This window comes from Eriocheir sinensis, chromosome 47 (assembly GCF_024679095.1).
Source record: "Eriocheir sinensis breed Jianghai 21 chromosome 47, ASM2467909v1, whole genome shotgun sequence".
Classification (NCBI taxonomy): Eukaryota; Metazoa; Arthropoda; class Malacostraca; order Decapoda; family Varunidae; genus Eriocheir; species Eriocheir sinensis.
Genome location: NC_066555.1, coordinates 2,499,603 through 2,643,781, shown reverse-complemented (window position 1 = coordinate 2,643,781; position 144,179 = coordinate 2,499,603). Strand labels below are relative to the sequence as shown.

The window sequence follows — 144,179 nt, the reverse complement described above, 5'->3', positions numbered from 1 at the left end:
CACTGATTGCTGGGGAGGGGGGGGGGGGAGAGAGAGAGAGAGAGAGAGAGAGAGAGAGAGAGAGAGAGAGAGAGAGAGAGAGAGAGAGAGAGAGAGAGAGAGAGAGAGAGTATAATCACATCACATTTTCCATTCTTGTTCCTCTATTTTTTTTCTTTTTCTTCAGCTTCCTCATTTTCTTTATTGCATCTATCTCCGTTTTCTTGCTGCCCTGTTTTTGTTATTGTTCTTCTTGTTCTCCTTCTTAATAACTTATACTAATGCTAAAACAATCACCTCTTCTCTTATGATATGTCTTCGATTTTCTTCTTGCCCTTCCTTCTTTCCTTCTTTCCTTCATCCGTCTCCTTCTTCTTTATGACTTATACAAATGCCAAAACAATCGTCATCCTTCTTCACTTCTTTACCAGCCACATGTCTTCTTTTTCTTCTTCTTTTGCTCCTCCTCCTCCTCCTCCTCCTCCTCCTCCTCCTCCTCCTCCTCCTCCTCCTCCACCTCCTCCTCCTTCGCTCCCACGCTGCGTCACGACTTAAAATCGCAGAGCAATGTCGAGATTTAATTGGGGCTGCCAGCGATGTGTGTGTGTGTGTGTGTGTGTGTGTGTGTGTGTGTGTGTGTGTGTGTGTGTGTGTGTGTGTGTGTGTGTGTGTGTGTGTGTGTGTGTGTTGCGTGCCAAAAATCAGTTTAAATCGCCTTGCGTGCAGAGAAAGCAAATAACAAAACAAAAATAAGAAAAAAAAACATTGACGGAAAACAAATAAGTGAAAAAAACAACGACCAAAAAAAATAACAACAAACAACAATAACAACAGCAGCTCAGATTTTATAGGGCATGTTTTAGTGACAGGGGAGGGGGGACAGGGGAGGGGGGAGAGGGGGCTAATAAGGGGGGTGGGGGGGTGCCCTTACACACTACTCTATCTCTCTCTCTCTCTCTCTCTCTCTCTCTCTCTCTCTCTCTCTCTCTCTCTCTCTGTCTCTCTCTAAACAGTTCCTCCCTTCACCTCCCTTACTCTCCTCCACCTCTCCCTCCTTCCCTCCCTCCCTCCATTACCTCCACTTCCCTCCCTAACCTCCACCCCCACTTAGCCACCTGTCAACACGCTAATGAGAAACAGAGGAGGAGGAGGAGGAGGAGGAGAAGAAGGAGGAGGAGGAGAAGAAGAAGGAGGAGGAGAGTAATAGTTGCATGGAAGACCTATATCCAAGTGGAGGAGGAGGAGGAAGAGGAAGAGGAGGAGGAGGAGGAGGAGGAGGAGGAGGAGGAGGAGGAGGAGGAGGATTATTGAATGTGACAGATCTCTCTATCAACAAATAAATCTTAGGGTCACCTGTTCTCTCTCTCTCTCTCTCTCTCTCTCTCTCTCTCTCTCTCTCTCTCTCTCTCTCCTGCTGTCAGTTACCTCTATATACTCGTAATTGTCTTCCTTCCTTCTCTCCCTCCTTCCTTCTCTCCCTCTCTCCCTCCCCTTCCTAACCCTAGTGCCTTCATCCCTCCCCTCCCCCTTTTCCTCCCTTCTTTTTACTTTTTTTCTTCCCTTTTTGTCTTGTCTTCATTATACTTCTTTTTTTCCTTTTTCCTTTACCTCCATTTTTTTTTCTTTCTTCTTCCCTACCTTCTTTTACCTTCACTCCGCCTCCCTTCATGTCTCTTCCCTCTGTCCCTTACCTCCCTCCTAACCTTTCTCCCTCCCTCCCTCCTTCCCTACTCTCTCCCCTTCTTCCTCCCTCCATTTTGCCTAACGCCTTTCATCACACGTCACCATCAAACGCCTCCCCATCCTCCTCCTCCTCCTCCTCCTCCTCCTCCTCCTCCTCCTCTTCCTCCTCCTCCTCCTCCTCCTCCTATTCAGCCACCCACGAAAATATGGTGACTGTTGTGAGAGAGAGAGAGAGAGAGAGAGAGAGAGAGAGAGAGAGAGAGAGAGAGAGAGAGAGAGAGAGAGAGAGAGAGAGAGAGAGAGAGAGAGAGAGAGAGAGAGAGAGAGAAATAAACATAAATTGACTGGAAACTGTTTTTAAGGCCGTTATGACATATTTGGGAAGGGAGAGAGAGACAGAAAGAAAGGGAAGAAAGGGGGAGGATAAAGGGAGGTAAAGGGAGAGAAGAGAGAGAGAGAGAGAGAGAGAGAGAGAGAGAGAGAGAGAGAGAGAGAGAGAGAGAGAGAGAGAGAGAGAGAGAGAGAGAGAGAGAGAGAGAGAGAGAGAGAGAGAGAGAGAGAGAGAGAGAGAGAGAGAGAGATGGAGGTGAGGGAGGGAGGGAGGGAAGGGGAGGCAAGCTAATCCCCTCACAGGCCTGGACAGAGGGAAGGGGAATAAGTGAAGGGATTAAGTTGCTATGCCACAAACACCACCATCTGACTAATTCACTTGTTCTCTCTCTCTCTCTCTCTCTCTTCGTTTCAGAGAGAGAGAGAGAGAGAGAGAGAGAGAGAGAGAGAGAGAGAGAGAGAGAGAGAGAGAGAGAGAGAGAGAGAGACTAGTCATTGGGTGTGGTGCCAATTACTGTGGCTGCGGGAAATCAGGAGTTTAATGGAATATCGACTGAGAAGAGGAGGAGGAGGAGGAGGAGGAGGAGGAGGAAGAGGAGGAGGAGGAGGAGGGGATTCTGCATTACCATTTCAACCCCCTCTCAAAAAAATTCTCTCTCCCTCTCCCTCTCTCTCTCTCTCTCTCGGTAATGAGTCTCCCGCATAATGAAACTCAAGGTAATTTTCCCACTATATCATTAACTTTGTTCCCTCTTTTTTTTTTTTTTTTTACTAACTTTATGACTCTTCCTTCACCGTGCTTCCTTTCTCTCTCTCTCTCTCTCTCTAAGACCCAATCATGAAGTGCAAATAAACAAATGAATCAAAACAGTACAGGGAAAAGGAAATTAAAAGAAAAAAAAAAAAACGGCAGGGAGAATCAATTAGTCTATTCACACATTTAAATTAGAGAGAACGAAATGAGAGAGAAAAAAAAAAGAAAGAAAAACGTATCACTGTATAATCGTTTTCTTCTTAATCTTCCTCTAAATCCACCTAAACTATATGTGTAGGTCCTCTAATCTGTTTTTATCTTCTCTTTTGTCCTCTACTCTCTCATTTTAGTACATTTTTTTAATCTTCTACCTTTGTCCTCTTGCTTCCACCTTCCCCTTCTCTCCCTCCCTTCATCCACTCTCCACAGTCACTAACCCATTTATCCACATCTATCCTATCTTTGAAGTACATACCGTTCCTTACTTCCTCCGTTCCACTGATCTTTTTTATCCATTCTTCTTCATCCTCTATAATTTCCATCACCACCATCTTACACAACCCTCCCTTCATCTCTTCCACAACCAACAGCAGCATCTCACCCTTCCACCTAACCTATCACCTCTTCCACCCTTCCATCTCTTCACATCCATCACCAGCTCCACCCTTTCTCCCCCCTCTTTCCTGGCCCAAGGGAGGGAGGTGTTCAAGAATGGAAGAATCAGAAAATCAGACATCAATTAAGGGAGATAAAGGGATGGCAGGGTGAGGCAGGGCGGGGCAGGGGTGGGGCGTGCGTGAAGCCTTCGGGAGCCGGCTATTGATATGCTAATGACCCTCGCTGAGTCTAATCTGAGCCCCGAGCAGCAATCAGACTCATCGTTCATGCTCCATAATTTACTGTCCGGCTTGGCGTTTTGTTTCGTGACTCTCTCTCTCTCTCTCTCTCTCGTTTCTTTCTTTTCATTTCGTTCGTTCTCTCTTTTGTTTCGTAACTTGTGTGATTGTGTGTGTGTGTCTTTATCTCTCAGTCTGTCTCACTCTCTCTCTTTTTCTCAAGCTCTCATTCTTTCAATTTTGCTCCCTCTTTTTCTCTCTCGTTTTCTCTTCTTTTAATTTCTCCAACTGTTTCCTTTTTCCTCTCTCTCTTTCTTATCTACTTCGTTATGTGTCGTGACTTTGTGTTTCTCTATCTTTATCTCGGTTTCTCTCTCTTACTCATTCTTGTTCTCTTTTTCTCTCTGTGTTTCTCTTTTCATTTCGCTGTTTCTTTTTTGTTTCGTGACCTCTGTATGTCTCTATCTTTATCTTTCTTTCTCCCTCTCTCTTGCTCTCTCCTTTTCTCTTTATCTGGATTTCTCTTTTAATTTCCTTCAATGTTTCTTTTTTCCTCTCCTCTTTTTTATGTCTTTGCTTTGGAAGGCGAAGAAAAGGCGAAGAAAAGGTGGAAGAGGGAATAAAGGAAGACAGAAAGAGGACAGATGTGTGTGTGTGTGTGTGTGTGTGTGTGTGTGTGTGTGTGTGTGTGTGTGTGTGCAAGGCTAATAAGGACATAATGAGGAATAAATGAGATGACGCGGTGTATCAGGGAGTGGTGATGAAGGGGGGGGGAGGGGGGAGGGTGAGTTGATGAGTGAAAGGTGATGAGTCAGTGGTATTGATGGTGATGATGAGAGAATGATGGTGACTTGGTGGCGATGGTGGTGGTAGTGGTGAGGCTGTGTAGATGGTTGATGGTGATGGCGGAAGATGAAGAAGAAAAGTGATGAGAATAGTGATGATAGGATAGGTGGTGATGGTGGTTGTGTTAGTAGGTTAGTTTTAGTGACTTGTTGTGTGCGGTGGTGGTAGTGGTGGTGGTGGTGGTGGTGGTTGTGGTGATAATTCGGTAACAGAAGGTGGAGTGTTCGTGGTGATGAAGAGAGAAGATGGGTAACAGAAAAAGGTGGTGACAGTGTTGTTGTTGTTGTTGTTTTACAGTAGAGGAAGCAGAAAAAGGAAAAAAAAACAATATTGAAAAAAAAAAAAGCCCGCTACTCACTGCTCCTGCATGAGTCAAAAGAAGTGGCCGAAAGATAGATCAATTTCGGGAGGTGGTAGAGCAGAATAGGTGAGTGCTCGTAGGTGATGAAGAAGGAAGATTAGGTATAGTAGCACATATAAAATGGTGATAGTATTAGTGGTGGTTGATTTAAAAAGGCGTACTCACCACACAGACGCAAAATAATAGGCGTCACCACACACTTAGCAATGAACACTTACCTGAAAAGAGAGAAAAAATGTAGTTAGTATTACAATCATCATTATCAATATCATCATAACCACCAGGAAGACAAACATCACCACCAACATCATTAACAGCATAACTAACAGCCATTTTCTTCCTTTTTTTCTAGTTTTAATGCCAAACAACAACAAAAAAAAACATCCATTATTTTCTGTGGTTTAAATAGCAGCTTTTTTTCTCTCTCTCAGTAATTCAACTTAATTATGAAAAAAAAAGCAAAATTACAACTTCACACACACACACACACACACACACACACACACACACCAAAAAAAGAATAGAAAAAAAAAAAAGCAATTATCAAGCCACAGTAACAACCACACTAAACCTATAATGAAAACTCCCTCCCTTATTCACTCCCTCACTCCCTCCCTCCTCCCCCACTCCCCCCCTGCCTCCCTCTCCCCCTCCCTCACACGCCTCGCAACACCTCGCTCGAGTAACGTTTAAAATAATTACTCTCACTCACATTCAACCTCACTAATGGCAGAACATAAAAATATATTGTTAAGTGAGGGGGAAAGAGAGGGAAGGGTGAGGGGAAGGGAGAAAGAAGGGAGGGATGTGGGGAAGGGATGAGGGAGAGGAGAGGGCAATGGAGGGATGGAAAGGGTGAAATATATATAAAAGTTAAGGGGTGATGAGAAGGGAGAGCAAGCTAAAAGGAGAAGAGGAAATGGAAGGGATGATATTATGCATGAAGAAGGTAATGAGGGGAGAGAAAAGGGGAATAGAGATAGGTAAGATAAAGATGGGAATAAGGGCATAAGGGACGAGGAAAGAGGGAGGTAGAGGGAGAGGATAATAGGGAGAAAGGTAACAGTGGAAGAGAGAAACAGAGAAAACAAGAAGGGAGAGACAAAGTAAATGAGAGAAAAGGTATAAGGAGGTAAACGTGAAGTGTAAAGAGGGAGTGGAGGAGAAAAATAATGGGAAGGTATGCATAGTGTGTGTGTGTGTGTGTGTGTGTGTGTGTGTGTGTGTGTTATCTGTGAGCTCAGCTGCTGGATGACTTGGATAATAATGACAGAAGGATGATGATGATGATGATGAGGAGGAGGAGGAGGAGGAGGAAAAGCAGGACGTTATACATAGGCAAGCTTAAGGAAAATCAGGTTAAGGAAAGATGGAATTAAATACATGTGTTAGAGGAAAAGAGGAAAAAGAAAACAAGGGAACGAAGAAGGGAAAAAAAAGACTACAGGAAATAGCGGATTAAGGTAACAACAACAACAACAACAACAACAACAACACAAAAACAAGATTAATTTCGAGCAGAGAAGGAGAACGAAAGAGGACAAAAAGAGGAAAAGAAAGACAGGATGTGGAGGAGGAGGAGGAAAAAAAAGCATGAGGAGAGAGATTAAAAGAAGAGAATCGAAAATAGAGAAAAATGGACACGGATACACACACACACACACACACACACACACACACACCATAAAAAAACACTAATAAATAATAGGTAAAGGAAAACAAATAAAAAATGGGGAAAGGAGGTGAAAGAAGGAGGAAAAGAGGATAGGGAGGAGTATAGAGGGAAGAGAGGAGAAGATGGGAAAAGAGGGGAAGGTTAGTGAGCAGGTCAAGAGGATTAAAGGGGAGGATTGTGTCTTCTTCTTCTTCTTCTTCTTCTTCTGCTACTTCTTCTTTTTCTTCTTCTTCTACTACTACTTCTTTCCTCCATCTTTCTTCTTCTTAGTCATACTCTCCTTCCTTCTCCTTCTTTTCCTTCTTCTTCTTGTTAAATTTTCTTGTACTTCTTCTTTTTGTTCTTTTTTCTTGTTCCTCTGTATTCCTTTTCTCTATAACTATTAACATCTTTACATTTCTGCATTTGTCTCCTTCATATTAACATCATTAACATCATCACTATCACCATCACCATCACCACCATCCTCCTCATAACTATTATCACCACTGTCAGAATCCTCACCGTTACAATCACCGCTGCAAAACACCTGCGGCATACCTGGATAGCTCGTTTAATTGACCAAGACTTCGCGCTCTCAGGTGGGCTATTAACGAGGCAGGTAACGTAAGAGTGGCGGCTCAGCGAGGGGCGGGGGTCAGGCAGGCAGGTGGGAGAGAGAGTGAGAGGCGGGGGTTGAGGAAAGAGGAGAAGAAAGGACGGGAGAGGGAGAGAGAGCGGTGAGGTAAATTGGAAGATAAAAAAAAGATAGAGGGGTAACGAAGATGATGGGGGAATGTGAAGAAGAAGAGAATAAGGGGAAAAAGAAGAGTAAAGGATGGAAAGGGTGACGTGGCTAAAGATGAGGGTAGGAGTAGATGATCAATACAATAAAAGAAAAAAGGGAAAGGTCGATGATATAATAAAATAAAAGACCAGCAAAGAAGATAGAGGATTTTACGAATATGAAAATGAAAGGAAAAAGAAATATGAATGAAGAAACATGTGCAAAGGAAGAAGGAAGAAAGGCACAGGATGAGAGGATGAAGGAGGTAAGGAGAGGTGGGTGAAGAAGGAAGTTTAAAGGTCAAGGAAGTGGAATGAGGATCCGAGGGAGAGGAAAAGTGGGAAGGGGAGAGAGAAGAAGTGAAGAGTGAAGGAAGGGAAATAGCGAAGTAGGGAAGAAGGAGGAGGATTTAGGGAGAGAGGAGAATAAAGATAAACAGTGGAGGAGAAAATAAATAAACAGGAGGATAAGGAACTGAAGGAGAGAAATGAAGAAAGGAGAAACAATAAACTACACAAAACGAAAAAAAAAAAAGACAGAACATTAAGAAAAAACAAGAAAGAGAAAGGAGAGAAAAGATCAGTTAAGAGGAGAGGAAGGTGGAGGAGGAGGAGGAGGTGGAAGGAAGGTGGAAGATGTGGTATATAGTCATGGATGAGCGAGCAGGTGGAGGGAGGAAGAGGTAGAGGAGGAGAAGGTAAATGAGGGTGGAAGGAGGATGAAGGATAAGGATGATTTCGAAGATGTGGATGATGTGAATGGATGCAGAATGTGGATGATGAGGATAAAATGAATGCAAGATATGGATGACGTGGATGATATATAGATGGAAGAGTGGAAGGTAAGCAGGTGAAAAGATTAGTAACAGGCAATATACTTCAACAGGTACGAAACAACAGGACAGGTAACATTAGGTAGATCGTGTAGATGGGTAAGAGTTTAGAAGAAAGCAAAGGTATGGAAGTAAGGCAGGTAAGACAGAGGTATATACAGGTGAGAAACCAGAACAGGGATGGCGGGGGAAGGGCAAAGGGGAAGAGATAAGGGTACAGAAAAAGGGGTAGGTAAAGATAGGGAAAAGGGGGAAGAGGTGAGGGTAAAGAAGGTAGGGGGAAGGTTAAGGGGAGGGGAGGTTAGGATAGAGAAAGAGAAGGAGGGAAGTTAAGGAAAGAGAACGGAGGAAAGGATAGAGAAGGAGGAAGGAAAGGATAGAGAAGGAGGGAGGAAAGGATAGAGATGGAGGAAGGAAAGGATAGAGAAGGAAAGGGAGAAGGTAAGGATATAGATGAAAGGGAAGGTAATGATAGAAGAGAGAGGTAAGGATAGAGAAGGAGGGAGGAAAGGATAGAGGAGGAGGAAGGAAAGGATAAAGAAGGGGAGGAAGGAGGTAAGGATATAGATGAAAGGGAGGGTAAGGATAGAGGAGACAGATAAGGATAGAGAAAGAAAGAAGGGGGTGAGGGGCAGGTAAGGAAGGGTACATAAGGGGAGGGAAAGCCGAGGGGGGAAGGGGAAGCCGATAAGCCGGGTATTATCTTAAACACCGCCGGCTGTTCACGGTAACCGGCGGACGTGTTAAGGAAAGCCGGGAGGTTACCGTAAGCCGATTCTAAGGGAGGTAATGCCCCCTAAACCCTTTCTTTTGTAGCCTTTGATTCTCTCTCTCTCTCTCTCTCTCTCTCTCTCTCTCTCTCTCTCTCTCACACTCACACTCACACACACACACACACACACACATGCTGTAAACTCAACCATTAATTCTGTTACTCCCTCCTCCTCCTCCTCTTCCTCCTTCTCCTCCTCCTCCTCCTCCTTCTCCTCCTCCAGGTTGACCCTCACGGATCTTACAAGCTTCCTTTGTGCCCGGGCGCCTCTCCCCCCTAACCCCTCCTCCTCCTCCTCCTCTCTCTCTCTCTCTCTCTCTCTGTCGCCGGTCAAAAATGCAAAATAAAAGTTGTAATCTCTTTCTTATGGTTTTGGGAGAGAGAGAGAGAGAGAGAGAGAGAGAGAGAGAGAGAGAGAGAGAGAGAGAGAGAGAGAGAGAGACGATAAAGAAAAACAAAAGGAAAGGAAGGAGAAAGAAAGAAAAATGAAAGAGACACAAAGACAGACAGCCAGGCAAGGGAAGGTGTGTGTGTGTGTGTGTGTGTGTGTGTGTGTGTCGAGGCGGCATAAAGGGAATTTCCAGACAGGCTTCACCACAACCCTTGGACAGCGGTGTGGATTTGTTGACGTGGGAAGAGGGGAGAAGGGAGTGGGGAGAGAGGATGAGGGGAAGAAGAGGGGAGAAGGAGACGGAGGGGAGAAGGGAGAGAGAGGGAGAGGGGAGATAAGAGGAGAAATAGAAGAGGAAAAAGAGAGGGAGAAGGGAAAAATGGTAGAGCTAGATCGGAAAGGAAAGAGGGGAACAAGGAAGAGAAGGAAAAGAGAGAAAAGAGGAAAAATGCAAGGTTGGGGATGGAGGAAAAGAAGGAAGTTGGTAAAGGACAGGAAGATAAAGGAGGAAAGAAAGAGGGTAAAGAAAGAGAGAGGAAAAAAAGAAGGGTCGGGATGATAGGAGGGAGGATATGTAGGAAAATAACGATAGGGGGAAGGGAGGAAAGAGAGAGAAGGGAAGGAAGAGGAGGGAGGAGATAAACGGTAAAAAAGAAGGTATGAATGAAAGGGAGGAAAAGGAATGAAGCAAAGAAAAATGAAAGAAAGGAAAAAGGGAGAAGATAGTAGGGGAGTGTAGGGAGATAACGAAAAGGGGGAGACGGGAGGGAAGGAGAGCAGGGAGCAAAAGTTGGAAGAATAAGGGAGGGAGAAAGAGACAGGGGGAAGACGGAAGGAAGGGCGCTAATGAAGAGTGGCAGGAAGAAAAAGGGAGACAGGGGAGGGAATGAAGGAGAGATGGGAGTAAGGAAGTGAAAAAAAAAATAAAAAAAAATAAGAAAATACGTTTAATGAAAAGTAGAAGGAACCGAGGAAAGCAAAAACAAGCAAAAAAAAAAAACGAGGTAAAGGTTAAGGCGGAAAGATGGAATGAAAATAAAGACCGAAAGGAAAGAGATTAAATGAATGTTTACGAAGAAGTATTAGAAGAGAAAAATAGATGAATGAGCAAATATATTAAAAAGATATATATCCATTAAAAAAAAAATAGTTATAGAATACGAGGAAAGGTGGAAGAAAAGAAGGTGTAAATGAAGAAGAGAGGAAGAGGAAGAGATGGAGGGATGAAGGAAGGAAGGAAGGGAGGCCAGATAAGGGGGGGGGGGGGCGAGGGAGATGGAGACGACGGTATTTTCAAAACTCCGTACAGATTAATCGGATTCTAATGAGTGTTTTTATAGGTTCATGGTACAGAAGAAGGGTCACACTGCCACCAGGGCCATAAAAGTACCCCTGGAAATTCCCATAACTCCTAGGAAAGCCTTGTAAAATATGTGTGCTTGCCCGTCAATATGTTTAAAAATACAGCCCAGAGAAGGTTCGGACAGTTGAGGCCCGTGTGTGGTGGTGCCCAAGGAGTCTCAGCATCGATTAGGAGAGACAGAGGGCAGCGAGGGACGATAAGACAGGAGATTACGACGGTGGAGGCTGAGTTTATGTTATTATTATCGGGCTTTATGGCGAGGAGGAGGAGGAGGAGGAGGAGGAGGAGTAGGAGGAGGAGGAAGACGAAGAGAAGGAGAGAGACAAAAACAACGACAACAACAGTAACAACAACAAGGAACAAGGTGAGAATAACAACCAATAATAAGAAGGAAAAGAAGTTAAAGAGGAGGAGGAGGAAAAGGAGGAAGAAGGAAGAAGACGAAGAGAAGAAGGAGTGACAAATAACAAAAAACAACTATAACAACGACTAACCACTAACGATAATAATAATAAGAAAAAAGAAGGAAGAGAAGGAAGAAGAAGGAACAGACAAAAAGGGAGGAAGAAGGAGGAGGAGGAGGAGGAAGAAGAGGAGGAAAAGGAGTGACTGCTAGTGTCTATCTCGGTGATGTGTGGCCTGACAGAAGGACGTGAGGAGGAGGAGGAGGAGGAGGAGGAGGAGGAGGAGGAGGAGGAGGAGGAGGAGGAGGAGGAGGAGGAGGAGGAAGAGTACCTTGCCCTGTTGCACTGACCGGTGAAGGTGTCCGACTATGGGAAGGGGGTAAGAAGAGGAAGGGGAAGAGGAGGAGGAGGAGGAGGAGGAGGAGGAAAGCCAGGTAAGGTGCGGCGTCTCTTCAGGTGAGTCAGCAAGGCAAAGGTACTTCTCTCTCCTCCCTCCCTTCCCTCCTTCTCTCCCCTCTCTCTTATCTCCCCCCTTCCCCCTTCTCCCTCCTTCGCATTCCTTCTCCTCGACTCATCGTCATCCTTCATTATCTTTTTATTCGTGTTTGTTTTCGCTTCGGCTTCTGCATTAGGCCAGGTGTGTGTGTGTGTGCGTGCGTCTGTGTGTGTCTTAATTAATCTACTCTCTCAGGTGTGTGTATATAGGTAGGGAGGTTTTTTTGCGGTGTTGTTTTCGTTAATTAGAAGAACGTTATAATCCTTACATATTCTCCTCACATACACGTGCAAAGAAACAACAGGGAAAAGATAAAGAAAAGATATGAAAACAAAAGAAAAGGAAGGAGGGGTGAAGGAGAAGAGGGACAAGTGATGGAAGGAAGGAAGGAGGGAAGGGAGAAAGGAAGGAAGGAAGAAAGGAGGGGGAGAAGGACAGGGAAAGAAAGAAAGGAAGGAAGGACATGTAAGGAAAAGGAAAATTAAGGAAAGAAAAGGAAGATAAAAGAGAAAAAACTATGCATGTGTATGGAAAAAAAACTCACGCCAAGACCAAAAAATTAACATAAACACACATACACACACATACATACATACAAGTGTTTACACATATACCAACAAACACCTGTGGAGAGAGGGAAGGTGTGCACATGTTACCTGGCGCAAGGTGAGCGACGGAACAATATGAGGCAGGTGACATGACCCTCCCCCTTCCCCCCTTTCTCCCCTTTTCTTCCCTTACCTGTCCCCCATCACATCCATTTCCCCATTACCTGCTGGTCCCCCCTTCCCCTCTCTCCTTCTCCCATCCCTCTCTTCCCATTCCTCCCCAATTTTCCTCCCTTACCTGTCCTCATCAACTCAATTTTCCCATTACCTGTTCGTCCCCCTTCCCCTTTCCTTCTTCGTCCCCCCTTCCCCTCTCTCCTTCTCCCGTCCCTATCTTCCCATTCCTCCTCATTTTTCCTCCCTTACCTGTCCTCATCAACTCAATTTCCCCATTACCTGTTCGCCCTTCCTTCTCCTCTCCTTTTTCCCCTTTCTTCCCCATTCTTCCACCTTCATCTGTTTCTCCTTCCCCTTTCCTCCTCCTCTCCAATCCTATCTTCTCCCATCCCTCCCTTCTTCCACCCTTACCTGCCCCCATCACCTGCTCCACCCTTCCTCTTCCCTCCCTCCCCTTACCATCACTGTTGCCAACCACACTTATCGTCAACCTTTAGTCCTTCATCCACTACCTACTCCTTCACCCTCATCTTCAAACTCAACTCACCCCATCACCTTCACCCTCGCCCCCTCATCACTGTCTACCCTCCCATCCACCCCACCATTACGACAATCTCCACTACTAACAATACCACCATATCCTCTTCCTCCTCTTCTTCCACCTCCACCTCTTTCTTTCTATCCACCATTATCACTACCACCTCTACCTCCACTTCCACGACCACATCCACTATCACTGTCAGCTCCATTTTACTATTCCGATTACGACTACTACTACTACTACTACTACTACTACTACTACTGCCAATACCATCTTGTTACCTAGCTTCCTAACCCACCTACATACCTACCATTTATTTACATTCTATTACTACAACAAATACAACCAATACTACTATCCTACCTACTTTCCTAATCTACCTAACTACTTACCTACCGCACCTCTACACTTACAATTCTATCTACATACCTATCATAACCACTACCACACACCTTTAGACTTACTTACCTCTCTATCTACCTACGTACCTGACACCACCACCACCACCAGCACCCCAAAGAATGATAACTAGGGGAAATAAGAGTGACTCGCCGGAAATTCTAAATCACATAATGACGACGCCTTCCGACAACTTGCCAAGGCGGACATAACTCACCCAGTTATACTCTATCATCAAAATCTATCGCAGGCCTATATGGGAGGGATGAAAAAATGAAGATTGAAAGGGGAAGGTAAGGGAAAGGAACACACACACACACACACACACACACACACACACACACACACACACACACACACACACACACACACACGAAGGAAGGAGGAGGAGAAAAAGGAAAAGAGCAATGGAAGGAAAGGTAGAAGGAGGTAGGTAAAGAAGAGAGGTGGAGGGGCAAAGGGAAGAGAAAGGGAAGGGGAGGAGAGGTAAGAGGGGGTAAGGTCAAGAGAGGGGAGGGGGAGGGAGACACTTCGGATACACACACACACTATAAAAAAAAAAAAAAACGGACACTACAAGACATCTACAACACAACAAGCAACACGATACACGGCTGCCTAACGTTCTCTCTCTCTCTCTCTCTCTCTCTCTCTCTGGCGTCCCTTGATGACTCCCAATGGTCCTTCCCCCTAGCCACGCCCTTGAACCTAAGAGAGAGAGAGAGAGAGAGAGAGAGAGAGAGAGAGAGAGAGAGAGAGGTCGGGTAAGATTATATTATAACCTTTGACCTCAGGATAGGAAGAATTCGGCGAACTGGCACCTCTCCAACGACCACCACTCCCTCCGCCTCTCTCTCTCTCTCTCTCTCTCTCTCTCTCTCTCTCTCTCTCTCGTAAATAGTCTTGTATAATCGCCGCCTGGCCTTAGAATTTTAATACGTAAGTTTCGTCGGACATAAATCAGAAGGCAAAACACCCGACTCCCGTTTTCTTTACTACAGTGTTTTAAGGAACGACTCAACAATTTTTTTTCCTTCCCTAACCTCACCGAACGCCGTGTCTTGAATTAGTCTTATCAGTGAATACGAGATAAGGTGGGCAGCTCGGTGGCCTGTAAAAGGGAGAAGAAAGAAAGGGAGGAGAAGAGGGAGGGAAGGTAATGGTGGGAGGAGGAGGAGGAGGAGGGAGGGAAGAAGAGGGACAAGCGATGGAAGAATGGGAGGGAGTAAGGAACGAAGGAAGGATGTAAGGAGGAAGGGATGGAAAGGCAAGGAGGGAATATATGTGAAGGAAGGATTGAAGGAAGGAAAGAAGGAGGGATGAAAGGAAGGAAAGAAAGAATGAAAAAAGGAAGAAATGAAGGAAGGAAAGAAGGAAAAGGAGAGGAAGGAGAACAATGTAAAGTGATAAAAAAAGGGAAAAGAAATATATAAAACGGAGAATAGAGAATGAAGACAACGAAACAATAGGATGAAATAAGAAATAGGGAAAGAAGAAAAATGACAAGAAATACGAATAAAATAATGGAAATCGAAATACAAAGTTGAAAAAAAAGGAAGAAGAGGAAGGCAAGAGAGGAGATAAAAAAAACGTGAGGTAGAGAAAATACATATATAAGGTGTAGGAGAGAGAGAGAGGAGGGAGGAAAAAAATGGAGGGACAAGAGAAAGCGAGAGAAAAGAGGTTGTAAAGAATGATGAAGTGGAGGAGGAGGAGGAGGAGGAGGAGGAGGAGGAAGAAGAAGAGAAAGACAAGGGAAGAAGTGAAGGAAGAGGAGGGAAGGTAGGGAAAGAAAGGAGGAGGAGAAGGAGGGGGTAAGGAACGGACAAGGAGGGAGAAAAGAAAGGGAGGAGAGGAGAGAACGGAGAGAATAAAAAGGGGGGGAGGGGGTTATCTCTACCCACCCGTGACGAAGGTGAAGGTATACTCTCCCTCCCTCTCCCTCCTCCTCTCTCTCTCTCCCTCCCTACCTATCCCTGCAAACACGCTCCCTTCCTCTTTCCTCCATGTTCCCTCCCCCTCCCCCCCTTTTCTCTCTCACACGCACGACTAACCCCTCGAACACTTCGCTACCCATTCCAGGAGGGAGAGAGGAGAGAGAGAGAGAGAGAGAGAGAGAGAGAGAGAGAGAGAGAGAGAGAGAGAGAGAGAGAGAGAGAGAGAGAGAGAGAGAGAGAGAGAGAGAGAGAGAGAGAGAATAATCACCAAACAAACGTACCTTACAACCTACACACACACACACACACACACACACACACACACACAGTGACTGGCAAAGAGCAATGACAAGGGGTGCCTTTCCCCCTCCCCCCCTCCCCCGCTCGACCCCCTTCCCCCCTTTCCCTCCTATTTTTTCCCTCCATCCATTTTTCTTTTCTCCTCCTTGTTCCTCTCTTTCCTCCACCGATCTTTCCTTCCCTCCTTTCTTCTCTCACTTTTGACAAATTTTTCCACTTCGTTTCTTCCTTCCAGTCTCTCTCTCTCTCTCTCTCTCTCTCTTAATAAGAAATATATGAGGATGGGAGGAGGAGGAAGAGGAAGAGGAGGAAGAGGAAGAAAACATGAGAGGAAAAGAGAAGGAAGAGATGGGGAGAAGAGAATGAAGAAGAGGAGGAAATGAGGGAGAGAAAGATAGAAAGGGGATGGGAATAGAGAGAAGAAAAAAAGATTGGACAGAAGATTTCAACATTTGCAAGGATGGGGAATAGGATGAAGGGATGGAGGGAAAGTTATAGAAAAGAGAAATGAAGGAAGATGAGAGAGGAAGGAAGGGGAAGAAGAAAGGATAATCTTGAGAAAGGGGGAGGAAGCGAAGGGAGGGATTACGAAAGGGGGGAACAAAGGAAGGGGGGATAATGGAAGAGGTAGAAGTGGAATGATATGTTAGATGGAAGAGATTGGAAAGGGAGGGAGAGAAGAATGGAGAGAGTGCACAGGTAGAGATTTTGAGAGAGAGAGAGAGAGAGAGAGAGAGAGAGAGAGAGAGAGAGAGAGAGAGAGAGAGAGAGAGAGAGAGAGAGAGAGAGAGAGGAAGAAAGAAAGCGGAAGAAAGAGAGCATGAAGATAAAAAAAAGAGAGAAAAAGAGAAAGGGAACAAGAAACAAAGATAAAAAGAAACAGAAAATGAAAATATGAATGTGGATGAAAAACAAATATGAAAAAAATAGTGAAGCCAAGAAAAGACCTAATAAAAAATACACTAGAATTAATAAGGAAAAAGATGAAACTAAAATAAAGATAAATAAATAGATAAACAGATAAATAAATAAATATATGAACTCGCGCTGGACACAGACTCGAAAGTAAATAATGATCCAAGACAAACAACAACAACAACAACAACAACAACAACAACAACAACAACAACAACAAACACTAATACCAACCAAGACAAAAAGGAAGCAGGAAAAAAATACAACACATGAATCAAAGTTAAGGCAAAAAATAATCGTCTGAGGAAGTAACTTATCTTCTAATCTGCTATAGACATTCTTTCACTCTTAACAGCCTTTGCCTCCCCCCCCCTCCCTCTCCCTTTCCTCTCTCTCTTCTCTCCCTTTCGTTTTTTTTTCCTTCCTGACTTCCTTCCCTTCTCGTATCTGCCTCCCTCTCACTCTCACTCCCTTTCCTCCCTTTTGCCCCCTACCTCCTTTCCTTCCCTATCTAGCTCTGCCTCCCCTCTCCCTTTCCCTCCCTTTCCTCCCTTTTGCCCCATCCCTCCTTTCCACCCTTTCTGACTTCCTTCCCTTCTCGTAGCTAGGTCTCCCTCTCCCTCCTTCCTTCCTCCCCTTTCTTTACTCTCCTTTTAAATCTTATATTTGCTCTCTCTCTCTTTTCTCCTCTTCATTGTGTATTTCTTTCTTTATTTTCGTTGTTTACTTCGATCAATGTTTCTTCTTGACTTATTCTTCTTCTTGCTCCTCCTCCTCCTCCTCCTCCTCTTTCTTCCCCTTTTCACTTATTTTCTGTTCCTCTCTCTCTCTCTCTCTCTCTCTCTCTCTCTCTCTCTCTCTCTAATGTATTGCTTTCTTAATTTCTTCTATTTTTTGTTTTGATAAATGTTTTCCTAGGCTTTTTAATTTTTCTTCATTCTAATCTTTTTTTTTTCTTTCTCCTCCTCCTTCCCTTCCTCTACTCCCTTCATATCACACCTTCATTTTTGTATCTCCATCTTCTCACCTCCATCATCTTGTCTTCTCCTCCTCCTCCTCCTCCTCCTCTATTTCCTCCACCTTCTTACTACCTTCCTCCCACCTCCACCGTTCTCAACATCATCTCACATCCTCCTCCTCCTCCTCCTCCTCCTCCTCCTCCTCCTCTTCCCACGGCCGCAGGAAGTAGCAGGCGGCGCTGGTCATTACCTGCGCATAATCACACTCGTCTCAGGTAATTAAGGAAGCTGCAAGATTCATCGCCGATTAATTACCCTCATTAGACTCATTAGCCGCGTCGCCCTCGTTACGCCGCGGAGCCTTCAAGGGCGGATGTACTTCACGCTTCCTCTTCTATACACACGCACGCACGCACACGGCTACAGAACACGATGAGGAGATAGAGAGAGAGCGCGACCAAACACATGCACGAATTAACAAACAAAACATAAAAAAAGAGACAAAAATAGACCAGCTTCCTTGCGTTTGAGAGCCGTGAACATTGATTTAAGAATGCGTGTTCTCTTGTAGATACACACGTACGCACACACATGACTATGGACAGAAAAAGGAGAGCGAAAAGGAATTCACAAACAAACAAACAAACAAATGACATAATTAGATCTCATTTTCATACGCATACAATAATTTACGCTTGTGTCCTCTTCAATACACACATACGCATGCACACGGCTATACGGACACAAACACATGCACGAACTCACGCAAAAATAAAGGGATATATAATTAGACATGTTTCCATACGCTTGAGATTCGAATTTACCGATTTACGCATGTGTGCTATCTTCTAAATACGCACATACGCACGCACGCACAAAACGAGAGAGTGAATATACTTACGTACAAAAAAATACATATAAAAAAAAATAAAAGCTATAAATTTTGTTGGAGTAAATTTGATTCGTGACAAACTGCTCATAATTTATTTTGGAACGAAGTATAACTCTCTCTCTCTCTCTCTCTCTCTCTCTCTCTCTCTCTCTCTCTCTCTCTCAGTGGCATAAAGTTTTCATTTAATATTTACTTGAGAGAGAGAGAGAGAGAGAGGGGGTCGGGGGTCGGACATATCAACCATCAGTTCATTGGCGGCAAACAGTCTTACTCTCTCTCTCTCTCTCTCTCTCTCTCTCTCTCTCTCTCTCACTCTCAGTGGCATAAAGTTTTCATTTTAATATTTACTTGAGAGAGAGAGTACAAACAGGGGGTCGGGGGGGGGTCGGACACACTACCTTATCAACCATCAGTTCATTGGCGGCAAACAGTCTTACTCAGCGTCGCCCCCTCACCCTTAACCCCTTCACCCCCACCCCCCCTGACCCCCCTCATAACTCATTCACCCTCCCCCTGACCCCTTATATCCCCCTCCCTCTCTCTCTCTCTCTCTCTCTCTCTCTCTCTCTCTCTCTCTCTCTCTCTCTCTCTCTCTCTCTCTCTCTCTCTCTCTCTCTCTCTCTCTCTCTCTCTCTCTCTCTCTCTCTCTCTCTCTCTCTCTCTCTCTCTCTCTCTCTCTCTCTCTCTCTCTCCGAAAAACAAGGGTGCATTATTTACATTCCAATCTTTGTGGCATTTACTTATTCACTACTGCAGGTAAATTCCAGGTGAAGGAAAATAAATAAATGAGGAGGAGGAGGAGGAAGTGGATTGTGAAGTGGACGTGTGTGTGTGTGTGTGTGTGTGTGTGTGTGTGTGTGTGTGTGTGTGTGTGTGTGTGTGTGTGTGTGTGTGTGTAGATGTGAGGGATTGTACCGTGTGTGTGTGTGTGTGTGTGTGTGTGTGTGTGTGTGTGTTCAAGGGGATGAAATACGATCATGTGTTACGATTTCAAAGCATCACCTTCTCGCTCTTAAGCCTCCTCCTCCTCCTCCTCCTCCTCCTCTTCCTCCTCCTCCTCCTCCTTCTTCATCCTCTCCTTTAAGTCGTACTCGCCAACACTATCATAATCTTCTCCTTGTTCTTTCTTTCTTTTCTTCTTCTATTTGCTCCATGTTGTTGTTGTTTTTTTGTTCCTTTTTATTTCAACGTCTTAACTCATTCTTCCCTTCTTTTTCTTTTGTTTCTCTTCATCTAGTTCCTCTCACGTCTCTTCCTCTTTTCTCCATCTTGCTTTTTTATTTTTGTTTCATTTTCTTTTCTATTTCCTTTTTGCTTTTTCTACTTTTATTTTTTCTTGCATTTTTTGTTTTGTTTTTGTTTTAACGTCTCCACTCGCTTTTCTTTTCTTTCTTCTTTTCATCTAGTTCCCTTTACGCCTTTTCTTTTCTTCTTCTTCTTCTTCTTCATCTTCTTCTTCTTTTCCTCTCACATCCATTTTTCTTTTCACCAGCTTTCCATTTCCTCCTCCTTCTCTTCTTCATCTTCCTTTAAATTTTCTTCTCTATTCCCTTTCTTCCTCTTCCACCTTTCTCTGCAACCTCCTCCTCCTCTTTCTCTTACACCTCTTTTCATATCATCCTCCCCCCATTTCTCTGCATCATCTCTCCTCTTTTTCTTCCTCCTCTTCTCCTCCTCCTCCTCCTCCTCCTCCTCCATCATCGTTCAAACAGCCTTAATTCGACAAACACCGCGGCTTCCAAACATCGATTCTTCTTCCTCTTCTTCTTCCTCACCGACTTAAGCGTTTGAGCCAATCCTTTCCTTCTTCTTTAGCGTCTGGCAACACCTCCTCATTTATTATTTCCTCCTCCTTCTTCTTCCTGTTCTTGCTCTCGTTCTCTTCATCCTAGTCCTCTTCTTCCTCCTCATCATCTTTTCCCTTTCTTTTTCTTTTCTTTTTTTTTTCTCCGCCCTTCATTCACTACTTCCTGCTGTTTCTTTTTCATTATCTTCATCCTAATTTTTTCTCTTCGTCATATTATCTGTTTTTCTTTTCTCCTTTTTCATCATTTTCTTTTTTCGTTCGCTTCGTTGTCATTTTTCCCTTATTTTTCATCGTCACTCTTATTCCAGTCGCTCTTCATTTCGCTGTTATTTCATGTCTTCCTCCTCCTCCTCCTCCTCCTCCTCCTCCTCCTTATCCTCCTCCTCCTTCTATTGCCTTTCTTGTTTCCTTCTCCTTTTCTCTTTCATTCATCTCCTCCTATTTCTGTCTAGCGATTTTTTAAAGTTTTGCCACCATGTTGTTTCTCTTCCTTCCTTCCTGCTTGTCTTTCTTTCTTTCTTTCTTTCTTTCTTTCTGTCTATTTATCTTCCTTTTTTTTCTTCTTCCTTCCTGTTTATCTTCCTGCCTTCCTTTCTCCCTTTAGTCAACTGGAGAAGAGAAGATTGTTGTTGTTGTTGTTGGTGGTGGTGGTGATGGTGGTGGTGGTGGTTTTGTTGTTGTTGTTGGTGGTGGTGGTAGTGGTGGTGGTGGAGCGGGAGGTGGTGGTGAAGGAGTCTTTGCCTTATATTCTTGCCTTTGTAGTGGCTTCGAGGAGAGAGACGCTCAAGTATCTCCGCTTAGACGACTCTTGTGCCGCTAAATATAGACACACACACACACACACACACACACACACGTACGCATGGGGGAAGCGATGGAGCGAGGGAAAGATTATTAAAGGGAAAAAGTCAGAGGGAGAAGGGAAGGGAAGGGAAGGGAAGGGAAGGAAGAAGGGAGAACGTGTGCTAGATTCAGAGGAGACTTTGGTAGTGATGGTGAGATTGAGGGGAAAAGGGAGGGGGGAAGTTAGGATAGTGTAAGCTAATTGATGTTTTTTTTAAGGGAGGGAGGGAATAGGTGCAAAATGAGAGGGATAGAATATTAGGTAGAATACAACGAAGGGGAAAGTTAGGGAAAAGAATAAGTAAAAAGTGAAGAGAAAGGAGAAATTTGACGGGAAGAACAGAAAAAGTAGAGAAAACGTGAGGAAAGGAAACGAATGACCTAAAAATTGATTGAGGGAAAAAAAAAATAGGAGAATGAGAGGAAAAGCGACATTATAGAGAAATTTGAAAGGAAACAAAGAACACAGGAAAATTTAGTGAATGGAGGAGAGGGTAGCGTTAACCCCCCCCCCCCCCACCCCTTCCAATGAACAGCTAAACTAACCTTTCCATTCCTTTCACCCAACATAACGCCTTACCTACCCTTACCTAAGACCGAACATTACCTTCCCTTCCACAGTCTCTCCTCCCATACCTCCCATAACATTTACCTCCCTTCCTCCACCTCCTCATATACACCCTTTCACCCCCCTTCCACCATAAAAAGCCTCCTCCTCCCCCTCCTCTTCCCCACTCACCCCCCTTAGCAACCCAGCAACCCAACCACCTCCGCTAAGCCCACTCAACCATAGTCACTCCGTCTGATCGCCCGATAGCATTCCACTTTTGTTTCGGGCTAGTGTGTGTGTGTGTGTGTGTGTGTGTGTGTGTGTGTGTGTGTGTGTGTGTGTGTGTGTGTGTGTGTGAGGGGAAGGAGGGAGAGAAGGAGAAAAAATAGCTGGTTGGCCTAAAAGAATAAGCATCGATGTTAAGATAGGAGAGAGAGAGAGAGAGAGAGAGAGATCATCAGGAGACTCACACACCTGAAGACACAATAAAGTGATGCTCGATGAGGTCTCCCAGGTGACGACTCTCTCTCTCTCTCTCTCTCTCTCTCTCTCTCTCTCTCTCTCTCTCTCTCTCTCTCTCTCTCTCCCTTCTCTCTTCCTCTTCTCCCTTATTTCTCTCCCTTTCCGTCACTACTCTCCCTCCTCCACTTCACCTGCTATTTTCTCCCTTCCTTTCCCTCCATCACCTCCCTTCCTCCCTCTCCCCATTTCCTCCAGTTCTCACAACATTACCTCCCTTCTTCCTCTCCCTCATTTCCTCATTCCTCCACTTCCTTCTTTACTTCCTCCTCCTTTCCTTATATTTTTTTCTTTTTTATCTTGTTTTTTTTTTGGTTTCTTCCTTTCTTGTCTTTTATTTGATTCTCATTTGTTTTATTCTCCTTTGTGTGATTTCTTTTTTTTCTTAATTTCCTTCTTCTTTATAATTTTTCTTCCTCTTTATCTTATCTTCTTGCTTCTTCCCCTCTTCGTTCTTCTTCTTATTATTATTTTAGTTTTTGTTCTTCTTGTGCTTGGTCTTGCTCCTCCTCCTCCTCCTCGTCTTCTTCTTCTTCTTCTTCTTCTTCTTCTTCTTCTTCTTCTTCTTCTTCTTCTTCTTCTTCCAACATTTATCATTTCTTATCCCCCTTTCTATCTTGACAAACTCCTATACCACCCACCTAACCCAACGCTCCTCCTCCTCCTCCTCCTCCTCCTCCTCCTCTTCCTCCTCCTCCTCGTAATGCTCCTAACAGTTTAGCATCATTTTCAAGCAATTTGTCTAAGGCGTCTCTCTCTTTGAGGAAGAAGAGCAAAGGGAAAAGAAAGGACATGTGGGGAGGGGGAGAAGGAAGGGGAGGATGAGGTGGAGGAGGAAGATAAACATGGGGAGAGAAGGGAAGGGGGGGAGGAGGAGGAAAAGTAGTCCCAGGAGGTGATTTAAGCCCCCCCCTTCCCCCCTCCCCCCCTTTTTGAAACCCTATGCCCCCCTTTCCTCCTCCTTACTCCTCCCACGGGTATCATTGTCCCTCCTCCTCCTCCTCCTCCTCCTCCTCCTCCTCCTCCGAGTGATGTGAAGACCTGGATGCTGCAAGATGAAGAATTGAGTGCATTATTGTGATTAGAGGAGGAGGAGGAGGAGGAGGAGGAGGAGGAGGAGGAGGAGGAAGAGGGGGAGGAGGAGGAGGAGGAGGAGTTAATGTGGTTGTGGTGGTGGGGTGATCACAGACAACGAAGAGATAAAGAAGAAGAAGAAGAAGATGAAGAAGAAGAAGAAGAAGAAGAAGAAGAAGAAGAAGAAGAAGAAGAAGAAGAAGAAGAAGAAGAAGAAGAAGAAGAAGAAGAAGAAGAAGAAGAAGAAATAATAAGAAAAGAAAAAGGATGATAATAATAATAATAACAATGACAAAAAAAAGAACAAGAAAATAAAAACGTAAATACAATCGATACAAAAAATAAGAAGAAATGAAAAACAGACAAGGGAAACAGAAGACAAAGAAATACATAAAAATTAAAGAAAAAAGAACAAGAATAAAAAAGAAAAGCATCAAAAAATGGAGAAAAGAAAATGAAAAGAAATAATAATAAGAATAACATGGAAAAAGTGAAGAAAATATGAAGAAAATGAAGAAAAGGAAAAAAAAGATAACATAAAACAGAAGGGAGGTAAAGAAGAAAAAAAAAGATAACATAAAAGAGAAGGGAGGTAAAGAAGAAAAAAAAAAGATGACATACAAGACAAGGGAGGAAAAGAAGAAAAAAAAAGATAACAGAGGTGAAGAAAAAGATGAGTGACATTTACTTGAAGGGGAGGAAGACAAACATGATGATACGTGTTTCTTTATGGAGCAAATAAATCCTCCTCCTCCTCCTCCGTTTATCTTATTACGCGTCTTCCTCCTCCTCCTCATCATCATCCTCACCTTCTTCCCTTCTTCGACTAAGTACATCTTCCTCGTTCGCATCCGCTCCGGTTAAGAGGAGGAGGAGGAGGAGGAGGAGGGGGAGGAAGAAAAGATAAGGAAGAAGAAGAGGAAGAGGAGGAGGACAGCGACAAGAAGAGGATGTAGGTGGAGGAGCATAATGGATAGGGCGAGTGCGAGAGGAGGAGGAGGAGGAGGAGGAGGAGGAGGAGGAGGAGGAGGTATGGAGGGGCAAGGGTCAGATCCTGTTTATCTCTCCTACCTGAAGAGGAGGCGCATATATCATGGCTGAGAGAGAGAGAATGGTATTATGTCTCTGCCACCACATCCATATCATATACTGAGTGAGGGGAAGGGAGAGAGAGGAAGAGAGGGAGACAGAGGGAGAGGGAGAGAGAGGGAGAGGGGAGGGAAGAGGGGAAGGAAACGAGGTGTGAAGCCAGAGCAAGAAAAGGGAGGAAAGAGAGAGGAGGAGAGGAGGAAGGAGGAGGAGGAGAGGAGGAAGGAGGAGGAGAGGAGACGGAGGAGGAAAAGAAAAAAAAGTAGGAGAGAAATAAGTAAGGAAAGGATGCTACTACTACTACTACTACTACTACTACTACTACTAATAATAATAATAATAATAATAATAATAATAATAATAATAATAATAATAATAATAATAATAATAATAATAATAATAATAATAATAAAAGAAGAAAAGGAAGCAAAAGAAGAGGAAGAAAATGCAATAAATAGTTAATAAAATACTAAGAGCCAATCACACACGCCTACTAATCACACACACACACACACACACACACACACACACACACACACACACACACACACACACACACACACACTCAGACACATACACAAACTCAGGAATAGGAGAAAAAAAAAAACACAGACGAAACAACACAACAAAATAATGGCCTAAATAATGGCATAATGTTTGTTCCAATGTTAAAGTGTTGAACCATTAAATTTTACGGTGTTGTTCCCATGAGCGGAATGGAGCTACTGTGCGAGGGGGGGGGGGAGGGGGGAGAGGGGGGAGGAGAGAGAGAGAGAGAATGTGTGTTTGCTTGCTTGTTTGTTTGTCTGTTAGTTCGTTAGTTGTCTGCTACGCCCAAATTAAGGCCCTGTTTGCTCTCTCCCTAAAACGGGACAATGTGTGTGTATGTGTGTGTGTGTGTGTGTGTGTGTGTGTGTGTGTGTGTGTGTGTGTGTGTGTGTGTGTGTGTGTGTGTGTGTTTAAGAGAGAGAGAACACGTTTTAAATTCATTCATAAACGTTTATTTATTTATTTATTTTTTGGCTTTGTTGCGTATGTATGTATTTCGTTGTGTTAATGAAGTGTGTGTGTGTGTGTGTGTGTGTGTGTGTGTGTGTGTGTGTGTGTGTGTGTGTGTGTGTGTGTGTGTGTGTGTGTGTGTGTATCAGGTGTCGTGTTTATGTGGCGGGCATTAGCAGACGGTGAGAGGAAAGGGAAACGAGGGGAGACGAGGGGAGAGGGGAGATAAGGAGGAGGAGAAGGAGGAGGAGGAGGAGGAGGTGGTGGTTAAGGAGAGAAAAAAATAAAGGTGAGGGGAAAGGAAGGGGAAAAGGAGATGGAAAGGAGTGTGGGGTGTTAAAAAAGGCTTAATATAGAAGGAGAGAGAGAATCGTGCAATCCGACGCCGACAGTCACCCTCTCTCACTGCTACTTCTCTCTCCCTCCCTTCTTCCTACTAACTTCTCCCTTCCGTGCTTCCTCTGGTTCGTCTCTCTCTCTCTCTCTCTCTCTCTCTCTCTCTCTCTCTCTCTCTCTCTCTCTCTCTCTCTCTCTCTCTCTCTCGCTCGTCAATCGTTCATGTAATTCTTCTTATTTCTCATATATTTGTATTTTCTTTATTTAATTACCGCAGAAAAAAATTAATACGGGTTCAATTACCGACTTCCACAGGTGTTTTAATGTGTATTTAATGAGCCTCCGTGTTAATTAGTGTCCAGGTGTGTTTGTGGAGTTAGTGAAGTAAATAATGTGAATAATTAATTGGAAGGATATTAAAGAAGGTAATACATGATAATAGGATAGATTCATCACGTCTAACCTTATTCATCTGTTCATTCTTATCTCTTAACTCATTTTTATTTCCCCTTCCTCCCCTTTCACTCACGACCCCCCTTCAGTTCCACTTCAAACTGTCTCTGTAGAGCCGGATGTCCCTTCCTTCCCTTCCCTTCCCTCGTCCCTTCATCCTCTCTATATCCCTTCGCTTAGCTTCTTATGTTCTCCTTCTTTCACCTTCCTTTTCCTATGTTGTTCTCCTCTCTATAATTTAATTCTCATCTCTTCTTTCACCATTCCTCTCATCCCTCAATTCACTCGTTTCAATTTCTCTTCACCTCTATCTTTCTCTCCCCTTCCTTCTCTCTTTTAAATACTAACTTCTCTCTCTTCCTCACTTCTTTGTTTTCCTTTTCTTGTTTCTTTCCGTTCCAACTTCTTTCTCCTCCTCCTCCTCCTCCTGCTGTCCTTCATCTTCCACCTTTGATTAGATAGTTAGTGTAGCTTGTCACAAACAGCCTCGTAAGGACCATCAAGTCTGCTGTTGTTTGTTATTCCTTTCTGTTCCTTTGTGTTCCTCCTTCTCCTAACTTCCCCTATTTTTTCCGTTTCCTTTCCAGTCTAACTTTTTTTGGAGGGGTCATATTTTTCTTTTATATATTTTCTTTTTATGTCGCTGTTTTCTGTCAATTTCCTGCATCCTCTTTCCTCCTTATCCTGCTTATCATATTTCCTTACCTGGTTTCCTCTTTCACCTTCTGTATGTGTGTGTGTGTGTGTGTGTGTGTGTGTGTGTGTGTGTGTGTGTGTGTGTGTGTGTGTCTTTTTCTCTTTTCTCTGATCGTTTTCTTTACACCTAACTCTCAAAATCATGGTTCTCTCTCTCTCTCTCTCTCTCTCTCTCTCTCTCTCTCTCTCTCTCTCTCTCTCTCTCTCTCTCCATCAGTTAGCACCTCCCTCTATCACTCGGGGCTCAGGGCGAAAGGGAGTGTAATTCAATTTGTGGAGTAAAGCAGCGAACATCGGGCGCCTGCATTGCCTCACGGGTGGTAACAGACTCTCTCTCTCTCTCTCTCTCTCTCTCTCTCTCTCTCTCTCTCTCTCTCTCTCTCTCTCTCTCTCTTTCTCGTTCTTTCCTTCCTTCCTCCTTTTTTTATGGTTTCTTCCTTGTATTGTTCTCTTATCTGGGTTGTATATCTCTTTCTCTCTCTCTCTCTATCTCTCTCTATTTCTCGTTCTTTCCTTCCTTCCTCCTTTTTTTATGGTTTCTTCCTTGTATTGTTCTCTTATCTGGGTTGTATATCTCTTTTCCGTCTTCTCTCTCTCTCTCTCTCTCTCTCTCTCTCTCTCTCTCTCTCTCTCTCTCTCTCTCTCTCTCTCTCTCTCTCTCTCTCTCTCTCTCTCTCTCTCTCTCTCTCTCTCTCTCTCTCTCTCTCTCTCTTATTTTACCTTGCTTTTCTTTCTTCCTTCTATCATTCTCTCCTTTTTTCCTTCCTTTCTTCGTTCCCTTGTTCATTTTCTTCCTTCTCTCCTCTCTCCTTTCCTTCCTTAACTCCTTTCTTTCTCTAATTCCTTCTTCCCTTCCTTCTCAAAATCCTCCTTTCCTCTCTTCTTTCTTTCCTTCCTTCCTTTCTTCCTGTGTTTCCCTCCTTCCTTCCTTCACATGCTCAGCTTTACCTTGGCTTCTATCACACGCTCACAAAATAATTCTCTGCAACCGAATGTGGCCAACGATGAATTATTATCACTCTCTCTCTCTCGTATGCAAAACCAACGCACCGACGGATAACCTCTGCGATTCTTAGGGTACAAACACCACCACCACCTACTCCACCTCTACCATCACTACCACTATCATCACCACCACCATCACCACTACCACTACTACCACTAACTTGTATCCCAGCCAGCTACAGACCATTAACAAGTCCCTAACACGTATTATGAACCTCCAACACCGCTGTCCAACACCATATACACCTCCAGGACAGCACCATTTCGCTTTTCAACACCAATAACCTCCATAGTTAAACGCCGCAACGCCAACTTCAACACCACAACGACGATACCTACAACAACTACCACCACCACCACCACCACCAAGCCATCTGATACACCATTTTTTCCCCTTAAAACCACTTCATTAGCGGTCACTTCCCCCCTTCACCACAAAAGTCACCGCTGATGGGAATGGGACTGAGAGAGAAGGGGAGAGGGAGAGAGAGGGAGAAGGAGGGAGAGAGAGGGAGAGTGCGAGTGTGTGTGTGTGGGGGGAGGGGGAGGGAGTGGATGGAAAAGGGAGACTGGTAGAAACGATGCCTATAGGTGGTGGTGGTGGTAGGGGTCTTGGTGGTGGTGGTGGTGGTAGTGGTCTTGGTGGTGGTGGTAGTGGTGGTAATGGTCTTGGTGGTGGTGGTGGTGGTACTGGTGGACACAGTTTTAAAATACATTGGCATATTCCAGTAGTTTTAGTGTCCAGAGATTTCCTGAACAAATAGATAAAATAAAAATGAAAAATAATACACAAAAAAAATGTATTATGATTCTTCTTGTTTTTGTTCTTGTTTTTGTCATTGTTTTTTCTTCTTATAGATGTTGTTGACCTGAAATAAAATAGAATTAAATGTGATACCTTACTTCCCTCTTCTCTCTCTCTCTCTCTCTCTCTCTCTCTCTCTCTCTCTCTCTCTCTCTCTCTCTCTCTCTCTCTCTCTCTCTCCCCCACTGACACCTGATCACTGCCTCGATAACTTACGAACCCTGACCACTTGTGACCACACCGTCTCTCTCTCTCTCTCTCTCTCTCTCTCTCTCTCTCTCTCTCTCTCTCTCTCTCTCTCTCTCTGTGTGTGTGTGTGTGTGTGTGTGTGAGAGAGAGAGAGAGAGAGCATCGGATGTGACGATAAATAAAAAAAAAAAAACAATATCTCGAATATATTAAAGAAAGAAATGTCAACCGGAAATATTACATCAGATACTCAAATGGCTTCTCTCTCTCTCTCTCTCTCTCTCTCTCTCTCTCTCTCTCTCTCTCTCTCTCTCTCTCTCTCTCTCTCTCTCTCTCTCTCTCTCTCTCTCCGGGACTCTTGAATCTCCTCTGAGGTGAGAGAGACTCCTCTGAGGGACTCCTGTACACTCCTCTATGGGAGGAGGAGGAGGAGGAGGAGGAGGAGGAGGAGGAGGAGGAGGAGGAGGAGGAGGAGGAGGTGAAATAGAATGATAAGTAGTAAGACGAGGAGGGAGAAGAGGAGAAAGAAGAGATGAGAAGATGCAGGAGGAAGAGGGAAGAGGAGGAGGAGGAGGAGGAAGAGAAGAAAGTTAAATAAAATGATAAGTAGAAAGAGGAGGAGGGAGAGAAGAAATGGCGAAGATGAGAAGGAGGAGGAGGAGGAGGAAGAGGCCAATGAAGAAAAGGAGAAGGAAGAAGAAAAGGAGGAGAAGAAGAAGACGAAGAAAGTGAATTAGAATGCTAGACGAGGAGGAGGAGGAGGAAAAGGAGATGACAAAAGTTAAGGAGGTGTAAGAGGAAGAAGAAACGGAAGGAGGAGTATGGGAAAAAAGAAGAAAAAAAGGAGGAGAAGGAGGTGGTGGGGGAGAGAGAGATTAGCGTGTGTGTGTATATCGGTTATGGACGAGGCCGAATCCATCACCGTTGTCCATAATTACCGGTTTTTCCCGTCGCCGATAGATCAGAGCGGGCGGGAAGGCAATTACAGGTAAGCGCCGCGCTCCGCTCCGACCATTTATCACAGCGACGAGGGTGATTACAGGTCGTTAAACTGCAGCTACTCTCCTTCTGACCTCGATCTGGGGCCATTATTACCTTTGAGCTTCTTTATAGACACTTTGGTTCATTCCTTTATTATATTGTCTGTTTAATAGATAATCTTTGCCCTTTTGTGGTGTTTCTTTATAGGGTCGTATTTTTGAACATTTTCTATTTTCTATTTCCTATGTGTCATCAATAAACTCAAGATTCCCTTTTAACTCAATTTCAGTCTAGCACATTTCACGCTTTCCTTCATATATTTCTTCTAATAATTCTTCCTACCGTCTAACTAATTCCTTAATGATTCTTCATACTATATTTCAAATTCCTCGTTCTTGCCCTGATTAATGCTCTTCAATCACCTTTTATTAAACTCAAGATGCGTTTGCTTATTACTCGATCCCGCTATACAGAGAATCAATCAGTTGTTTTTTCACACGAAGTCTTTTTTATCGGATGTGAACGTTTTGCAGTGTTTACGCTCCACAGAGACTCTTCCCTCCTCGCCCGTTCATCTCTTACCTACCTCGCTCCCCTGGGATGTCAGTCAGTTCCTTTCCTTTACACGCGTTTTTATGCAGTTTCTAGGCGGCTTTACCTGCCTCAGTGACTTGCTTCCCTCCCTCCCCTTCCCGCCGCGCTCTCCCGTCCCTCGCGACCCGTCCATAACACCGTCCCGCCGCCTCCTGCCCTCCCGCCTCTCCAACCTTTGTGTAGCTGGGGATGGGGGGGGGGGGGACACCGAGGGGACAGGGGGCATGGCGGCGTCAGGGTTGGGCGGCGTGAGGGACTAAATATGGGGCACGTAAGAGGAAGAGGACGAGGAGGAGAGGGAGGAAGAGGGGGTGGGCATGTCGGTGGTTGAGGTGAATTCATTGTTTACAGGATCAGGTCATGATGGGCGTGGTCGAGTGTCCCTCCTCGACCACCTCAACGCTGCCCTTCACGCCCCACTTGCCCCCTTCCCCTCCCTCCCTTCCTTCATGCCTCCTCGCCCTGCCCTGTCTGACCGCGCCAGGGTGGGACGCGACCCTCACCCTGTCGGCCGCGCTGAGGCAGGGCGTGCCGTGAAGGCCGTGCCGCAGTGTTTTGCAGGGTGGCTATTATGCCGGCAGGTGGCGGCGCGGCACAGCAGGGCGGCGGGCCACGCGTTTGGGCGCGGGGCGGCGCTCCGTCAACACAACACTGTGATTACTGTGAGCGCCGGCCGCCGGGGGATGCTTGGCTCGCGGATACAGAGCCAAGATTAGCTTACGCGGGGAAAGACGTGAATCGCATAGGCATGGCAGCGCTCCTTCTCCCCTTCTCCCCTCACCCCTCCTGGCACGGGTAGATGCGTGTGGCTAATGGTTAGCGCGCGCGCGCGCGTGTGTGTGTGTGTGTGTGTGTGTGTGTGTGTGTGTGCTGCATCAGGCTGACAGCTGTACTTGTGTTTCAGGCTGTGCGTGCTGGCGGCGGCGGCGGGCGGTGCGCTGGCCAGCCTGGAGATGGCCAAGATCCGGCGTGAGGGCGGCACCATCATCACGTCGTCCACGTTGGGCTGGGCGCACGCGGACGGCGTGCACGTGCCGCACGCCGTGCCCGTCACGGAGGACGACCCGGCCACCGTGTGGTGCCGCGCCGAGAAGCACGGTACGTGGGTGGCGGGCGCCATGCACAGCGGCACCTGCACCGTGCCCTTCCTCGGCTCCGTGCTGCAAGTCACCGACAGCTACGAGGTGCTCGTGTCCTTGAACGGCTCGTCCCGCGTCAGGTACGAGAACTGGGACCGCTACCTGGCGCCGCCACACAACGCCGTGAGCGTGGAGGTGCGCCGCTTCCTGGCCATGGACGAGGGCGAGGACGGCTTCCCGCAGGCGGGTTACCTGTCGCCGCAGGAGCGCCGCGCCTTCCTGGTGGCCGGCCCCCACGTGGACAAGGTGGACGCCGCCATGGTGCTGGTGGAGGACCAGCCCGTGCGGTACGACCTGCGCGCCGTCAGCCTGGACACCAGCCGCATCGCCGTGACCCACGAGGAGGAGGTGCTGGCCGAGGCGCGCCTGCTGAACCCTGGCCCGTCGCGGCAGCACGTGGTGGAGGCGAGGGAGGTGGTGGTGACGCAGCTGGCCTACTGGGGCCAGCTGAAGGGCACCTACACGGGCCTGGACGCCCACGTGGTGTCGCCGCCGCCCAGCGTGGAGGAGCGCGAGCTGACGTGGGGCGTGCAGAACGAGCTGGACAACGTACACAACGAGCTGCTGGAGTACAACCTGCCGCCGGGCACGGGCGTCTGGGTCAAGCTGATCGGCACGGTGCGCAAGACGGAGGCGCCCTACTCGGGCACGCTGACCTCCGTGTACCGCGACGGCAGCCAGTCGTCCCGCGTGGTGGAGGGCCTGCACATGGACCAGCGGCTCGTGCAGCTGCACGCCCAGTACTCGTCGCCGTACTTCCTCTTCAACAACACCGAGCTGGACATCCCCGAACAGGTGTCGGTGCTCTACAAGTCCACCACCACCACCACCACCACCACGACCACCACCACCACCACCACCACCCCGGACCCACCCAAGATCTCAATGGTGGGCCCCGAAAAGCCCAAGAGTGACTCGCTCAGCACGACCTCTCAGCAGGAGGTGGCGGTCAGCATGCACGACGGGGCGGGCCAGCTGGCCCCCGCCGGGCTGGCCCTGCTGGCCGCCCTGGCCTTGGCAGCCCGCGTGGCCGCCCTCCCCTGAAGGGCAGCGGCCGCGTCCCGCTGCCCCCCGCTGGGCCTCGCCTCATAGCGCGGTATTGGTGCCGAGGTGTGGTCGCGGTGTCGGCAGACTCCTGCCGCTGCCGGCCGTGAATACCGATGTGTTGTTGTGGGGCGACGCCGCCCCTGGACTGACGGGGGGCGCCCCTCTCCTTTCCCCTTCCTCCGAGGACACCAAGGCCCCGCCCGCCGCGCCTGCTCCCCCCTGCTTGTTCTGTCTCCTGCCGCCACTAACAGCAGGCGTGGCTGGCTGGTCTCTGCTGCAACGCTCATCAACTACTGAAGCTTTGCGGAAACTAACCACTCGTTTGGGAGCTGTGTGTGTGTGTGTGTGTGTGTGTGTGTGTGTGTGTGTGTGTGTGTGTGTGTGTGCCAGGAGCACGCTCGATTAAGCAGTATCACGGGCGGCTGTGTTGGTTTGGTTTGGTTGTGTGTAAATACTCAGTGTACAGTTCTGGTTGTATATTAATGGTAATACTGAACTTATCTTTATCCACCCCACCCTCCTCCTCCTCCTCCTCCTCCTCCTCCTACTACTACTACTACTACTACTACTACTACTACAACTACTACTACTATTATTACTACTACTACTACTACTGTGACAGCCCCGACTCGCATCCTTTCCTCTATGTCCCTCCCCCCTCCCTTAGGAGCCAGTGGGACACACACACACACACACACACACACACACACACACACACACACACACACACACACACACAAACACACACACACACACACACACACACACACACACACACACACACATAAGAAAACAAACAAACATACCCACAAACAAATACACTTTACTCCTCTTCCATGTGTCCCACGCCTTCCAAGTGTCCTAAAGTGTCCTGTAGTGTGTAAGTGCTTATGTGTTGTCGTCATCGTCGTCATGTGTGTGTGTGTGTGTGTGTGTGTGTGTGTGTGTGTGTGTGTGTGTGTAGGGAGAGGGAAAAAGCGATGAGAGAGACAAGACTGAGATTTAAGACAGACAGACAGACAGACAGACACAGACATACTTGAAAACGGAGACGGACATAAAGACAGACGAAGAAGTAAACAAGTGACGGACGGACTGGAAGGAAACAAACACCGACAGAGCAGAGGAGTCAGTTCAAGGGCATAAAAAAAGGTAAATGTGAAAAAAAAGTCCGCTACTCAAAACATGAAAGACAGAACATGAACAGAACATGAAAAACAGTGAGAGACAAGGATGAAAAAAAAATGGTGCACAGAAAAGAAACTACCCAGAGACAGACAAAACAGAAATACAGAACAGTTGAACGGACAGACGAAAAGAGATGCAAGGGCTAAGAAATACAGACATAGACAGACAGACACAAAAAAAATGGTGCACAGAAAAGAAACTACCCAGACACAGACAAAACAGAAATACAGAACAGTTGAACGGACAGACGAAAAGAGATGCAGGGGAAAGAAATACCAAGACATAGACAGCCAGCAAAACAGACACAACAGACACACACACAAAAAAAGAAAAAATATATATAGTCCAACAATCATAGAATCAGACATACGACATAACAGAAGGGCAGACAGACACAGGCCCCACATCGCTGCTCCTACCATTCTCTCAAAATATCGCTCTATACATATATAACATAAAAAAAAAAATTAACGGACGGAGATCAAAGTGTGTTGGATCTCAAACTTTACTCTTTGTACCTGTCAATATAATAAAGGTATTGACTCTCACCTGTGTTTCAATTGCCTTCGTTCTAATTTACACCTTTCTGCCTCAGTTCCCCCTTTGACAAATTTTCCTCTCTTTTCTTCCTTTTAGTTTTCCCTCCCTCCCTTCATCTTCAACCCTTCCTATTGTTCCCTCCTCCTCCTCCTCTTCCTCCTCCTCCTCCTGGATCGTTAAAAGAAGAATAAATAGAAAAGAGGAAAGTAAAATGTGTATATTCTTTCTTTCCCTGAGTTTCCCTTCGCCTCCGTTTTCTTTCTTTCTTCTCTCTGGGTTGCCCTCACTTCTCTTTCCTTCCTTCCTTCCTCTCTCTCTCTCTCTCTCTCTCTCTCTCTCTCTCTCTCTCTCTCTCTCTCTCTCTCTCTCTCTTCTCTCTTGCACAGTATACGTCCTTCAGTTATATTTTTCTACTTTTTTTTCTCCTATTCTTCCTCCTCCTCCTCCTCCTCCTTGTTTCATATGTCCTGCTTCACTGCCTCTTCCTGGTCTTCCTACTCGTTCTTTTTTTCTTTCTTTTCTTGTCCCTCCTCCTCTTTCCTCCTCTTCTTCCTCTTCTTCCGACTGTCAAATGTTTTTTTTATATTTTTTGTACCTCTTCCAGTTCTTCATTCTTTATTGGCTTCTTCTCCTCCTTCCCTTCTGTTATGTCCTCCTTCTCCAGCTCCATTATCTTCAGTCTGCTATCTCTTTCTCCTTTATCTTTCTTTCTTTTCATTGTACTCCTTTACCTCTTCCCATTCTTCTCCTCATACTGTTCTCCTTTCCTCCTCCTCCTTCTCTTCCATTAAATTCTCTTTACCTGGTATTGTTTTTTTTTATCCAGGTAACATTTAATTTAATTTATGAACCCCTCCTCCTTCTTCCTCATCCAATATTTCCTCTTCCTTCTATACTTCCTCCTTCCTTCCCTCCCTTCCCCTCCTCCTCCAATACTTCCTCCTTTCCCTCCTTCCCTTTCTCTTCCATCGCATTCCCTTCATCGTCCACTTTCTATAGTTACCATTCCTTCTTCCCTTCATCTTCCATAGTTCCCATATTTACCCCTTCCCTCCACTTCCACCTACCCTTCACCACCTTCCCCTACTCCTACTCATCCTCAATCCCCTTATCATCCACCTCCTCTTCCATTACCTTCCTTCCACCCTCCACTTCCTATAGTCGCCCCTCCCTTCTCTTTTCTCATTCGATAATTACTGACAGGGAAAAAAATAGAAGGAAAAATGCACGTCTCAGCGCACGCCCCCCGCCGCCACCACCGCCTCGACGTCCTCAGGTAAAAGGGTCCAGGCAGCGTTACCAGGCCATCGAACTCACCAGGTTGTACTCACTGGACTCTGACTCATAACTATTGCAAAAAAATACATCAATAATCAACGGTTTTAGCAATGACCTTAACTGTGTATCGGTATTTATGTGAGCGATAGTTTTGGGGGTCAGAAATCGGTAAGAACAATATGCTGAGTGTGAGTCTGGTAACATTGGACTCAGGTATTACAGGTGAGGGGACGAGGAGGAAGAGGAGGAGGGGCTCTTAAACCACCTGGATAGTATTAAAGGTAAGGTAATTTAGTAAGGTTAATTATGGAGTCTTAAGTTTTGAGGAGGAGGAGGAGGAAGAGAGGGTTGTGGGGGTGGGTGTAGGTTATGTAGAGGAGGAAGATAAAAGAAAGGAAGATTGAGGAAGAGAAAGAATGGTGTTAGTCATAATATAAGTAAAGAAATTAAGGGAAGAAAAGAGGTTAGTGAGGACGTGATGAAAGGAATACGAGGAAAATAGTGGTGTTAGTGATGAAATAAGAAAGGAAATTGAAGGAAGAATGGAGGAAAAGGAGGAAAGAAGAGAAGGAAGAAAGAGACCAATAGTGTTAGCGAGGAAGGAAGTAAAGGAATTAGAGGAAGAATTAATGTTTTTAGAGGAAAGAAGAGAAAAAAAGTATTAAAGAGGAAAAAAAAAGAAAAGAAGGAAGAGAGGGAAGAATGGATTTAGAGGAAGTAAGAAAGAGGAATAAGAGGCAATATTAGAGGCAATATTAGTGAAAAAAAGAAAGAAAAAAAGGTTGAATTGTGTGTGTGTGTGTGTGTGTGTGTGTGTGTGTGTGTGTGTGTGTTGGACTGTGACAGGATGGGAGGTTATAGAGCAAGAGATTATCAGCAAACTACTAATGATGATGATGATAACCACTAATTGGGGGCAGACGCGTTTACCTGTCATTAACACAGACACACATACATACATACATACATACATACATACAAACTCAAAACAGACGAGTGTGGCTGTCATTAATAAACACATACATGCATACATACATACGCAAATACATACATACACACATATATACATACATACATACATACACAAATACACACATTCATACATGCTCACAAACACCAACTAACTAGGAAACACAAATATTGACAAAAGAACAAAAATAAAATATAATGAGTAGGCTAAATGATGAATAAATAAATGAATAATGGAAAAAATACACAAAATAAATAATATAGACAACATAAACATTAACTCGCAAACAAACAAACAAACAAACAAATAAACACAACCTCACCCCCCACACAACCCCACTATCCCCCTCATACTCACAACCTCTCCTCATCACCCCCCACACAGCCCCACAACACCCCTATCCCCTACATAACCCTTCCTATCCCCCCATACATACAACCCCTCCTTATCTCCCCCCCCTTTCACACACACATACAACTCCCCCCCAACACACACACAAGCTCTCCCCCCCCCCAGACGTCCCTCATCCCCTCCACATTCAACCCCCCCACCCACAATCCCATCCCCCCTCACACACACATATAACACCCCCCTTCACAAGCTACCCTCCCCATAAAACCTCATAACCCCCAATCACACAAACACACCTACCCCTCCTCCCACCTTACCCTCCCCCCCCCACCGTCATTCGCTCCATAATCGCGACACTCAGATTTACATGTTGATGCGATTACCTTCCAAAACTAATTAATCCAATTTGCACCGGCTTACCTGAGCGACGCACCTGTACTCCCGCCCCGAGGACCCCGCGAATGGAGGAGTGGACCGAAGGAATGAAGGATAGGACTGAAGGAATGGGAAGGAATGAGGTGAAGGACTATACAGGAAAGCATACAGTAATGAATAAAGAGTAATAAAACAAACAAAAAAATACTTAACGGAGATGAACGAAAAGAACTAGAGAAAAAAAAACAGTAAAAAAACAAAGGAATGAAGCAGCATATCGAAAGAATGAGATAAAGGAATGTATAGAGATAAGTATTTAGTAATGAAACAAATGAAGGAAAGTTGGAAAGAAATTTGGTAGGAGGAGAAAAAATACATGAAGAAATAAATTTAGTCAGAAAATAAAATGAATAAAAGAGAGTATAGGAATGCGGTAAGTAGAGAAACAAGGAATAAGATAAAAAAAGAAAGAAAACAAGAGAAAGCAATGAGGGAAAAAAAGGAAATAAATACAGGAATACGTCAGGTATCGATAGAGGAACACACATAATGAAAATATAAGAACGTAGAAATAATGTCTGTTCTTTAGTAAATAAGTTCACAAGCCTCATTCTTTTTCTTTGTATTAAATCAGCGTCCTTTGTAAATGAGTCAATATGTGTAATTTACTTTCGATTTAAAGTAATTCCTTTTGTAAATGAATCATAATCCAAGTTGTTTTATTTCTCGCATTAAATATCTCCTTTAATGAACAAGTTAGTGCCTTTTTCCTCGTACTAAATCAGTGTCCTTTGCAAACAAGAGAACGTCGGCACTGGAGTAGTGGCATCGTGGTCGTGAGCGGGGAGTCGTGAGGGGCGGCAGTGACTTCGGAGGGGTGGGGCAGAGGGAGGGAAAGAGAGAGGGAGGGGGAGGGGGATATATATGGTGTCGATATAGTGGGCGTGAGAAGGGAGTCGTGAGGGGCGGCAGTGACTTCGGAGGGGTGGGGCAGAGGGAGGGAAAGTGGGAAGAGGGGAAAGAGAGAGGGAAAGGGAGGGGGATATATATGGTGTCGATGTAGTGGCCGTGAGAAGGGAGTCGTGCAGCAGTGACTTAGGTAAAACTGTGTCAGGCATTACCATACTGATGGCTGAGGGGTGGAGAGAGAGGGAGAGAAAAGAAACAGGAATGGGAGAGAAAAAAAAAGGGGAATAGAGAGGTAGAGAGACAAGGTGACTGGAAGCGGAAATGTAGGAGAGGTAGGGTAGGTAGAGGAGGGAAAAAGGGAAGGAGAGAAAAAAAAAAGGATTGAGAGGGTATATATATGGAAAGGGATGACGGGAGAAGTAGAGGACAGAGTAGCGACGAAATAGAAAGAGAGGAGATGATAGTAGAGTGAAAATATCTTTGGGAAAATATAAATCGAAAAAGGCTGAGGTAAGGGACAGAAACGAGGACGAAAAAGGAATAAAAGAATGAGAGAGAAGAAAGAAAAAAGAGGGAAATGAGGTGAAAATTAGGTGAAAATATTAGCGCCGGGATGAAAATGGAAAAAAGGGTGAAAGAGTGCAATAGAAAAGACGTGATAAAAGGAGAACAGCACAAAATAGAGGACAGGGAAGGGGAAAGAAAGGATATAGCAGTGAGGGGAAGGGGAGAAGAGGGGAAAGCTATGGGGAGAGGGGACGAAGATAGCAGGGAGGGAGAAGGGAGCAAATTGATGGCAAAGAGCAATGTATGGGGAGAAGAACAGGAGGAAGAGGAGGAAGAAGAGGAAGAGGAAGAGGAGGAGGAGGAGGAAAGGGGAAAAATCAAGCGAAATTACTATTCATGAGGGGAGGCGGTAGGGCGTGTCTGGTATGTGTGAGAGGAGGAGGAGGAGGAGGAGGAGGAGGAGGAAGGTGAAACAGGAGCAGGTGACTCGTGTGTACCTGTGTGTTGTGTGTTTATTTGGTGTCAGGTGACTTGGAGGGGAGGGGGGGGGAGAGGAGGGGAAGGGAGCGAAGGGAGGGGGAATGTAGGGGAGTAAGTATAGTAAGAAATAGGAGGAAGGGGTGATGGGGAAGGAGAGGAAGGACGTGGAGGGGACGAGGAAAAAGAGGAAGGGAAGGGAAAGGAAGGAAGGAAAGGGAAGGGGTAGGGAGGGGAGGAGAGGAAGGAGTACGGGGATATAGGATGGGGAGGAAAGAGAGAGGAGAGGTAAGATGAGTGAAAGGAAGGAAGGGAAGAGGATAAAAAAATGAGGATAGGAAAAAGAGATAAAAACTGAAATGATAGACATGAGGAAGAGGAAATGGAGAAGGATGAAGAGGGAAGGAAGAATGGAGAGAAGAGAGAGAAGCAGACAGGGAAGGAAGGTTATGAAAGAGAGAGAGAGAGAGAGAGAGAGAGAGAGAGAGAGAGAGAGAGAGAGAGAGAGAGAGAGATTAATAAAAGTGGAAGAAAAAGAGTAGAATGAAGAGGTAAGGAAGTACAGAGGAACGAAATAGGAGTAAAAGTCGAGATAAAGGAATAAAAAGAGGAAGAAGAAGAGGAAAGTACAAAAATAAAGATAATAGATAAACCAAAGGAGTAAAAGTAAGGTGGATAGAGAGAAGAAGATAAGAGTGAGAGAGAAAGGATAAGGAGAAGAGGAGAGAGGAAAACGATGGAAGGAAAGGAGAGAAAGACGATGAAAAGGAGGAGAGGATTGGAGGAAGAGCAAGAGAGGTAATAGAGATAGATCAAAGGAGAAGGAGTGGAGGGAAGCTGAATGGAGGAAGAAAGGAGGGAGGGAGGGAGAAAGGGACGTAGGGAGGAGAGGGAGGGAGGGAGAAAGGGACGAAGGGAGAGATGAAGGGAGGGAGGAGAGGGAGGGAGGGAGAAAGGGACGAAGGGAGGAAGGGAGGTAAGCTATCAACACCTCCAAGTGGGACCTTTGATGTAACATTTGACACCTGAAGCTTTACCTGCCGCCCCGAGTGCCACACCTTGATTAGAGGGAGAGTGAGACATACATACGCACACACATACAGACAGACAGACAGACAGGCACACAAAAACAGACAGACATTTCCATTACCGTAACTTTTTTTTTTTTTTTTTGCTGTTTAGTCTTTTGCTTCTCACTCATATTTTCCTCTTCTCTTCCTTCTTTCCTTCCTTCCTTCCTTCCCCAACACTATCTTTCCTCTTCCTTCCCTCTCATTATCTTCCCTTCTACACTTTTGTCCTTTTTAATCATAAGCTCTTCACTCTCCTTTCCTTCTAATTCTCCCTCTTTCAGACAGACGCGATTATGCAATGCAGTAAATATTATGTAAAAAAATGAACACGAGAGAGAATGAGGTCATGTTCCTTCTTACTCCTGGATAGACTAAACAATCCCCATCAATCTCTAAGTCATAAATAACCATATAGCGGGAAAGTCACGTATTCAGGAGGAGGAGGAGGACGAGGAGGAGGAGGAGGAGGAGGAAAGTTAGTAAGGGAAGGATATCGGGGTATGGAGAGAGTATACGTAATGGATGAAGGAAGAGGGGGAGGATTGGAGGATTAAAGGGAGGAAGGGGAGGAGAAAATTGGAAGGGAAGGGAAGGGATGGAAAAGAAAGGGATATGAAGGGGAGGGGAGAGGAGGGAAGGGGAGGGGAAGGGAAGAGAAGAGAAGGAAAGAGAAGGGAGGGGAGCGGAAAGGCAAGGAAAGGGAAGGGAAAGGAAGGGAAGAGAAAGGAAGGGAAGGGAAAGGAAGAGAAGGGGAGAAAAGAGAAGGAAAAGGAAGGGAGAGAAAGGGAAGGGAGAGGAAAGGAAGGGAAGAGAAAGGAAGGGAGAAGAAGGGAAGGGAAGGGAAGGGAAGGGAAGGGTAAGGAAATGCAGGGAAAGGAAAGAGAAAGGAAGGGAAGTGAAGGAAAAGGAAAGGGGGGGGAAAGGGAAGAGAGAGGAAGGGAAAGGAGGGAAAGGGAAGGGAGAGGAAGGGAAATGGGAGACAATTTTAAATAGAGTTAATGATAATAATAGAAGGGAGAGTGAGTACCTATTATATATTTTTCATCATTATTTTTATTAACATTTTTTTCCTTATTCCCTTACGTGTGTTTCAAAGAGGAAAGAAAAAGAGATGATAATGTTAGTTTCATGTGACGAATATTTACCCCAGCCAGTAATTATGGAAGGGATATTACAGTCTCTCTCTCTCTCTCTCTCTCTCTCTCTCTCTCAATCGATTTTTTTCTTTTTTTCCGTCTATTGTTATTCTTTTCTATTTTCTTTCTATTTTCTTTCTTTATTTTTTATTTCCTATTTTCCTTTTCTTTTCTTTTCTTTGGGGATGATTGGAAGTCTATTTTTTCTATTTCCTTTTCTGGTTCTCTTGTTATCTTCCTGCCTTTGTTATCCTCTATTCTTCGTTATCTTCTCTTTGTTATTTCTCTACCTTGTTATTTTCTCTTTCTTTGCCCCTGTATCAGATTCTTCCTTTTTCTGCTTTCCTTTATTTTCCCTCTTCCTCGTTTTCTCCTCTTCGATTATCGTTACAACCTCATTTACTCTTCCCTCTCATGTGTCTAAAGTTATTCTCTCCTCTCTTCCTCCTCTTTCAGTCCTTTTTTTCCTTTCCTCTTGTTTTTTCTCTTTTTTACTGTTATTTTTTATTTTTTATTCTTTTTTCCTTGTTTTTTTCTCTCAGGTGAAAGTTACAGACCCATTTTCTCTTTATTTCAATCTTTTTTTTTTATCTTGATCTTTTTGTGTGTTTTTTCCTTCTTCTTTTTTATATACCTTTCTCAGATTTCACTTCCACCTTATTGTTATTTTTTTCCTTTTTTTCTCTCTCTTTTTCTTTTTTTTCTTCTTTCTTTCTTTGTTATTTTCCTTTATTGTTTCTTGTACACTTTCTTTTCTATTTTTATTTCTATTTTTTTCTCTTTTTATTTTTCTTTTCACTTTTATTTTCCATCTTTTTATATACTTTTCTGATTTTTTTTTTTTTTCTTTTTTTCTTTTCTTTTTTTTTTTTCTTTTTCTTCTTTTTTCTTTTTTTTCTTTCATGATTTCTCTTGTGATGATGTTTTCCTTTGCTTCATATTCTTTTCTTATTCACTTTTACTATTATTTTTTCCCTTCTTTTCTTCTTCTTTGTCTTATTTTCCTCTTCTTTCCTTCCTTAAAACACTCACACACATAATTTTCCTCTTTACATTCATATAATTCTTTCCCTTTATTCACTGTTGTCTAGCTTGGTTTCCTATCCTCTCCTTCCTTTACTTAATTTTTCCTTTATCTTTTTGTTCTCAGTCATATTTTCCAGTTCTCTCCTTCCTTAAAACACTCATACACTCATAATTTTCCTTTTCCCTTTAATATATTCTACCCTCTATAATTACTTTTGTTTGGCTTGTTTTTTTCTTTCCTTTCCTTCCGTTACTCACTCCTCACACCCGTTTCTATTTCCTGTTTCCTTTACACGCTCTCTTTTTCCTCTTTTTATTTCGTCCCTGAAGGTTTGTTGCACTATTTGCCGCCTCGAATTTACCTTCAGTATTCCTTCATTTTCGTAGTTTCAATCTATCGTTTTCCGTCCTTCCTCCCTTCCTTCGTTCCTTCATTCTTTCTTTATGACTTTATTTTGTTTTCTTTCCCTCCACACAAACTATCAATTATCTTCCTTCCTTTCTTCATTCCTTATTCTTTCTTTATGATTTTTTTTCCTTCCCTTCCTCACAAACTATCTATTATCTTCCTTCCTTTCTTCATTCCTTTCTTCTTTCTTTCTGATTTTTTTTCCTTTCCTTCCTCACAAACTATCTATTCTCTTTCTTCCTTTCCTATTTTTCTGTAGCATTTTTTTTTTTATAATTTGCTTGTCTTAAATTTTTTCATTTTTCTTCCTTCTTTTCTTCCTTATAAACAATCTTTCCTCTTTCCTCTTCTTCCGTTGGACAATTTTCTCATTTTTTGGTAATTTGCTTCTCACTCCTATTTTTCCTCTCCCTTTCTTTCTCTCATTCTTCTAATTTATTCCTCTCTTCTATCTTCCTCTTGTCTTTTTTATTCTTTGCTTCTCGCTCTCAATTTCCCTCTTTTTTTAAATATATCTTTCCCTTCCTTTCTCACACTACCTTTTCTCTCGTTTCATTTAATCGTCTTCAATGGCTTAATTTTCTCCTCTTTGATCATTTGCTCCTTCCTTTCATTTTCCTTACCTTTTCCTTTTTTCAATCTACCTCTCCCTTCCTTCCTCTCAAATTATCTCTCCTCTTCCCTCATTTCCTCGTCTTCCACAGCATAATTCTCTCCTTTTCCATCATTCCCTTTCCCCTGTCATTTTTCCTCTTCCCGCCCTCCCCTTTTTTCCATCTCATCACGGTCTTACAAGTTTCCCCTTCTACCTTCCTCCCCCTTTTCCTCCCCTTTGATATTCACCCCTACCCCTGCCCTTTACCTTATGAAAAATGCTAATTCTCCCCTCCTTTTTCCTTATTCCCCTTCCCACCGTCTTAATTTCACCCCTACACACCCTGCCTTCTTTCCTTCCTTCCTTCCCCTTTACCCAAATTTCCCCTCTGTCTCAATTCTGTATAATTTATCTTCGTTTTTGTATTGGTGTTTCTTGATCCTAGTCTTGTTTATTTTCTTTTATTTTTTTTTCTCAGCGTTCGGTTTGTTTTGTCTTTCCGCTTTGTTTCTTGTATCTATGGACGTGTTATCGTTTATTAGGTTTCTTTCCTTTTAACATTTGCTATTCACTTCCCATTCCATCCATCTCTCAAATATTATAAGGATCTGTACTTTTTTTTCTTGTTTTATTTTCTCCTTTCCATCTTTCCCATCCACCTTGTTTCTTGTATCTATGGACGTGTTATCGTTTATTAGTTTTCTTTCCTTTTAATATTTGCTATTCACTTCCCATTCCATCCATTTCTCAAGTATTATAAGGATCTGTATATTTTATTTCTTCTGTTTTTTCTCCTTTCCCTCTTTCCCGTCGATTCTCAATTTACGTTTCTTCACCCCCTCATCTATTCCCCTTCATCTATTTGGTTCATCTCTCACATATCAAGCAGCTATTTCATTCTGCTTTTATATATATATATATTTTTCCCTCTTTCCTATCATCACTATCTATTCACACCACCTCTTTCAGTCACCCATTTACTTCAACATTCATCATTCACTATCCTCTTCCTCTCTATCATAAGACGACCTTCTTCATTCATTTACAATTCTGTTTCTTTCTTCTCCCATAACAAGCATTTCTTCATTCATCAACTTCCTTCATTATTTTTTTGTTCCTTCTCCTTTGTTTTCCTTCCTTCCTTCGTAAAAAAAGAGGTAACTTGCTTCATTCACTTCCCAATTGCATTCCTCATTATTCATTCTCTTCTCCTTCCTTCCCTTCCCCATACGTAACGAGCAATCAGCCATCTCATTGTTCTCTTCTTCTCCTCCTCCTCCTGCTTTCCTTTCTTCTTTTCTCTCCTCACAAACACATACAAACACACATACACACACACACACGCATTCATCACCAAAACCATCACCACCACCGCCACTGCGACGCCTTTCAATCGAGTCACCACCACGAAAGACAAATTAAACAGCGAGGGTAGGAAAAATTACACGCCGCGGGTCTATAATATAATGCTAGTGTCCCCCCTTCACCTCATTACTACGGGCTCCCATTTTCTATGACGGGGGAAAGTTTAGAGAGTGTGGGAAAGGTGTTGGATGACTTCTTTGATCTGAGAGAGAGAGAGAGAGAGAGAGAGAGAGAGAGAGAGAGAGAGAGAGAGAGAGAGAGCAAAGAGAATAGAGCAAAATAGAGCGAGTCACTAACAGGCTGGAATTAGTGTCAGAGAGAAGGGTGGAGTGCCGGAGCGGAAGGGGAAGAGGAAGAGGAAAAACAAGAGGAGGAGGAGGAGGAGGAGGAGGAGGAGGCAGACAAAAAAATACACGAAGGGGAGAATGGAGAAAAGAGAGGAAGAGACAAGGAAAAAAGGAGAACGAGGAAGCAGCAAAAGGAAAACAAGAAAAGTAAGAGGAAAAACAGGAGGAAGAGGGACAGCGGGGAAGAGGAAAATTGAAGGGAAAATGGGGAAGGGAAGAAGATAGAAGTAGAGTGGACTGGAGAAATGAGGAGGAAAAGGATGATAAAGAGGAAAGGAAAAAAAAGAGAAGGGGAGCGGGGAAGAGGAAAATTAGAGGAAAAAGAAGAAGGGAAAATGGGGAAGGGAAGAAGATAGAAGTAGAGTGGACTGGAGGAATGCGGAGGAAAATGATGATAAAGAGGAAAGAAAAAAAAAAGAGAAAGGGGACGAAGACGAGAAAGAGGTCGATAAGGAGAAAACGAGAGGATGAAAAGTTAAAAAGAAGAGGGAAATGGAGAAGAAAAGAAAGGAAAGGAAATAAAAAGAAGTAAAGGAGGAGGAGGAGGAGGAGGAGGAGTCATAGGGAATCGTGTGGGAAAAAGTTAAGGTAGTTTTCCACCCCTTTATAGTGGAGGAGAGGGGAGGAAGAGGAGGAGGAGGAGGAGGCAGGAAGAAAGTGAGGGAAAGGAAGCACAGAATAAAGGAAGGGCTAGAAGAAACGATATAGGTACAAAGGAGAGAATATGAATAATTGAATGAAAGGAAGAGGAGAATAGAGTGTAGATAAGAGGAAGATAGAAGAGAGGCAGTAGAGGCTGGTAGAAAGGAGGAGAAGGAGAAAGAAAAGGAGACAGGGAAGAAAGGGAGGAATAGAAGGAACGATATAGCTACGAAAGAGAGGAGAAAAGAAATAAGGAACAATAGAAGGGAGGGAAGGGAAAAGTAGATTACAAAAGAGTAGAGTAAAAGAAACATATAAAAAAGGCAAGGTAGAGTGTACTGACTTATAGGTAAGCTCCTTCATCTGTTCCTCTGCCTGGATCAAGCGACTCAAGACTGTATAGAGAAAGAACTAAGGGAAAGATAAAATTGGGGGTTTATGGCTCTGTGTGTGTGTGTGTGTGTGTGTGTGTGTGTGTGTGTGTGTGTGTGTCCCGCACGTACAAAACCCGTATTGCTCTTGTTTCCTGTACGTCTCTGTAATCCTGGGGCTCCGAGGATTAAGAGGAGGAGGAGGAGGAGGTAGGCATGGACAGGAAGGTACGGTAATGTGGAGGGAAGAGGGAGGTAGTGAAGGGAGAGAGGAGGAAAGCTCTTAATGGGAGGGGTAGTTAAGGGGAAGAGGAAGAGGAAAACAAGAGGAAAAGGAGGAAGAGGAATGACAAAGAAAAAAAATGGGAGAGAACAGAGAAGGAAAAAGATGAAAGACAAGGAAAAGGGAGAACGAGGAAAAAGCTAAAGGAAAACATGGAAAATAAAGAGAAAAAACAAGAGTAAGAGTAAGCAGGAGAGAGAGAGAGAGAGAGAGAGAGAGAGAGAGAGAGAGAGAGAGAGAGCAGCTACTAACAAAGGGGGAGGGAAGGGGAGTCAAGGGAGGACATCAAGGGAGAAGGGAGGGAAGAGCTGTTAATAGGGAGGTTAATGGAGGGAGTATCAAGGGGGGTCGTTGCTCCCTTACTAATGACGCCACGTACGATAGTCTCCCTGATCCCTTATATGGGCCATCTAAGGGACACTGACCTCCCCCCCCCTTACACGATCTGACTTCACCCATGCACGCTAAACTGCTTAAGGGAGAAGTTAAAACCGATAGCAAGAAGCGTAGGAAGGGAGATTGAAAGGAAGGGAGTAAAGAAGAGAGAGAAAGGAAGGAAATAAAAGAAATGATTAAGGAGTGGAAAGGTGAAAGGGATAATAGGAAGAGTCAGTAAGGGAGAGAGATGAAGAAAGGGAGAGAAGTTAAAATCGATATCAAGAAGCGTAGGAAGGGAGATAGAAAGGGAGGGAAGAAAAGAGAAAAAGAAAGGGAGGGAATGAAAGAAGTGAGTGAGGAGTGGAAAGGTGGAAGGTATAACAGGGAGAGTCCGTAAGGGAGAGAAATGAAGAAAGGGAGATGAAAGGAAACTAAAGAGTGATAGGTGCAAGGGAGAAGGGAAGGAGAAACGGAAAGAGAAAGAGATAAGGGAAAAGAAACGGAGCTGCAAAGGAGAAAGGAAAAGGAAGAGGAAGGAAAAGAGAATTGAAGGGAAAATAAATAGAGGTTGAAGGTGGAAGAAAGATGAAAAGGAGAGACGGAAAGGGAGATAAAAGAAAAGAGAAAGAGAGACGAAGGCAACATAACAAAGGAAATGGAGAGAAGATAAAGAAGGAAATGAAAAGAAAGACGGAGACATTAAGAAAAGAAAAGGAAAAGAGATGAAGGAAACATAACCAAGTAAATGCAAAGAAGATAAAGAAGAAAATAAAGAGACGGAGGAAGGAAGAAAAGAAAATGAAGAGATGATGGAAACATAACCAAGGAAATGAAGCGAAGATAAAGGAAATAAACAGAAAGAGAAAAAGAAGAGAGGGCTGCAAAGGTAGTGAAAGAAGAAATTGATGAACGGAGACGAGGGAGAGACAAAGAAAGCAAATAAGAAATAAGAAAATGAGAAAGTAAAGAAGGGTAGAGGAGAAAATAAAACTGGAAGGCGAATCTAACTCCCCTTGGGACGGTAAATAAACGAGGAGGAGGAAGCGGAACACATAATTGAGAGTTTTGGCGGCGAGGAGAAAAAAGAAGACATCGGAACACGGGGGCAACAACAACAACAACAACAACAACAATGACAACAATAACAACAACACAAGGACAGAGAAAAAGAAAGGAAATCACGAGGGGAAAGAATGTTCCAAAAAAGTATTCAATTTACAACGATTTTTTAATTGAATTGAAATGATTTTAAACTGAGCCGAACTGAACTTAAACCGAAATAAACTTAACTGGAGCGAATTGAACTTGAAATTGAACCGAACAGAACTTCAACTTATCCGAACTGAGCTTCAACTCACCCGAACTGAACTTCAACTCATCCAAACTAAATTTAAACTTATCCGAACAGAATTTAAATTTATCCGAACTGAACTTAACTTTATCCGAACTGAACTTAACTTTATCCGAGCTGAACTTAACTTTATCCGAACTTAACTTATCTTTATCCGAACTTAACTTATCTTTATCCGAACTGAACTTAACTTTATCCGAGCTGAACTTAGCTTTTTCCGAGCTGAACTTAACTTTATCCGAACTGAACTTAACTTTATCCGAACTGAACTTAACTTTATCCGAACTGAACTTAACTTTATCCGAACTGAACTTAACTTTATCCGAACTGAACTTAACTTTATCCGAACTGAACTTAACTTTATCCGAACTGAACTTAACCTTATCCGAACTGAAAATATCTAAACCAAACTGACCTTGACAATGAACCGAACTTAACAATAACGAAAAAAACTGAAATCATAACAAGAAGATGAGGAAATACAATGGACACACACACACACACACACACACACACACACACACACACACACACACACACACACACAACCCCCTCTCCCATCCCTTACCGACATATACACTTCAGAAGCACCTCACCTCACCTTACCTCACCTCACCTCACTTCTCCCTTCCCCTCCACACACACTTCCTTACCTGTACAGCGTCGCAGGTGAGAACAATAAGGAGATACTTACTGCTGAAGCCTTAACAATTAGGGACATTACCGCGCCAGTGCTGCACAAGTCCTTACAATTAGGAGGAAAAAAAAAGTATTGTCAGTAGGGAAGCGAGGATGAATGAAGTCCGTGAATGAGTGAAGGAAGGAGGGAGATAGTCGTGTATATCTCTCTCTTTCCATTCACCTGTTTTTTTTTTTTCTTCTTATACTCTTCCATTTTTGTTTTGTTAATTCTAGTTTAGTTCATCTTTATCTCCTTTCCACTCCTTTTTTATCTTCTTATACTCCCTTCCTTCCTTCTTTGTTTGGTTTATTCTCTTTTTTTCTCATCTTTATCTCCCCTCCACTCTTTTATTTTTTTCCTTTACACTCAACTACTTTCTTTCTTCCTTTTTCTGTATAGGGAAGATATGGAAGAAAAAATGAATGAATGAATGAATGAAGAAATGAAGAAGTACGTGTGAATTTCTCTTTCTCTCTTTTCTTCAGTGTAGCGAAGATGTGGAGGAGAGAATGAATAAAAACGAAGAATGAAGGATTGAAGTTACTCTTAAATTTCTATACCTTATTTTTTTCAGCGTAACGAAGATGTGGAAGAGGGAATGAATGAGAAGTATGTAGGAAGAGAGGAGAGAAGAAAGGGAAGAAGGGAAAAGAGGTAGGTAATAGAGAGGAGAGAAGGAAGGACAAGGTAAAACGAGAGGAAGGTAGAAAGGACAAAAGGAAGGACTAAGAAAAATAAAGAGGGAGGGAAAGAATGAAGGAATAAAAGTTACTAGATGATATGGAGGAAAGAATCAATGAAGACAATGAATGAAGAAATTACTTGTAAATCTCTATAGTATCTCTTTTTTTAGTGTATAGCGAAGAAGTTATTAAGTACTTCATAATTAGCGTCAAGATGAGCACTTAACGACACCCTTCCAATTAGACAAAGATTCGTAAAAAGGAAAACCCATAACGACGCCTTCGAAACTTTCCCCTATTAGGTACGTCTTTATTTTTCCTCCTCCTCCTCTTCTTTTTCCCTCTTATAAGGTAATTTTCCATCAACCAGTTCTCCTCCTTTGCCCCTTCTCTCCTTTTATTTAACCCGTCACTTATTACTCCTTCTGTAAAACTTCCTCAATTTCCTTCTCCTCCTCCTTCCCTCCAACTCTTCTTTTATGTCTTTCTTATCTCTTTTTTATATACTCTTCTCTCTTTGTGTTTGTCTATCCTCTCGTTTCTTTCATCTTTGCCTTTTGTCTTTGTTTGTTGTCTTTTCTTTAAACACTCCTTTATTCAATTTATTTATTTTTGCTTTTTCCGTCAATGGCTTTTTTCTGTTGCTTTCTTCCTTCTTCTGTCTTCATCATTCTCTGTTTATCCTTCCCTGCTTTCTATTCACCGTCTTTACATTCGTTTCCTTTACCTTCTATTTTTTTCCTACTTTCTCCTTCTTTACTCTGTCCTTCCTTCTTTCCTTCCTACCTACTTGTCTCCCTCTGTCCTTCCTCCTTTCCCCTCTTCCTCTTCATCCCTTTTTCCTTTCCTCTCGTTTTCCTCTTTCCTTTCTACCTACCTCCTTTTCCCTCTGTCTTACCACGTTTTATAATTTTTTTTCTCCATTTCGTTCTCCTCCTCCTCCTCCTCTTCCTCTTTCTCTATAACTAGTTCCATCAATTCCTCCTCTTCCTCCTCCTTCTTCCCTTCACCTGCTTATTCCTTTCTTATCTTCTTATATTATTCCATTTTTTGATCTTTGTTTATTTCCGTTTCTTTCATCTTTATCATCCTCCCACTCGTCTTTTTTTTTCTTCATATCCTCCTTAATTTGCATTTCTTTTTTTATCATCTCTATTTTCTTTCTTTTTCATCCTCTTCGTTCCTCTCTTTCTCCTTTTTCTTTCCCTTCATTCCTCCATCCTTCTGTTCGTTTCCTTTTTCTTATCTTAGTATATTTATTCTCCCTCGTTTCCTTCTCTTTCCTCCTCCTTTCCCTCCGTTTCCCTTCCTACATACTTCTCTCCTTTTTCCCTCCCTCTATCCTCTGTTTCCTTTCCTGTTTTCCTTCCTGCTTTCCTCATCTTTCTCCCCCTTCTTTCCTCCCCTATTATCATTCACTTACCTCCCCCTTTTCCCCGATTCCTTCCCTCTCTGTTTCCCTTCCTACATACTTTCCTCCTCTTCCTTCTTCTTCTTTCCCTTCCTCTTCCCCTCCCCCCCTTCAGCGCCACCTAATGCCCTCCCCCTCGAGATAAAGAATGTAAGGGCGTTAACTAAATGGTCTCGTCCTCAAGCCGTCGCCAACCTGCCTAGGGAGGAGGGAGAGGCAGAGGGAGGAAGGGAGAGGAAGGAAGGGAGAAAAAGAAAGGACAAAATAAAAGAGAAGAAAGGAGAACAAAAGAAAAAAATAGCGAGGAAAAGAGGACAGAGGTAATGAGGGTTAGAGGAAGAACAGAAGAGATAAAAGGAAGGAAAGACAAGTAGAAAAGAAGGAAGAGAAAGAAAGAATGGAAGAAAATAGTTGATCACATACAGAGGAAGAGAGGAGGAGTAACAGCAGAAAAGGAAGGAGCTGGAGAAGGAAAGGAGAGAATAAGTGAAGGAAAGAAATGGTAGAAGAAAGAAAAGAATGAGGGAAGGAAGGAAAGATGCGAGAAAAATAAAGAAAAAGAAAAAAACAATAGAAGGAAAGAATGAATGAAGGAAAGAAGGACCCAAGGGAGCATACAAACAGGTGAGTCATGGGAAAAGCAGGTAAGAAAGGTGTGTTCCAAGGTGATTGATGAGGAGAAAAGGGAATTACAGGAAGACGAAGAAAGAATGAAAATTGGAGGAGAGAAAAGACAGAAGGAAGGAGGGAAGGAAGGAGGATTCACGGGAGAACACAAACAAATGGAGACATGGGAAACGCAGATAAGAAAAGATGTTCCAAGGTGACTGATGAGGAGAAAAGGGAATTACAGGAAGACGAAGAAAGAACGAAAATTGGAGGAGAGAAAAGACAGAAGGAAGGAGGGAAGGAAGGAGGATTCACGGGAGAACACAAACAAATGGTAATCAGGGGAAACGCAGGTAAGCAAAGGTGTGTTCCGCGGTGATAATGTGGAGAGAAAGGAACTGTAGGGAAAGGAAGAAGAAACGAATGAAGAAGGAAAGAAAGGAGAGAAGGAAGGAGGGAAGGAAGGAGGACTCACGGGAAAACACAAGTAAATGTTAGTCATGGAAAACGCAGGTAAGAAAAGGTGTGTGTGTGGAGAGAAGGGAATTAAAGGGAAAAAAAGACATAATTTAAAGGTCTGAGCCACACATCTTCTTCAACCTCTTCTTCTTCTTTAATTACCCTTCCCTTATTATTTTCACACTATCACCGCTACCACCTCACCAACAAAATCGATTAATCACAACCACAATCACAATCACCACCATCTCAAAATAATACAACCTCTACGTATCACTGAGGAAAGAAATGCTGCAAGGTAAGGAAAACAATTAGAAAGACAAGGTGACAAATATTAGGATTTTTTTATTTCTCAAACTTTTCCTTCTTTTTCTCTTTCTTTCCTCGACAGTTGTATTCATATAAGATTTTCAGCGCAGGAACAAATATTTGCTTTCGTCTTTGCTTATTTCACACATCTCCTCCTCCTCCTCCTCCTCTTCCTCTTCCTCCTCTTCTTTCTATTCCCCTTTCTCCTTTTCGCAGCTTCCAGGAAATACACACGCAAGAATAATGAAAAAGTCACGTTGCCATGAACCATATTTACTTTGTCTCTCTCCTTCTCTTATGCAAGGAAGGGAGGAGTGCAACAAAGAGGCGGAGGAACAGGAGGAAAGGTAAAAAGTGAGAAGTGGAGGGAAAACATGGAAGGTGGAGGAGGAGGAGGAGGAGGAGGAGGAGATGGAGGAAAGGTAAATAAACTAGATGAGAAATTAAATGAATGGAAGGGAGAATGGGCATGAGAGAGAGAGAGAGAGATTATATGAGTATGTGTTTAGTGTGTGTGTGTGTGTGTGTGTGTGTGTGTGTGTGTGTGTACGTGGGAACTAACACTGGTCGCAGGTGCAAATGCAAGCTATTCCTTACCTGTTGTGACCATCCAGTCTCTCTCTCTCTCTCTCTCTCTCTCTCTCTCTCTCTCTCTAACTACATTACACACACACACACACACACACACACACACACACACACACACACACACACACAAGGTTTTCAGGTGGTTTCGAAAATTACACACTCGGCTGATGGAAGGAGATGGAAGGAGCACAAAGGAGGAGGAGGAGGAGGAGGAGGAAAAAGAGGAGGAAAGCCGCTTGTTCCTCATCTTAGGGAAAATGGGAGAAAAACAGATTAGGCGAAGGTGAGAAGAAAGAGAAAACGGAAGGAGGCGAGTTGTGTTTCAGTGATAAAGAAAACGAGATGATGGATTAAAGAAAATGGGTTTATAAGTAAAGGTAAGGAATACTTGGAAGAAAAAAATAAGGAAGGAAACATAACAAAAGAAGTAGAAAAAGAAGAAGAAGTAGAAGAGGAGGAAGAAGTAGGGAAAGGAGAACAAAAACAAGAACAAGAACAAATTGGAGAGAGAGAGAGATTTATGCGAGATGAAAAAATGGAGGGAGCGCAAGGACACTTTCCTCTTTCACGTGAGATAAGAAACAAGTTTATTCCCTCTAAACACACACACACACACACACACACACACACACACACAACCTGTCCTACTCTCTCTCTCTCTCTCTCTCTCTCTCTCTCTCTCTCTCTCTCTCTCTCTCTCTCTCTCTCTCACTTTAATTTTCATATTTCTTCAGTAATCGCACGTATAAACAACTTTTTTCCTCTCCCTTTTCTCCTTTACGTGGCAAGGAGTGAAGGGAGGAAAGGAGAGAGGAAAGGAAGAAAGGGAGCTGGACAGGAGAGGAGGATGGGGAGGAGGAAAGGAGGATAGGAGGGAAGAGGAAGACAGGAAGGTATCTAGCACTCTTTACAGCTTCTACTAAACCCGGAGCAGAGAAATTAAGTAGCAAGGGAAGGGATAGATAAGGAGGAGGAAGAGGAGGAGGGAAGAGTGGGTGAAGAGGAGGAGGAGGAAGAGAGAAGCACCAAAGGAAGCAGCGAGATAACGTGAAAAAGGAGGAGAAGAAGGAAGAGGAAGTGGGAAAGAGAGAGGAAGAAATGTGTAAAGAGGAAGAGGAAGAAAAGTTATTTGCATACAGCCATACATCTGAATATACATACACATACATACATACATATACATAGCACACACCTACACCCGAGTAAGTCTTATGCAGGTATCACTAATTAATACAGGAGGCCTCGCTAAGTGTTGACCTTACAAAGACGCGGCACCAAACTTAGTACATTATGCAGTGACTACGTCGATATTTGAATACGACGCCTAATCTTCTTCGTAGCGACCATGTGTATATTTACTATGGTGGACTGAGGAGAAAGTAATATGCAGTAGGTTCCTTGTTATTTTCGTTTCATTTTTTACATATGACTAAATTCCGCACCAAATCTTCATAGTCTATTTTTTTTTTTTTTTTTACAATAAGGAAGGCAGCTAAATGGGGGAAAAAAAACGCTAGACCATTCTCCAAACAAAAGAAAACAGAACAAGAGGCCAAAGGAGAGGTCAATTTCGGGTGGAGAGGTGTCCTGATACTCTCCTTTGCGTGTATTTGCTATGGTAGACTAAATAAAAATACATTATGCTAAGGTTTTCGCGAGCTTTTCTTTTTGCATATAACTACATAAATTCTACACCAAAGCTTCGTATAGCCTTCCTTACGTATGTGTGATAACGTGGATTATATAGAAAGAATATGCTCGGTTTTTCGTTGATGTTGTTTCTCTTTTGCATATAATTAAAATCTACTCCATGAATTCCACTCCTAATCTTCTTAAGCCTTCCTTGGGTATATTTATGATGATGATATATATGGAAAAGTTAACTGTGTTTTTTTTGTGTGTTTTTTTTGCATATCCTTCCCTTTAAATGCTGCACCAACTCTTCTTAATAATTCTCTTGCATATTTTTGATAGGATAAATTATAGAGAAAAGACTATGCGTTATTTTTCTTTATCTATAGTATCTTTTTGATCGGGACCTTGATATGGACAAATAATAGGGGAGTTTTTCTTTGTTTATATTATCTATCTGAAAGGGTAGATTTTATTAAACATACATTAGTAGTATTTCTTTGTTATCCGTCTTTTTATTTACTGCATATATTGGGACCTGTTCTTTATTCTTACCTCTGAATTTCTCTTAATTCATCCATTCATCTTTTCTTTATTACTTATTTCCTTCTTTCTTTCCTTCTTTCCGTCCTTGTTTCCTTGCCTCCTCGGTATGTTCATTTATTCTCTCTTTTTTTCTCTTCCTACTTCCATTCATCCCTCCGTTCGCTTCCTTTCGATGGTAACAGGAAGGAAAGAAAAGGGTCTGCAGGACAAGAACAGAAGGGCAAAGAGGAGGAAGATTAGCAAATTGATTCATAAATAAATATACACAGCGACGGATGGGAGGATGAATGAAGAAAGGGAGAGTAAAGAATGAAAGAGCGAAGGAGAGAAGAACAGATAGGCAGGGAGACGAACGACTGGGACATTGAAAAGGCACGCGACCGAAAGAAAAGAGAAGTAAGGGAGAGAGAAAAGAAAAGAAAGGAGGGAGAATGAAGGAGGAGGAAACTTAACGAAGATAAATGAGAGGGAGGAGGTGTGACAGAGGAAGGCAGATGAGGAGGAAGATGACAGAAGAATGAGTGAGGGAGATGGAGAGAAGGGAGTGTGACGGATGGGTGGAGGGGGAATGAAGAGAGAGAGAGTTTATATCACTATCTAAACCTTTATTTCCTTTATTACTAATCCTTCTGTAATCCTATTGGCCCGGGGCAGAATGTTTATAGCAATTAATTTATTACGCTTTAATTTATCCCTAAAAAAAAAAAGGGAAAGGGAGAAAGAGAAAAAAACACGTTAAAACAAGTTGAGAGGCTTATGTGTGTGTGATGAATCTGTTTCCTTCCTACGAAAAAAAAAAAAAAAAGAAAAAAAAAAAGCTTTGGACATTTTTTTATATTTTTATCTTCCTCTTTTTCTCTCTCACACTATTTGGCTTCATATTTTTTTCCTTATTCTCTCCTTTTAATTTCACATTTTATTTTATTTTTGTTTATCCATTCACTGTTTTTCTTGTTATTTTAGGGAGCTGTTTTTCTTTCCTTATTTCTTTCTTCTTCTTACTCTGGACATTATACTTTATTTATCTATTGTTTGTGTCTCTTCCCCTTACTTCACTTCTCGGCAGCTGTATATCTATTTATAATCTATGTGTCTATTTATCTATCTATCTAACTATCTATTCATCTATATTTCTTTATTTATCTATATTTTTCTTTACTTTTCCTACATCTAACAACACATTATTTTTCATTGTTCCTCCTTCCCATACAACTAATTTTTATTATTATTATTTTTTTGAACATCTTTCACCTCTAGTCTGACCCCCTGAAAAATCCCTGCCCTAATACATGTTTTTACACCTGTACCTTTTTTTACAGTTTTATCACCTGGCCGGGACTTATTAACCTGACCACCTTGACAGACCATGGAGCTAAAAAAATAAAGAAAAAAAAAACTAAAGCTCCCTCAACGCCCCTTCCTTCCTTACAGCTTGACCAGTATTCACTCTCACCCTGAATGGCTAGGCCTCCACACACACACCCTAACCACTCCCTGTCACCCTTACCACAATGTCTGTCTTCGCTGATGTGTGAGACTGACTTGGTGGTTTGTTTGTTCGAGTTAAAAGTTGTGTATGGCTTTTCATTATTTTCAAGTCTAGTCTCTTATGAAGGGAAGTTGAGGATGGAAGGAAGTTACATCTCTTCTCACGTAACTGACTGCTCTTTCGCCCACCTCTTCGGAGTCTTTACAGGGGCAGCGAGTAGCGGGCTTTTTATTATTATCGATCCTTATTTTGTATCCCCTTGTGCTGTCCCATTTGCTGTAAAAAAATGCCTAGGACTTAAACGCTTCACGAGGAGAGGATCACGAAATACCTCATTCGAACTTTGTATTTCTAATTTGGATGTCTTTTTTTTTATCTATTTTGCGGTGTACATTATTGGGGACCATCGATATAAAAGGCGTTCTCCTGTATCCATTTTTTGCCATAGAGCTGCATGCATTATTATAAAAAAAAAAATAGTTGAACACACATATACATAGACACAGCATTGAAGAAACAAACGTACTGATGAAAAGGGTAAAAAAAACACAAGACAACATTCATTCTATTGGAGGCAGGAAACGAAAATTACATAACGTCCATAGAAAAACGTTAAGCCTAAACCATGCATTGAAGAGAACGCCATAAAACACCAAGGCTTAGACATTATAAAAGAAAGAAAAAAACTACACATTAATAGCACCGGTTCTTTAGGTAATCAGATTAGCCGATGAGGACGATGACTCCAGCGGGACGCAACGACCCCGACGGATCATCACAAAGCGGCTCATCAAAAAAAAAAAAAAAAAAAAAGACCTGAACACCTACAGAGAATTGAAATATAAACAGTAGCATTCCTTGAGAGAGAGAGAGAGAGAGAGAGAGAGATTAGGAAAGTAGACTAGAAAGAAAACCAAATGGAAAAATAGAAAGAATTAAAATAAAGCAAAAAAAAATGAGTTGAATAAAATAATGACAACCTTTGATAAAAACTGTGTAAATCTCTCTCTCTCTCTCTCTCTCTCTCTCTCTCTCTCTCTCTCTCTCTCTCTCTCTCTCTCTCTCTCTCTCTCTCTCTCAACAAGTAGGTTACAGGAGGGTGGATACATGCAGGTTGGATACACCCCAGGCCGCGGCGGTGACAAGGGAGGAGGGGGGAGGGGGAGGGGGGAAGGGGGCAAAAGTCTGGGCAGTATCAGGAGGAGGAGGAGGAGGAGGAAGAGAAGGAGGAGGAGATTTTCACACACGGCACTCTTGACCACTTCCCCCCCCTTCCTCCACCCCACCTCCTCCTCCTCCTCCTCCTCCTCCTCCTCCCCTCCTGATAAGGTGACACATCTTAACCGCCGCCTCCTCTTACCACCAACCACGCCCAGAGAGAGAGAGAGAGAGAGAGAGAGAGAGAATTTGTTATGGTCTTGTCCACATAAAATTAATATCTAGGACGAGTAAATGGTTTCTCTCTCTCTCTCTCTCTCTCTCTCTCTCTCTCTCTCTCTCTCTCTCTCGTAATCAGCGTAATTGGGCCACTTAACGATACATAATGACTCCAAGAAGCGCACGACGAGTACCTGTTTTGTCCTCAACTCGCTAACTACACACCATCCTCACCCACTTGTCCTTTACTCGAGTGGGAATTACTGATACACTAACGCTACTCAATGTGAACTATTAATGAGAGCGTGTTAACCATATGTAATGACGAAAGACGCTGAGAACAAAAGAAATGATAAGAACGGAAGACAGAGAAAGGCCGAGGATATTCTAATGATGACTGGAAACAAGATATGGATTTGGGCAGATCGAAGTTTATAAATGGATGAAGGACTATACTAAGGGTGATGTTAATGAAGCCTTTGTGGTAAGAGAGCCGGGTAGGACACGCAGCACTAGGTTTGATTAAGATGAATTGATTTACCAACAAAAAATGGGTTGGCAGTAATGTTGTGAGTGCTGATACGATAGAGATATTCAAGGAGAGGTTATATAAATTAATAGATAATGAGGTTAGGGGGAATTAGGCTTACAGGAGCTGCTTTGTATAGGCCTATTGACCTCTTGCAGACTCCTTATATTCTTGTTCTTCTTTCTTCTTATATCAAGCGAAGAAGCGATGCCAGATGAACAATCAAAGTGAAAAAGCGACGACCTAAGAGATTTAAAAGCTAGTGAGATTTGCAACCAGGTGAAGAGATGAAATATGAACCATTGTCGGAGCAGGATGAAGTACACTAACACCAGCCTGAGAGGTGGAGTACGCTAGGAAAGGCCTTGATTCTGTAGTGGACTGGCAATGGACGACGACGATGATGATGATGATGATGATAATGATGGTTTTCAGAGCAAGACAAAAAGTTACAGGAAAGAGAATAAAGACCAGGAGTAAAGGATTAATGATACAGGTAATGATAAGAATATTGATAAAGAAGGTAACGAGAGAGAAGTCTAGGGTATAGGCCTAATAAAGAAAATAAAGCAAGGTGACAAAGGGCTGCATTAGTTTCCTTTATCAAATCTCTCTCTCTCTCTTTCTCTCTCTCTCTCTCTCTCTCTCTCTCTCTCTCTCTCTCTCTCTGATCGAGTACTTTTATTTTTCTGTCAGATCGTAAATTTAGGCCAAAAGACGAATTTTTCCCCGACGTTATTCCATTAAATTCTCACCTCCTACTCTCCCTAATCTCTCTCTCTCTCTCTCTCTCTCTCTCTCTCTCTCTCTCTCTCTCTCTCTCTCTCTCTCTCTCTCTCTCTCTCTCTCTCTCTCTCTCTCTCTCTCTCTCTCTCTCTCTCTCTCTCTCTCTCTCTCTCTCTCTCTCTCTCTATCTCTATCACTATCTCTCTCTCTCTCTCTCTCTCTCTCTCTCTCTCTCTCTCTCTCTCTCTCTCTCTCTCTCTCTCTCTCTCTCTCTCTCTCTCTCTCTCTCTCTCTCTAATGGCGGTCTCCCTTTTTTCTGCCACAAAATAAGAGAACAATTTATAGTTTCTTTCTTCCTTTGAATAATTCTACACCGGCATCGGTAAGTTGTAAGTTGGTGATTCTCTCTCTCTCTCTCTCTCTCTCTCTCTCTCTCTCTCTCTCTCTCTCTCTCTCTCTCTCTCTCTCTCTCTCTCTCTCTCTCTCTCTCTCTCTCTCTCTCCTTCTCCTCCTGCTCCTCCTTTTCTTCCTCCTCCTCCTTCTCCTCCTGCTTCTCCTTTTCTTCTTCCTCCTCCTCCTCCTCCTCCTTTTCTTCCTCCTCCTCCTCCTACTGCTCTCCAATCATTGTCATCTTCCTGATCCCTCTTGCGCCCCTTCCTCCATCTCTCTCCCCCACTCAATCCCTCTCAACAGACTCATATTCTCTCTCTCTCTCTCTCTCTCTCTCTCTCTCTCTCTCTCTCTCTCTCTCTCTCTCTCTCTCTCTCTCTCTCTCTCTCTCTCTCTCTCTCTCTCTCTCTCTCTCTCTCTCTCTCTCTCTCTCTCTCTCTCTGACCTCTTCATACATTCTTCAATATCCTCCCTCTTTTCCTTCCCTCTCAAGCTAATCATTATACGCTTCTCTCTTCCTTCCCTTCTTCCTCCTCCTCCTCCTCCTCCTCCTCCTCCTCCTATGCTGATATCTGCTCCCCTCGCTAACAACCGTGTCTAACGACCTCAATTAACGCCCCTAGGCAGAGGGGACGTAAGGGAGTTGTTTGTTTGTATGTGTGTGTCCGTGTGTGTGTGTGTGTGTGTGTGTGTGTGTGTGTGTGTGTGTGTGTGTCTCTCTCTCTCTCTCTCTCTCTCTCTCTCTCTCTCTCTCTCTCTCTCTCTCTCTCTCTCTCTCTCTCTCTCTCTCTCTCTCTCTCTCTCTCTCTCTCTCTCTCTCTCTCTCTCTCTCTCTCTCTCTATCTATCTATCTATCTATTTATTTATCTATATATCCACGGTAAAAATGTCCATACAAAGTCTAAAGGAACACCCCTTACCTCCCCCCTCCCTCCTTTCCACTTCATTCATTCTTTCCCTCCTTTCTTTCCTTACTTCAGCAGCGGGAAAGGAAAGGAAAGGGAAGGAAAGATAATATGTTCGATCGTCCAAATTATGAGAAGAAATAATTTACTGTTTGCTTCGCTTTGAATATTAGTTTTATCATTACTTTTATCAATATTGCTATTATTATTCTCATCCTCATTGCTAATATTATCATTATCATTAACCTTCCTTTTCTGTAATTCGTATCGCCGTCTCCTTTCCTTTCATTTATCTTGTTTTTTTTTTTTTTAACAGTAGAAACGCTTCATCTTTTTGTATATCTCTTTCTCCCTCAGTGGAAATCAGAACACTTTTTTTTTCTCATCTCTTATTTCTTTTATCGTTATTAATACCATCCGTTCATTGTAACTCGCAATGTCTTCCTCAGTTACCTAATTCTTTCAGACAGCATATGCACTTCATCATTCTTTTTCATATCCGTTTCTCCTTCCGTGGGAAATCATAATACCTAGTTTTTCTTCTCATTTATCTAGTTTCTTTTATTGTAACTCGTATCTTCTTCATTTCTCGTGTATCTATTCTTTGTAACAGCACAGTCGCTTTATCGCTTCTTTTTCCTCTCTCTCCCACAGCTGAGATTAGAATGACTACTTGTTTTTCATATATATTTTTTTTTATCCTGCAAAAGCCCACCGCGGCACACTTCTATTTGGTATCTGGAAAATCATCGCTAAATAAATTCCTTCGGGAACGACTTTCTTTTCAGCATTACACTTCTTGCACCGAGTATTATGTCGTCTTTTTCAACTATCTTTCTTTTTCTTTTTCTTTATTTTTTTTTTCTGAGTGGGCGGCATCGTTCGTGCGTACATTAATAATACACTCCCCAGGGACGACTGTGTGTTCAGGATTCCACTTTCAACACCAGATTTTGTTGCCTTCTCTCATTTTCCTTCTTTTCCCTTTCAATTCGTTTCGCTAGTACATTTCCAGAACCGGATTTTAAGCTTTTTTATTTTTTTTTATTTTTCCTTTTTTATTCACCTTCCTTCCATTTCACTTTCAACACAGGATTTTGTTGCCTTCTCTCATTTTCCTTCTTTTCCCTTTTAATTCGTTTTCCTACCATTACATTTCCAGAACCGGATTTTAAGCTTTTTTATTTTTATTTTTTTTATTTTTGCTTTTTTATTCATCTTCCTCCCATTTCACTTCCAACACAGGATTTTGTTGCCTTCTCTCATTTTCCTTCTTTTCCCTTTTAATTCGTTTTCCTAGTACATTTCCAGAACCGGATTTTAAGCATTTTTATTTTTTTTATTTTTCCTTTTTTATTCACCTTCCTTCCATTTCACTTTCAACACAGGATTTTGTTGCCTTCTCTGATTTTCCTTCTTTTCCCTTTTGATTCGTTTCCCTATTACATATCCAGAACCGGATTTTAAGTTTTTTTTTATTTTTTTATTTTTTTCCTTTTTTATTCACCTTCCTTCCATTTCACTTTCAACACAGGATTTTGTTGCCTTCTCTCATTTTCCTTCTTTTCCCTTTTAATTCGTTTTCCTACCATTACATTTCCAGCATCGGATTATAAGCTTTCTTTTTTTTTCATTTTCTTTATTTTTCCTTTTTATTATTTTTCCTTCCATTTCACTTTCAGCGCCAGGTTTTTAAGTTTATTTTTTTATTTTTCTATTTCTTCCTTTTCATTAATTTTCCTATTTCAATTCAAGCACCGAATTTTGACTTTCTATTTTAATTTTCTTTCTTTTTCCTTTTTTTTTATTAATTTTCCTTCCATTTCACTTCCTGCACCAGATTTTAGTTTTCTTTTTTCGTTTTTGTTTTCCTTTTCTTCCTCATTTATCCATTTATTTTTTAACAGCTCAAGCACTTAATCGTGTCTATTCTCTCTCTCTCTCTCTCTCTCTCTCTCTCTCTCTCTCTCTCTCTCTCTCTCTCTCTCTCTCTCTCTCTCTCTCTCTCTCTCTCTCTCTCTCTCTCTCTCTCTCTCTCTCTCTCTCTCCCTCTCTCAGCGGAAATCAGCATACCTTTTTCATATATTTTCCTTCTTTTCTTTTTCAACTATCTTTTTTTCTTTCCTTTTATTCAATTTTCCTTTTTTTTTGGGGGGGGGGGAGGAGGACGGCATCGCTGGCTTGACATTCGAGGCTCCGGGGAACACATATTTCAGTCTCAGGGAAAACAATTAATTATTCTTCCCTTCCCACGCAATATCCTTTCTCTTTTCCTCACTCCGAGTCACCGCTACAGAGGTGGGTGGACTCAGTAGCAAAATTCATGACCACAGTTTCCACTAATTTCAGGTGCTATATATAGACTCCTCCGCCGGTAGCTCGGAGGTATATAAAAGAAGGAAGGTTAGATTACGTAGGAGACATGTTTTGTTCTCTGTATTGACATTATTAGCAGCGAAATAAATTGCTTAAGGTAAATAAGGCACACTAAGAGAGGCGATTACTGACGGTGACTTCATCGTTCAGAGATACAATTATTCTTTACGATATTAACATTTTGAATAGTGCGATTTATTTTATCATTATTTGCTGTACTTTTCCCTTGTTCCTATCATTATCGAGTAGCGGTTTTTTTTCTCCCTTCCTTTAGAACAAAACAGTAGCATCGCGAAAGCATATTCCTTAAAAAAAATAAAAAAATAAAATAAAAAAATTCTAACATCTTTTTTTTTTTTTTAAGTCCACACAGCACAAGAGATACGAGAGAACAGAGTGGAATATTCTCGTTATCTTTAATATTAGCTCACATTTCCAAGAGCCAAATATTCTGCTCATAAAAAAACGACGCTTGGCTTCGAAGTTAAGAAAAAGAAAAGAGAGAGAGGAAAAAATAAGGTAATTCAATACAAGGTTTAATTTTTTTCCTCCTCTGCGGCACACGAGACTCAGTGCTTAATTAAAAAGGATAATTATCATATGATCTCTCTCTCTCTCTCTCTCTCTCTCTCTCTCTCTCTCTCTCTCTCTCTCTCTCTCTCTCTCTCTCTCTCTCTCTCTCTCTCTCTCTCTCTCTCTCTCTCTCTCTCTCACACACACACACACACACACACACACACGTAACTCCCCATGACACCACTTTCTCACTGCGACAATTAATAACATACTTTTCTTTCTCTCTCTTCTCTCTTCTCTCTTCTCTCTCTCTCTCTCTCTCTCTCTCTCTCTCTCTCTCTCTGTTTCTTCTTTCCCAGTATAACATTCACAGCGGGACAAACATAACGCTGGCAGCACGACCAACGTTACGACCCTCCTACATCAACAGACCCATCAAGATTAAACACTCTTAGCCCCCCTCTCGCCCCCCGTCGCCCCCCTCGTCTCCACCCGCCGACTCAAACACACCTTCATCTGCCCCGCACCCCTCTTTCCCTCCCTCCTTGCCTGTTCCCTTCCACTTATATCTCTGCTGCACTTTACATTTCATTTCTTATCCTTCTTATCTTTGTGTTCCTCCTCCTCCTACTACTGTTATCATTATTGTTGCTTCAAATTATACTGCTACTGTTATTACTACTACTACTACTACTACTACTACTACTACTACTACTACTACTATTACTATTTAACCTCTTCCTCTTCCTCATTCTTCAATTTCTCGTTTTCCTCTTCTCTTCAAATGCCTGCGTTCAATTCCCTTCTTCTCCCTTCTCTCCCATTCTCCCTCTCTCCCTTCTTTCCCTTTTCCTCCCCTTGTTAACTACGTCATTGGGGATTACAGTGATAACGTATTGCGCTCTCTCTCTCTCTCTCTCTCTCTCTCTCTCTCTCTCTCTCTCTCTCTCTCTCTCTCTCTCTCTCTCTCTCTCTCTCTCTCTCTCTCTCTCTCTCTCTCTCTCTCTCTCTCTCTCTCTCTCTCTTGTAAGTATGTAACTCAGCACTTTTAACACACACACACACACACACACACACACACACACACACACACACACCTTACTCGGAAATGTACACATGCGCCAGGAATTCATGTACACCTTTTTTTTTTTCAAACAGACCATTGTGTTCACTGTTTGGTGTACACAAGAGAGGCATACAATCACCGACGTCGTGTGTGTGTGTGTGTGTGTGTGTGTGTGTGTGTGTGTTCTCGAAAGCACACTGAAGAGCACACCCACCCACAGCCACCCACCCACACACCCACACCCGCACCTACACACCCACACCCACCCACCCACCCACCCACCCACACACACACACACACACACACACACATATTAACCAAACAAACAAAACACACGTAGAACTCACACTTATAATAACAAACAAAAATAAAATAAATAAATAGGAATGAATAATCACAAAAAAATAACAGTAAAATCAATTCTGAGAGGGAAGAAAAAACTATTAATCCCCGACGTAACCAAATTGTAGAAACTAATGAATAAATTAATTAGATACCGAAAATAATAACAATCAAATAAAGAAAAATGTATAATAACCCAAGATTGGTAAATGTTGTAGTACGAACACACACACACACACACACACACACACACACACACACACACACACACACACACACACACACACACACGGGGCTGACGCAACGTTAAACAAGAAGGTTATTCAGAAGGTGGAGGTGATGTAATGCGACGAGGAGGAGGAGGAGGAGGAGGAGGAGGAGGAAGAGGGGGAGGACAGGAAGAAGTAGGTGGGGAAGAACGAGTAGGAAAAAGTAAGAAGGGTGGGATGAGAGGTAGGAGGAGGAGGAGGAGGAGGAGGAGGAGGAGGATATGAAATGATAGGTGAGGTATATTTGCTCTGTCAACTGAGGTGAGAGATGAGGAAAGACACTCATCTCCTTACCTTACCTTCTCTCTCTCTCTCTCTCTCTCTCTCTCTCTCTCTCTCTCTCTCTCTCTCTCTCTCTCTCTCTCTCTCTCTCTCTCTCTCTCTCTCTCTCTCTCTCTCTCTCTCTCTCTCTCTCTCTCTCTCTCTCTCTCTCTCTCTCTCTCTCTCTTACACCCACACCCACACACACAAACTAATTCACACATACGTAATTATAGAAACTCACATAAATTATCAAACCCAAACAACAAACAAGAACATTCTAATTAACACACACACACACACACACACACACACACACACACACACACACACACACACACACCTTAACTTTGGACCCCACACAAGGGAATGGTGTATCAAATCTCTCTCTCTCTCTCTCTCTCTCTCTCTCTCTCTCTCTCTCTCTCTCTCTCTCTCTCTCTCTCTCTCTCTCTCTCTCTCTCTCTCTCTCTCTCTCTCTCTCTCTCTCTCATCCGTGTATTTCTTTCTCTATTTATAACATCTTTTTCGTCCTCCATAAATACTCTACTAAATTCATAAAAATAAAAAACTCCCTCAATTTGAATAGTTAGACCCAATGATAATCGCAGTCCGTTTTCCATCAGTCCTTTTCCCTACCATGGCACATCCTCTCTTCCTCCCTTCCGTTTGTCTACTCCTATTGACACAGCATCAAGTGGTGGACGAGGCTGATGCAGAGAGATTAACTATGCATGGCCTGTCTGGGTGGAGTGGATGCCTTTCGTGTATAGGGGTGAGGATTTATGGTGGGAGAGAGAGAGGGGGGGATTGGGAGAGAGAGAGAGAGAGAAATATCAGATACTGTTCTTTGTAGTTTGGGCTCCCGTCGGGCCATTCATATATCATGCTAAGACACACGATCCTCCTTTTCTTTTTTGTCAGTAAAGGAAACACACACACACACACACACACACACATCAATAGCTTAAGAATTTACAACAGAAAATTATCCTATTATAAGGACACAAAAGATGCCCTCGCTCACCCCCCAAATTTAGGTATAAGGACACCTCTTCTCACGTAAATGACTGCCCTTTCGGCCACCTCTTCGGATTATTTACAGGAGCAGCGAGTAGCGGGCTTTTTTTTATATTGTTGTTTCCTTTTTTTGTGCCCTTGTGCTGTCTCCTTCGCGGTAAAAAAATATAAAAAACATTCAGTTGCTTCGGTTAAGATGATTACCGGGGGGCAGCAGGCCCAGGCAAGTCATACATCACGGCAGCACTTAAAATAAAATTCGCCCGTTTCACTAACGCTCTGGGGCCGTTTAACAGTACTAACAAGAGAGCATACTGGCGCTGTGTACATGTTGAAATGGCTAAATAAACATAGATGGACTGAGGCGGAGAGTTTAATTATCAAGTATCTCTCTCTCTCTCTCTCTCTCTCTCTCTCTCTCTCTCTCTCTCTCTCTCTCTCTCTCTCTCTCTCTCTCTCTCTCTCTCTCTCTCTCTCTCTCTCTCTCTCTCTCTCTCTCTCTCTCTCTCTCTCTCTCTCCAGAACACAAAATTCTTCCTATTTTTTCACTTTATTCCTCCTCCTTCCTTTCATTTCCTTTCCCTTCTTTTAACTTCAGGATATCTTTCTTAAGCTTGCTTTCTCCAGTTGTTGCTTACCTCGTTTTTCTTTTTCTTTTTCTTTGTGGTTCGCTTTCGTTCTGTGTTCTCTCTCTCTCTCTCTCTCTCTCTCTCTCTCTCTCTCTCTCTCTCTCTCTCTCTCTCTCTCTCTCTCTCTCTCTCTCTCTCTCTCTCTCTCTCTCTCTCTCTCTCTCTCTCTCTCTCTCTCTCTCTCTCTCTCTCTCTCTCTCACACACACACACACACTCACTCACACAAAGATACACCTAACGCATAAACTCTCTCAGTCTCACTCTTTCTCTCACACAAATTAGGTGCATAACGCGCCTCGAGAGTGCTGAAGAAGCATGAATAATAAACGCACACATGAATTAAGTACACACAGACACGTACACGCGCAAGATACACCTAAAAATATACATAAAATACCTCTTTAACGCCGGCGAATTAATTTACGCTAGACTTAAAGAGGAGAGAGAGAGAGAGAGAGAGAGAGAGAGAGAGAGAGGAAAGATAGACAGATATACTGATTGCCTCTATATATCCATCCATCCATCCATCTCTCTCTCTCTCTCTCTCTCTCTCTCTCTCTCTCTCTCTCTCTCTCTCTCTCTCTCTCTCTCTCTCTCTCTCTCTCTCTGTATGCCTCTTTTTCCTTCTTTTTTGCTTTCTTTTATATCCTTCAAATCTTTTTCGTTTAATCTTTCTTTGCCTTTCAACATCTCTGCATGATATCATTTTTAGATAACCCCGCAAGACAAACTGTAACATACTTTCGGCACTCTTAGAGACACCTGGCGGGACACGTGTGTATGTGCATCAGTGGGTGAGTTTAAAAGAGAGCTAGCATAACCTGCATCAGCTTTCCCTCTTAATCATCTCTTGCGGCTTAAAACAAATGGTCCAAACGATAACAACCCCCTCTAGCGGCATCTCGAGGCACTAGCAACACGCACACGGCATCAGCTCCACGTCATACACTTGAGGTCATTCCAAACAGTTTAATAATAAAATTTGTACATACCAATAGAGACCCTTCCAGGCATTCAGAAGACCAAACAATAAGAAAATCCCCAATGAATGACTCGGTTCAGCACGAGGCCTTGTAGTTTGACATCGCCCTTGGCCATACGTGAATATCAGCCATTGAATTATACTTGTGCAAAAGTGAGCCACAAAAAGGAGAACAGGAAGACAAAGAGAGAGTTAAATTGAGCACTCCCAATCATAAATAAAAACAGACGAGCCTTGCCAACGAAAATATCCCCACCTCGTAAATTCTCATAACAAATACAACAACAAAACTATCTCATTATTTTTCATCACAATATAACAACAATTACAACAAAACAAAACAAACTAATCCTAAATCACTCACACAGCAAAACTTTCAGGAGGGTAAAATCATATTAGTGTGTCTGTATTTCACTCAGCCTCGCCCTCACCTGTCCGTCACACCTGTTGTTCAATCAGGCAGGTAGGTAGGCAGGCTCAGGTATAGGTAAGATCGCATTCATTAGGCAAGAAGATGCACCTCACCTGCTTAAAGTCGAGGGATTAATCACGCCTACCTGCGCAGAGGGAGGTAGGTAAGAAGGGAGAGATGAAGGGAGGGGAAGGGAAGGATGAAGGAGGGAAGGGAAGGAAGGGAGGGAGGGCAAGGAATAAGAGACAAAGGAAAGGGAAGAATGGAGGAAGGAAGTAAGGTAAGGAAGGAAGGGAGGGTAAGGAATAAGAGGCAAAGAGGGAGGGAATGAAAGGGAAGGAGGGTGGTTGATTGGGAAAGTCAGGAGCGAAGGGCAAAGAGGATGGGAGTGGAAAGGTTGGAGAATGATTAAGGAGGAATAGGAAAATGACGAGTCAAAATATAATGTCGAGGGAGAAGAGAGAATGGGATGAAGGATGGATAAAGAAGAAAGATGAGAAGGATGGGAGTAGGATAAGTTTTTTTTCTTTTTTACAACAAAGGAGACAGCTCAAGGGCACAAAAAAAAAAACAATAATGAAAAAAAAAGCCCGCTACTCGCTGTTCCCCAAAAAGAATCAAAAGAGGTGGCCGAAAGAAAGGTCAACTTCGGGAGGAGAGGTGTCCTGATACCTTCCTTTTGAAAGCGTTCAAGTCGTAGGCAGGAGGAAATACAGATGAAGGAAGATTGTTCCAGAGTTTACCAGCGTGAGGGATGAAAGAGTGAAGATGCTGGTTAACTCTTGCATAAGGGGTTTGGACAGTATAGGGATGAGCATGAGTAGAAAGTCGTGTGCAGCGGGGCCGCGGGAGTGGGGGAGGCATGCAGTTAGCAAGTTCAGAAGAGCAGTCATCGTGGAAATATCGATAGAAGATAGAAAGAGAGGCAGCATCGCGGCGGAATTTAAGAGGTAGAAAATTATCAGCAGGAGGAGGAGAGCTGATGAGACGAAGAGCCTTAGCCTCCACTCTGTCCAAAAGAGCTGTGTGAGTGGAGCCTCCCCACACGTGAGATGCATACTCCATACGAGGGCGGACAAGGCCCCTGTATATGGACAGCAACTGCGCGGGGAGGAAAAACTGGCGGAGACGATACAGAACGCCCAACCTCGAGGAAGCTGATTTAGCGAGAGAGATATGAAACGATATAAGGATATAAGAAACGTAGGAGGGCTGAATGATACCTAAAATAAAAGATGTAGAGAAAAAAATAAAAACACTACAGGATGATTCTAGAGCAGAGCGAGGGACGTATACTGAAGGGCAAGAGCGATGGAGGAAAGAAGACAGAAAGAACATGTAAAAAGAGGAAGAAGCGAGGAATGAACAGACGAAAACAACAGGAAACAGGAAGGAGAAAAATAAGAAAGAGGATCATAGAAGGGAGAACAAATTAATGCAAAGAAGGGGAGGCGAAAGAGGAAGAAGGAAGAAGAGTGAGGGACGGAAAGGGGAAATAAGAGGAAGAGAGGAAGAAGAGAAGACAGAGGAACGTACAGGGGAGGACAAGCTGTGTATTTCCGAGCAGAATGAAGACTGACTTGAATTTTTTTTTTCCGCCTTCAATCATGCATCGCCTTCGTCCGTCTGTCTGTCTGTCTGTCTGTCTGTCTGTTCGTCTGTCTGTCTGTGTCTTGCCCTGGCGCCGACGATGCAACATTTCCACGAGGGATCAAGGTCATCAAAAAATCCTTATCACAGTTATTATTATTGTTGTTGCTGTTGTTGTTAGAAATGAGGAGAAAGATGGACGTGAATTTAGATTTTTCTACGGATTGTTACACACACACACACACACACACACACACACACACACACACACACACACACACACACACACACACACCTGCTAATTGAAATCCTCTTTTAGCGCCTGATTATAAAGAATCACTCCAAAGGTTGAACGAATGAATGTTTGTTTTATCCGCGAAGCGACGCGCCGCCCCTTACCATGCACACCTATGCTCCGGGGGGTAATAATAATAATAATAATAATAATAATAATAATAATAATAATAATAATAATAATAATAATAATAATAATAATAATAATAATGATAAAGAGGAAGGGGAAAGAGGAGGGCAAGAAGGGAAGGAATAGAGAGGAAGGAGAACGGTTAAGATTGAGGGAAGGGCAAAGAAGGAGGGAATAGAAAGGAAAGAAAAAGGTAAGAAGGAAGAAAATGGAAGATGGAGGTCAGAACATATAATAATAATAATAATAATAATAATAATAATAATAATAATAATAATAATAATAATAATAATAATAATAATAATAATAAACGCAAAAAAGGAGGAGAAACAGAATATGAATAAAATAAAGAACACGAGGAAAAACAAAAACAACAATAACAGGACAAAATAAGATGAAAGGAAAAGGAAAAGGTCACTAATGATGGTAATAATAACAGTAGTAATGAGAGAGCTTATCACACCTGGACACAATAATTCTAACAAAGGTAATTACAGTAACAACTAACAACAACACTCATAGTAATAACAACTCCATATATGTATTTTCATCACCACAACGACCACCACCAATATTACCACCACCACCAACAACAACAACAACAACAGACAACTAGAACAAGTCACAACACCAACGACTACCACAACACAACCACTTGTATCTCGTCTTATTTATTTTTTCCTCCAAAATATAAAACACACACGATATCGTTCCATCATTTTTTTGTTGTTGTTACCCTTTGAAAATATTATAGAAAACTCACACTTTAATCTTTCCCTTCCGTCATTTTCTCCCTTTTTCACCTTCCTTTCCCTTCCTCCCGGTGTTTTCTCTACTCGCTTCCCTCGCCCACTTCCTCGACTCAATTGCACGCACCCTTCCCTCCCTTTTCCCTCTCCTCTCCCCTTCCCCTTCCTCTTCCCTTCCCTCGCTGCTAAGGTAATGAGAGGAAGTAAAAGTAATATTTTTACGCCAAAAATTCCCACCGTCCGAGGCAGTTCTTAACAATTAACCAGCGACGAGAAGGAAGAGGAGGAGGAGGAGGAGGAGGTTGTGGTGGTGAAGGTAGAGGTGGAGAAGGCGGAGGATAATAGTTTAAGTGGAATAGCAAGGAAGAAAAAAAAGTAAAGGTGAAGGGTAAGAGGAAGCAGAAGAGTTATAGAGGAGATAACGAGAGAACAGCGAGAGAACAGTAAGTTTATGGTGTGGCAAGGAAGTGACTGATAAGGCCGCGGTGAGCTGCACAGGTGTTTCAAAAGTAAAGTATATAGAAAACGGGAAGCGAAACGTCAAACACTCTATTAGTAGGTAAATTCAGAAACACCAAAAAACTTCAAACAAGCTTCATTCGACTACAGAGTCATTTCAAACGGGTGAGGAGTCGTCTGAAACCAGTATTAGGTGACGGGGAGTCGACTGAACCAAGTTTCATCTGACTGGGGGAGTCTTCTGAAAGAGGGGGTAATTTGAAGCGGCTGCACCGGGCCTGGACGTAGAACCAAGGAGCATTAAGTCTAATCACCAGCGCCGCGCCGCCTCTCGCCTCCCTGCCGTCGGCTAGTTAAGTATTCACGAGGCGGAAAGGTCACGATGATGGTTTGAGTGCCTCGACTGCCCGGACTGAACTGGCCTGACTGGATGGCGGATTGAGTGAGTGGGAGGGAGACTAGCTGATTGGCTGGGTGGTTGGATGCAAAGCTAACTGGCTGACTGGGTGCATGGGTGGAAGGGAGACTGGATGATTGAATGGGTGAGTGAAAAGGCAGGGTGAGTGGATGGCTGACTGACTGTTGGTGGCTGGGTGCAAGACTGACTGACTGGATAGGTGTGTAGAAGACTGGTTGAGAGTGACTGGCTGTGTGTAAAAGGATGGTTGAAATGCTGACTGACTGACTGACTGAATAGATAAATGCGTGGAAAGCTGACTGAGTGGATGACTGGGTGCGTGGGTGGAAAACTGGCTGACTGACTGGTTGACTAAGTGGATGAAAAAGTGAATGGCTGACTGGGTGAAGAGCTGACTGACTGGATGGAAGGTTGATTAACTGACTTGGTGGATGTCTGACTAGCTGACTGGGTGAGTGGGGGTGAGGTTGGGTGGAAGGGTGGGTGAGTGCTGGTAGTGGTGCTGGAGTTGTTCAGTAATTAGTTTCTTGTGTTTGGATCTGTGTCTGTCTGTCAGTCCGTCTGTCTGTAAGTCATCCAGTCCATCTATTTGTTCCTCTGTCTCCTGATTCTGCGTTCGGTCCGTCTGTCTATCTATTTTTGTGTGTCCAATGTTCCTGTCTATTTTTACGTTCTCCCACGCTATGTCTCCTTTTAAATCTCCTCCTCCTCCTCCTCCTTCAGATCATAAGTACATTTGAGTCTATTTGATTTATTTCACTCAATTTGTCTCTCGAAATATCCTCCTTCCCGTACACACCGTCCTCCCTCTCTCCCCCTCTCTCTTTTTTATCTCCCTTTTTCTTTCTCTCTCTCTGTTCCTCCTACCTTCGTTCTTTTATCTCCCTCTGTGCTTGACTCTCTCTCTCTCTCTCTCTCTCTCTCTCTCTCTCTCTCTCTCTCTCTCTCTCTCTCTCTCTCTCTCTCTACTCCTATTTATTCTCTCCCTTTTCCATCCTCTTTCACGTTTTCTTTTATTTATTTTCATTGACGTATCGTCTCTCTCTCTCTCTCTCTCTCTCTCTCTCTCTCTCTCTCTCTCTCTCTCTCTCTCTCTCTCTCTCTCTCTCTCTCTCTCTCTCTCTCTCTCTCTGCGTGTTAATATATCACAATTCACGTTGTAGAGAAAGATACGGAAAAGTGTGAAGAGCTGTATTGATATTTCTTTATGTGTGGATATGCTGGTAGGGAGGGAGGGAGGGAGGGAGGGAAAGAGGGAGAGGAAGGGACGAACAGATACGAGAATTAAAGGTCGGAAGGGAAGGGAAGGGAAGAGAAGAGAGAAAAAATACCTACATGTCCCCTCTGGCTGACGCTTCCTCCTCCTCCTCCTCCTCCTCCTCCTCCTCCTTCATTCCTTCCTCCTGCTTAACCTGCCTTTCCTTACTAGCCTTCTTTTTTTAACCTGTCTTCCTTGTTTCATTCATTTCTTCCTCCTTCTCCTCCTTTTTTATTTGCCCCTTTTCTCCTCCTCCTCCAATACCTCTTCCCCCTTCTCTTCCTCCTCCTGTTAACTTGTTCGTCCTTCTCCTACTCCTCTTCTTCTTCGTCTGTTTTTGTTCTTCCTCCTCCTCTTCTTCCTACTTCTTTTTTTCTACTTCTCATTGTTATCATCATTATTATTTTGTTGTTCCTTCTGTTTCACTTCTTTTTTCTTCTTCTTCTCCTTCTCCTCTATCTCCACCACCTACTTCCTCCTCCTACTACTACTACTACTACTACTACTACTACTACTCCTTTTACTACACAACCACCCATCAACCATCATCCCTCTGCTGCTCCTTCCCTTCCCGTCCTCCCACCGTGTCATTCTCTTCCTCCCTAAGCAGCCCGGGACTAGCTAACACTAACAGGACAGCATTGATAGAGAAGCATTAAGAGCAATGTGAATAATAGACTGCTGACCCTTCCCTGTTGGACCAAGGCAGGAGGAGGAGGAGGATGAGGAGGAAAAGATAAAAGAGTAGGTGGTGGTGGAGGAGGAGGAGGAATAAAACAGTAATGATAAGATGTATAAGAAGTACTGGACGAAGAATAAGAAGTACTAGACGAAGAGAAGAGTAGAAGGATTGAATTAGCATTTGAATCAAAGTTCAGGAGAGACACTTAGGAGTAAGGTAAACCAAAGTGGGTGTAGTTTGTAAGTAGAAAAGGGATGAAATAACTTTTTCTATTGGTTAACGTTAATTATCGTTACTTGTAATTAGCAAAGTAAAAATGTAAAATCACCCAGATAGATGAGAGGGTACAGTTTCTTGTGTTATATTTAAAAGCTCAACAACAATAGCGAGGAAAAAAATCGTAGTAACGTTAACTTGAAGCAGGATTGATTCTATAATTCGAATTGGTATTTACGGAGAGAAAAAAATATATATATAGCTGTTCACTTGAAGCAGGATTGATATTATTATTAGTATTGGTATTAACATAACTAAACTAGCATCAACAGTAACAGAAACAAAACACCAAAATCGTCCCGACCAATAGATTACAATAACCAAGGAACAAACAGCTCCCTTGAGAACACTTCAAGGGAACTTTCAGAGCTAGGGGGCAGCACAGTCGCTTTACATGCCATTCCACAAAGGTCCCACATCGGGGCTTACGTATATATTATTAAACGGACTGGACTCCCTCTATTACTGTTTCCCAAGGCCACAGAGAAGGCTAACCGGGTTTTCATGGGTGACTTTTCCCGTTCAAAGTGCAGAGGAAGTATAAAACTATCACTAGGATCACAAAACAGTCCATGAGAATCCCAGTAGCTTCCAAGTGAGGCTTTTCAAATAGGTAAGCTGAGGGGCCCATATGTTTAAGAATACGGACTTCAATCACCCACATTCGGTAAGGCTTTCCTAGAGGTTGTGTCAGTACTTCTATGGGTCGCTATGTGAGCCTAGTGATAGATTGACAAGGCTTCTCCACCATGAACGTGAAAACAGCCCTAATGAGAACCCGACTAATCATCTTTGTGGAGTGAAAATCATGCCCATATTCTAAACAGTTTCGGGACTTCCACACACTCAAGGATTTCGTAGAGGCTGTTCCGTTAGTATTTCCATGGGTAGTTTTATAAGCCTAGTGGTTGACTGACAAGGCCTCTGCACACCATGGGAACCCGATTAATCTCCCTTGTGGCCTTTGGATGTATTTATTGTGAGAGTAGAAAGCGTCTCAGAATAGGGTCCTTAAGGCTCTTCCGTCCCAGCTTCAGCGTTCCTTCTCTTATGCCTCTCACACCTAACTCAGTCTATCCATCATTAACTTATTCAGAAAGTTTATCGCCTTCCCTTCCATATGCCTAGGTCTCTCTCTCTCTCTCTCTCTCTCTCTCTCTCTCTCTCTCTCTCTCGTTATAATATCCCTCCTTTTCTTCTTCTTCTTTCAAACACAACAAATAAACAGAAAACTCCTAAAACGAAAGAATGGAGATAAAAAAAGAGGTAAAAAAGGACGAGAAAAAAGGTCACAAAAGAATGGGAGGGAGAGAAAAATGTACGCCCTCTCCCTCGCCCTCCCATAATGCAATTGATTCCTGACTCAATTGGAAAAGTTTGTCGTAGTTTTCCCCTTAATTCCGTGGATTTTCTCTCGCTCTCCCGCCGCTCGTTTTCTTCCTAGACACCCACCCATGCCTCGGCCGACTAGGGTTACGAGGGACGGAAGATGGGAAGGTAAGGTAAGGGCAGGTGAGACGGGTTGATTGATTGGCTTGCCTGGACGAGTCGCTACCAGGTTGTTTACAGGTGAGGAAAGTTAAAAAGAGGACGTAAAACTAGAGGTGAACGAGGACGGAAGGGAGTGAAGTGAAGGCCATGACAGAGAATATTGGAAAAACATGAGTTAGTGGAAATAAAATGTGGAATATGAGGAAGATATTAAGTAGTTTGCAAAGAGGTAAGGTGGAATAAATATAGAGAGGAAAAAGGGAGTTAGAAAGACTTAGATTAAAAACAGTCAAAGAGTCCAGCAGTCAGTTAGTCAGTCATTCAGTCAGCCAGTCAATTACAGTCAAATTCCATGAACAAAAGAGAGAAATGAGATAAATAAATATGTAATAATGACGCGTGGAAGTGGAGAAAATTGTAATAAAAGGATACAAAAAAGGAATTACAGGAAAACTTGGACAATGAAAAAAAAAAATACAAGGTTGTTTACCAAGACAGCAAGCACGTGAGGAGGAGGAAAAAAGGAGGAAAAAACAAAGAGGAAGAGGACGTGACGGGAGGAAAGTGAGGCCGGGCAGTGAGGGGAAAAAAAACTTAGGGAGAGAGAAACAAGAGAGCTCAGGGAAAAATTTAAGGAAGATAAAGAAAATACGCGCGGGAAAAGTAAGAAAAGTAAGAAAAGCAAGAAAAAAAGTTCAGAAAGACACTAAAAAAGAACAGAAAATAAAATGAAAAAGACAGGAAAGTAGAGAACAATCAGGAAAAAAAGATCGGAAAAAAAACATTAAAAGAGGAGAGAATAAAAGAAAAGAAAGTAGGGAATAGGCAAGATGAAAGATCACATAAAACAATAAAAGAGAAAAGCAGAGGAGGAAAAAGAGGAAAAAAGTGGAAATAAGCAAAATAAACGGAGATCAGAAAAAAACAATAAAGAGAAGAGAAAAACAGAGGAAGAAAAAGAGGAAAAAAGAGGAAAAAAGTGGAAATAAGCAAAATAAACGGAGATCAGAAAAAAAACAATGAAGGAAAGAGAAAAACAGAGGAAGAAAGAGAAAAAAGACGAAAAAAATTGGAAATCAGCAAAATAAACGGATCAGAAAACAAAACAAAAAGAGAAGAGAAAAGCAGAGGAAGAAAAAGAGGAAAAAGGGGAAAAAAGTGGAAATAAGCAAGATAAACGGAGATCAGACGAAAAAAAAAATAGAAGAGAAGAGAAAAGCAGAGGTGATACAGAGACGGAGGAAAACAAGAGCCGTGTGATAATCTAATTCCTGAGATATCGAGTGTATTTTTTCGAGTAGCTTCAAGATTTATAAGAACACTTTATGCAATGACATCATAAAGGGGGTATTACACTGGGCAAATTTTCCGTGGATCTTCAGTCAAACCACGATTTCCGCTGGCGTGGTTCTCATATATCCGAGGTTTTCTGACGTGTCCACGATCTTCCAAAACTACGGTAGATTTCACCAAAGGAAGACGGTATTACTCACCATCATCATCAGCAGCAATAACAAGAAACAAATGAGAGCCACACTAGCGGAAATCGTGGTTTGACTGAAGATCCACGGAAAATTTGCCCTGTGTAGTTGCCCCTATAGTCGGTCGAGAAATAGCAGAAAAAAAATAGAGAAAGAAAAAGGAGGAAGAGGAGATAACGCGTGATGAAAAGGGATGAATAGAGCACAACTAATTCAAAGCGACGCAGAGAAGAGGAAGAACGATCGAGGAATAAAAGAATAGGATCAGAGAGGATTGGAAAAGAAAGGAAAAGTGTTGTGATGGAGGTGGACTTCAATTCAATCGCTATACATCTCTCTATACATCTATATTTCCATCTATCTATATCTACCTATTTGTCTACTATCTTCTATAGCATACATAGACTCAAATACAAACACACACGCACACGCAAAAAACACCCCCACACGTACACCCCCCCCCCCCACCCACCCACACACACACACACACGCGGGAGGCAGTCAACAAGTGGACACGAGGGAACATGAATACCTGAGTGGGAGGCAATTACTCACCTTCACTTCACCTGGTTACTCCCTCCCCCTCCCCCCGCCGCCCTCCACCTCCCCCTCTCACCTGTCTGCCTCCTCCTCCCCCCGGACCGTTCCCTTACAACACTCACCTGGGAAAGAAAGAAAATGGGTAGTAGTATTAGTACATAGTTGTCTTTATTATTGTTATTATTACTGATATTATTTTTTTTATTATTACTATTATTATTATTATTATTATTATTATTATTATTGTTATTATTATTATTATTATTATTATTATTATTATTATTATTATTATTATTATTATTATTATTATTATTATTATTATTACAACTTAATTTCTTTAACTACTACTACTACTACTACTACTACTACTACTACTACTACTACTACTACCACCACTACTACTACTATATAAATTAACCAGGAATGAAAACTATAAAAGTGATTTAATCGTAAAAATGATACTATATAAATTAACCAGGAATGAAAACTATAAAAGTAATTTAATCGTAAAAATGATACTATATAAACAAACATTAATATTCAGAAAATAAGAAACCTATATGAAAAAAAATTAGCTATATAACCATTTTTTCCTTTTTTTTGTTGTTTTTTGCCTTGCCTTCCTCCTCCGTTTCCGCCTCCTTTGTCATTCTCGTCACCTTTCACGGAAGCAGAGGTCAGGGGCGGAATCATTTAAGTCTAGGAGAGAGGGGGGAATGTATGAGGAGGAGAAAGGAAATGTGTAGGAAGAAAAAAATTGAAAGGAAAAGAGAAAGAGATGGGACTAGAGGAAGGAAAGAAAGAGAAGAAGGAAAGAGATGAGGCTGAGGGAGGGAGAGAAAAAGTAAGAAGAAGGGAGGGAGAGAGGAAAAGAGAGAAAGATGGGAGTATGGGAAGGAGGGAAGAACAAAAGAAAGAAATGGGAGAAAGAGGGAAATGACAGAATAATGAGAGAGAAAAGAAGGGCTAAATGAGGGAAAGAGAAGGGAGGAAGGGAGGAAAGGAAACCGAAGACAGGTAGGAAGGAAAGAAGAAAAAAATGACGTATGGAAGAAAGAAAGAGAAAGAAAGTTAGAGAGGAAAGAATGACTTGGGAGAATCGGAGAGAGGGAGGAAGAGAGAGAGGGAGGAAAGAGGACCAAGAAAGGGAGGGAAAAAATATTAACAAACTTTTCCTGTTAATTTCCATCCTTTCCCCTACCTATTTTCCTCCTCACAGCCTCCCTTCCTTTTCCCTCCCCTTGCCTCTTCCTCTCCCTCCTCCCTCTCACTTTTATATATGCGCATTCTCTCTCTCTCTCTCTCTCTCATTATTTTCCTTTTTACACTCGTTTTCTTTCATGAACACATTTTTTTCTGTTTATTTATATCATCCTGTTTCACTTCTTTTTTCCTTATTTCTTTTACATTTTCATCTATTTATTCGACGTCCATTAATTACCCTCATCCTTTCTCCCCGCTTTTTTCTTTTCAATTTTCCTGTTTTCTGTTTTGTTTTGTTTTCATTTTTCTCTTCCTACATTTTTCCTTTCTCTACCTGTCTTTCCTCGTTTCAGACTTTTTCCTCTTTCGCTGTTCACTGCTCTATTCCCCTATTTCCGTACACACACACACACACACACACACACACACACACACACACACACACACACACACACACGTCATCCTTTCCCGTCGACTTCCTTCCTTCTCAACTCTTCCGCTTCCTCCGTCCTTCCTTCATCTCCCCTCTCTCTCTTCTCACTCCCTCCTCACGTCCCCTCCAACGCCTCCTCCTCCTCCTCTCCCCCTTTTTCCCCTCCGAAGTCACACCATCTTACACACACAAACCTCATATTTTTCCCTACAAACTCGTTCCTTCCTACACAACTCTTCCGCTTCTTTCCTCATCTCCCTCTCTCTCTCTCTTCCCACTCCCTCCTCACGTCCCCTCCAGCGCCGCCTCCTTCTCCTTTTTCTCCCCTCCGAAGTCGCTGCCTCTCCTTACCCCTCATTAGTGTTTATATTCAACGGTGGCGGCAAAGTTTGAAAACAACTTCTTCGGTAATTGCTGTTAAGAGTTGTACAGTTACTTCCCTGCGTAGTTTTTTTTTTCTCTCTCTCCCTCCCTCCCTTGCTCTCTCTCTCTCTGTTTCCCTCCTGCCTTTCTACCCTTTTATCTCTATCTCCCTTTCTCTGTCTTTCTCTATGGATATTTCCCTTCTTCCTTCTCTCTTATCCTTCTACTCTCTCTCTCTCTCTCTCTCTCTCTCTCTCTCTCTCTCTGTTTACCTACAAGAATTCTTACTATTTTATCTCTCTTCCTCTCTGTCTGTCTATCTATCTATGCACGTCTCCCTTCTTTCTATACTTTAATTGCATATCTCCCTTTTTCCTTCTTTTTTCTTACCTACCTCCCTACGCTTTTCTTTCTCCCTCTTTATCTGTGCATATCTCCCTTCTTCCTGCCTTCTCTCTCTACTTCTACTCTTTACTCCCCTTTTATCCGTATTTTAATCTCTCTTTCATTGGATTTCTTTCTTCTTCCCTCTTTCTAATTTTCATTATTTACATATTTTCTTCGTCTCTCTCTCCTTCCCTTTCTTTCTCCCTTTTTATATTTCCGTCCCTCTTTCACAAACTCCATACCTCCTTTTCTTATGATTCCCAGGTATATACTATCTCCTCCATCTTCTATTTGATTATTTTTTTCCTCTCTACTGCCTCTCTCTACCTATCTATCAATCTATCTCGCTCCCTATCTCTCTCCCGCCTTCCCTCCCATTTTCTTTTCTCCACGTATGTTTTTTTTTTTCTCTCTCCCTGTCCCGACTGATTCATTTTCTGCGTCGATGCGTCCATAGATAACAAATTACGTTGAGTTGGGCGAGAGAATCAATTCATTAGGTCGTGATGATGATGATGATGATGATGATGATGATGATGATGATGGTGGCCTAGCTGAAACATAAAAAGGGAGAAGAGAAAATGGAGAGAGACGAAAAAAGGGGGAGATCAAGAGAGAGCTTGTAAATAATGAAAGCATGGAGAAAGAAAATAGAAAGAGATGCATGAAAGAAGAAGTTTGAGACACGGGGAAAGGGAGTAAAGAATGAACGTATAGAGAAGAAGGGAAGAAGCCATCAACAGAGCAACAAGTGGTGGTATCGAGGCTTCAAGAGCAGAGGTGTGTAGAGCCTAACAAAACTATATGATCCAAGTCCACGAGTCCACCAATGAAGGATTAGACCCGCCAGCTCTCGTGCACCCGACTACAGATTTCATAGAGATAGCGCTGTTGCAGGTCTCTGTGTGTGTATGTGTGTGTGTGTGCGTGTGTGTGTGTGTGTGTGTGTGTGTGTGTGTGTGTGTGTAAACTGAGATGCAAATTACCCACCGCGAAGGATGAAAGTTTTGATGGATGTCTCGCTAAACACCGCTCCATCATTAGAACTTTTTTGAGAGCTTATTATTGGTAGAGAAGGAAGTAGTAGTAGTAGTATTTAGCGAGCGGGGTATTGTGAAGGGTTGATCGTCCTCCTCTTCTGCCAGTGTATACAGGGTTTTGTTATACCTGCTGACGATGACGATGAGTATTATGACTGAAAATGGGGGAGCTTGGTGAAGAAGATAGAGAGGAAAATAAAGATGAAGTATTAGTAGAAGCAAAAAAAAAAGTAAAGAAAAAGAAAAAGGGGAAAGGAAGACAAAGAGGAAGATAAAGATGAGTAAGAGAAAAGAAGAAGGAAAGAAGAAAGGGGAAGAAAATGAGAAGTGGAATCGGATTGAAAGTAAGATGCGATTTCAGTGAGCCATAAACAAACCTATGCACAAACAAACCATAGAAAACAAATACGCAAGCACATGAACAAACAAAGGAATAGAGACAACATCAACAGCAAGATAACAAAAGAAACCACACTCTTGCATCCTTCAACAGCGACTACGAGAGATGAAGTTAGTCTTAATCAACAGCCAAGCAAATAAAAACTTCGTGTCAGGCATATCATTAACATTAACATCATAAACTAAGGTATAAGGAATTAACAAAACCCTCTACAGACGCCTAAGGAACAGATAACCAGCGGCAGCCTTTCCCCGATCACAGTATCTAAGCAGCCATCGAGAATAGTGTATCAACGCTCAACAAATAAATAAACCACTCGCAAGTATCACAGCGGCCGAAGGAGGATAGAGAGGAGAGGCAGGCCACCACAGCGCTGCCTTCCAATAAAGCTGACCACCTCACGCCCCGGGAAAGGAAAGGAAGGGAAGACGAATGAAATACCTCCACTAGTGAGGCTTTTCAACGAGGAGGAATGTCATAGGAGTCTTGCATATATAAAAACCATACCAGTGAGTCTCTTTTTAACACCCAATAGAGGAGTGTGACAAGTCTTGCTGATATGAAGAAATGCGTCCGCCAGTGATTCTTTTCCTTGCCACAACAGATGCATGTCACGAGTCTTGCTTATATAAAAAATACGTCCGCCAGAGAGTTTTTTCAACGGTACTACAAAGCAATGTCACAAGTCTTGCTTATGTAAAGAAATACGTCCCCCAGAGAGTTTTTTCAACGGTACTACAAAACGATGTCAAACGTCTTGCTTATATAAAGAAATACGTCCGCCAGAGAGTTTTTTCAACGGTACTACAAAGCAATGTCACAAGTCTTGCTTATGTAAAGAAATACGTCCCCCAGAGAGTTTTTTCAACGGTACTACAAAACGATGTCAAACGTCTTGCTTATAAGAAGAGATACCTCCACAAGTGAGTCTTTTCAAAGGTACTACAGAGGAATATCAAGTCAACCCGAAATTGACCTCTCTTTTGGCTACTCTTTTTTTGTGTCTTTTATGGGAGCGGATTTTTTTTTTTTTTTTGCACTCTTTTTGTTGCCCTTGAGCCGTTTTCTTTGATGTAAAAAAAAAAAAAAGGAGAGTATCAAGACGCCTCTCCGCGACCCGAAATTGACCTCTCTTCCGACCTCTCGTTCTATTTATCTTTTGTTCGGAGCAGCATCTATAGCGAGCTTTTATTGTGGTTGTTGTTGTTGTTGATTTTTGCCACTGAGCTGCCTCGCTTGCTGTAGAAAAAAAAATAATAAACATTCACCAGTGATTCTTTTCAACCCCCCTTACAGATGAACGTCAAAAGCGTCCTGTTCACTAAGAGACAAAACAAGAGTGACTCCATTCAACTTGGGACAATGATGCTGAAAATATGATAGTTTAAGGTAATGCAGAAAATACCTGGTAAATATAAGAGGCAGGTGTTGATGCATGCCACTGTGGGTCGTATCATAAGACATTTCGCCGCCCAAGAACACTTATTTGACAAGGCTTTCGTAGGAGTTGTGGGCATTTCCAGGAGTAGCTTTATGGCCATGGTCGTAGTGTGACCCTTCTTCTGTACCGTGAACCTAAAGAAACACTCATTAGAAACCGACTGACCCCCTCTTCGACCTTTAGCTGATGTGAGTAGCGAACGTCTTATAATACCGAGCTGTGAGCCTTAATAGACTAAAAGGCTGAGACTAAGGGCCGTAGTCTCAGACGCTCTGGGCTCCCACACCAACTATATCCACAGACCACAAAGGAAATTAGTCGGATTTTCATACACGCTCATATTCAGATGATTTCGGCTCTCACAACATTTTTTTTTTACAGTAAAGGAAACAGTTCAAGGAAAAAAAATAGTAATGAAAAAAAGCCCGCTACTCACTGCTCCTACAAGAGAGTCAAGCGGAGTGGCCGAAAGATAGGTCAATCTCGGGAGGAGAGGTGTCCTGATATTTTCAAAGGCCAAAACAAAGGAGATTAGTCGGGTTCTCGGGAGAGTTATTCACATTCATGGTACAGAAGCTTTGTCAAACCAACACTAGGCACATAAAACTACCTACCCATGGAAATACTGACGCAGCCTCTACGAAACCCTTACCAAATGTGCGTGGGAAAGGACAGAAAAAGTAGAGAATATGTGGCGTTGAGACTGAGCCATGTTCCGTCTATAATACACAAGACAAGAGACGGACATACTCTCTAACCGAGTCTATCAGATATATATAGTACAACGCTGAATGTATTGCACGGTAACTGAAGAACAATATGCCCAGGTGTTGAATAATGCTAGCGAGGGTCTTGACATCCAGTACAGCTATGAAGGTAAGACATATTAACGCAAAGAAACCGCTCCTGTTGGCAGTCAGAGCACGGTGAGGAGGAAGGAGTGGAGGAGAAGCTTCAGGCGAGAGGTGACGGAGACGGAGTGAGAGCATTCATATTCTGACAGGGACGAGATGACGAGCTGGTAGAGACGCACTGGAGGAGTCAGAAGGCAGGGGTAGGTGAGGTGCGTGGACTAAGGAAGGAGATTGCGGAGCTTTGTGGTACTGAGGTAAATTTGGGGTGAGTGAGGTGACCGTCTTAGCACAGCACGAGTACTTAGATAAAATAAATAAATAAAGATAAAGAAATAAATAGATAAAAAAATGATAATGAAAAAATAATGAAAACAAAGAGAAAAAGAAAAAAAAGAGAACAGGATCAAGAACAAGAAGAACAAGAACAAGAAAAGAAGAAAATAGAAAATAATAAATAATAAAAAAGATACTTCACAGCGCGATTTCTTTTTTTTTTTTGCCTTTTTACTTGAGAAATTTTTGTTCAATTCATTCTAGTTGATTTTTTATCCTCCTCCTCCTCCTCCTCCTCCTCCTCCGAGTGAAGCGTCTCTAAGGGAATCGTGTGGTTACCTGAATATTCCCGGAGGTGTGTGTGTGTGTGTGTGTGTGTGTGTGTGTGTGTGTGTGTGTGTGTGTGTGTGTGTGTGTGTGTGTGTGTGTGTGTGTGTGTGTGTTTTATGGTTTCTGTTAATTCATTCCTGTGTATTGAATTAGTTTTTTTTTTTTTTTCTGACTCAAATAAAAAAAAAGTATTATCTGTGGTGTATGTTTATCACAGATCATTCTCCTCCACGAATTATTAAAAAAAAGGCAACAAATTCGATAAGTTTCCAATAATATAAATGTTGGAGCAGCCTTTAGTGGGCCTTAATGTTCCTGTTTTTGTTGTTGTTGTTTGCCCTTGAGCTGTCTCCCTTACTGTAAAAAAAAAATGGAAAGATGCCCAGTCCGAAAAAATAAGTGTAAAAAAATCATATGAAAATAATGTGGGTGTTTTATTTTATTTTCTCATTTTATTTTTCTATGGCAACGAATTGTGTATGGCGGCGGCGGCGAGGGCGACTCTACGGATTTCAACTTGCTCTTTTAATTGCCAAAGTTTATATCCGTTAATTTAGTGTTGTTGTTGAAAAGCCCCATAATAATAATAGTAATAATAATAACAATAATAATAATGATGATAACGACACTATCCATAATGATATACGTAAATATATTCCCGTATTTCATTGTCTTTCATCTTCCTCTTTGACCTTCATTTACCTTATCTCTTTACTTGATATATCTCCTCCTCCTCCTTTTCCTCTTCCCTTTCCTCTTCTTCATCCTCCTCTTTAGGTAGTAATACACATTGTTCCTTTTAATCCTCTTTCCTTTTTTGGCTCATACTACATACTCCTCCTCCTCCTCCTCCTCCTCCTCCTCCCGTCACACCTTATCTGTCACAGTCCCACCTACCTCAGATTGACCTCACTGTTACGTGTTGCACCTGACTTGTATATTTCTACCCACAACACACCTGACTTATTCACGGCTAACACACTCTCTGCTACGACCCTCCTCTCTCTCTCTCTCTCTCTCTCTCTCTCTCTCTCTCTCTCTCTCTCTCTCTCTCTCTCTCTCTCTCTCTCTCTCTCTCTCTCTCTCTCTCTCTCTCTCTCTCTCTCTCTCTCTCTCTCTCTCTCTCTCTCTCTCTCTCTCTCTCTCTCTCTCTCTCTCTCTCTCTCTCTCTCTCTCTCTCTCTCTCTCTCTCTCTCTCTCTCTCTCTCTCTCTCTCTCTCTCTCTCTCTCTCTCTCTCTCTCTCTCTCTCTCTCTCTCCCGACACCACCACCACCACCTGCTCCCTCTACTCGGAAACAAAGTATGGTGACAATGTGAGTGTGTGTGTGTGGGTGGGTGAGGAGGATGGGTATGTGGAGGGGTCCGTCACGCAGGGTTGCCAGATTATCGTATCCAACATTGTATTTTCCGCTTTTAGACACTTAACTATAGCAAAAAGACACTAATAATTAAACCTTTCAACGCTAATCATAAATAAATGTAGTTACTGGAATGGAGGAGAGAGTTTTGGGTCGGAAATCGGAAAACATAAGAGGGTAAGTACGATAATCTGGTAACGCAGGGTCCGTGTGTGCATATACCCTGCCGTGACCGTATTTTGCTCCATATGTGTACACGTGAATAAGAGGAGGAAAGTGTATATGCTAATTTGTGCGTGCATATGAAACACCGGCGCCGCGCGTGTAGGAGGCGAGTTTATGTGCCACCTGAAACACATGTGGCAAGGTGTTGTGTGTTGGGGGGTGATAGATAGATAGATAGATAGATATTTATTGACCACAAATGTACATAAAGCCAAAACATCACACATAAATCGGAGGTCATTTAAGAATGTTAATTTCGTTAATATAACAACATTTCCAATTTGTAGTCCACATTCAGCACTTAAGTAAAATCTTTATATAGTCACTAAAATATACAGAACGCTGGTGTAGTTACTGGCTTAAAAATAGTAAAAAAAAAAAAAAAAAAAAAACTTTGCAAATTTAGATAATTATATGAAACTACTAATATCAATGTCTTTTTTAAATACACTATTCGACGCGACGCAACGGAGGAAAACAAGAGCCGTGTGATAATCTAATTCCTGAGATAATGAGTGTATTTTTTTCTGACTAACTACAAGATTTCTAAGAACGCTTTGTGCAATGACATAAAAACGGAGATAAGAGATGCCTGCCATTATGTTTCCTGAGATAACGAGTGGTTTTTTTTCCCCTTTCTGAGCAACTGTATAATCAAGGAACTCTGTGTGCAATGCTGATAAAAAAGGGAGATAAGAAATGTCGGTCTTTTTGATTCCAGAGCTGTTGAGTGTTTTGCTCTGAGTGACTCCACAACCTTGGAGTGACACGTACAGAAATAATAATAATATGCTTTACTTCGCTAGACATTGTTCATTCATAATAATTCAAATCCACGTATCATATTTTAAAGGAAGTAATTCTCTCTCTCTCTCTCTCTCTCTCTCTCTCTCTCTCTCTCTCTCTCGTTCTGCATTTATATGTGTGTATGTGCGTGTGGGGGGGTTATATACCTTTTTTAGACTGCGTATCATATTTAGAGGAGGTAACTCTCTCTCTCTCTCTCTCTCTCTCTCTCTCTCTCTCTCTCTCTCTCTCTCTCTCTCTCTCTCTCTCTCTCTCTCGTAACTATATTTATCCTACATTTTTCAATCGCTTCATCCTTTCAATTAGGAAGACAAATTTTCTTAATAGTCTATCGTGTATTTTATCTCCTTTATCCCAAATTTTTGTATTGATTCCTTGGTGTTTCAGGGTTACCTTAAGTTAGGATAGGTTCGTAGCTTATGGTACTTCTACGCTTCCTGCTCTTCTTAATTTATTACAACATAGGAGAGTCAAAGGCAAACTAAACCAAACATATAAAAAGAACGGAAAATCACTATTCCAAAATAAGCTAAAAAAGATAATTATACTCCTGAATAATAATGAAAATATGAGTAATAAAAATCATAATAACGACAATGATCCAACACATCCAAAACACACACACACACACACACACACACACACACACACTTTCACAACGCTTCAGATCAGGGTCAAGGCCGTGATTACAGAGAGGGGAAAGACAAGGCAGGTAGGAAGGAGACAGAAGGGCAACAGGAAAAGGATTATGAGAACAACAGATGAGTATTTCCTTTTTTTGTGCCCCTGAGCTGTCTCCTTTGTTGTAAAAAAAAAATGGTGGTGGCGGTAGTGAGGGCAGTGGTGGTGGTGATGGAGATAGATAGATAGATAGATAGATAGATAGATAGATAGATAAAGAGAGAGATAGAGAAAATCACCCCCCCCCCGCCCGCCCCCCCCTAATACCCTTTATACACACCCTCGAGGGATTAACATCTTAAATACTTTGCTACACGAAGGATCATGAGAGAGAGAGAGAGAGAGAGAGAGAAAGTTAAGGTCAGCGTAGACTCTTCTTTATATCATTAGTTATTCTCTCTCTCTCTCTCTCTCTCTCTCTCTCTCTCTCTCTCTCTCTCTCTCTCTCTCTCTCTCTCTCTCTCTCTCTCTCTCTCTCTTATCTTCATACTAAACTAAGCAGCCTTTCTGTATCTCTTATTATTCCTATTATCAAGTCCTCCTCCTCCTTCCTCCTCCTCCTCCTCCTCCTCCTCCTCCTCCTCCTCCTCCTCCTCCTCCTCCTCCTCCCATACAATGTAAATGAGGACGCGTTCGCCGCCGCTTCATTACTCCAACAAGGATCATTTTTACAGGGCGTTGTGGCGTTATTAATGGCGTCCCGGGATTAGGGTTTTGATGAAGGACACTCGATGGTCAGGTGTGTATGTGTGTGTGTGTGTGAAGGGATGAGGTTGTATTATGTAGTGTATTGTTGAATGTATGATTGGAACGGTGGATGGGTAAGAGATAAGAGGAAAGGTAATGGAGTAGTGGGAAAGAGGAAAGAAAATTGATAAAGATAAAGTGGAATGGAGGAAGGAAATAGAGGACGGAGAATGAAGGTTGGGATAGAAAAAAATGAGAATGGTTGGAAGGGATAGAGAGAGAGAGTAGATAGAGAGGAAGGAGAGTGAAAGTAGGAATAAAATAAGTGAAATTTATGATTGAGATAAGAGAAGGAGAAAACAGGAAGAGAGAGAGAGGAAGGACAATGAAGGGAGAGATATTGGAAAGAGAATAGATGGAGATAAGGGAAGGGGTATGGAGGTAGGGATTAAAGAAAACATAAAGGAGGAAAATATAGAGGAAGGAGAATGATGGAGGAACAGAGGAAGGGGAATGAAGGCAGGAAAAAAGGAAGGAGAATGGAAGGGAAAGAGGAGAGGTAAAAATAAGGAAAGTAAGGGAGGGAAGCGAAGATGAAGTGGAAGAAAGGAAAGGAAAGAAGGAAGGAAGAGAAAAAAGAAAAAAAAGGCAGAAAGGAATAAACACGAAGGAAGGAAAGAAGGAACATGCAGAAGAAAGGAAGAACATTTTAACACTGAAGAGGAATATGTGAAATGAGAAGTGTGTGTGTGTGTGTGTGTGTGTGTGTGTGTGTGTGTGTGTGTGTGTGTGTGTGTGTGTGTGTGTGTGTGTGTGTGTGTGTGTTCTCGCTTTCCAGGATGATTACTTCATGTTCTCCCACCTTAGGAGAGAGAGAGAGAGAGAGAGAGAGAGAGAGAGAGAGAGAGAGAGAGAGAGAGAGAGAGAGAGAGAGAGAGAGAGAGAGAGAGAGAGAGAGAGAGAGAGTAAAGTAGGACACATGAAAAATTACAATGAGGAGAGAATGTGCTCAGCGAGGAGAGACATATGATGATGGTGATGAGAGAGAGAGAGAGAGAGAGAGAGAGAGAGAGAGAGAGAGAGAGAGAGAGAGAGAGAGAGAGAGAGAGAGATACTACAATATATACTAAAGAAGACAATTTTAAGGAAGGAATAATAGACAGATACAGATATAAATAGATAGAAAGACAAAGAAAAATAACTAATAGACGGAAAGATATTGATAGAACATATAATAACCAAAGAAGTGTATAAAATTATGTGGAAAACAAAAAAATAATGACCCAACTCCCGCCCACATCCACCCACCTACAAAGTCTACGCTCACCCCACATCAATTTTCAGTAGCCAGGCTGAGCGCGGCGGGAGGCAGTTTAGACTTTAGACTCCTGGCGGCGAGGACATGAATTAAACCCTGACGCTGCTCGGCCGTGTGCTGTGTGCTGCTATTCCTATTCCGCTGTGTTGCTGTAGTCGAGATAAGATAAGAGGAGAGGAGAGGAGAGGAGAGGAGAGGAAAGGAGAGGAGAGGAGATCAGATGAGAGGAGAGGAGAGGCGAGGAGACGAGACGAGACGAGACAGACAAACTACACTTACTGATGGATAGAAAGACAGACAGACAAAAGACTAAACACACACACAAAAAAAACACTAAAACACGTAAAGGAAAAAAAAAAAATAGACAAAAAGATAAGAAAGATAAGAAGATGAAGGATAAAAGATAGAAAAAAAACATGATAAAGAAAATTGTAGCAAGAGAAAACGAGAAGTCAGGAAAAAAACTCCAACATTTGAGTCTATATTTACCTCTTTTTTTCCTTCTCCATTTACTCTTTTTCCTGTTCCTATCCCTTCCTCCCCTCCCTCCTTTCCTCCATCTCTCCTTCCCTCCCTCCGGCTGTGCATTATGGAGACAGCGAAGAGGGAACAAGTCGAGCCAGGAGGGGCGATGAATGGTTAACAAGGAGGGAGACACGAGGAGGAGGAGGAGGAGGAGGAGGAGGAGGAGGAAGAGAGGTCAGGGGTAAAGGTGAGAAGGAATTAATTTTGGAAGGTGAAGATATCAGCCACAAAGGCCAAAACGATGACATATAGGGAGAGAGAGAGAGAGAGAGAGAGAGAGAGAGAGAGAGAGAGAGAGAGAGAGAGAGAGACACATACACACACACACACACAGTCATATAATGCACATCACCAAAAGTCAGTTCGCTACAAAACTTTTCAAACTCCAAATTAAATGGAGAAAAGTAAAGGAAAGAAGTAAATCCGTAATGTCACTCAAAGGTTAATGAGATTCTGACGCACATCCTTAAGGTGAGACAGGAGTGTGGACAGATGTGGACAGACAGGTATGAAGATAGACAGGTATGGAGACACAGGTATGGAAACGGAAAGATGTGGACAGGTGTGGAGATGGGCAGGTATGGAGACAGGTGTGGAAATGGGCAGGTATGGAGACAGACAGGTATGGAGACACAGGTATGGAAACGGAAAGATGTGGACAGGTAATCGTATAAAGACGGACAGATGTGGAGACAGGTGTGGAGATGGGGCAGGTATGGAGACAGACAGGTATAGAGACAGGTGTTGACATGTAAAAGTAAGGACACACTACTATATGACCTCTTGTGAATTATGATGTTATCTTAAGCTGAATGTTTAATGTTCTGTATCCGATTAACGTTAAATAACCTAGTATGTATCAGTAAAGAAGGACCACTAATAATGATAATAGTAATAATAATAATAATAATAATAATAATAATAATAATAATAATAATAATAATAATAATAATAATAATAATAATAATAATAACACGTAGGGATTATAATAACAAAACATAATGACATAAGAAATAAATGAAAGGCAAAAAAAAGAGAGATGGGTACCTCACACACACACACACACACACACACACACACACACACACACACACACACACACACACACACACACACACACACACACACACAAAACACTTCTCTCACATACACCTTCGCAACCTAACCACCACTATCACACGCGGACACACTCTATCCCACCCTTCCTCCCACTCCCCTTACCCACCTAACCCCCCCCGCCTCACCTCACCCTTCACCATTCTAACACTATTACCAGCCCTTAACGACCCCTCCACCCCCTCCTCCCCCTTCCAGGCCTAACCACCTTCAGTTCCTCAGACAACATTGTACGACATATGGAGAGCGTCTGTAACCGGGCCATCCAAGTCTGTCGAACCATCCAGCCATATAGCCATCCACCCAAGCGTATAGGTGGTGTCCCTGGTCAAAGCAACACACACACACACACACACACACACACACACACACACACACACACACACACACGCACGGAGATGTATATTGTCAGGGCAGAGTTAAGGACGTGTGTGTGTGTGTGTGTGTGTGTGTGTGTCGTACGTAGTGAGTGAGAAAAATCAATAACACATTCATTGCAACGAAAAAAAAAAACCCGCCTCCCCCGCCTCCCCCCCCCTAAAGAGATATATAGTGACAAAAGAAGAAGAGAAAAAAATAAACAATCTCGAACTATTTACCTTCCTCCGCCTCCTCCTCTTCACCTCACACGCGAAAAAAAAAATGAAAGGTGTAATTTAACATTGTAGCGACGTAATCAGTGTGTGTGTGTGTGTGTGTGTGTGTGTGTGTGTGTGTGTGTGTGTGTGTGTGTGTGTGCGTGCAAGGAGCTGATAGTTAAATGCGTATATACGTACATAAAATCTTTCATTCCACTGAGTTTCCCCATTAATCTCTCTCTCTCTCTCTCTCTCTCTCTCTCTCTCTCTCTCTCTCTCTCTCTCTCTCTCTCTCTCTCTCTCTCTCTCTCTCTCTCTCTCTCTCTCTCTCTCTCTCTCTCTCTCTCTCTCTCTCTCTCTCTCTCTCTCTCTCTCTCTCTCTCTCTCTCTCTCTCGGTGATAATGAAGATCAAACACGTGTCCCGCCCTAACACACTCCACAAAAATTCCACAAAATATATTACAAAGGCATATACACCATTAAGACTCCCCCCACCCCCCTATCCACCTCCCCCAATACCTCCTTCCTACCCCAGCCCCCACCTCCTCCTTCCCCAAGTTCCCCGTCCCTCTCACCTCTAACCCAACCTTCCTTCTTCTCCATCTTTCCATTACGGCTTCTCCTGCCCCTTCAACATCCCATCCCATTCTTGAAGTCCCAATCACAGTCCTTTAGCTAGAGAAAGACTTCCCCTTCCTCCCATTGCAGATATGTTTCACTCCCTGTAGTTCGTTCATTTATGCCAATCTTCACCATCATCTCCACCATCACCATCACCACTACTGCTCACTCTCCGTCCTTGGCACCATCATTCAACATTTTCTTTTAAAATATTCCTCAGCCTTTGAAATACAGATAAACAGGAAGATAAATACAGAGACAGAAGACACACAGACATACAAATAGACATACATGCATAGAAAAATATACACACACATACATATATAAAGACAGGTAGGCGAGCAAACAAAGGCACACAGACATACAGACAGGCAGGAAGACAAACACACAAACAGATATATAGGCAGAATAAAAACACACAAACACAGACAAGCGGGAAATCATTGACATACACACACACACACACACACACACACACACACACACACACACACACACACACACACACACCTAGAATAATGATACAATGCTCCAAATACTATTCACTGCGCACCAAAAACGTGAAACTGCCGGTCTACTGCACACCAAAGTCACCCCTTCAATGTGACGAGTGTGTGTGTGTGTGTGTGTGTGTGTGTGTGTGTGTGTGTGTGTGTGTGTGTGTGTGTGTGTGTGTGTGTGTGTGTGTGTTAAATTTACTAATGTTTGTTTGTTTTTTTCTATATATATTTTTGAGACGTTGCATTGCGGTGTGTTGCTCATTATCTGCTAGTTCGTCTCTGTGTGTGTGTGTGTGTGTGTGTGTGTGTGTACCTCCATCAGGCAGGTGTGACGTGTAGGTAAGCCCCGGGCCGTGCCGCACACCTGGGCCCCCCGTGTCTACCTGGCTCCTCGATGGCCGAAAGGTAGGTAAGGGCCGCCACCTGTCTGTCTGGTGCCGCGGCCCGCCTTGTGTCTATTGATCAAAGTCACTCCCCTACAGCCTTCCCTAAACTGCTTCCCTTTATCCCCCTACATCCCAATCCTCTGCCTCCCTTACTCTTTCTTGTTCCATCTTTGTACTTTTTCAGACCATACATTCCTATCATCCACCTTTTATTTATTTTTTCTTCAATCACTATATTTTTTTCTTATGTTCCTTTCAATCACTGTATATTCTTTCCTATGTTCCTTCCTTTCTCCTACATTCCAGCCCCTTATCCTTTATTCTATGTTCTTCTTTTTTTTTATTAATTCTCTATGTTATGTCTTATAATGTTTTCCTCTATCCGTCCAAATCCTAATTCTCTATCTTTTATTCTGTTTTTTCTTTTTCAATCACTATGTTTTTTGTGTCACTTTTCCCGTACATCCCTATCCTCTACCCATTATTCTCCTGTTCTTGTTTTTTATCCCCTCTCTTTAATTTCTATATCTACTATATAAAGGGCGACTCACGTCCATCTGTATGTCCTTTATAGACGTCCAAACGGTGATAGCTACAGACACAGGCTTTCTATGTTTTTGAAGAGTAATCGTGGCACCTAATATAAGGACATTAATATACATTTTTTGAAGTTATTTAATAAAAACTATCAAAAATGGTCCAAACGTTGGGACCATCGGCGTTTTCTCCCGGTGCCGAGCATGACTACTGTGATGGCTGTGATGACTACCCTCATAGCTGTGATGACTACTGTGATAGTTGTGATGACTACCCTCATAGCTGTGATGACTACTGTGATAGTTGTGATGACTACCCTCATAGCTGTGATGACTACTGTGATGGTTGTGATGACTACCCTCATAGGTGTGATGACTACTGTGATGGTTGTGATGACTACCCTCATAGCTGTGATGACTACTGTGATGGTTGTGATGACTACCCTCATAGCTGTGATGACTACTGTGATAGTTGTGATGACTACCCTCATAGCTGTGATGACTACTGTGATGGTTGTGATGACTACCCTCATAGCTGTGATGACTACTGTGATGGTTGTGATGACTACCCTCATAGGTGTGATGACTACTGTAATAGTTGTGAGCACTACTTCAAGCTCTAGCCATCCTACCTCCCAAAAACTTGGAAGTGGACTATATAAAGATGATACATGGGTGCAATTCTTATTTTATTAACGTAATCAATTATTTATTTTATATTGTGAAATACAATTGTTTATCATATAAGAAATATGTTGTTGTTTTCTGTGTCTTATTTCTTCCGGGCAGCGCCGGGTACTTCAGCTGTTCTTCCAAACGTTTCCCTCTACATCCCTATACCTTGCTCTTTATCCTCCTATGTTTCTTTTCTTTCTTCAGTCTCTATAATCTTCCAAACATGTCTCCCTCTACCCCCCTACATCCCTATACCTAGCTCTTTATCCTCCTATGTTTCTTTTCTTTCTTCAGTCTCTATAATCTTCCAAACATGTCTCCCTCTACCCCCCTACATCCCTATACCTAGCTCTTTATCCTTCTATGTTTCTTTTCTTTCTTCAGTCTCTATAGTCTTCCAAACATGTCTCCCTCTACCCCCCTACATCCCTATACCTTACTCTTTATCCTCCTATGTTTCTTTTCTTTCTTCAGTCTCTATAGTCTTCCAAAACATGTTTCCCTCTACCCCCCTACATCCCTATACCTTACTCTTTATCCTTCTATGTTTCTTTTCTTTCTTCAGTCTCTATAGTCTTCCAAACATGTTTCCCTCTACCCCCCTACATCCCTATACCTTACTCTTTATCCTCCTATGTTTCTTTTCTTTCTTCAATCTATATATTCTTCCAAAACATGTTTCCCTCTATCCCCAACATCACGATCTCTAACCATTTATTCTGTTTTTATTTTATTTTTTAAGTCATTTTATTTTTCCTTATAATGTTTCCCTCTTTCACTTTGCATCCCTATTCTATATCTTGTATTTTCCTCTATCCCTATACATCCCTATCTCCTAACTATTATTCTCCTTTCATGTTCCTTGCATATTTTTTTTTTCAGAACAGAGGGTTGAATAAAAATAAAAAGCCAGATAAGAATGATTCAAAAGAGAAGGCAAAAAATGGAACCGGAGAGAACAATAAAAACAGACAAAAAGAATTAAACACACACACACACACACACACACACACACACACACACACACACACACACGAGCAAACAAACATGCTTTTTTTTTCTCGAGCGGGCATTTTTTTCTCTTTTTTTTTGGGGGCCTTTGAGTTGCTTCCTTTACTATAAAAAAAATACCTAACCAAAACAAATGGATAAAAAATATAGCAAACATATGGATCTCTCTCTCTCTCTCTCTCTCTCTCTCTCTCTCTCTCTCTCTCTCTCTCTCTCTCTCTCTCTCTCTAATACCACCCCTTGCCGCCACGAATCGCACCTCATAACTCACAACTATTTCCTCATACCTCGCTTTTTCTCTAATATATCCCCTCCAACGACTCTCTCTCTCTCTCTCTCTCTCTCTCTCTCTCTCTCTCTCTCTCTCTCTCGAACATAAAATTTCTTCCCATTTTCTCCCTTTTTTCCTCCTCCTCCTCTCTCTCTCTCTCTCTCTCTCTCTCTCTCTCTCTCTCTCTCTCTCTCTCTCTCTCTCTCTCTCTCTCTCTCTCTCTCTCTCTCTCTTACGTACACACAAAAAACGAGAACAGAATTTACACAATCTTCATAAGTTGAGGAGGAGGAGGAGGAGGAGGAGGAGGAGGAGGAGGAGGAGGAGGAAGAGGAGGAGGAGGAGGAGAAAATAAAGAAGAAGAGGAAGAAGAAAAAGAAAAGAATATTACACGCAAGCTTGAGATGAAAAAGAAGAAATATGACAGGCAAGCGGAAGAAGGAAAAGAAGAGGAGGAGGAGGAGGAGGAGGAGGAGGAGGAGGAGGAGGAGAAGAAGAAGGAGGAAACAAGGATAGGGACGACGAGCAACATAATTTTCCTCCTCCCTTCATGTTTCCCTTCTTTCCTTCCCACTTTTTCTCTCCCTCCCTCCTTTCATTTTCTTTTTATCTTATCTGGCTTCCTTCGTTTATTTATCCTCTCTCTCTCTCTCTCTCTCTCTCTCTCTCTCTCTGCATCTATCTATCAATCCCTATCTATCTATTTTATTATTTTCTGGTCAATTTTTTTTTCTGATCCTTCTTTTGCATCCTCACCTATTCCTTCTATCCTTTCTTCTTTCCTTCCTTCCTTCCTTCCTCAATTCCCTTACCTCAATCCTTCCCCTCAGTCTTTCTTTTTCATTTCACTTCCTTCCACTTCATCATGTTCCATCTACTTCTCTTCCCTTCCCTTTTTTTTTCTCTCTCTCCGTTTCCTCCTCTTCCTCCCTTCCTTCCCTTAATCCCTCCACTCAAGTCATATCTCTTCCAAACTGTTCCCCCAAAGACCATATAATTGCAAAGAAATATACGGGGAGAGAGAGAGAGAGAGAGAGAGAGAGAGAGAGAGAGAGAGAGAGAGAGAGAGAGAGAGAGAGAGAGAGAGTAGATTGTTCCCACCCATCACCGTACACACACACACACACACACACACACACACACACACACACACACACACACACACACCTGAACAATATCCGGGGCAGGTGAATCAGGCCCAAGGGGGGAGGGGGAGGAGGGGGTAGAAGGGGAGGAGGAGGGAGGAGGGAGTGAAAGTGAAAAGAGCTTAATTCTACAAATAAATATTAACTTCCACGGAGCTGAGCGTGGTGGTCCAAGCTTTTTGTTCATCTTACTTAAAGCAAAACAAAAACACAAATAAGTAGTGTACTGTATTTGTTCTGATAAAGTAATATGTATGCTTATGTATGCATTTACGGATATGTATGTGTTTATGTATGTTGATATTCTTGTGTGTATGTTTATGCGTGTAAGTAGACATGTATTAATGAATGAGAGTATGTGTATGTAAACTAGGATGTTTATTAATGAATGTATAAAAAAGTACGAGAGAATGAAAATGAGGAAAGAATGGATAAAGGAAAATAAGAAAGCTGCCTTGTGTAGGTCATTAAGCCTCTTGCAGTCTCCCTATGTTCTTATGTTCTTATGTAAAAAAAAAAATCATGGAAAGTAAAGTTAGGTGGGGTTAGTTTCACAGGAGCCGCCTTGTTTTGACCTACCGGCCTCTTACAGACTCCTTGGGTTATATTTAAAACATTTCGTCCCTCAAGTTCACGTATTTGACAAGGCTTTCGTAGGAGTTTGCGGCATTTTCAGGGGCAATTTTATGATCCTGGTGGTAGTTTGATCCTTCTCCTGTAGCATGAGCCTAAAAAAAACACTCATTAGAATCCACTTGATCTCCTCTTTAGCCTTTCGAAATAGTTAATGTGAGAAGCGAAAATGTCTTATAATACCAGCTCTTGTGTTTTTATGTTCTTATGTAAGCATGTGATATGTATGCTAATATATACTGGAGGTTTTTTTTTTTACGTGTACGCCTATAGCGACGGTAGGCTTTTCTTGAGGGGCCTAGATGGTAGTCGGCCCCAGCCCTTCGTGGCGCAGGCAAGTGTTTATAGTGGCGCCATCTTCTCTTGGCTCATGCTGCCCCCCGGTATACATAATTCATACACATAGCAAGACATCATCCCATATTATTTTGTCTAGAGGCACATGCACAAATTGATAATAGAGACATTAATGACAGAACATCACTCAAAACACGTAAAAAATAATAAATATAAATGATAAAAAAATATACTATGAAACCCTCACTTCATTATTTTCATTTGAGCAAAGCAACGACAAAAAGGTGGCGTTCCTAACATTAATTTTACTACAAATATAAAAACCGCAATACAGTTAATGAGCGTAAGAGACAATGAGGGTAATCACCTCAATAAATAACAAAGTGAGCGGTCCAATAAACGGCCGGGACACCTGTTAATATAAGGGGAAGCGGAACACTTTTTGCAATGGATGATAAAACAGTTACGTAAAAATGTAATGAAGAAATAAATAAACTATATATTCCCGTTTTTTTTTTTTTTTGTCTAATAAAAAAAGACAAAAATCAATTAAGAGATAGAGGGAAAACATAAGAAAGAGATGACTAACTTTTTAAAATGTTGTCTAAATAAAAATACAAAAAAGATACTAAAAACAACCAAAAGAGAGGGAGATCGATTAATAGATAGATAGATAGGGAGAGAGAGAGAGAGAGAGAGAGAGAGAGAGAGAGAGAGAGAGAGAGAGAGAGAGAGAGAGAGAGAGAGAGAGAGAGAGAGAGAGAGAGAGAGAGAGAGAGAGAGAGAGAGATCCCCACTTCTTCCTAATTACACAATAATACATAAACACATTTAGTCTACAATTTAAAGAGGATAACGTCTGGAGAGGCAAGAAGGAAGAAGAGGAGGAGGAAGAGGAGGAGGAGGGGGAGGAGGAGGAGGAAGATCTGTATTCATTTTTTCTTCTTATTTTACTATCAACTTTTTTTTCTTAATATTTGTAAGCGCTCATTTAATACAAGCACATCAAAGGCTCAAAGTGTGTGTGTGTGTGTGTGTGTGTGTGTGTGTGTGTGTGTGTGTGTGTGTGTGTGCGTAAGTCAATTAGTCATGTTTACGCAATAATCTTCGCCTCATCACTGGAGTGTTTGTGTGTTTGTTTGTGTGTGTTTGTTTACCTGGCCGCGGCGGTGATTAAATAGAACGAGCACCTGTGTGCAGGTGAGTGGCTTTCTATATTTCTCCTTTTTTCTTTTTTTGTTCTTTTCCGATGCGTTCAGCTACTCTTGAAAACCTTAAGGGCAAAGAAGGGAAAAGGGGAAAGGAAGAGAAAACAAAATAAGAAGGGCAGAGAGAGAGAGAGAGAGAGAGAGAGAGAGAGAGAGAGAGAGAGAGAGAGAGAGAGAGAGAGAGAGAGAGAGAGTGTGTGTGTGTGTGTATGTAAGAATGGTAGTTTCCTCGCATCACCAAAGACAAAAAAATATAGAAACAAGAAAAAAAAAGTAAACCGCCAAAATTTCTTCAACAACATCATCATCATCATCATCACCATCAGTTGTAGAAGGGAACAACACGAACGCTCCCATCAACGCTAAAAGGAAGGGAAATGGAGGGACGGGAAGGTCTTTAGAGGCAAAGGAGGTGACTAAGATGAAGGGAAGGGAAGGAAGGAAGGGAAGGGATGGGGAGGGAAAGGGGAGACGGCATAAAGAAAAAGAAGAGAAGGGAGTGAAAAGTTAGAGAAGGAAAAGAAAGGGGAGGAGAACGGATAGGAAGGCGAGGGAAGTGAAAGGAACGGAAATGGAAAGGGAGGAAAGGGAAAGGAAGGGAAGGGAGTGAAAAGTTAGAAAGAAAGAAATGAGAAGGGAACAGAAAATGAAGAAAGGGAAAAGAAGGAAAAGGAGTAAAAAGACAGAACGAGGAAAAAGAAGGGAGGAGAAGGAAAAAATAAAGGATAGGGGAAGGAAATGGGGAAGGAAACAAGGCAAAAAAAGGGGTAGGGAGGAAAAGGGAAGGAGGGAGAGAGAGGGAGAGTAGGGAAGCGTGTGAGGGAGGTTTAAGAAAGTGGATGAAGAAAAGGTAGGGAGGGTAAGGAGGGAGGGAGGGAGGGAGGTAGTTAAAGGGAGGGAGAGGGGATAAAGAGGAAAGAAGGGAGGGAGGGAGGTAAGGAGGAGTTATGGGAAATAGGATAAGGAAGGAAGGAGTGAGGAAGGTCAACGAATGAAGGAGAGAGATAGTGGAAGGAAGGAAGGAAGGAAGGGAGATAGGAAGGAAGGAAGGAAGGGAGATAGGAAGGAAGGAAGGAAGGGAGATAGGAAGGAGGGAAGGAAGAAAGGAAGGAAGGAAAGGAGGAAGGAAGGGAGGGAGGGAGGAAGGAAGGAAGGAAGGAAGGAAGGAAGAGAGGAAGGAAGGAAAGGAGGAATGTAGGAAGAAAAAGAAAGCAAGAAAGGAAGAAGGAAAAATAAAGAAAATAAAGGAAATGAGAGGAAGGAAATGAAAGAAAATATGGAGAAGGAGGAAAAATGAAAGAAAAGGAGAAAAGAAAGGAAAGAAAGGAGGAAATAAAAGACAGGAAATAAATGAAGAAAAACATGAAGAAGGAAAACTGAAAAAAAGAAAGGAGGGAGGAATGAAAAGACGGAGGAGGAAAGAGGGAGAGAAAAGAAAGAAAAGGAAAAATGGAGAAAAGGAGGAAGATGATAGGGGAAAAAAGGGTTGGAGGGAGGAAGAAAGGAAGGAGAGAAAGGGAAGGAAAGAGAGGGAGGGAGGGATGGAGGGAAGGAAGGATGGAGGGAGGGAGGGAGGGAGAGGCAAGTGAGAGAACATAACGTGAGATGGAGTAGGGCGAGGATAAATAAGATTACGTAAGAGAGAGAGAGAGAGAGAGAGAGAGAGAGAGAGAGAGAGAGAGAGAGAGAGAGAGAGAGAGAGAGAGAGAGAGAGAGAGAGAGAGAGAATATTAACCACCACCACCACCATCACCACAGTTTTCCGAGATGGTTCATTAACGTAAAAGAGAAAAAGAGAAAAAAAAAGAGAAGGAAAAAAATAATAACTCACACCTTTAACCTCCTCCTCTTCCTCCTCCTCCTCCTCCTCTTCCCTCCTACCTCTCTATACACCCCTACCTTCTTCCCTGCTTCCCCCTTTCATCCACACCCACCTCCCCCGCCCCCTTCCCTTCGTGACCAAGTATCCTATAGGGAGCGCTGCCCCCCAAAACTGATCACTCCCCTTGATTGAACGATAAAATCAAGAGTCTAAATCCTTGCTAGACATGAGGGGAAAGAGGAAAGAGGAAGGAGGAAGAGGAAGGAGATGAACAGGCAGGAAGGAAGGGAGATTGTGATGGAGGGAGGGAGGGGAAAGAGGAGAGTAAGAGGAGGGGCAGAAAAAGAAAGAGGGAGGAAGGGGTTGAGAGATGGGAAGGGAGTTTGTAAGGAAAGGAGGAAGAGGAAAGAGAAAAGTAGAGAAGGAGGGAGGGAGAGATGAAGGCGGGAGAAAAAGATAAGAAGGAAGAGGTAAAAGAAGAAGTTGAAAAATGGGAAGGGAGTTTGAGAGGGAAGGAGAAAGAGAATAGAGGAGAGGAGATAAGAGGAAAAGGTAGAAAAAGAGGAAGAGGCAAGAAGGAATGGTTTGGAAGATGGAAAGGGAGTGAGGAGAAAGAGGAGAGATTAAGAGGAAGATAGGAAGACAAGAGGAAGAGATAAAAGGAAGAGGAAGAAAATGATAAAGAATGATTGAAAAAGGGTAGGAAAGGAGTGTGGGAAGCAGGGAAAGGAAAAAAAAAACGTAGGATGAAAGGAAAATAGGAAGGCTGAAAGAAATTATAAGAGGAGGAAGAGGAGGAGGAGGCGAAAAGAGGGATGGAGGAAGAGAGGTTTAAAAGGAAGGATTTAAAAGGGGGAAGGAGATTTAGAGAGGGGAAGGAGTTGCAGGAAGGGAAGAAGGGAAGGAGGAGAAAAAGGAAAGCAAAAAACAGGAGAATGAGGAAGAGGAAAGAGAAATAAGATAGTTAGAAGTTAGCGAAGAAGGGAAAGAGGGGAGAGAAAGAGGGAGACACTAGAAGAGAGGGAGAGAAAGGTAGGAGTAAAAAAAAAAATAGGAATGGAGGAAGACGGGAGGAGGAGGAGGAAAGAGGAGAGGAGTGAAGGGAAGGAAGAAAAGAGGGAGAGAAAGAAAGGAAGTGAGGAAGTTTGGAGAGAAAAAGAAAAGGAGATTAGTGAGGAAGTAATGAAATAGAGAAAAGAGGAGAGATAAAAAAAAGGAAGGGAGAAGAGGAGGGAAGAGAGTAAACGGGGATAAGGTAAATAATAGAGAAGGAGAAGGGGAGACAGGGAGGAGAGGCGAAGAGAAGAAGGGTAAGGGAGAGAGGAAGAGAAGGAGAAAACAGAAGAGAGAAACAAGAAATTTAAAAAAAGCGAAAAAAACAGAAAAAAAATATTGGAAAGAAGAAATTAAAAGAGAAGAAAAGGAAGAATATGAAAAGAGAAAGGAAGAAAAAGGATAAATAAGAAAAAAATGAGAAAAATATTGGAAAGAAGGAATTAAAGAAGAAAAAAGGAAGAGTAGGAAATGAGAAAGGAGGAAAAAGAGGATAAATAAGAAAAGAAAAGGGAGATGATGGAAGGGAAACGATGACTGACAGAAAAAAAATGCGTAGTGAAGGAATGAAAGAAAGGAGAAAGAAAGAGAGGAAAACGAAGAGGAAAAGAAGACGAGGAGAGGAAAAAAGAGACGAGAGGAGAGAAAAAGAGGATAAAGAAAAAAATTAAGTCGACAAAAAGAGGGAGAGAAAAAAAAAACGAAGGGAAAGGGAGAGAAAAAATATTAGAAAGCAGATGATGAAAGGAAGATAAGAAGGAAGGGAGACAATTGAAAAAAAAAAGCAAAAAAAGAAGAGGTGAGTGAAGGAAAGGAAGGAAAGAAGAAGAAAAAACAAAGAGGAGAGGAAGTTAAAATAAGGAGGAGGAAGAAGAGGAAGAGGAGGAGGAGAAGGGGGAGAAAGAGGAAATCAATTAATTGCAAGATAATATATACTGGAAGAAAGTTATTATGGAACGCTTAAAGAAGAATCGATTTACTGGAGAAGAAAGAGAGAGAGAGAGAACGTAAAATAGAAGGAAGGTAAAGGGAATCAATAACAAGAAATAGAAGCACAATATATAGAGTATAGATTTTTTTTTTATATCAGAGGACACGGCTCAGGGCAACAACAACAACAAAAAAAAAAAAAAAAAAAAAAAAAAACGCTACTCGCCGCTCCCATAAAAGATAAAAGTAAAAAGTAGCCAAAAGAGAGCAAAAATAATGAAAATAAACGAGAGAGAGCGAGAAAGAGAGAGAGAGAGAGAGAGAGAGAGAGAGAGAGAGAGAGAGAGAGAGAGAGAGAGAGAGAGAGAGAGAGAGAGAGAGAATGGTAGGAGTAAAACCAGAACTAAATTAATTACCTTTCTCCTTCCTCCTCCTCCTCCTCTTCGCCTCACCTGGTTACGCGCCTCCTACGCACAGGTGTGTAAATTAATTAAGGGAACGGACTCTTGTGTCACCTTGCTATCGAAACAGACGAGTATGACAACAACAACAACTATACATCACTATTTTTTTCTGTTGTTCCCACTACTACTACTACTACTACTACTACTACTACCACCACTACTATATCTTCTACTACAGCTGAAGGATTAAACCGCCGAGTAAGGGATTGGAACTGATTAATTATGGGACCCAACGCCACCCTACACGCCCCTTACCCTCCCTTCCGCGCCTCTACCCTTCTACACGTCTGATGAGGCCTCGGGTTGCTTTCCCTGTGAGTATTTTTATCCACCTGTGTCTGGTCTTAATATAGCTTTTACGGGTTATATGTTATGTAAGCTAAGGTAGGGTAAGGTAAGGTAAGGTAAGGTAAGGTGAGGTGAGGTGAGGTGAGGTAAGGTGAGGTTGGGTGAGGCTAGGTTAGGTTAGATGAGGCTAGGTTAGGATAGTTTAGGATAGGTAAGGTTAGTTTAAGCAAGGTAAGATCAGGTTAGGGTAGGTTAGATTGGATTAGCAAAATAAAGTGATATTAGGTTAGTTAAGGATAGGTAAGGTTAAATTAGGTTAGGTGAGATCAGGTAAGGTTAGGTTAGATTAGGTAAGCTAAATAAAGTGAGATTAGGTTAGGACAAGTTACATAGGGAGAGTTTAGGATAGGTAAGGTTAGGTTAGGGGTGAGATCAGGTTAGGTTAGGTTAGATTGGGTTAGCTAAATAAAGTGAGATTAGGTTAGCACAAGTTAGGTTACGTTAAATTAGGTTAAGTTTTATCTTGGTAACGTTGAGAAGTTGTTATTATTGTATGGAATTTATTCTTAGCATAGCGATTGTTGTGGAGGATATGGGAGCAGTATTAGATTAAGTGTAGGTGTGCTGAGAATGGGCTTCGCTGTAACGTAACAAGATTTCTCTGTGGCTTCATTACGTAACGATGGTATGAAGATCGGTTTATATTACGTGATTTGTTATGTATTTTCAGCATCTTAACTGTGTAGGTGGAGGTGAAATAGCTATACAGATTGTCAAGTTCATTTTGGCGTTGGCTCCCGCGGGTCTATTTCTCCCCTCTGCTCTACCACACAATCCCAACACCTATTTTGTCCTCTCATATGTTACCGATAGCTTACATATGAGAGGAAGAGACAGGTGTTGGGACTGTGTGGTAGAGCAGAGGGGAGGAAAGGACCCGCGGGAGCCTACGCCAGACCGGCCTCGGCATATTTGGAAGACTATAATCTGTGTGTAGGTTGTCTGTCTGTCTGTCTGAACGTATTTTTCTTACACAACAAGCTTCTCCTCCTCCTCTTCCTCGTCTTCTCCTTCCCTTTCTCTTTTCTTTCCTTTCAATCCCTTCCCTCCTTTCTTTTCTCCTGCATTTCCCTTTCCACCTCCTCCTCCTCCTCGTCTTCTCCTTCCCTTTCTCTTTTCTTTCCTTTCAATCCCTTCCCTCCTTTTTTTTTCCTGCATTTCCATTTCCCTTCCTCCTTTTCCCTTCACATCCCAATTCGTCTTCTTTTCCCTTCTCTTCCCGATCATACTCCTATTTAATTTTCCTGATTCTCCTCCTCCGTCTCCTCCTTTCCTTTCCCTCCCCTTCATTTCATTTTTCCCGACTTTCCTTTTCCTTTCCTCCTCTCCCCTTGTTTCTCTTTTCCCTCCATTCGTCTTCTTTTCTTCTTTTCCCATCTCTTCCTTTCATTTCCCAATCATTATTATTCTATCTAACTCTCCTCCTCCTCTTCCTTGTCTTCTCCTTTCCCATTTCTTTCCTTTCCTTACAATCCTTTCCTTTCCTTTAAATTGTTTCTCCCTTTCTTTTCAACTCTAGGTCTCCTCCTCCTCCACCTCCTCCTCCCGTGCCTCCCTCTCGCAGGCAATCTGTCGGGTCACTTCGCCCACCATTGTTGAAGGCCACAACGCGAAGAATGAAACGCCCAAACCCTCAATAGCTTCGTCCCACGCTTGGACAGACCGTGTGTGTCCATCGGCCGGCGAGACTCTGGACACTGCGAACGTCTTGGGTAGAGAGGGAGGAAGGATGGGAGGTAGGATGGATGGATGGGAGGAAGGATGGGAGGTAGGATGGATGGATGGGAGGAAGGAAAGAGGAAGGAGAGAGAGAGAGAGAGAGAGAGAGAGAGAGAGAGAGAGAGAGAGAGAGAGAGAGAGAGAGAGAGAGAGAGAGAGAGAGAGAGAGAGAGAGAGAGAGAGAGAGAGAGAGAGAGAGAGAGAGAGAGAGAGAGAGAGAGAGAGAGAGAGAGAGAGAGAGAGAGAGAGAGAGAGAGAGAGAGAGAGAGAGAGCGATAATCGAAAAAAAGCTTTGTAATAATATAGGAAGATGGAAGCAAGGATGGAAGGAAGGAATGGTGAGGATACAAGGAGGGTGTGGAAAAAATGAAATCAGAAAAGGATAAAAGGAAGAGAAAGAGAATGAGAAAATGGAATAAAGCACTGACATAGACAGTAACAGGGAAAAAGTACCCTAAAAAACAATCTAGACATAGGAATCAACAAGTGGCTGCCTGGCTGACCGAAATAAGCTTAACCCGTCCGCTGCGATTGGCACGGATTTCGCCTTCACTGGTAGCCTGGTCACATATGCTCCCAGGTCCTTCTGTGCCTCTGTGGTGGGTAGTGGAGTGTTTCCCATGTGGTATTGGTGTGCTGGATATCCCCTCCCAAGATGCATGACCGCACATTTTTCTTCACTTAATTGGAGCAGCCACTTTTTGTTCCACTTCTGTAGCTTGGTAATGTCTTCTTGTAGGAAATCCGCATCCAAGGGGTTAAACATTAGAAAGAGATTTAACAAGTATAATCACTTGGGCAGAGGACAGAAAGCTTATTGTCTCCTCTTCTGCATCATCTAAAAACGTCTCTATAGATTGTTCCTGGCGTGTTTATAACCCCTTAACATTATACAAAGAAGCCAGACTCAACACTACCTAATACCTTGTTTATGAGACTTAGCAGGAGCGTGTTGTCTCCTCTACTACATCAGCATAAAACGTCTCTATAGATTATTCCTGACGTGTTTGTGACCCCCTTAACATTATACAAAGAAACCACACTCATCGCTAACTAATACCTTGTTATGAGACTTAGCAAGATCGTATAGTTTCCTCTCCAACAGCAGCAAAAGGCGTCTCAGTGGTGTGGCTCCGTCGTGTTTGTGACCCGCTTAACAATTATTACAGAGACCAGACTCCACCCTAGCTACACCCTATGTTCACGATACTAAGCAAGACCCTTTGATGTTTTAAGTATTGTTCGGACGTGGATGGGTGTTTACCGCGTCCTGAGCATAACCACGGCTGACCTACCCACGTAAATATACCCGTGGGGAGTGGGTGGAGGCGAGGAAGAGAAGGAGGATGGAGAGGATGAAAAAGTGGAGGTGAGGTGAGAAGGAAGGAGATAAAGGAGGAAGGAAGGAAAAAAGGAAACTGGAGGTGAGGAAAAAAAGGTTGGAAACGAGGAAAAGGAAGTTGGAGGAGAGAAACAGAAGGGTAAAGGTTTAAGTGATGAAGATGGGGAGATGGAGGTGGTGAAGAGGTGGAAATGGAGATGGAGATGAAGGGGGAGGTGGAGAAGAAGGGTTAAGGTGAGGAAAAGAGGGTTAGTTGTGAGAAGGGTAATACAAATTTGCCTCTGAAATAAATACAGGATAGTTTCAGCGCAACGCCCACCACCTCTGCCCGGGAAACAAGTACTGAACAGGAAGACCCTTTGATGTTTCCACTACTTATAATCAGAGAGAAATTAGCGGCAAAAGATAACGAGATGAGACTTGGGAGATGAAAAGTATTACTGGTGTCACGGCTACAAAATAAAAAGAAAAAAGAAAACGATCAAAACACACATCTGACTTTTCTTTTCTTTTTTTGTTTATATTCAAGGCTCTCTTTCATGTTTTGTTCGTCTTTGGTTGTCGAGTAAAAACAAGTGATAATGATGATTTTGTTGAGAGACAGAGACGGAAGAGGAGGAGGAGCAGGAGGAGGAGGAAGGCTTTCATGCTGTTATATCTGTGAGTAAGGATGTGAGGTGAGGTGAAGTGAGGTGAGGTGAGGTAGGTACAAGAACGCTTCAGTTACTCCTCCCAAACAATCAGTGAATAGAAAACGAGAGTCACGCGCGTCGGCACAAACAAACAAGGAAAACCGGAAGACACGATGGAGAGAGAGAGAGAAAAAAAAAAAAAACGCACTGAATGAATACAAAATAAATAAATAAAAAGAAAGGTAAGAGAAAAATATATGAAAAAATAGTTATCAAAGGTCTTTCTCGCGTCTCAAAGATGATTAACGCAGATGCTTCACTTGTTACAGAAAAGTCAGAGAAAAGATAAAAAGAAAAATAAGAGGAAAAATAAAATTAAAAAAAATCAAGAGGATGGATCTTCAAGCACTCCATGAAGTATGTTTCGAAAGTGTTACAAGATTATTGGAGGTGATTATAATTCTCTCTCTCTCTCTCTCTCTCTCTCTCTCTCTCTCTCTCTCTCTCTCTCTCTCTCTCTCTCTCTCTCCGTCCCTACCACCACCATCACCACTCCCTGACAACAACAAACAGCAAAACAACAAACAACAACAATAACAAAAACACTCTTTATACATGAACATAAGAGGATTGACCATGCGCATATATACATCACATTTACCTCCTCCTCTTCTTCCTCCTCCTCCTGAGATACATAATGCAATCCCGTTCAGGTCAGCGGCTCGAAAGTTCAAAGGGCGCGTGTTTCGAAAGGAATCCCCGAGTTCTGGTCTGCTGGAGGAGGAGGAGGAGGAGGAGGCTGTTTTTCGCCTTGTAGATGAGCACTGGTGTGTGTGTGTGTGTGTGTGTGTGTGTGATAGAAGGGCGGAGTAGTTAGTGGTGGTAGTAGCAGTAGTAGTAGTAGTAGTAGTAGTAGTAGTAGTAGTAGTAGTACTCTCTCTCTCTCTCTCTCTCTCTCTCTCTCTCCCACTGGTGACTCTATTTACCTCAAGATTACACAGGACGCGACGCTTCATTAACTTGATCGAAAATTAATCAAGTCGGCCCGCGCGCACACACACACACACACACACACACACACACACACACACACGAGCCCCCTACCCCCCCCCTCACACACACACCTAGTTTTTTTTCTTTTATATATTTCCTCTTCCTCTTCCTCTTCCACATTTTAACACCTCGCTCCCTCTTCCTCATTAAGCTTCAAGAGTCTTCAAGCCCTCCCTCGCAATTACTGTCCCTCCTCCTCCTCCTCTTCTCCCTCCCTTTTAAATCATTCTCCTTACCCCCCCTTCCACCTTCACCCCATCCTCCACCCTTGCACCAATCACCTTCACTTTTTATTTTTTTTCCCACCCAGCCTCACCTTACCTTACCTTCCTTCCTTACCTGTCCTGCTCTGCCCTTTCACTTTCCATTACCTGTTCATCCGTCCCCTTCCACCCTCTACCCCCCTTTTAAATTTACCCCTGTTCCACAAAATCACCTCCCTGTATCTTCTCCACTAAGCCACACCCTACACACGGCCTTGTATGTCCTTCCCTCCTACCCACTCACCCAATAGTGTCACACCCTTCTCCCTCCCTCCTCTCATGCACACTAACTTAGCCACACTTAATCCTCTACCTATGACAGTTTTATTTAGCCACATTTCTTCCTTTTAACCCGGTAGCAGCAATGGGCCAAATTTTTGCCATGATATAACCCCACAAAATAGATGATGCATAAACTGATCACAAATGCGTTGATATATATTATGAAATGGTTTGTGTGAGTGATGATTTTTTTCTCATTTTTCTCGGTTAGAGGGACCATTAAGAAACATGATCCCCGCAGCTACCGGGTTAATGTATCCTGACCACATGTTTTTATTCTTATCTTCTTTTTAAAAACAAACTTCTCCACGCACACCACCTCAGTCACATCCTTCCGCTACCCTATGAGAGTTACAGGAGCCACATTCTTGCCTTTCAATACATCCTTGCCACATCTATATTTCATTGTGCACTCTATCACAGACGCCACATCCTTCCTTTACCTTCCACACTCTCGCCTCTCAATATATCCTGACCACATTTTCATTTCATTATTCCTTCTAAAAACAAACTTCCAAGTCCTCACTATCGTAGCCACATCTTTGATCTACCTATTACAGCTTTTTCAGCCACATTCTTGCCCTTCAATATATTCAAAACGTATCTTTATTTCAATCATCTGTTTAAAACCATCCTCCTTCGTGCACACAACTGCAAAAGCCACATACTGCCTCTACCTATCAATTTTTTTTTTAGACAAATTCTTACGTTTTAACATATCCTGACCACATATTTATTCTAATCTTCCTTTTAAAAGCATACTTCATCATGCACATAATTGGGGTAGCCACATCTTTCATCTATCTGTAACACTTTTTTTTTTGCCACACTCCTTTTTAACCCGCGACGGGCCAAATTTGTGGCTCTACCGTGTACCAGCGATGGGCCAAATTTGTGGCTTTACCGTGTACCAGCGATGGGCCAAATTTGTGGCTTTACCGTGTACCAGCGATGGGCCAAATTTGTGGCTTTACCGTGTACCAGCGATGGGCCAAATTTGTGGCTTTACCGTGTACCAGCGATGGGCCAAATTTGTGGCTTTACCGTGTACCAGCGATGGGCCAAATTTTTGCCATGATATATACCGCCAAAAATAGATGATGCATAAACTGATCACAAATGCGTTGATATATATTATGAAATGGTTTGCGTGAGGGGTGATTTTTTCTCATTTTTCTCGCTTAGAGGGACCATTAAGAAACATGATCCCCGCAGCTACCGGGTTAATGTATCCTGACCTCATCTTTATGGATACACATTTCAGTCCCCTTTTTTTTTCATGTTGTTTGGGAGTATCAAGACACCTCGCTAATAAAACCTGAACCTCTCTTTTGGCCACTCAATCTCTTATTTTAACAGGAGGAATGCTTAGCAGGCTTCGTTTTCTTTCTTTCTTTCTTTTTTTTTCTGCCCCTAAGCTGCTTTTGTAACCATATAAAAAGATAGCCTCTCGTCATAGCCAGAGCACATCTTTTTTCTAATCTTCCTCTCAATCCATTTGTGGCTTCATCTTCTTTCACACAGCCTGAAGAACGACATACTCAGAGAACAACACACAACAACAACAGCAACAGCACAATCGGTCTAGGTCTCTGAGAATTATGAGACCAAACCCTCATCCTCAATCACTTTAACCATCATCTTTTTGTGTGCAAATTACTTTACTTTCCCATCAAGTATTTTCTCACTCATTACCACATCTTCTAGTAAACACTGTAACCTAGTAGTTGTTTTGTGATTTTTGTTAGTGATTAATTAACACTACGAGTAAGAACGAGCGGCAGATGTCAGGAGGCTGTCAACGCTGCAATAGTTAGCGTTGCCCGGACTCGTCTACATGTGTAAGTAGCTTGGAGTCCCCCCCGCCACCAGCTATTGCTTTGGTAAGTGTTACCTGATAATGCTGTTTGGGTTAACACAGATGATGGAAATGTAAAGAAAAAAAAGGTTGTTTTATATATTCCCCGGTGAACCACTAAAGATGATTAATCTGTGCCACCAATGAGCTGGAGCTGACAAACAGGGCCCGTCACGAAGTCCTACCAACACTATAGGATGGCAAATACAAAAAATACATAAAAATATATATAAAAACAATACAAAAGACCTGGCTTTGACTGTCCTTTACACTACACTGAGAGACATCAGATGACGAGCACCATGAAATGTGTACTCTGTTAACACCTACCTAATCCCTCCCCAGGGGCACTGGATAAACACACTGACGTAAGTCCTCTGAAGAATGTGTTGCTGGTCACCAAAACTTGTTAAAAATAGACCTTCATCAACCAATGTGGGTTTACCTCATCAAACAGGGAGTTTGTGACACTGCATTCCAGTAGAATTCCTGTTTTGTACTCCTGAGGGGTGCATGGACCTCATTTGAGGATGCCTGATATATAGATTGGAAAGGATATTCTTTTCAGTAGGAGGAGGAGGCAGACTATAGGCTGAGAGAAATAAGAAAGGAATAAGAAAGAAAACACGCTCCATGCGTCACGGCACTACCAGGAAACACTCAGAGAAAAGGAACACTCACCCATGACGCCGTACTGCTGGGGTGTGAGGGGGTTGCCGTTCCCACCCTGCGGCCCCAGGGTGGAGGCCACGCTGGTGCGGTCGCTGGAGATGGAGCTGTGGCGGTGGTGCACGGAGCGGTGGAAGCCGGGAGACACGTTGCCCCCGACACTGTGGATCTCTGCGGGGGAGGGGGGGAGGACGGTGAGTGTGTTAGCTTGGTGATGGAAGTGGTTGACATGTTACTGCTTGCATTATGGAGGATTGTGATGGTGCAGGCGATGAGAATGGTGATTGTCAGGGTGAAAATAGCAATGGTAGCTGCAAAAGTCCTGTATACTCCTCAAAGCTTGAACTGTTTGGCAAACTCGTCTGAGAGGATACAATGCAAGATGATTCAATATCTCATCAATTAGACTGCAGCCACAGTAAATAGAAGCTCTCAGTCTGGTACAAACAGGTGTGTGGGTGTGGGTGGCTCAGGCAGACCCATACAAAGTAAGCCACACTAAATACACACACACCCAGTCTGGTCCAAACAGGTGCGTGTGTTGGGTTCAGGAAGGCATACGATCGCATACAATCACACACTCACCTCCTGAGGGGCTGCGGATGGTGATGGGCTTCACCTTGCGGTGGCCCCGCGGGTCATCAGGGTTGTGCAGCGCAGACTTCCTGGGTGTGCGGCGCTTCCTCCGCCTCAAGTAGCGCGCCACCAGTGCCACCAGGGCCAGGCCGGTCCCCACGCTGAGGATGACAACCTGCAACACACGGCCGTATCTTAGTCCCACACTTCCACTGCCTTGCAATACAGATACACTCATGTGTAGCAGCCCTGGACACTTTATAAATGATTTGACAGAATATTTATGGTGCAAAATATGTAAATGAACAACTACATATATATTCTTGATTGATAAAAACTTAAGAAGCACCATTCCCTGTCTCACTCATTCCTTCCTGTATCATACATGACACTTATATTTACTAACACACTTGCAAGGTTGAGTGCATCCACGCCACCATGTACACACACACACACACACACACACACACACGTACATAAAGAGCATGCACACATTCACAAGCATAATTAGAGCAATAAATATCCACGAACTACACCCTACCTTCTGAGGCCTGGTCATGTTCCTGACGGCCTCCCTCAGACCGGTGGAGAAGCCGAGGCTGGAGATGAGGGGCACCCTGACCAGGGGCCGCTGCACCACGGGCACCAGGTGAATTTCTTCCATGGCTTGCTAAAGTCTGAGGAGGTAAAATTAATTACTACCGTACTACTGTTTTTATTAAGATATGGTGAGGATGCCACAACAGGCACTGACATGTACAAAATATTCATGACATCCATAAGAACAATTAGCTGTATATATAACCATTTATGAAAATAAGAAATCAGTAAAGTACTATCTGTTCAACTTCAAGTTTGATCAGCTGCACTGCACAGTATCATTCTCACACACTGTGTGCCTCAGGCTGAGGGCAGGATTACTCTTCACTCACATCCTCTTACATTACTTTTGATACTCATTTTGAAGTATATGGTACAGTTTTGGTCTCCCCACCATGTAATGGACATTGCTTGATTAGAAAATGTTTCACAGAGAGCAACCAAAATGATCTCTTCCCTACGCAATGAACCTTACGAGGATTTGCTGCTATGTATTAAGACGTTCTGTATTGAGAAACACCGCCACTGAGAGAAACTGATCAAATGTTTGAAAATAATTGATGACTTGAGGAATGTGGAAGAAACCAAATTGTTTATAATTGATGACATGTCACAGACAATGAATAATGACAAAATTTAAATGTGAACAAATAAATTCAGACTGAATCAAATCCTTTTCACCAACACTGTTGAACCAGAGTGGAATAGGCTCCCAACTCAAGGGGTTCAATGTAACACAATTGATACACTTAAAAGCAAGTTGGACAACCACTTCTTCCACTTTACTATTTGTTAAAGTAAAAATGCAATGCCTTAATGGATGCTTGATGTCACTTCACTTAGGTCTGAGGACAGACCACCTAGAGTTGATTTTTTTAATCGAGGCGAAAATGCACTTGCCTGTAAAGGTGCTCTCTTTACTTGCAAGGTTTGCCACTGGCTGATTGGTTGAATATATGATGTCAGAATACCAAAATTGTATTTAAAATAGTTGCCAAGTGCTGTGAAGTGAAGTATATTTACTACCTAACCTAATATTCTCTAAACTCATTATCAATTTGGATTGACCTAGCATATATCAGAGGGAGAAACTTAAATTAGTAAATATTTTTTTATTCACATTACCTGAAAATTATTTCAAATACATTGAAGGATTTTTGCCTCAATTGAAAAAATATAGAAGTCTGAACCAAAGAGTCTGTATGGTTTGAACTTGTATTTATATCAAGCCCCTCTGGTCACCCACAGAAGCACTCATGGTCTACACCTGACCACCTCCCAAACGCTCTCCGTAGCATTGTACCAAATAAGAACATGATGAATTCACAAACAAGTACGGTAACCGGAGGTGGGTGCATGTGCTATAGCTGCCCAAGGCTGTGGTGCTCATCTCCAAACCGATGGCCCTTTGAGGTTGTGGTAGGTAAGTACCAATTACCACAGGACACGGGACTATATGAAATTTTGGATTACCACAGTTTACCTTCCCCAGGTACCCATTTACTGACCAGCCCAAAAGGGAGGATGAACAACTGAGTGAACTACACGCTGACTGCCTAGGCCAGGATTCAAACCCAGGCAAGCTGACCACTGCTCCACGGAGTCACATATATATTTTCAACAGTCATTGCATGCAGGGATACACAATATTGCATTTAAAGTATTTTAGCCATAGTCTGGTCACGAGGATTATAGCCTACCCAATGCCTACTCCCTCCTGTCACACAGTTCATAATAATATATCACTTTTTTTTTTGTTCTGCCTAAACTACCAGTAGACATTATGGGCTGGTCGGTCCCAGATTGTAATGGCGCAGGCAAGTGTTTTATAATGGCTCCATTTTGCTTGACTAATGCAGCAGCCTGGAACTCATCTTTGATCCTCTTTAAAGAGTTTATCCGACGTCCAGGTTGATAGGTGGTCTTGAAAACAACATGTGGGTAGTGTTAGGCCACTCGGCGATGACAAAAAAATGTCAACTTATAACGGCAAACCTTGAACCCAGGTCCCCCAGTACACCACTCCCGCATGCTGATCACTCAGCCACGGCCTCCCCAAATAAAGTTAAATACATTATTCTGTGTAGCTATCCCTGTATACAGTGATTGAAGAACATTTCTTTTGGTGGCCTTGCTTATAGCTATAACAATACTCTGTCTGGAGGAACAAGGCTTAGAGCCTTAGTAATTGTGTGGTTTAGCTTCCTCACCTCAAAATACCATACACACCTTTGTATTGTGGTTGATAGGTGAAAAATGCATGCCCTTTAACTTTAATGTGAAGGCACACATTGTTAGAAATCAACCTATCCTAAGCAAACCTAATACAGCCATGCCAGTGTCGCTGATGCACAGGAGAGAGTCAGAGCGGCAGTCAAGGTCAACAGTACAGTGACTAGGTTTGGTTATGCTAGGTCTGCTTAGGTGAAAATAGTTTCTAACAAAGTGTATTTTTGCCCATTTGTCATAATATATAGGTGTGTACAGTATTTTGAAATGATTGTTTGGGATGCAGTACTAATGAGGGGTTCCTCATAAGGTTTTCAACATGTCAGTCATAATCATTCTTAACAGAGTTAATGTTGGCACTGTTGATGACCCCTTCCAGCAGTTTATTCCAGGGGTTCACAATTCTTGAGGAGAAAACATATTTCTCTCATGGGTGCGATGTCTTGGTTTGAGTAGTTTCAGTGCACGGCCGCTGGTCAGGAGGCGTGCATGTCTGGGAGCGAGTCCGAGAACATCTATGCTGCCCTGTACCCTGTCAAGCCCTTTGAGTATTGCAAAGAATACAACATTACAAACATGCGCTTCGAGGATCATTTTTTCAGCGCTAACATCATTATACTGTTGACGGCCCTGCAGAGCACTACACTACTGGTGGATCGGGGCCTGAAACCTCATCAACAGTAAGTGGTAAGGACCTCAATCATGTCCCCCCTGATCCTCTCCTCCAGTGTGGTGAGATTCAGTATGGAGAGTCTGTCCTTATAATGCAGGTGGGCCAGTATGGGTTTCCTCTGTGCCCTCTCCAGCTTGTCAGTGTCTTGTAAGGTGTCTTCTTCTTCTTCTTCTTTTTCTTCTCTGCCTTAATCCCTACTGGGGTCGGCCACTCTTGTATGTTGTCGCCAGTATCTTCTGTCCGCTGCATCCACTTCCTCCAGACCGAGCTGCCTCAAATCTCTCTCAATTCCGTCCCTCCACCAAAATCTTTGTCTTCCTTTCGATCTACTCCCCTCCACCTGTCTCCTCCATGTCTTGTCTGGTGTGAGGGGAGCTGAACTACACATTTACCAAGCCTGCATAGCCTGGGACGGGGTGGAAAGAGGCCGGTGAAGGTATAAAGGGGAGGACGAGAGCATGCCCACTCATTGCTATTAGTACTGTTCATAAGGGAGAGACTATACAATGATATATAAGGAGAAAGTTCATCAATGACAGGGCCAGAGAGGGGAGGACAACCTTGCCTCAGCTGCCTTTCCCTGGCCTGTACAGCATAAACCTCCCAGTAAACCTCTGAACCACCTCCAGTTAAGCACCCTGGCGGCCTCCCCCTCACCTGTAATCCCGAGGAGGCAGTACAATTTAATAATGAAGGTCAGTTTTCAAAAGCCGAGCACCGCCACCACGATCTCAAGGGACACTGACTATAAATGTTTTGATTCATCAGAAGCACTTTTCTTTTTTTTTTTTACTCTATGAACACATATTCATGTAAGGTGAGTTTTGTATTTAGTTATTTTTAGCGTGATAAGGGACATAACTGCAATCACCTAACACTAAGGTAAATAGATCCCTGTACGGCCTCCTCTGTAAATACACAAGCCTGCCCTAAAAAACGGGACCGACATCATAGAAAACGAGATTGAATGGTTAACTTAGAAAAGGTTAGATTAAACTCATGGCGCCTGTTTTTCTGTACATTTTAATATGAGATTGCCCTACGCTTGGGTAAACACAGTATGGCGTATGGAAGGCAACGTTATGGAGAGCTATATAGTAGGTAAACTGCAATTTAGTACAGACAAATTAATGGTAGAAAGCTAATTTCAACTCGTGAACTCGTGAAACAATGATACCCTCTAGCACCCCCCCCCCACCCAAGTCCACCAAAATTACGGCCTGAAGTTACCTTGGACTCCTGCAGGACTTGGTTAGGATCCTGTCCGTATTTTCTCGCTATATAAAGACAAACAGTACCGATTGGGAGACGGAAATTTGCAAAGGCACTCAGTGACGCAGATATAGTACGTGACTCAGGGCGCCACGATATCGTACTCACAAAACTAGATTTTCCCATATATAACGCATAACGACTGCATACACCCTCTATAACTAACACTTCTAACGATAAATATAAATAAGTATGGTTAGTTTTGTGGGTGAGACGGAATATAGGCTGAAATCGGGAAAAATGAGAAGCTGAGAATGACATCTGGCAACGTTGCGTAGTGTTCGGGTGGTGTTGACAGATAAGAAAATGAATCCTTGGGTGTTCTTATTGTGTTACTCGACCTTTTATGTACCCAAGAAGAACCTAAACATGCCCTACACAAGAATCCAGGGGCATACAGGAGGGGCCTTAACTGGGGGGGCACTTTCTGTACTTAAAAGAGCACGGCACCTTTGTTTCCCCCCTCCTGTGTTAATTAAGGTTACCACAACGGCCATAGTGCTTTGTTGTGGCTTCCCCTGCCCCTCCCCTGTCGTTCCCTCTCCCTCCCCTGCCGTGCCCTTGCCTTCCTTGCTGTTCCCTGTCCCTCCCCTGCTCCCCCCCTGCTCTCCCCTGTCCCCCCCTGCCGTGCCCTGACCCACCTTCCGTCCCCTTGCCCCCTTTCCGTGCCCTTGCCTCCCTTGCCGTGCCCTGTCCCCCTGACGTTCCCTGCCCCCTGCCGTGCCCCACCCCCTACCACCACCACCCCTACAGAGACATCCAGGGTGAGTAAAAGTTGTATTATTTATGGTCAGACTCAGCTATGAAGTCCGATTGGGCGGCCCCCTCGGGGAGTCGCCTGGCCATAACGCAGCGAAATCTAACCAGTAGTACACAGAATATTTAATACATAATTTCACATAGTTGATAGGTGACATTTAAGAGAGAGAGAGAGAGAGAGAGAGAGAGAGAGAGAGAGAGAGAATGTATTGGAAGTGATGTGGAAGCGTTGTAAGGAAGGACTTAATATTTGTGTCGGACTAAAGTTACTTCTCGCCCAGTTATAGTAAAGGTTTCAACAGGTTAGGAAATCAAAACCTTCACGATATTTATGTTGTAGTATTTTTTTTTTCTTTTTTTTTGGGTGGGGGGCAATTGTGGAGAGTGGCATGTCGCCTTCGTGTTATATTGAAGGGTATGAACGCAACACTCAATTCAGGTCCTCCCAGAGTCATAGAATAGGAGAGTCTGGCCATCTTGATCACTGGCGCAATGTTGTCAGAGGAGCCGCGCGAAATTCAAACTGATAGGCTACTTTTTTATTTATTTTTTAATTTTACAAATATACAATATATACAATAGTGCTTTTTGTGTGTGCGCGCTCTTGGTATTGTTAGGATCTCGAAGAAGTAACAAGAACACAAAAGACATCATTGCATCGGTAGTACTTTGAGTTTCTTACGGCTCCTTTGGTAACAGCATGGCGCCTTTGGTGGTGGACACATTCTCCTATTCTATGGCTCTCATTCCACCTACATAATCCTAACGCTCTTTTTTGTTCCTCCTACAAAGACATGGCTTATTTTCCTTCCTCTTACATAATCATAACTTATTTTTGTTCTTCCTACAAAGACATGGCTTATTTTCCTTCCTCTTACATAATCATAACCCATTTCTATTCTTCCTACATACACATAACGCTCATTTTGTATCCTGCATAATCACGTACCTACAGTTCATTTTAGTTCCTCCTACGTGATCATGGCTTCTTTTTGTTACTCCTAGCCTCCTACATATCTAATCCTAACGCTCATTTTTGGTCCCCCTACATACTCATAACGCTGATTATTGTTCCTCCTACATAATCATATCGTTCATTTTTGTTCCTCCTTCATAATCATATCGCTCATTTTTGTTCCTCCTGCCCTCTGTGTTGGATAGTAACCTACGGGGTGTTGGATGGTAGCCTATTATGGTTGGACTGTACCTCGCTGATACTATTGCCAATCTAACACATTCCCACAAGTGACCTAACAGGCAGTGGCTATCGCTGGAAAGAAAGCTTCCCTGATAAGACATGACGTGATAGTGTAGGACATGATTGGATAATATATTTTTTTAACGGGGGATAATCTAATCTCATGAACGTTCTAGCAGTATCGTACTAAAATAATAAAATAATGTTTACACTTACGACGCATAAATACTACACAGCATTGCACGACATTGTTTAATTAATGTTAAAAGCCACCTTTCATTCATTCTACTGTTAACTTTGCTGGCTTGTGAAGGTGTTCAGAAGCAAACCAGCAACCATGTCAGATCAGAAAACCCGCCTCTGTGTGACATAGGGTTTTGTATAGTTGCCGCTTGCAAGGCTACAGACACCCATCTTCTATTACGCATGAGGTAAAGAAACAGCGCCTTGCAGGATAGACCATACTAAAATGCTTCATGCCAGTCAACGCAAACTTGTAAGCATACCGTTTACCGTATACGCTACAGCAGCTGCGCGTTGCCTCGGTGCTCATCGCTGTGCCATGTGGTATATGCTTGCCCCCATTGTAGTGAGAGCAAGGACCTAAGGTTAGTTGACATCTTGTGGGAGGAGGGTGAATATATAAGCTGGATAAGTTTTATATATATTTTTTTTTATGAGATTGAGTGGTTAGGGTTAACGGGAAACACTAATCATCTCCCTAATAGTTGTTTTGGGAAGGGGTCGTGTTAGTGTGTCAACGTGGACACACACACACACACACACACACACACACACACACACACACACACACACACACACACACACACACACAGCGGTGATGACTTCGTGAACATATATATTAGGCTAATAGCATAACAACATAACGGTCGTAATGACTGTATATCGAAACCCGCATCAGAATCGGTTCAATAACAAGTATCGGCATTGGTATTAACGAAGTATTATCGGAATATCAGTACCTATCGGCTTAATGAGAGTGTTGAGGTCACTATCGGCAATATTATCCAGTGTCACGTGTCCCTATAACTGTATTGAAACTTACCTTATTTCTCTTACTTAACTACTTAACTAACCTATCCCGTCTAGCCTCGTCCTTATAACTCTTACTAACCTAACCTATACGGTACAGAAACTTAATAACTTTCAAATTCAACCTCCTCCTTATTACCGCATTGAAACGTAGTCCACTTAACAAATTTAGCCGAACCCTCCTCCCTCCGTCAGTCCCTCCGTCAGGTCCTATCTGGCGAAGGCGACGCAGTAGAGGGCGCAAGGCGAGGGCGGCGACGGCGTTGGCAGAAATCAATACTGCGTCCGGGGGAGAGCGACGCCCAGCGCACTGATGGTGGCTACTGACGAAGGGTTCTGTACCTTGTTCGTGATGGATGGGTAGTTGCTTGTTTGGTGGGTTGTCTTGTTACGTATTGATGGTGGTCTTGTTTGGTAGAGTGTGTGTGAGGGGTGGGTGGGGGGGGGGTGACTAGTGCTGTGGTGAGGGTGGTGGTGGTGTAGGAGAGGGTAGTGGTGATTATCGTGTTATGTTGCTCAGTTCCTGTTGGCACAATGACAGACTCCATCTCTATCTATCTATATATCTGTCTTTCCATCTATCTATCTATCTGTCTACCTGTCTCTCGTTCCATCTATCTCTATCTATCTGTCTGTCTATATTTCTCTCTCCATTAGGAAGGGAAGGAAGGAGGGTAATGGGACTATTACACTGGGCAAATTTTCCGTGGATCTTAAGTCAAACCACGATTTCCGCTGGCGTGGTTCTCATATTTCCGTGGTTTTCTGACGTGTCCATGATCTTCCAAAGCTACGGTAGATTTCACCAAAGGAAGACGGTATTACTCACCATCATCATCAGCAGCAACAACAAGAAACAAATGAGAATCACGCTAGCGGAAATCGTGGTTTGACTGAAGATCCACGGAGAATTTGCCCAGTGTAATAGCCCCTTTTAAGACAGATAACACGATACGAAAAAAAAGGTAAAAGAGGGGGTACTTCGCTAATATAGAAACTAGGGGGGGATGAGGTGAAAGAAGGGCAGAAAATGAGCAACTCGGGAAGGAAAGGAAGAGAAGGAGGAAGAGAGAGGGAGCGAAGGGGGGGAAAGAGAAGGACCAGGGAGGCTAAGGAGTGAAGGAGGAGGGCAGTAGATAAGGGGGCACTCCACAAAGTAAAGGGTCGTTGGGCAGAGTAGGAAGGATGGAGGATGGAGTAAAGATAACATAAAAAATAGATTAAAGATAGCAGAAGGATTTTTATTTTTATTTTATTTATTTATATATTTTACTATCAGTCGAGTGTTATTGTCAGGTCAGTTACTACAGGTCATTGATTTTTCTTTCTATTTTCACTTTTTATTTTGTATTTCTTTCCCTAGTTTTTCATTTTAATCTTGCACCCTAAAACACACACCCTTCATTCAACCATACATATAACAACACAGGGAAGGGAAGAAGGGAGGGAGGTGGAGGGTAAGGGAAAAAAGGGAGGGCCAGGGAAGGGAGGGTCAGGTAAGGGAGGAAAGGGGTATGGGAAAGTAAGGGGGCACTTCACAAAAAAAGGGAGCGTTTTGTGAGGAAACATAGCAACATTGGGAAGAAAGGAAGGGAAGAGAGGAAGGGTAAGGGAGGGAAGGAGTGTGAGAGGGTAAGAAAGAGGGCACTTAACAAAGAAAGGGAGCGTTTAGTGAGGGTGAAAGTACAAAGGAGGTAAGATAACAGCATAGGGAGGAAAGGGAGGGAGATGAAGGGGGCTGACTGAGGAATCCACTTCACTAATGAGCCGAGCAAGGTCACCGCGAGCGGGTAGATGGATGAGCGGGGAGATGGATGAGGTGGGTGGATGGGCGTGGATTGATTGGCTTCTTCCTCTCCTCCCCCCCTTCTTTTTCCCTTTCCTTTTTTAATCAGTGGTATAGCTAAAAGAGGAAGTCGATTAATGGAGAAAATACAGTATGGGGGAAGAGGAAAGCGAGTAAAAGAATAAGATTGTATGGTTAGGTTCGTTAATTGTTCTTTTCTTTACTTTCTACTCCCTCTTCTCTTTCTATTCTCCCTTTTCTATCTTCAACTCACCTTCAACTTTTACCTTTTTGTGTCTTTCCTTCAACTTCTCCTTTTTGGTTTATCCTTCTGTTATTCTCTCCTCTTTCTATTCTTCATTTTCTTTATTCCACTGTTTCTTCCTCTCCTTGGCTGTCCTTCCGCTCCTTTCCCATCCTTTATCCTCTCCCCTTCCTCCCTTCTTTCTTTCCTATTGTATCTCCCCTCCTTTACCCTCTCCTCCACTCTCCACCCTCTTTCTTCCCTATTGTTCGTCTTCCTATCCTACCTTCCTCTCTTCTCTTACATAATCTCCCCTCTCCTACCCCGTTCCCAGCCTCCCTCCTTCTTCCCTTCCCCTCGCCCACATTTACCCTTCTCTTCTTCATTATTTTTATTACTTCGCGAGCCACTCAAGGTTTGGCGGCGGCTGTGTTTGCGTGTAAGTGATTAGTTAGCCCAGTGATCAATAGTATCGGCCCATCTCCTTAATATTCCCCTCCTCCTGTACGGCTTGATAAAACGTTGGGAAAGGACATACCTGGTCAATTTGTGGAAGTGGACGCTGTGATCAATCTTTTCAGTGTGTTTTGATGTATCTTTTAAGGTACCCTTGGTTAATCGTCCTGGTTAGAGTAGAGGAAAAAAGTCTAAAAAAAAAAGATTATTACAAAGAACTATTTCCTTTCTTATTTACATACTTAAGAGACTAAAGTTTGTATGCGTTTCTCTTATGAATGGAAATACTAAATAAAGCTATACACTACCTTTATCGCTGCTTAAATCGCTTCGCTTTGCTACTTTTGTACTTATAATTGTAATGACCTGAAGAATAGATGATATACCCCTTTAAAGTAGGTAAATGACGTGCTTTTTGATACCTGGTTATTTTTGTTACCTGTATTTCCTCCTCCTCTTTCTCCTCCTCCTCCTCATCGTCATCTTCAACCTTCTCATACCTTGCCTCTTCCTTTTTTTGTTACATGTATTTCCTTCTCCTCCTCCTCCTCCTAGTCGTCATCTTCAACCTCCTCATACCTTGGCTCTTCCTTCATATCTCTATCTTATTAAACACTTATTATTCTCATATTTTCTATACCTCTTTCTTCCTCGTTCGTTGCTCACTCTTCTCTCTTCCTCTTCTATTCCATTCTTATCGCTCACTATTATTACTCTACCAACTTATTCTCACGTCCTCTGCTTTTAACGCTCTTCCTAATTCTCCTTTTTTGTTCTCGTTTTTCCCTCTTTTTTTTTTATCCCCCTCCTCTCCTATTTTATCGCACATTATTAGTATCCCTCCTCTTGCTCTGAAATGTCCTCCTCTCCTTTCCTTCCCCAACACAAATTCTCACTCCCCTTTGCTTCCCAACACCCACCTTTCACTCCCCTCCATTCCCCAACATCTATCCTCCCCTCGTTTTTAATCTTCTCCCTCTCCCTTTTCGTTCTTCCCTCCTCTATCTCTCTTCCTCTTCCTCCTTTTCTTATTGTACATTATCATTATATCCTCATCGTCTTTCTCTCCACGTCCTTTCTTTTCCTCCTTTTTTTCCCTCCTTGGTCTTCCTTCCTGGCTCTCCTTTCTTTCCTCCTGTTCCTCTCTTGCTGTCAACTATTATTACCCCCCATCTTCTCACGCCTCTCCTTTTGCTCCTCTCCTTCCCTCCTTTCCTCCTCATTCTTACTTCCTCGTTCTCCCCCTTCCTTCCTCGCTCTCTCTTCTGCTGCCTTGTCCTCCTCTCCTTTCTCCTCGTTATTCCTTTCTCCTTCCTCCTCGTTCTCTCCTCTCCCCCTCGTGAGCGGGAGTCGTGAGGGAAATATTACCCATAACCTCCTCCGGGCTCCTGGTTGGCTCCCGCTGCCTCGTGCCCAGGTGACAGGAAAAGGAGGAGGAGGAGGAAGAGGAAGTGGAGGAGGAGAAATGTAGGAGTCAACGAAGGAAGGGAGGAAAGAAGAAATAAAGGAAGGAATATTAAGGGAAAATGGAAAGAAACAAGAAGAAAAAGAAAAAAAAGGAAAATAATTAAAGCAAGATCATAAACAATAATGATGATAATAATGATAATAATAATAATAATAATAATAATAATAATAATGATAATAATAATAATAATAATAAGAGAGAGAGAGAGAGAGAGAGAGAGAGAGAGAGAGAGAGAGAGAGAGAGAGAGAGAGAGAGAGAGAGAGAGAGAGAGAGAGAGAGAGAGAGAGAGAGAGAGAGAGAGAGAGAGAACGAGGATACAAAGAGTTATTATGTAGTTCCCTTCCTCCTCCTCCTATTTTTTTTCTTCTTCTTCTTCCTCCTCTTTTTCTTCTTCTTCCTCTTCCTCTTCCTCTTCCTCCTCCTCCTCCCTCAACAGTAAGCACAGGGAGTTATGGCGTGTCGGATGCGAGATCGCAGGATAAGGATTCTGTTTATCTCCCTTCCTGCGTGTTTTATCTCCCTTTCTTGGTGTTTTTCTCTCCCTTTTTTGTTGTTTTCTCACCCTCTTTTGTTTTCTTTTCTTTTGGTTGTCTATTTTTTTCCCTTTTTTGTTTTATTTATTTTTTGGTTGTTTTATTTTTCATTTTCTTGTCGTTTTTGCTGTTTTTTTCTCCCTCCTTCGTGTATATTCTCCCTTTTTGCGTATTTTTCTCCCTTTTTTGGTCTTTTATTTCCTTTCTTATAGTGTTTTAATCTCCTTAATTTGGTGTTATTTCCTCCCTTTTTTTTGTTTTTTTTATTTCCCTTTTTTTTGTGAGAGAGGGAGAGGGAGAGAGAGAGAAATTTGACTAGATGAAATTGTGTTCTAAGAATCGTTCAAGATGATGTTTGCTTTTTATAGTTTTTTTTTCTCCCTCTTTCTCTCCGTCCTCTTTTCTCTCCCCCCGACACACTACCCTCTCTCTCTTCTCCTTTCCCTCTCCCTTCCCCCCCTTCTCTCTCCCCATTTTTCCCTCTCTCCTCCCTTCCCCTCTTTCCTCTCTCCCCTCTCCCTTTCTCCCCCTTCCTGTCCTTTTCTCCTTCTCTCTCCCGCCGTTCCACTTCCTCCTTCCCTCTCCATCCCTCTTCCTTTCTCTCTCCTCCTCCCTCTCCCTCCCTCCCTCCCAGACTCTCATACTTCCGGTCTGTCGCTAACGAGGTTAATCACGAGTTAACGATAAATATTCTGTGCCAACTGCGCGCTCTCTCTCTCTCTCTCTCTCTCTCTCTCTCTCTCTCTCTCTCTCTCTCTCTCTCTCTCTCTCCCCTCTTCATCATCACCATCATCATCGTCATCATCATCTTCGCCTCCTGGTAATGGTTGCTAAAACATGCATACGTTGTGATCAATAACTGAATCCTCTTTCTACGTTCACTCTTCATTTATTTATCTTTTTATTTTATTTTTATTCGCAGGTTCAAGAGGAGAAGAAAAAGAAGAACCAGTCGACCAAAAGCTGATCCCTAGGTAAGTGTTGTTTTTATTTATTTATTTATTTTCTTTTTTTGAGAGAGAGAGTTGATAGTTAAAAGGCAGAAAAAAAGGTACGGAAAATTATCTGCTTCACCTTAATAGCAAAAAGTGAAAGGATATCCAAGTGTTTGCTTTTTGTATTTCAACTTTCTGTAACAACACTTCTATTTTTTACCAATGTTCATGTCTTGTTTCTTTACGTTAAAGGAGTCAGTATAGGGCTAGAAAAGGCAGCCCACTGAATTTTATAAAGGAACTATTTGCATTCCTCGCCTTCCTGATTCTCGGTTTACCAATGTTCCTGTCTTACTTTCCTTTCCTTTCCTTTCCTTTCCTTTCCTTCCCTTCCCTTCCCTCCCCTCCCCTCCCCTCCCCTCCCCTTCCCTTCCCTTCCCTTCCCTTCCCTTCCCTCCCCTCCCCTCCTCTCCCCTCCTTTCCCCTTTTCTCCCCTTCCCTTCCCTTCCCTCCCTTCTCCTACGTTATACATCTATTCCCATCCCATCCCTAGATTGTTCCTCACCCCTTCCTTCCTCCCCTCCCCTCCCCTCCCTTCCCCTCCCCTCTCCCCCCCCACCACCCCCGCCGCAGCCGTCGCCATGGTAACAGTGTTTGCCGTCGTCTCGGGCTGTCCTGACCTGCTGGCTATCAATACGGAACGGTGGCAAGAATAGCATCCAAGTAAATCATTAGCAACGCACACACACACACACACACACACACACACACACACACACACACACACACACACACACACACACACACACACACACACATCTATTATCTTTTTTTTTTTTTTCCATTCATCCTTCCTTCCCGAACTAACTTATTCATTTTTTTTCATTTGCTTATTCAATTCTCACGCCCTCTTTCAATACACACATACACGCGCACTCACACTCACACACACACACACACACACACACACACACACACACACACACACACACACACACACACACACACACACTCACTCACTCACTCAATCATTACGCCATTCACTCACTCGCTGGCTCACTCACACTCACGCCTTCATTCACACATTCACTCTCATTCCCTCACACGCTAACTCATACTAACGCCTTTCTTTTATTTTCCTGTTCTCTCATAAAATTTTAGTCTCAATCTTTCACTCATACAGTAATAGCACAATGGTTGATCGGTCGGTTGCTTTGCTGGACTAAACATATAAATAGTTCAAAGTTAAGCCGACAGAGGGTACAGTTTTACGGGCAGTGTTCTTGTACCTGTATCCAGAGAGGTAATTAACAAGGTAACATCACTCATTTTCCTTCCCCCTCCTCCTCTTTTTCATCATCTCTCTCCCATATATTCTCATTCACATACCGCCTCTCTTTTTAATTTCTCTCCCTTCTCTTCAGGCTATATTTTCTTTATTTTTTCATTTTTCCTTTCCTCTTATTTTTGCATTCTGCTTTCTGCTACTTCTCTTCGTTTCTATTCTTTTGTGTTTTTTTTCTGGCGTTTTCTTTCTTCTTAACGTTATCTACGGTGCTTTTTTCTTCTTCTCCTCTTTTCATCCTTCCTTTCATTTTTCCTTCCTTCATTTCTTCTTTAGTTCATCCCTTCATTTCTTCCCTTCCTCCTACCGGTTATCGTTCCCTACTGCCTTCCTTCCATCCTTCCCTTCTGCCCCTCCTTCCTTATCCTCTGCTTCTCATCTGTATATACCCAGTTTTCCACACGCTCATTTAGGTAGAATCAATGCAGAAGATAGTAGACTTGATAATTACTGTAGGAAAATTAATACAACAAAAGATTAAGCTGTTCTCTGACAAGATCATATGCGATTAAACGGGATATTTTGCATTGGCGATTATTTTTTTATTTCTTCCACTGTCTTTCAAACGCATCTTCTCTACACTGAAGGGAGAGGAGCAGATGAAGGTGGTGGGGTGATACGTTGAAGAAATTAAAAAAAGAAAGAAAGAAAAAAACACGTTGATGGTACTGTTTAGTAATGGTTATGAATTTGGTGCTGAGATGTTTATATAATTATCAACTTTTACGAGATTTCTAATAGTCCTTTGTTTTATTTTTTATGTTTTTTTTTACAGCTAAGGAGACAGTTCAAGGGCGTAAATAAAAAATAAAAAAAAGCCCGCTACTTACTGCTCCTGAATAGAGGTCAAAGGAGTGACGTTAGCAGACAAATAGAAAGAAAGTCATACTCATGGTACTGTTTATTATGGGTCGTGAAAAAGGGAACATATTGGTTGAGGCTCACTGATGGAATTAACGAGTACACACGCTTTGAATTAATGACGGTAAAGGTATTATTAAAGCTTGTCAGGATGATTTATTTTCTTCCGTAAGAGATGAACTATATTAGTGATTAAAAAGGAAAGTAAAGCTCTCACGAGTAGCTAAAACAGAGATACCAAAGAGTGATCGCGTTAAGCATATACTCAGGTGTTCCGGGTTATGCAAAGGTGTGCTGATGTAAATTAAGCCACAGGTACAGGTGCGTGGAGGGGCGTGGGTGAGTGTATGGGCACAGGTGGGTCAAGGCTGATGGGTACAGTGTGTGTGTGTGTGTGAGTCATAAGCAAGGGGGGAAGAAGGGGGATCGGGGGAGGGGATGCGGGCTAGGGAAGTGGAGAGTAAGGGAAGGGGGAAGGGGGAAGGGAAAGGAAAGGGTTGATTACGTATCGACCTGCAAGTGGTGATGAGAAGGACCGATACTCCCCCTTCCCTCTCCCCTTCCCTCTCCCCTTCCCCTTCCTCCTCCTCTCCTCCTGATCCTCACTCACCTTACTCCCTCCACCCATCAAGTGAGGTGGTGGTGATGGGGAGGGAGGGAGGTGATGGGGGGACTACTCTACCTCCTACACCCCTTCACCCATACCCCCTCCATCCCTCCCTTCCTTCCTTCCCCTTCACTGGCCTCTGCTTTTCTCATCCCACTAATCACGGTGAGGTAGTGGAGGTGGTGGAGGAGGAGGAGGTGGTGATGGTGGAGGTGGTGATGGTGGTGGTGGAAGCTTCCTCTATATCGTTCCTTTTCTCTTTTTTTTTCTCGGCATAACAGCAGCTATCGTTATTTATTTCTCCTTTCTTATATTTTAGTGTTGTTTAGAAATATTTGTAGCTATCCGTTTATGTCTTTGTTTATTTGTCTATCAATCTAACGTAACTATCTGTCTATCTGTCTGTCTGTCTATCTATCATCTTATCTATATCTGAACGTTTACGAATTTGTCTTGTCACTAACTTATACCGAAGCTCAATTTTCTTATCTTCTTCATATATATGTCAATCTATCTGTCTATCTGTCTCTCTATGTATCTGTATATTTATTTACTCATATATGTCTTAACTTCTATTGCTGTCTTTTCATATATAAGTATACTCACATTTTTTTTATTTTCCTCTTTCTTTTTTTTCTATTACGCTTCCATACGCTTCTCCTGATTAGCCTCCCCCTCCCCTTCCCCCCTTCCTCCCCTCCTTCCTTCCCCCCCCACCCACACACACAGTCCACAAACGCACTGGTCGCCCACTCACTCATTCACTCCTCTTCCCTCATTTTCTTTCATTTTCTTCATCCTCCTCTTTTTCCTCCTCTTCTCTCCTTCCGGGAACTCATATAACCGTTTTCTCGGACTTTCCTTGAAGGGGTAATGTTTCCGACTCCGAATGCTTTGTTGTTTTGTATGGGGGGGGAGGGGTGGGGTGGGGGGGAGGGTGTATGTGTGGGTGTAGGGGAGTGGGGGGGTGTAAGGAGGTGAGGTGGTGGGGGGGGTGTAGAGGGGGGGGGGGATCTGTGTGTGGGAGGCTGTTTTTATTTATTTATTTTATTATTATTGTTATTTTTATTTTTACGTATTTATTTTATTTTGTTTATTTATTTATTTATTCATTTTTTTTTTTTTTGTGTGTGTGTGTGTGTGTGTTCTGAGTCCTTGCTGCAAATCGCGTACCTGACCTTCACATTCTTTTACTCGCCTCCTTCAACTTACTTTCTTTTTCTTTCCTGTGATGCTTTAATATTTTTTTTTAGTGTCTCGTGTTCTTGCGGACGTGTTTGAAAAGTCTATTGTAGCTTAACACTGATAATACACTTGTCTGAGAGGAGGGATAGATTTATTGATTTCTTCTTTTAATTTATCTTCTAGCTCCTTGTCCCTCCTCTCCTCTTTATATTTCTATTTAATTATTATTTTTTTGTTTTTTGCGTGGTTATTCTATCCCTTGGCACAGGTTACAATTCTTATTCTTTTTTTTCTCTTCTTCTTCTTCTTATTATTATTATTATTATTTTTCTTCTTAGTTTTATTATTACTCCTATTTTTCTTCTTCTTCTTTTTCTTTTTCTTCTTCTTCTTCTTCTTTTTCTTCTTCTTCTTCTTTTTCTTCTTCTTCTTTTTCTTCTTCTTCTTCTTTTTCTTGTTCTTGTTCTTGTCCTTGTTCTTGTTCTTGTTCTTGTTCTTCTTCTTCCTCTTCTTCTTCTTGTTCTTGTTCTTGTTCTTGTTCTTGTTCTTCTTCTTCTTCTTCTTCTTCTTCTTCTTCTTCTTCTTCTTATTATTATTATTATTATTATTATTATTATTATTATTAGTAGTAGTAGTAGTAGTAGTAGTAGTAGTAGTAGTTGTAGCAGTAGCATTTCAAGAGTGACATCAGTGATAACAGTATTGTTGTTGTGGCGGTAACGATAGCCGCAGTAGCCGTGTTATTGTGGTGGAGGCAGTAGTGAGGGACACACGTGTCGTACCACAAACTTGTCCATCGAACGCCACTCACTTAAAGGCCGCGGATAAAACTGTTCCAGACGACTTGACACATGGGGATCGATCCGCGGCGACCTTGTCCTGTGTGTGTGTGTGTGTGTGTGTGTGTGTGTGTGTGTGTGTGACGGCCAGCCTGCGCCCCCCACCCCCCCCCCCACACACACACACACACACACACACACACACACACACACACGTGATGCCCATAAAGGAAGATAGCGAGGGAAATAAAACGTGCATATATTAGTGTTTTTTTTTCTTCATATCTCCAGCTCACGAAAGGACGGGTAATAATAACAATGCTTCTACTACTACTACTACTACTACTACTACTAACAACAACAACAACAACAACAACAACAACAACAACAATAATAATAATAATAATAATAATAATAATAATAATAATAATAATAATAAGTTTAGTGATACATATTGCATTCGGCTCCCCTGTATATAGTGAATTAAAATGACTGTTTACTATATATAGGGTCGAAAAATAAATATGTAGGAGCGGATTGCATAGGAAACTCCAATATATCAAGACTTCGGTAATCCTCTAATCCTTTTTTCTTCGCCTAAAATGTCTGAAAAAAAAAATTAAGAGCAGTATGGACCACTTTATTTTTTACGTTACAATTTACATTTTTTTCTCTCATACCCAAGTTCCTTTTTTTACATTCTACTATGCTCATATTTTTCTACTATAGCTAAATCAGTGGCTGCAATTGCGGTTACTCTATTATTCATCTATTTTTTCATGTGATAGGCTGCATATTTTCCACTCCCTTCTGTTTGCCTCCCCATATTCCACCCTAAAACTTTTCCGGCACTTTTTTATATCCTTTTACTTAGTTTTTATCCACATTGTAGACTGGAATTACTTTTCTTCCTGTAATTTACCTCATTTCCTCCAGCTATATGGAAGGGGGAAAGGGAGGAGGAGGAGGGGAAGAGGTGAGGAGAATGGTCTGTGGTGGTGGTGGGGAAGGAATGGATGAAAGAGAGGGAAGGAATGGATGGGAAGAGGGAAGGAATGGATGGGAAGAGAAGGGAATGAATGGGAAGAGAAGGGAAGGGAATGGATGGGAAGAGAGGGGAAGGGAATGGATGGGAAGAGAGGGGAAGGGACTGGATGGGAAAAGAGGGGAAGAGAATGGATGGGAAGAGAGGGGAAGGGAAGGGATGGGAAGAGAGGGGAAGGGAATGGATGGGAAGAGAGGGGAAGGGAATGGATGGGAAGAGAGGGGAAGGGAATGGATGGGAAGAGAGGGGAAGGGAATGGATGGGAAGAGATGGAAGAGAGGGAAGGAATGGATGGGAAGAGAGGTGAAGGAAATGTATGGGAAGAGAGGGAAAGGGAATGGATAGGAAGAGAGGGGAAGGGAATGGATGGGAAGAGAGGAAGGAATGGATGGAAGAGAGGAAGGAATGGATGGGAAGAGAGGGGAAGGGAATGGATGGGAAGAGAGGGAAGGGGATGGGAAGAGAGGAAGGGATGGGAAGAGAAGGGAGGGAAAGGGATGAGAAGAGAGGAAGGGAATGGATGGAAGAGAGGGAAGGGAATGGATGGGAAGAGGGAAGGGAAGGATGGGAAGAGGGAAGGGAAGGATGGGAAGAGAGGGAAGGAATGGATGGGAAGAGAGGGAAGGGAATGGATGGGAAGAGAGGGAAGGAATGGATGGGAAGAGGAAGGGAATGGATGGGAAGAGAGGGGAAGGGAATGGATGGGAAGAGAGGGGAAGGGAATGGATGGGAAGAGGGGAAGGGAATGGATGGGAAGAGAGGGGAAGGGAATGGATGGGAAGAGAGGGGAAGGGAATGGATGGGAAGAGAGGGGAAGGGAATGGATGGGAAGAGAGGGGAAGGGAATGGATGGGAAGAGAGGGGAAGGGAATGGATGGGAAGAGAGGGGAAGGGAATGGATGGGAAGAGAGGGGAAGGGAATGGATGGGAAGAGAGGGGAAGGGAATGGATGGGAAGAGAGGGGAAGGGAATGGATGGGAAGAGAGGGGAAGGGAAGAGAAGATGTTATTTCCCTTTTTTATATAAATGTTGTCTTATGTAGTTAACAAGAATGATAGGTTAGTACAGGTATAGGAATGCACCTGTTTCCTTCCTTATTTTCTGTATTTTCCTTCATATTATAAGCGTGAGTATTCTCTGTCCGTCTTACAGTTTCTTTTCGTTTTTGTTTTTTCAGTACATTTTTCCCTCCTTTAAAAAGATTACATAAGATTAAGGAAAATAAAAGAGAGAGCAGATTAAGAAAAAAAAGAAACAAAGGGGCAGATTATGAAAGATAGACTTAGGAAAATGAAAAAAGAAAGGGAGATTAGAAAGAAAGGCTAAGAAAGGGAGATTAATAAAGAAGGAATAAGAAAGACCTGTAATTAAGAAAGACTGATCAAGAAAAAGAATTGAGAAAAAAAGACTAAAACAGAAAAGCTAAGAAACGATAAGAAATGCAGATTAAGAAAGAAAGGCAGGTTAAGGAAGGTAGACCAAGAAAAGAATTGAGAAAGAGAGAGATCAAGAAATAAATGTTAGTAAATGTTGACAAAGAAGGGATAAAATATTCAGATTAAGAAAGGATAAGAAATGCAGATTAAGAAAGAAAGGCAGGTTAAGGAAGGTAGACCAAGAAAGGAATTGAGAAAGAGAGAGATCAAGAAATAAATGTTAGTAAATGTTGACAAAGAAGGGATAAAATATTCAGATTAAGAAAGGATAAGAAATGCAGATTAAGAAAGAAAGGCAGGTTAAGGAAGGTAGACCAAGAAAGATATTGAGAAAGAGAGATCAAGAAATAAATGTTAGTAAATGTAGACAAAGAAGGGATAAAATATTCAGATTAAGAAAGGATAAGAAATGCAGATTAAGAAAGAAAGGCTAAGCAAGGCAGATTAAGGGAAGGTATATTAAGAAAGACAGCATCGCATCGTCGTGAGAGCAAGGATGAGCCACTCCAAAATTTATTCTTAGTGGATGACCTCCTTAAGTGCCAACCCAAAGTGGTGGCGGCCCCTTCCCACAACCTCCTCCTCCTCCTCCTCCTGCTCGTTACCGTTGATGGAAGGGCGGCGTAGTAAGTGCGGGCGCCTGCGGTGGGAAGCTGTACGAGGTGATATGTTGTGCTAAAGGAGGAAAGGATAATAATTAGGAAGATTTGCCTTGATCTCCTCCTCTGTGTGTGGGTTGGTGATGCTGGTGCTGGTCCTACTGGTATTACTACTACTGCTACTACTACTACTACTACTGATACTACTACTACTACTAGGGTTGCTGCTGCTATTACTACTACTGCTACTACTAATCAATCCTTTCTTCCCCGTTTTTTTTTTCTGGTTATATATTTTTTTCATTTTAATTATTTTTTTTCCCTGAGGCAAATATTTTTCTACTTTATTTCGATTTTTTCTTCGTTTACTATTTCTGTTTACTACTACTACTACTACTACTACTTCTGCTTCTGCTACATATGTGTGCCTCATGTATATAGACAAGCTAGACGTTCTCCTGCCGCTCCCTGCATCAAAGTCTTTCCTCGGCAAAACTTTCTCGACGTGGCGTAAGATGGAAAACCTTATCAGGGGAAATTTTGTTTTTGTTTCTTCTCTGGTGCAAACTTTATTTTTTTTCCCTATTTGCGTCGCCACTGTGGTCTTGTTTTCTTATGTCATTATTCATTTAGTTAGTATATATTTTGTTTGTTTATTTATTGTTATTGTGTGTGTATGTGTGTGTGTGTGTGTGTGTGTGTGTGTGTGTGTGTGTGTGTGTGTGTGTGTCATTTCCTTTCGAATAGTTAACAAGTCTTGTTTCTCTTCCTTTCTGTTTCCCTTCCTCATTATCTCATCTTGTTTCTCTTCCATCTCTTTCTTTCCCTTCCCTCTTCTCCTCCCTTCCCTCTCCGGTTTTTTTTTCTAATTTCCTCTCCTCTACCTTTTTCAGACCTTCTTTTCTCCTCTTCTCTTCTAATTATTTTTTTTCTTTTCCTCTATAATTTTTTTTTTCTACATTGTCTCTCTCTCTCTCTCTCTCTCTCTCTCTCTCTCTCTCTCTCTCTCTCTCTCTCTCTCTCTCTCTCTCTCTCTCTCTCTCTCTCTCTCTCTCTCTCTCTCTCTCTCTCTCTCTCTCTCTCTCTCTCTCTCTCTCTCTCTCTCTCTCTCTCTCCCTTCACCTACGCCCACCTGTTGAGATTATTTTTTTCACTATTCCACTTTTTAATTTTTTTTTCCAATATTACAGGTTGAATATTTCCTTTTTTTCTGCTCCTGTTTATTCTTTTCAAGGTTGTTTTTTTTTATTAATTTGTTCATTTTTTTCTTTCCCTGAGATGAGTTTGATTCGTTTTTTTTTTTTTTATCCTGAATATCTCCTTCTTGCCTTTTTTTCCTCTAGTTCTTCTTTTTACATCATTTATTCAGTTTTCTTTTCCTGACACGAATGTATTTTTTTCCTCGTTTTCTCTTAGTTTCGCTCTTTTTTCACTTTTTCCTACTTAATATTTTTTTCCTCACAATCTTTTAACCCTATTTTTTTTTTACCAGAAACGAATTATAAGTTTCCTTGTTTTTTCCTGAATATTTCCTTTCTTTCCTATTTTTTCTATTTTTCTTTTTACAACTATTAATTTTTTCCCTGAGACAAATATTTTTATCTTATTTTTCGATTTATTCGTCGCTTTATCTCCTCGTTTAATATTTACAAGAGGTCAAGTTCGGGGTCAAGGTCACATCAGCTCACCTGGGAACGCATTTACCTGGCGGCGCTAATTAGATTCATGTAGCTACACCTGCATGCACACACCTCATTACTCTTCTCTTTTTTATACTACCAGAATTTTGGGCAACATCATGATTAGGTACGTTTTTCTTTTTATCGTTTTAATAATTTACTGCTGCTAAATGGCAACTATGATGTGGAGGTGGTTGTCTTATTAACGTATTCTGTATCATCTTAACATATTCTTTCATATATATTGCATTGATTATTATACTATCACATTAAGGAGGGTTCTGTTACTTATAGCCACCCTTGGGTCTGTAGTCGGCATTTCCAGACGCTTCGCCTTTTACATAATCTATTTCCAAAGATCGAAAAGAAGGTTAATCGGGTTCCCATGCGTTTTGTTTGGCGTTCATGGTACTTAAGCTCTCTCAGACTACCACCAGGGTCATACAACTACCCCTAGAAATTCTCAAAGATCCCACCAAAGTCTTGTCAAATATGTGTTCTTGGGTGACGAAATGTTTAAAAATGTTGGCCCTCTGTAGTATGAGTTTTGTGGTCTTTAAGCTCTGTCAGACTACCACCATGGTCATACAACTACCCCTAGTAATTCTCACAGATCCTACCAAAGTCTTGTCAAATATGTGTTCTTGGGTGACGAAATGTTTAAAAATGTTGGCCCTCTGTAGTATGAGTTTTGTGGTCTTTAAGCTTTGTCAGACTACCACCAGGGTCATAAAACTACCCCTAGAAATTCTCAAAGATCCCACCAAAGTCTTGTCAAATATGTGTTCTTGGGTAACGAAATGTTTAAGAATGTGGCTCTATGTAGTATGAGTTTTGTGCTCCTTAAGCTCTGTCAGACTACCACCAGGGTCATAAAACTACCCCTAGAAATTCTCACAGATCCTACCAAAGTCTTGTCAAATATGTGTTCTTGGGTAACGAAATGTTTAAGAATGTGGCTCTATGTAGTATGAGTTTTGTGGTCTTTAAGCTTTGCCAGACTACCACCAGGGTCATAAAACTACCCCTAGAAATTCTCACAGATCCTACCAAAGTCTTGTCAAATATGTGTTCTCGGGTGACGAAATGGTTAAGTATGTGTCCCTTCGTAGTATAGGTTTTATGCTCACTTGTGTTTCGTGCTATTTTGGCAAGTGTATACTCTATGTGATGTGGGACTATATGACTATGCTATTTACTATGTGCTATGCGGCTATGTTCTTCGTGTGGCTATGGGATTGGTGTATTGAGTGTCGGTCGCTTTTTCTTTTTTTTACAGCAGAGGAGTCCGTTCAAGGGCATAAAAAAAGGTAACATGTTTAAACAAAGCACGATACTCGCTGCTCCTAAAAAGAATTGGAGGAGTGGTCGAAAGATAGGTCAATTTCGGGCTGTTGAATTCATTGTTATCTCATAGTAATGTCCCACCGTCTGCCTCCTCCCGTCCCCACCCCCCTCCCATTCTCTCTCCTCTTCCTCTCTTCCTTCCTCCCTCCTTCCCTCCCTCTCTCTCTCTCCCTCCCTCTCTCTCTCTCCCTCCCTCTCTCCTCCCTCTCACTGGGGATTAGCTGACCTATATTGATTTTCTTTTAGTCATGTTATATTTCGTTTTCGGCAGTTTATTTACTTCTACATATATTCCCGTGTGTATCTGTTGGAATATTTATCTGTTTATTTGTTTATTTATTTATTCATATGTTTATTTATTACTAATATTGATGTCTGCAACTTTATTTTCTTTGTGTCGTTATTCGTGTGTTTGTTTGTTTTTGATGTGTTTTTTTAATGTTTTATAGCGGTTTGTTTATGTGTGTGTGTGTGTGTGTGTGTGTGTGTGTGTGTGTGTGTGTGAGAGAGAGTGTGCACGCGCGTGGGTGTGCATTAATCAGGGGCTGCAAACTTTGGCGTGAAACAAACACATTTTTCACATTTAATTTCAGCTGCGACACCCCCACCACCATCACCTCCACCACCACCACCACCATCACCACCACTACCACTATCCCCACTACCATCACCACTACTACCACCTCCACAACCACTACCCCCCCAACACAATCTCCCCTCCTACACACACTAACCAGAAAGATGTGAAAAAATAGCTTAACAAATATCAAAGTTCTCCCTGTCTCTCCCCTCCTGCTGTTTCTCCTCTCTTTGGATGTCTGTTTACTGATGGCTGATTATTGGTGGCTGAGTGGCTGGATGAGTGAATGGGTGGTTGGCTGAATGGATGGTTGGATGAATGGTTGGTTGGCTGAGTGGCTGGATGAGTGAATGGGTGGTTGACTGAAATGTTGGGTGGCAGGTGGATGTATGGGTGGAAGAGTAATGTTTTGTCTATGCTTATTCCACCCACCTGATCCACCTCCTACCCTCTCCTCTCCCCCCCTCACACACACACACACACACACACACACACACACACACACACACACACACACACACACACATATAATCTACCTCCCTTTAATAATTTATGCGTGAAAGGTGTTGAAAAATATTATGGCGAGGGAGGGAGATAAAAATATTGAGAGTTGGAATTCAGATAGCTACTTACCCTACATTTACCCACCCTCGACCTACCCACTGACCCAGCTACCTTCCACCTCCTCCTTACCTCACCTCCGATCTCTCCCTACCTTGCACTTAGTACCTCCACTTATCCACTTACTAACTTGCCACTTTTCCTTACCTTACTTATATCCTTGTTTCCATTATCACACTTAACTTCTTCCTTCCTTATCTTACCTTCCTTCATGCTTACCCTACACTTACTCCATCCTTCTAATCACTTATCTACCTATCTTCCACCTTCCTGTAACCTTATCCACTTCTTTGCTTCCACTTTTTCACCTGGTACCTTGCGCTCTTACCTTCCACTCCCTCCACCTAAGCACTTATCTACCTACCTACATTCCACCTCTCCCTTATCCTCCTTTTTTGCTTCCACATTCTCATTTACCTTCCATCTTTTCCTTCCTTCCACTTACCTTGCACTAACCCCTTCCACCTATTTACACCCACTTACCTACCCTTCCACTTCTCCCTTTTCCTCCTATTTTGCCTCCACATTCTCAGTTATCCTCCTCCTCCTTACCCTGCACTTACCTTCTACTTATCCACTCACCTGCCTTCACCTCTCTTACCTGTCCTAAATCCTTGAATCCTTACCTTACTTTCCAGCTATTTACCTCCCTGCCTTCCACCTTCCCTTACCTCTCCATCTTTTCTGCTTCCACATTCTCAATTACCTTCCTTTCTTACCTTCCACATCTTACACCTATCCACTTACCCATCAACCCTCCACCTCCCATTATCTTTCCAACTTCTCATTTTCTCTCCTCTACCTTCCTTCCTTACCTCTCACTTACCTTCCAGAACACCTTTACCTACCTACCTTTTACCTCTCCTTACCTTACCTCCATCCTCACTTTCACCTTCCTTTCCTCGTTACCTGGTGCGTGGCTTTCATCCTCTCATCCCCTCCCCCATCATTACCCCCTAAACTGTTTCCTAATAGGCCAATCCCCCTATTTACTCATCATCGTGCGTCGAACAAGGAGCCGCGGCTGGTGAATGAGTGAGTGTTTTCTGTTGTTAGTGAAGAAGGAAGGAGGGAAGAGAGAAGAAGGAGAGGGACTGTTGGGTAGACTGGTTAAGAGGAAGTAGAAGAAAGGAGGGAAGGAAGGAAGAAAAGGAGGAAGGGGAAGGAGGGGATAACGGCGCCAATGGGAACTTGTACTATTGATGGGGAAAGGAGGAAGAGGATAAGCTAGGGTGTGAGGGAGGAAAGAAAGAAGGAAGGAGATGGGAAAGTTACGTGGATTGAAGAAGGGGAAGGAGAGAGGAAGGAATGGTGCCAAATAAAGAGCAAGGGGAAGGGGAGAGCAGAACGAAGTGAAAGAAAGAAAAAAAACAAGGAAGGAGAGAAGGGATGGTGTACAGAGGAAAAGTCGTACTGTTAGAGACGGGGGTGAGGAAAGGAGGGAGAGAGGAGAGAAACTGCAGGAGGGAAAGTATGTTGTCAGAGGGGAAAGGGAGAGAAGAAGAAGGTGAGAGAGGTAGGAAGGACACAGGTGGGCCTTTACTGCTGTTGGCGGGAAAAAGGGAAAGGGATGAAGGGAGAGGGAAGGGTGGAGAGGGAAAGCCGATCTGATCTGTTTGCCGGGAAAGGGAGGAAGGAAGGGAAACATGGAAACATGGAAACATGGAAATGCAGGCAACAGAAAGCCTATTGGCTCATTACGAGGTCGCCCGCTTGGGTGATTTAATCTGCTCGACCGCCACTTGGGGCTTGGTGAGCAGATGAAAGCACCTCGATATTGAGGAGCAGATGGAAGCCCCTCGTTATTCAGTTTACTCCTGACGCAGCGAAATGACGGTCGATTCTATATTTGAAGGAGTTGATGGTATTCGCATTTACTACTTCTGAGGGAAGATTGTTCCAGTGGCGGATGACTCGGTTTGAAAAGAAACTCCTTCCAATGTCTGTGTTACATCGACTCGACTGAATGGGTAAACCGTTATTTCTAGTTCTTGAGTTGGTTTGCAGTTCAAAGAATTTGGAGTAATCGACGTTATTGAACTTTTTTAGATACTTGAAGACTTGAATCATATCCCCTCGTAGGCGTCTTTTCTCCAATGTAAAGAGATTGAGTCGCTTGAGTCGTTCCTCGTACGGTTGAGCCCTTAAGGTTGGAATCATCTTTGTGGCGCGTCGTTGAATCCTTTCCAGTAAAGCAATGTCCTTTCTGTAATTGGGAGACCAGAACTGCACTGCATACTCGAGGTGCGGTCTTACCATGGAATTATACAAGGATAGCATCACGTCTGGTGTTTTACACTCGAAGTTCCTCGCTATGAACCTGAGCATAATGTTGGCCTTGTTGTATGCTTTTTTACAGTGATTCGCGTGTTTCAGGTCACTGCTGATAGTGACTCCAAGATCCTTTTCCTCCTGCATCGCTTGCAGAGGTCTCCCATTCATGATGTATGTGTGGTTACTATTTTGGGACCCAATGTGCATGACTTTGCATTTGTCAACATTAAAAGACATTTGCCATTTTCCGACCATTCGATAATGTGATTGAGGTCTTTCTGAATGATTTCGCAGTCGGTCTTTGTGAGGGCATCTCCACCCACCTTGGTGTCATCTGCAAATTTCGATATTGTGGATTTCAGTCCTGATTCTAGGTCATTGATATATATGATAAAGAGGATGGGTCCCAGCACTGACCCTTGAGGCACTCCACTAGTGACTGTTAGCCAATCGGAAGGCTGTCCGTTGAGTAGTACTCGTTGTTTTCTGTCGGTGAGCCAATCTCTTATCCACGCGATCAGATTGGCTCCGATGCCCGCCGAGTGCAGTTTCTTAAGGAGTCGCTCGTGCGGTACCTTGTCGAAGGCTTTCTGAAAGTCCAGGTATATAACATCACTGGGGATGTGGGCATCCCAGTTCTTATATATACCTTGGAAGAAGTCTAATAAATTCGTTAGGCAGGAGCGCTTGTTTCTGAAGCCATGCTGGGTGTCGGAGATTACATTATTGTTTTCTAGAAACTTAACAAGTTTATCTCTAATAATCTTTTCGAGTATTTTTCCTGCCACTGATGTCAAACTTATGGGCCTGTAGTTTAATGCAACGCTTTTGTCTCCTTTTTTGAAAATCGGTGTTACGTTCGCCATCTTCCAGTCTTCCGGGACCTTGTTTAGTTGAACTGACCGGTTGAATATGTTAGTGAGTGGTTGAAGTATTTGTTGTTTAAGCTCTTATAATAACCGCGGGAACAAACTGTCGGGTCACGTTGACTTGTTCGTGTTGAGTTTGTCCAAGTACTTTTTTTACTTCTTGGTCGCATATTGAGGCAATTTCCAGCGGCGTGATCTCACTCGGCAGGTCAGGGCTCTCGGGAATGGTTTCGATGTCCTCGACTGTGAATACGGATGCGAAGTTACTGTTGAGGATTCTGGCCATCTGTTTACTGTCCTGAGTTACAGATCCAGTCTCGTCTGTCAGGGGACCAATATTGGATTTTACTTTCTTTTTCGATCTTATGTACGTGAAGAATTTCTTGGAGTTAGTTTTGATTTCGCGCGCTATTTGCTTTTCATAGTTGCGTTTGCTACTCCGAATAAGGCTGCGACAAGCTCTGAGGCTGTTGTGGTACTGTGTGCTGGCTTCGGCCGTAGCATTCTCTTTCATCAAATTATAATTCCTTTTTTTTAGGTTTACTGCCCTTTTATTTCTCTGGTCATCCACGGTGGATCTACGGCCCCATTTACTCGCCTGGATTTCGTAGGCACTGTAGCCTTCTCTACTTGCAACAGCTTATCTTTGAAGACGTTCCACGCGTTGTCGATTGTATTGTCGGTGATGCCAAGTTGGTCCCAGGTCGTAGGGGAAGCAGTGCACGGGCTAAGTTGAAATTTCCTTTTTTGTAATCTGGTATCACTGATGGATTATCTACGAGTTTGTGACATATGTTGATATTAAAACGGATTAAGTGGTGATCGCACCCATTAAGTTTCTCACCAACTGTACAGTCGCGAATGAGGTCGGGGTCGCTTACTAATACCAGATCCAGCAGATTGTTTTCTCTTGTTGGTTGAGTTACAACTTGAGTGAGGAACGAATCCTCCAACATATCTAAAGCCTGTTACCCTCTTGATCTCCAGTCATCAGTCCCCAGTCAATGTTAGGGCAATTAAAGTCCCCAATTATAATTGCTTCCTTGCTTTGTGTTAGAGAGTGAATCTCTTCGTAGAGGGCAGTGTCATCGGCTGCCTGTTGTTTCGGAGGCCTGTATACGGTTGCAAGTGTTAGTTTCTTGTTATTTGCGGTTATTTCCACATAGACAGAATCGTATTTCTCTGCGTCCTGTTTGTCTATTTTATGGCAGGGAGTGTACTTTTACGTAGCAAACTACTCCTCCTCCTTTCTTGTGCTTTCGACTTTTGTGGAAGCTTTCGTACCCAGGGAATGACATTTCGGATTCTAGATGGGTAGAGTTGGCCCAAGTCTCTGTGATGGCTACCACATCTGGTTTCTCTGTTGCAATATACGCCCTAATTTCGTCCTTTTTGGGTATTAAACTACGTGCATTTGTGTACATGATAGAAATGTGGCCGTGACGAGTTGTACCAGTTCGCTTGTCGGAGGCGTGGTTAGTTACACAGTTTCTTGTGGGTCGCACTGACGCTACGGGTTGGTTGATCAAGGGCTGCCTTTGCCCGTCCTCGCCCGCCGTTTTTTGAAAGGCTTTTCGAAAAGCTTTTCACTGCCTCGTCCAGAAGCCTCCCGAAACGCGCCGATCCAACCTCATTCAGATGTAGTCCATCGTTCCAAAACAAGTCTGGGCGCTCAAGGAAGTGGTGCCAGGCGTTTGTAAACGCCACGCCTTCGTCGTCAAATTTCCTTCAGACTAGTATTGATGTTGCTCGCTTTGCTGTTGAAGCCGGCGTAAGCGCTGATTCTGGGTAGAATTCCAGAGACAATGACGTGAGGGGACTTGGTCTTGTAACGCCGAATGACCTGACGGTATTTTGATAGTAGGGCCTGAGTTTGAGTAGACTGAACGTCATTTGTCCCCGCGTGAATCAAATAAACTGTGTCTTCCTTCGCGAGTTCCGTGACAGCATCGACAGCTGAAGTAATGTCGTCAAGTTTGGCTCCCGGAATACAATAACTCCTCCGTGTCTCTGTATTCCTGCCGCATAATTCCGTTAATTGACCTCTAACCATCGAGTACCCTACAAGTCTAACAGATGTTTTCAGCTTGTCTGTGCCCCGAAACTGTGTATGATCTACGAAGACCACAGCAGGAAGAATGGTCTTGTGGCGTCTAATGGATGAGTAGTGAGTGGGAGTGTGGTGGCGACTGGACGCGGAGGCGTTAGGAGGGCTGGTAGAGGAGAGGGACAAGGGAGCCAGGGAAGATGAGGAAGAGGCGGAAGGGGTTGACTGCAGGGGAGCAGAGGAGGAGGATGTGGAGGATGTGGAGGACGGGGCAGAGGCGGAGGAGGAGGAAGGGGAGGAAGGGGTTGACTGGGGAGGCGTAGAGGAGGAGGATGTTGAGGATGTGGAGGAGGAGGGACAGAGGCGGAGGAGGAGGAAGGGGCGGTGGGGGTTGACTGGGGAGGAGTAGAGGAGGAGGATGTGGAGGAGGGGGGAGAAGAAATGTATGAGGAGGTGGCAGAGGCGGAGGAGGAGGAAGAGGAAGAAGGGGTTGGCTGGGGGGGAGTAGAGGAGGAGGATGTTGATGATGTGGAGGAGGGGCAGAGTTGGAGGAGGAGGAAGGGCGGAAGAAGAGTGAGGAAGAGGAAGGGGAGGAGGAAGAGTAGGTGGTGGTGATGGTGGGATGGGTGGGGAGGGGCAGGGGTGATGGGGGTGGTGGTGGTGGAGGGTGAAGAGGTAGAAGAAGAAGAAGAAGAAGACGAAGAAGAAGAAGAAGAAGAAGAAGAAGAAGAAGAAGAAGAAGAAGAAGAAGAAGAAGAAGAAGTGAGTTGAGTGTGTGACGTCACGATGTCCCAGAGTAACGCATTGGAGCGTTGTAGATCCTCGTTGGTTGTTTGTAGTGCCTGAATACGTAAGTCTAAGACACAGTACCTACACATCGCGTCGCTGGTTTGGTAATGAATCGCAGCATATTTCTTTGAACAATTACAGCAATTGAAATAGTTGGACGGCATGATTACTTCTTTTTTTTTTTTTTTTTTTTTATTTACTGCTGCAAGACGATATATCGGTGAACTTTACAGTTAAGATTAATTTTTTATCAAAAACTGAATGGAGGCGGCTTTAAATCGGTCGAGTCACGCGGGAGAGTTTGAGGTGTGGCGTCTATGAGGGCCCACACGTGTTTTCCCTCCGGGATTAAAATTCTCTGGGGGATTAAACTTTTCCTCCTTTTCAAAACAGGTGTGCTGGTATACGGGTCAAGCTTTGTACTTCTACGTTAGTGACAGATTTTCTACGTTAGTTAGACACAAGAAGCTCACTGTCTTTCACTGGGTGCTGTGTTAGGTCGTGTAGTTGTAATCCTACTGAGGAAAGACAGGAAACACAAAAAAGTCGATTAATAACTTAACCGCTCGTGGCTGTAGCAGGGAAGTCCTCTCACTGTAAGGTAATCCTCGCAACACTTCAAACACTAGTTAGACGCGTCACAGCACTGAGTTAGACGTTAATTAATTAGGTTGAGTGGTGCTAAATAAGACAAGTAAACAAGCACAGTTAGTCGTTCGATTTCTGAGAAGGCGTACGGGCCTATTTAAGTAACGGTTAATTAAAAACGTGGATGAACGGATTTCAAAAGTTGTGACGTTAAAATGTAACACACGGAGTCGATTTACACACACGGAGTCGATTTACACACAAAATAACAAGTGTCGTTTCACCAGACGAGGCGAAAAGCAAGGTTAAGGTTTGATGCCGGTAGGGCAGCGAGGTCAACGTCCGTCCCTTTGAGGAGGTCAGGCGAGACTGAAGAGGGAATACTGTACATTTGACGGGGAGTTCCAGAAGAGTAAGAAAGGAAGAAATGAAGGGAGGGAGGGTGCATAGGGAGGGAGGAGAGGAGATAGGATAACAAAGGAAGCTATATTAGTTATGCGTCAGGAAAGGGAGGAAGAAAGGAGGGGAGAAAAAGGTACATAGAGAAAGATATACTATTTAAGGGTTATGGTAGG

General features: G+C 42.8%; 2 protein-coding genes across 2 annotated transcripts in view; one reads left to right on the top strand and one right to left on the bottom strand.

The window, feature by feature from the left end:
• LOC126981277 (protein unzipped-like) overlaps positions 1-34,018 on the top strand; it is a 66,800-nt gene extending 32,782 nt beyond the window's left edge. The window contains exon 2 of the mRNA XM_050832171.1: positions 31,001-34,018. Coding sequence (XP_050688128.1) covers positions 31,001-32,279 — 1,279 coding nt within the window. The 3' untranslated portion in view covers positions 32,280-34,018. The remainder of the gene's footprint in view (positions 1-31,000) is intronic.
• A 20,590-nt stretch (positions 34,019-54,608) lies between these two features.
• Positions 54,609-116,006, bottom strand: LOC126981276 (uncharacterized). Its single transcript, XM_050832170.1, has 5 exons — positions 115,906-116,006; positions 112,288-112,423; positions 111,756-111,921; positions 111,183-111,341; positions 54,609-54,971 (listed from the first exon to the last, which is right to left on the bottom strand). The coding sequence occupies exons 2-5, from the start codon at positions 112,408-112,410 to the stop codon at positions 54,910-54,912; spliced, it is 510 nt and encodes a 169-aa protein (XP_050688127.1). The 5' UTR covers positions 112,411-112,423; positions 115,906-116,006; the 3' UTR covers positions 54,609-54,909.
• Between the last annotated feature and the right edge of the window lie 28,173 nt (positions 116,007-144,179).

Excerpts from the sequence above, each read along its gene's own strand:
- LOC126981276 (XM_050832170.1), bottom strand. The coding sequence starts at position 112,410 with ATGGAAGAAATTCACCTGGTGCCCGTGGTGCAGCGGCCCCTGGTCAGG. Across the intron at positions 111,342-111,755 it reads CATCCGCAGCCCCTCAGGAG|AGATCCACAGTGTCGGGGGC; the intron begins GTGAGTGTGTGA and ends CCTCCCCCGCAG. Across the intron at positions 54,972-111,182 it reads CCAGCAGTACGGCGTCATGG|ACCCTTTTCTTTCCTTCCTG; the intron begins GTGAGTGTTCCT and ends CTTGTCCTGCAG.